This window comes from Lepeophtheirus salmonis, chromosome 8 (assembly GCF_016086655.4).
Source record: "Lepeophtheirus salmonis chromosome 8, UVic_Lsal_1.4, whole genome shotgun sequence".
NCBI classification, from domain to species: domain Eukaryota; kingdom Metazoa; phylum Arthropoda; class Copepoda; order Siphonostomatoida; family Caligidae; genus Lepeophtheirus; species Lepeophtheirus salmonis.
Window position 1 is genome coordinate 2,118,362 of NC_052138.2, and position 121,896 is coordinate 2,240,257.

The following is a 121,896-nucleotide window of genomic DNA, read 5'->3' on the forward strand; positions in this document are numbered from 1 at the left end:
ATGAAGAGTAACCATGAGGGTTTGCTCCTCCAGAGTTATAAGTGTAAGTTCTTCTTGGACTTGGTGTAGATTTGATCGACATCGGAGTAATTACAGCAAAAAGATCCATGTTATACACGGAGTGGGGTTTTGTGCTTATTTCCTTCTTCTCACGAAAGCTTGGAGCTGATCAAATGAAACACCATGTCAACTAAGGTGCTCTCCGCTCAAACATTCTTCAAAATATCTTGATGCCCACGTTCATTTTGACTCAACTCTAGTTATACAGGGTAGCCCATCAAAATCTGAACACTTACTAATTCAATAATTAATTAAGGTTGAGTAATTAAAATAAATTCATATTTTGATATATTATAGCATCAACAATTAGTTACAAAATACAACAAATCTGAACTCTCTACCTTAGATACAGGTCAAGAAAATGACACTTGAACGTGATCCACGAATTTCCATTTGTGCACTACAAGCAGTGGGGAGTCTAATTAATAAATTGTATCTTGTTGAAGTTTAAAATTCAAAGTGTTTAGATTTTAATGGACCACTTGGTTATATTTATTGATGCAGGAATATGTTTTAGCTAGTAACTACAGTTGTGGTTCTCTTGAAGGGAGACAAAATAGCAAAATACTCCCATTAGCGGACAAAAAAGTACAATTTTCATCTGGTGATCACGTGGGTCCATGTTTCGCTACTTGGTTCAAGGCTTTAGTACTATATTGTGTGTGATTTTAAGGAGTAAGGGAGAACTCACCTAATCCAGGGGTAAAACTATAGGCATAATGCATGAAAAACTAAGGAGCAAAATCTATTTATTTTTTTTTTTTGCATTTGAACAACTCGTAAATTCAATGCTAATAATATTATTATATATATGTGATATCTTTTTAATATGATTTTCTTGTTTTCAATCATGTCAAAACTTTTTTTTATTATGATTAAAGAAACAAAAAAACATACAGGGATATGTAATGCGTATTCATATTACTTACATATTATAGATATAAGTACATTATCATTTTTTATTATGTGTTAAAATAAGATATTCATTTTTTTCTTCAACAAAATCTTACTCAAATACCGAGTGGAAACTTGAGAACTACCTACACATCGTGTTTCTTAAGCACCTTCTGCTTTTTGAATTTCTTAAGTCGGAGAAGAAGTATCATCGATGCGAGATTTAAGGCTTAGGGCATCAACTCTTCTTCATGCCGGTCACACTCCAATTAGAGGTGGCCAGGCTGACGGGAATGGCTCGTAAGACCATCTGCATTGCTCAGAAAAGGCAACGACACCATAGAGAACCATGAGGACTCCATAAAAATGCCCATCATCAATGCGAGTTGTTTCTTAGGGAGTGATAATTTCTATAACAATTTCCTTCAATGGAACGACGTAGCTCAATGGATATCACATCCGGTAGATATTATTCTCTTCAACTCAATGTGCGTAGTTTTGCACCCTGCTCGTTCCCCCAGAAGGAAATATACTTTATTTATAAGGTCTTCAAAATAACATTCCTACGTCAGATGGAATAAATTTAATACTATAATGTTTACTTAGTGCAACACAACCATCTGACCCATTAAAGGAACATTAAAAAAACCTACCCCCTCCAGACGTCCATGCATATATGTTATTGCAAAAATATATCTTCTCAGGGATAATTAATTGAAGGCTCAAAATGGGGTTCCCTCCCCTTCAAGTAATTTGTAATGCACTTTTGCATGCATTTGCGTAAAATGAGCCCATTTAATTCAATTTATATATATTTAGAATAGAAAATATCTATTAATAGCTGCACACGAGCTCCTTGATTAATTGATTATACATTTTTATTCCGATTAACACCAAAGATAGGAAATAATGCTTACTTCAGATGGAGAAGTGAATGCCCGATTACATAATAAATAAAAAGAAGAAGGAGAACACACGACAGCTGTTCTCCTTTGTCTAATTTTTAAAGTTAATTTTTGCATAACAAACATGTCAACTTTATCTATGGGAGAGATATGGATTATGTTATTTGCAAACCAATACTTTTTTGACGAGTAAGGGTATAAATATCAATTTAATATAGTACCATTTTATATTCATTGTGTCCCAGATCAACTTACTATAGAACACCGTGTATATGGAACAGCTATAGTAAATTATTATATATGGACTCATAGCTTTTCATAGGATTTCAAAATCACTCAAGTTTAAACGTATAAATAAATCCTGTCAATTAGTCTTAGAAAAAAAAATTAATCTTTTTTTCTAATTTAGTGGACAAATTGACTTTATCAGATTAAAGGGAACAAAAAAAAAGATTAACTGCAAGTGCTTTCTAAAAGTTGCATTGCTTTTATACTTGTTTTCGAAGTGATGTGGGTCACACTATATTTTACTAGGCTGCAATGTGCATCACATGTGGGTTACAGTAAAAAAAAATTATTAGTTTCAAAAATTGATCTTTTTTGGTGCAATGTGGATATATAACACATGTAAACCTACGCTGTTTATTGCGTCATGTTATAGAGAATATCAGTGTACCTGCTCTCACGACCATAGCTTAAGGCTAACTGAAGATATGGAAACAACTATGAGTCCCAGTTCAGGATTATACGAGGCTGAACCTATCGCAGGGGCGTCTGCAGTATTATATGGGGGAGGGGGCTGGGTTTTTGGATCTTTTTTTTGAAAAAAATACAAAAATTAAATTTAAAACAAAATTCAAATATTACATTTTCTCAAAAAAAAAATCAAAAATCAATAGGTATTTAAAAAAAATTAAACTTTTTGGAAACAAATTTCTTGAATAAAATTTCACATATTAAACTTCTTTGAACAAAAATTTCAAAAATTCACAGCTGTTCAATGTTCACGAAAAATTACATTTTTTGGAAACAAATTTCAAATATTAAATTTTTTGAGGAAAAAATTTCAAAAATCCACAGCTATTCTTAATAAATAGCATTTTTTTGGGAAATCAATTCAAAAATTATATTTCAAATATTAAAATTTTTGGGAAAATTATTTCAAAAATCCAGAGCTATTCACAGAAAGTTAAATTTTTGAAAAAAAAAATTGAAAAATTAAATTTTCTATATAATACAAAAATTCTTCTTTTTTTTTTGAGGGGGGTGTAGAGTTCCCCTCCAGTTTTTTGTGTGTTTCCTCTAAAGGTGCCTCTTTTGAACCTATAAATTTGTAATTTAGTTTTTTGTTTTTCAGGTACAAAAAAAAATGGATCTGCAATGAAATATTGGATTCGTAAATTAAAGAAAGTTTATAGAAATTTGTTTATCAATTTAACACATAAAAATTTATTTTTGACTGAAATATCTGTCATTGTCTGAATATTTTATCATCCTTTTTCATCAAACATCAAATTTCAAATTTTAAGAAGATATGTCACAAAACAATACCTTTTTGACATTAAATTAGAAACTTTGGAGTGAACAATGCTGTATTTTCAATTTTAGCAACATTTTATTAAATAATTTGAAACATTTATCTAGGTTCCTTTTTTCGACGACATTATTCTCAATAACTTTTTGTTTTTGCAATTAAAAAAAAAATCCCGATAGGTCTGTGTTCCTCTGTACAATGCCAATAAATGATATTCACTTTTTTTTAAAGAAAGAAAATGATGACCTTGGAAAAGAAATGCTTCTTGCGAATTAAAATTCTTTATTTATTTAATGCAACTTTCAAGCATCAATCCGTTTTTCCTAGAAAAGATATCGACATGTTTAAAAAAAAAAAAATATATATATAAGGTCAGATGATCTAATTTACCGAGTGGCTCCTAGAGGCAACGATGGCTTACAGGCAGCGACGGAAGGCCTGGCACCTGCTGCAGGTGTCCTGCATCGGGGGAAATGAGTTTCTTTCATTGCTGGTATCAAAAGTGGCATCTCAAGCCCCACAAGGCTCTTTACACCTATTTTTTTGATAGCTCTCAGGACAGTCTGTTGTGAAACCCCATGATCTCTTGTATGGGTCGTCATGAACTTAAGGGGATTGGCCTGGGCTGTTTTCTTTAACTCCTCCCGAGACCGTTTGACCTTCTTCCTCTCCAAAGTTTTGGACATGCTGACGGCGTAGACGTTGGTTGTAGAGACACCCAACTGATTGGAGTGCGCGAATGGAAATTCGGCGATCACGTTCAAGTGTCCTTTTCTCGACTTGTACGTAAGCTAAAGAGTTTGTTTTGTTTTGTTAATAATTGCTTATGCTTTAATATATAGAAATATGAATACATTTCAATAATTCAACCTTCATTAATTATTGAATTAGTAAGTGTTTTAGATTTTAATGGATCACCCGATCACAACTTTCAATCAGCATTTCTTTATTCCTAGAAAAGATATCGGCTTGTTTCTTTAAATTTATAAGGTCAGTAGATATCATTCATATGGTCAAAAAAGGAAACTAACATAATAAATTTTTGCCCAGGACTATTGTCAATCCATTAAGACCAAGATTATGTGGACCACAAAATTTCTACCTATGAAATAAAGGCAACGATATCATTTATCTTTGAGGTAAAATCCAAAACGGACCTCAATTTTTATCTAGGACATCAGGTTTCAGAAATATCTGAGATTATACTAATTCGGGAATATTATCGTTCAGAGAGTTATTTTTCATGATTAAGACAGCCGCCAAATTGAAGTATAATGAATAAAACTGATGTTAAAGGATTTTTTATTATTATAAAAATATTGTTATTGATTCTGTGTCCTGTTCTGAACTCGATATATTTCCATTTTTTTGGCTCAAAAATGATAAAAAACGACTTTCTTATTTAAGGTCTTATAACTTATTCATCATTCATGGTGATAATGACGTCATACATTGTAATAAATTATAATAATTAATATCACAATGTCAATATAATATCGCACTTCGTACAAATTCAAATAAAGTAACTACTAATTATATTTGAAATATTGAAATTCCCTGTTCATTGTGAATGGATCTCCTCATTGTTGCAATCTTGGAATGTTCTTCCCAAGGAAGGAGTCGACTCTGCTCTTTAAGGAAGCCTGGTAGTTTTACTGGGATGAATTTTCATCCCGTCTTCGCCCGTGTTCCGAAGGAGAGTATTTCTAGAGATAAATCATCAAGTAAAAAGTATCTTCCTTCAGAACGAGGGTAAAATGCAAGGGATTTGATTCCCAGCTAGGAATTAATAGGAGTTAAGCTCTTTAATCATCCTTATTACATTAACTCTTATTTGAAAAATAAATAATAATCATCATTCACGGAAACAGACAAAGGGGAATTAAAAAGTCAAAAAAGCAAACAAACAGAAGTTTTTGTAATGGAATCGCTTACAGCAATGTGTTCATGGTTACGTAGAAATCACATTTTCCTTTAAAAATCATGTGCAATTCAAATATACTAAGAAAAAAAATAATAATCTCTTGAGGATTAATTAATGAGCTTCATACTAGAGAGAAAAACCAGGGGGATTTCATCATAAAAATAAAAATAGTTGAGAAGACTAATTTATCATCGGAATGAAGAATCTTTAGAGATCACAATCACACTGACTTTTGTCATATTAGTTCCGACATGGCAGTAGAGCTGCTTTTGAAAAACCATCATCAAAGGAGTCGACCATATAAATATTCCCAATAAAATGTGACCTGTCCATACAAAAGCGAGATAGAAGGATTTTTCTCAAAATGGAGTTTAGATTACTTTTCATATATTCTACGAAAAATAATTATCACTGATTTCTATTAAACAAATATTATGTTTCAAACTCTGGAGATGGCTCAAATTGTACTTAAGTTACCTAAATACATCGTACTAATGAAATAATTGGAAATTGATAGATTGAACTTGAAAGGCAATATCGTGTCAACTTATGTTGTATGTATTAATTGACGGCTTAAAACAATAGTTAATATTCTTGGGTATACTAATTCATGCCAAAATTTGAATAGAAATAATTGAAATATTGTACTATATGTACCTTCTTGCAAATGGTTGTTTAGGGGGGTCCACCGATATATGAACACTTACTAATTCAATAATTAATTAAGGATGAATGATTGAAGTTAATTAATATATATTAAAGCATAAACAATTAGTTACAAAAAAAAAAAAACTGAGCTCTCTAGCTTAGATACAAGTCGAGAAAATAACGATTAAACGTGATTAACGTGATTTCTATTCGCACACTCCAAGCAGTTTGGTCTTCAGGACCCTCGTTTACACCATCAGCAAATCCAAAACGTTGGAGAGGAAGAAGGCTCTATCAAAAAGGTCAAACTGGACGCGGAGGAGTTACTGAAAACAGCTCAGGCCAATTCTCTCAAGTTCATGAGGGTCCATGCAAGAGATCTGTGGAGTTTACACTAGACTGTCCAGAGAGCTATCAAAAATGTGGGTGGAAAGAGCCTGGTGAGGGCCAATTTCGATACCAGAAATAAAATAAACCCATCTCCACTGTTGCAAGACTCTTTTGAACTCTTTTTTGATACTTTTGGCCACTATAACGTCCTGATACCAACCCCCTTAACTACACCTTTGGGATGTATGTCGATGGGAAGGCCAGCAGTGTCTGTCATCCAAACACTGAAGCCCTCAAAGCCACGTTCAGCTAGCACTGGGGCACCATGATAGAGGACTGCATCTGCACCGGTACCAGGTCTTCCGCCGCAGCCTCGAAGCTATCATTGTCACTATGGGATGTTACAAAAATTATTGAGGGAGCTAAGCTAATTTTGTTGAAATTCTATCATTAATTAATAAATTATATCTTGTCCAAGTTTGAATTTCAAAGCGTTCAGATTTTAATGGACCACTGATTTGCTATGATTGGAATAATTATCTCTTTCGTGTGAACTTTGTTTGCCAAGGCCATAAAAGAAGATTGCTCTCTCTAATGCTGGTGAACTACTTGAAGCAGAAGGGGGATTCAAATATCATAATGTATGACGATGAGAAAAAGTTTATGGTGGACGCAGAAATTAATAAGCAATACTTAAGAGTAATCATCTGTCATCTTATCAAAGTTCCACCAGCTTTCAAGTTGAAGAATCTGGTCGGAGTCATGGTTTTCGAAGCCGTGGCTAGCGATTGTTCCATCATGCGACCACATTTTATGTAGGCTTGACTTAAGAGCAACATAGCCGAGTACCTCTGAAGATCCTGAAGTACGTCTTGCTACCCTGGATGAAGCAGGCTTGATCAATGTGTTACTTGTGCAGAACTCTACCCCTAGCCATGCCTCCAAGGTAATTTAGTCATTACTATCTGAAAGAGTCTCGTCTTTTGTGAAGCCGTAAATCTGGCCTAGCAATCATCCAGATTTGAACATTCTCGATTTGCTCTCAGAGGGCATTCTTCAAGAACAAGTCAAAACTGTCGTAAAGAAATGTTACCTTCCTAAAGGCTATCATCACCAAGAGCTTATCCTGTAATTAATTCTGGAGCATGAATCAGGACAATCACCAAAAAGTGCATTGAAGATGGAAGAGTCACATCAAAAACCCAAAACAAAAGATCAGTTAAAAAAAAATCAGAATTTTATAAAATATGTAAAATCTAAATAAAAGATATTTTCTCCTTTTCATGATTTTAGTCCCAGATTGTTTTTATGTGGACTCACCACAAAATTATAAGATCCAAGTAGTACATCAGATTTATCCCTATTTGTTATTGATGAAAATCCCTTAGAAAATCTGCAAAATAATAAGATTAATAAATAATAGTTGATGCCTTTAATAGCGTGTCATCTATTATACTCTATGTAATTGATTAGGATATGAGTGAATGAGGTTTTATATATATATATATAAGATGGGAAAACACTTGACGTAAGGACACGCACATTCTATATTTCCCCCTTACCTTTAGAACATTCTTTATTTATCTCTCAATATAATTAATTAAAGACAGAATGTCTATTAGATATTCCATCAATATCTTATTAGGTTCCTAGGCAGCATGGACTCATAAAAAGGAACACAGAATTTGTAACCTATTTTGCAAATCATTCTCTAAGAGAAAGAGACAACTACCGGGTGCTAGATTGAAATCTAAACACGGACTAATTCAATAATTAATAAAGGTCGAATTATGTAAATTAATAATTCATAATTCGATATATTAAGACAATAGCAATTATTAACAAAACAAAATAAACCTGAGCACTTTATCTTAAGTACAACTCAAGAAAATGACACTTGAACGTGATCCACGAATTTCCATTCGCTCACTCCAAGCAATTGAACGGCTCCCCTACAACCGTCAACGCCGTCAGCAAGTCCAAAACTTTGGAGAGGAAGAAGGGGTCTTTCAAAAATGCCAAATTGCATACAGAGAAGTTTAAAAAAACCCTAGACCAATCCCTTCAAGTCCATGAGGGCCCATGGAAGAGATCTCGGAGTTTCATAGCAGACTGTCCATAAAGCTGCCAAAAAAGTGGGGGAAAGAGCATTGTGAGAACCACTTTTGACACCAGCAATGAAATAACCCCATCTCCACCGTTGCAAGACTCTTTTGGGTTCTTTTGAACTCTTTTTTAACACTTTTTTTAACAGTGTTATGGTTGTCCTTAATAAGGATTGAGGACCATGAGACAGTCAAGTTAGGTCCTATCCAGTCCATTCCTACTTGTTGGTCCTTAAAGAAGGTAAAATCGATCCTCGACAGCATTGAGCGGGGTTTTCCATTCTTTTCATTATTCGGTTATATAATTAAATAAATTATATGTCAAAGTAAAATAATATATGTTCGTATTATATTGTATTACTAGTAAATAGTCACTTTGCCTTGGCCTGCACAGGTTCAGAAGAGGTACCCATGCAAAGTTTTCAATCTCCTAGGCCCAACGGTGTGGGGCCCATAAAGGAAACACACACAAAATCTATTGTATATATATATACAGATAATGACAATAGGAATATCTTGCAATGATGTAGCATGTAGAATGTATATAGCAAATATCTGCCATGATTTTAATCGTGCGCGGAAAACTGCCCTGGAGAAAATTGCCCTAATTTTATTCAATCTTCATGATGAATAATAACACATTATAGCGAAATTATAATGTGTTATTATAGATATTCTAACCTTTCCAAAAGAAAAACAAAAAAGTCATTTGAAATTCCGCGTACCCATTACGAAATTAAAGAAAAAACACAGAAAAATGCGGTTTTCAATTTGAAAGGCGTCCTTAAAACTTTTTTTTTGTATTGGAGGGATTCCTTGGATGAGTTGGATAAATTAGCAGTAGTTTTTAAGGATCCAAGGGGTACTCCCAAGTACCCCACGCAAGACAAGGGCTAGGAACTTTTTTTTTATATAAGAGAGGTTCCTTGGATGTATTGGTGGGGGTTTTTAGAAATCCCACGCTACCCCCAAGCCAATCCGGGGCTGAAGGAAATTCAAACATATTTTAAGAAGCCCTAAGCCATTTATTTCCCCCTCCCTCCTCCTTCCAATCCTCTTGATCCCTTTCGTAGAAGATTGGATTGAATTTAAAATATTGCAAGGAAATTGTTTTGCAATAATATCACTCACACTTGTTGAAAGTACTTCCTTTTGGGTATGGAACAAACAAATATGTTTAGATATTTCTCATAAATACTATTAAGCGAATTTATAATTTGTTATTATTCATCATAACGGGCCTGCCACACAACTATCTACCCTCTTCCCCCCCCCTTTACCCCCAAATAAGTTCGATTTATTCAGTGTAGGGGACCTATCTGATAGGATTTTTAAAACACAATAAAACAAGACTTTCAATTGTATTATTATTATGAAACAATAATGATACATTTTTCTTTAATCAAAATTGTTTTATTGCCTTTGAAAAAAGGAAGTTATTTAGGCGCATCCTCTATTCTCAAACAGGAAGTTGTATAATTTTCCCACAAGACCGCAACACACTCCATATTATTGCGAGATATTGGCTATGATCATAACGCATATATTATTGGTTCTAGGACCATTATCCGAAAACATTTTTGCAGAAATACAATTTGCTGAAATGAAAGGGCGATTTGGATTATTTCGCTAAAAAAATGATATTTAATATAAATTATATATACGATTAGATATATATTATCAATTAATTATCATTCGACATGATGGATTATTCATAATTCGAAAATACACATGGATTGACAAAGAACCATAATATGAGGCAAGATGAATGATTTCCAATTTTTAACGATCAATAAAGTGTCGTCAAACAAAGAGGCTGTATTAAGACAAACCCCTGAAAATAGATTCGAAGTACATTAGAATCATATACTTTGATTTTGCGTTTATATAATGATAATTAAGGAATATAATTAATATAAAAAAATATTTTGTTTTTGTCCCAAATTGTCCTATGGCGAAATGGAATTCGGCGAATCATCCCTCGCCAAAAATGTCTTCGGTCAAAACTCCACTCATTATCTTATTTGACTTAATTAACCAGCGACAATTTTATGAAAAATTCAAAGGAACAATATTTAAGGACGGGTCCAAGGACCGATAAAACCGCTCCAAAGACTGGACTGGACCGAACAAAAAATAAATAACACATCAATATCTACAACTCCTTAATGAAAAGTTATTTAAAAAGAGACAAAAAAGTGAAAAAGTCATAATTAAAATACAGAAGTTTGGTTTACTCAGTGTATGGCACAATGGTGAACGTCACCTATCTGATTTGATTTGATTTGAACAGCTGTTCACAAAAAATATCAAAAATTCATAGTTATTCGAAAAAAAAATTGGTTTTCTTCAAAAATCCATAATCATTTGCAAAAAAATAATTTTTTTGAAAAAATTTCAAAAATTTATAGTTATTCAAAAAAAATTAAATTTTTTATGAATAACTATGAATTTTTGATATTTTTTGTGAACAGCTGGAGATTTTTGAATCCAAATCCAAAATTGATCCAAATTGAATAAAAATTTCAAAAAGTGAAAAGTTTGCTCTGCGGCATAATTTCCCAAAATGAACTTTCAAAAAAAAAATCTTTCAAAAATATTTTTATCTCTATGTTCGCGTCATTTTTTTTCATCCTGACCCAAAAAAAAAAATCTAGTAAAAAGCAAAAAATCCTTAATCTAGAGGGGGATACAAGCCCTCCATCTTCTCCCTGCAATGCTCCATTGTAATGTAAATTTTGATGCCATACCCTAGCTTCCCCTTTTTAAAAACATTTCCCACAAAATATTTAGACATAGAAGTAGCACTCTATAATTTGAATGAACCCATTAAATCAAACGTCTGTCCCATCATTTTCAACATGATACAAATGACTTTTCATAGATGTGACAATGAGGGGTTTTGAAAGAGGAATTGTCTGCCTAATACCAATTACAAAAGTTTGATATACTACATGAGCGATTAAAAACCAAGTGTCAATTGAGGATATTTTGAATATATATATCGTGTATCCAAGTCTCTTTGTGAAGAATGTTGAACAACACTCAGAGGATGCGAAAAAAGGAGGGTTTTCCTCTTCCATTTTAACTTCATATATATTTATATACAAATGTACATTTTGTAGGTACTTCTGATCAAGTGGTATATCTCAAATCACAAGGGATTCACCCCCCTGTAAAACTAATTATCTTTGAATTTCTGAATGAAATTAGATGATGAACATTAAGTTAAAATAAACAAGGGACTTCATTTCCTTACGAGTACAAATATATATACTATACTGTAGGTAGGTATTATAAGAAAAATCCTTTGATATGATTAAATACCAAGATACATACCGAGTCGTTCATAGTCGTCCATAAAAATCTGAACACTTTGAATTTGACAGTTGAGCAAGATAAAGTTTATTTATCCACAATAGAATATAAACAAAATTAATACAATGATACTAGATGTGAGACAGAGCACTCTTAATCATTAATTTAGCCACCCTCAGTGGCAATGATGGCTTCCAGGTGGTGGTGGTGGTGGATGTATTCCTCTGCCATGATGTTCCAATGCCGACTGACAGTGGCTTTGAGGGCCTCAGTCTCCGGATGAGGGCCACTGTAGGTCTTCCTCTAGACATGCACCCAAAAGATGTAGTCGAAGAGGTTGGCATCAGGACTATAGGGGGGGGGGCCAAATGTGTCAGGAAAGACTAATTCAAAATTCTTTCTTTCTTGGTATCAAAAGTGACCTCTCCAGCCTCAAAAGGCTCATTCCATCCCCTCTTTTGATAGCTCAATGGACAGTTGGATCTCAAACCCCGAGATCTTTTGCATAGGCCCTCATGGACTTGAGGGGGATTTGCCTGACCTGTTTTCTTTACTCCTGCGGGTAATTTGGCCTTTTCTTTCTCTCCAACGTTTCGGACTCACTGACAGCAAAGACGTGATCTTGGAGACGCCCTACTACTTGAAGTGAACGAATGGAAATTATTCGATCACATTCTCGACATATACGTAAGTTAGAGAGCTCAGGTTTGTTGGATTTCCAACTAATTGTGTATGCTTAAATATATCGAAATATGCATTAATTTCAATAACTAAACCTTCCTTAATTATTGAATTGGTCATTGTTCAGATGTCAATGGGCCCCCTGCTATGTAATATTAGTGAATAAATATTTTCCATTCCTTCACATATTGTGAGGAATCTGAATTCCAAAACCCAACAATAGAGCATTTTCATTCGACGTCAGCATTGGCTATTTCAGCCATCTATAAAAGGCTGGAGGCAAAATGAGTACATATTTACTTGTATTTTAATGCAATCTTTTTTCTAAGATGTAACAAGAAAAAAGGCCAAAAGCATCTGGTAATTAGCCTAATAAGTCATTAATATAAACTGCTATGTGTTCCTAAAGTACTTCCAGACATTCATTAGGTCGATTTTTGGCGGAGCAATGGGCAAAGTCGAACCATGCCTAATTATCCTATGGCCTCTAACTTATTGCATATATCGTTTTTCTTCGATTCTTTAAGGAAGAGGTCAAGTTCTTTAAGGAAAAAGGCCAGAGATACAATGGGAAAAGGAAGGGTTCTTTACCCTATCACCTGATTGGCTAATTTTTATTCTGCCGTATCATTTGATTGGTCAAGAAAATCAAAGCAATTTGAGAAAATTAAATGAAGATCTGTTTGAAACAAACGGGGGGAAAAGTTCTATACGGCAGTTCCGTGAAGAGGCTCAAGTCTTTCCTCACAAATTCAAGTCAATGAGTATATTTATCGAGTTCAGCTCAATTTCTCAGAAAATAAAGTATAAAGCCTCAATACGGCCTCTGAACCGGAAGCAGGCTCTTCTGACCTTCTCATTGTCCATCTTGCCGAATACCTCCTTGATGGAGTACATCAGGCTGGCCTTGGTGCTATGGGGATGTCTTTTGGTATGTCTCTCGACATAGCCCCAGACAAAATAGTCCAAAGTATTAAGGTCGGGAGAGTTAGGAGGCCACAAATCCTTGGTTACGACGTCATAACAGTTCTCGGTTAACCACTGCATGGAGATTTTGGACATTGTTTGGACTTATTGTTCTCTCATGGCAGCCCAGATCCCGCCATGGCCTTCATGGACCTGGTAGGGTTATCCTCAACCATCTTCTTCACCTTGTCGACAAAGTCGGTGTCCCTGACCTTCCTGTCGGCGCCCTCCTCCTTGGGTGCCCTCTTTATGGTGGCATCAACATCCCAGGTGTCCTCTAGCTTCTTACGGATGCACTGGACAGTCTGTGAATTCACTCCTAATGTTGAAGCAATCGTTGAGTTGGAGATTTCACCTCCATTATTAAGCAATGCCATGACTACAGCGGACCTCGAAAGCTCCTCGTTCCCCTTATAGCTCTTTATCTCCTCATATGATGACGGATGATGTTAACTGAACTACGTATCGTCAGCTGACAAAAATAGCTTTCCTATTTGGTACCCGGTTTTTTATTTGATAATGTCGTCTTCAAGTGATCAAGGTTTAAAGTAGGCGATAATTTGATCCCCGCTCCCTGTACTTTAAAAGAATACCTCAAGTTACATTCATTGAAATAATTAATTTCGAACTTGGAGTTTCTGTATTTTTTATTGTGTGTTCATATTATTTCTCCACAATTTTTAAAATGAATTATATATTATATAATTACATTTATATTTGATAATATTGAAATACTAAATAGTATTTTATTCGATATAATATTGTATTACAAGCCTTGCTAAACATTTATATATGATAGCCAAAATAGATATTATTCAAATAATAAGGTAATATAGGTATATGGGTAATTCCATGGATAGACTGTTTAAGGTATCTTCGTACTCCAATGGCAATAATATATTATTTATTTAAATAAAACCCATTTTGCAAACCTGGAAGTAAACCGTCTTCCTATTTCTCAGTAGGGAGTCATAAAAAAATCGATTAATCAGTCTGTCGGCAGTTTATATAGAAACATCAATGTATATTTTATCTTTTTTTTAAATCAAGAAGACATAATGTACTAACATAGAAAGACAGACCATAAAGAGTTCTCCGGTTCTGTAAAAAGAAAACAAAATAAATATAACACACTCATTTTTATGACGTTACGTTTCTAAATTGAATCATTATTAGGAGTGAAGTGTAGTTTTTTATATGTACTAATAGGTGAAGTCAAAAATTTTAAGCGTTTTATTGCTTTATTTTAACAATGAAATTAGGATAGTTAGGATATTTGGATGCAGATAGTTCCAAATGGTTTTCTGGCTAATATTTAGTTTCTGGGCAATGGAATAAATGCTCATATGCCGGTCCAATTGGACCTTTTCCAATATTTAATCAACATTTTAGACGTACATATTACCAGCACGGAATCATTGGAACCACCACTTTTTACTTGCACAAAAAAAAACCGGGATCCCACCTCGCCTTTTCACCTTGGTCGTAGTGATACTGAAGAATTCATTGAATTTTCTATTTTTTTACTTCCATTTTGGAACCCTGTGACGCGCAACTGTTTTCATCAACCACAAAACAGCAAATGAACCTAATTATTGCTCTCATTTCTTTGTTTGCAATAAGTTCATACGACGTCAGTGAGCATGCAATAAGTGCTTTTGAGTTTAACAGATCAAAGTAATTTGCTTTTCTTTCGAAGGTAGCTCTTTTTTTTCTTCGTAAATGTAAAAAAAATAAAAATAATAACTGCTGTATGAAACTTTTCATAACCAACCAATCATTTTTGATGTTGTTTTTTATTATTCAATTTTTTTGATGACTTTTTTTATAAAATATATATATTTTTGATGATTTTTTTCTGTAACAGAATTTTTTTGTGATATTTTTTGATGCTTTTTTTATAAGACAGTTTTTTAATGATATTTTTTTAATGAACCTTTTTCATATATATGACAATTTTTTTGTAATATTTTATAAATGAACATTTTTTTATTGACTTTTTTTATAGAAGTCACTTTTTTCATGACCTTTTTATTATAAAGGGAACATTTTTTGATCACATTACAATTTTTTTATTATATAATTAATAAAAAACACTTTTTTGATGACCTTTTTTATAAAAAGACTATTTTTTTGGATGACCTTTTTTGTAGTACTATAAAGACGAAGTTTTTGGATTAACTAAAAATTAATATAAACAATTAGTGTTTTTCTGTTATTGAATATGCTACTTTTTGACACCAAAAAAGGTATTACAAATTTAACTTGCGTTACATCAAACTTTCTGACGGATATCCCATTTTTCCCCAGTTGTGGGTTTGAACAAAATTCCTTACCACCGTTGGAATGACCCCGTATGGCCATAGTAAATGGAAGAGAGGCAATTGCTTTCCTTCAAAACGTAGCCAAATTTGGTCAATAATTATGGTTCTACGCTTATGTATATTTACAACAGTCACCTACATATTTTTCAAAAAGGATTGGAAACAGGAGATAAAAGGTGTTGAAATCCCAGGATCACATAGAAGTGCTAAGGGCCTCACTAAAGAAGGAAAAAATAACCCAAGGTTCCATCAAATAAAAGAAAATTCTTATTCAAATAATGATGAGAAATTCATGTCTGAGTAAGTAGTCTTCAGGATCAAGAGCTCCTTGGAGTTCTCACGTTAACATCAATGCGTTTCTGGCATTACCAACAAGAAACAGCTCTTGAATGTACGGACATACATACAGTGATGTCAATGCTAACTAATCCGTGAGAAAAAAGAACCTCTTCAAACAACTGGAAACAAACTCCTGATTGTAATTGACCTCTGATACCGTTACGTTCAAGGTAGATGTAACCACCAGAGGTGTACGGGGAGCAATGCTATAGCCTTGCTATATACAGGGGATCAATGCCGTAAATACGGGGGGACTAAGTGGCTCCCACCAACTGAAATATAAATTAAAATTATACTAGAACTGCAGAATTTTGGCTACAGTTCGGATACTCTTGTGGTAAATAATCGTATATTTTTAAATACATTCCCCTAATCTTTGACTACTGAGGGTCAGGGATGCCACTACCTCCTTTTTTGGGGCCACAATCAACCCCTTTCCCCAACAAAAAAAGTTTCTAAAATGATGTATATTGTATACAAGTTGCAACATGTAACAGCAAATTGTACATGTGTTAATATCTTCGTCTTAAAATGCATTATTTAATTACAATATTGATCTTTCCAATTACTAACTATACATTGATACGATCATTTCATTTTGATCTATTCAAATTACGTGGTTATGATGTATTTATGTGTAATATAATTGCGGGTATTTGATGTTTATAATATGCCACAGACTACAGAATATTTAAGTCATTTGCATTAAAATAGTCAAAAATGTCAGCATTAATACATGGAATATTCAATTATTGCATGATCCTTATCCCACGTACTTTAAATAAAAAAATAATCAGTTCAAATATGGGCTTTAATGAATAAAAAAAGGTATAAAAAATTCAGGAATAAATCAATTAAAATGTGATCTCAGACTAGATCACTCCCAAAGAAAAATGAAAGTAACAGTTCTAGAATTAGAGTGTTTTTCTTAAATATAGTACTTCGTAGAAAAGAGTATTAAATAATAGTATTTTTTCTAAATGTCCCTGGTTAATTTTGTATAATGACCCATTTTTTCTGTCACACCTATTGAATTTCTCAACCATTTATTTACACTCTGTATAGTGTAACCAACTGCCTTTTCCTCAACATAAAAGAGAGTAAAATATGTTTAAAATTAATAAAAGGACGTTGGCCAAGTAGAACGTCTACCAATTCGAATATTTAAATATTCCGTATTAAAAAGATGGGATATTCCTTATAGGATTTAAATTCAACAATGTTCAAGATAAGATCCAAAAGCATTTAAATTGATAATGTAGAAAATAATATTGAGGTTGGACGACAATAGAAGATTCATATTTTTACTCATTTTATTCGATAAAAAATAGTAATTTTATTCTATTAAAAGCCTTTCAAATAATACTTTTTCCCCTTAAAAGCACATCTATCAGTTATAAGAGCTAACTCTAAAACAGAACGCCTTTTTAATTTTCCCACAGTTGCTCACTTGGACAATTCTGACCGACAATTATCATCTTTAAACAAAAGCTCTGGAAAGAGATATTTAAAAATTGCCTGGCAGTGTTGCATTTCAAACTTAGATTTTCGTTATTTATGGAATTTAAACGTACCAAAAGGATATTAAAACTGGGAAAAGGGGGGAGAGGGCATTTAAGGCAGTAGAGGGGTGTGATTTATATTCCTTTCCTATAAAATAATTAGATAATTTTATAATTTTTTTATTTTAAAATGTATAGATATTTAAATAGATGTATAATAACCCTTTTTGGTATTTGTTCACATATAGCCTTCCCTCATATAGCACATATATATAGAATCTGAAAGACTGGGGAGGGAATGCGCCCCTTTCGTACCCCCTCCCCCTCAGATAAAAAGTCTGTGTCTATGGGGGCAAATTTGGATTTGAAATAAATGTATTTCTCCAATTCAATTTGACAAATATTTACAAAAATAGATTTGTGTATCAGAGCCTGCTTGTCATTTGTCATATTCTGTCCCCTAGGCATTACAAACATAATTTTATGTATTGGAATTCTATAGCACGTTCTGACCTTTATTATATTTTAGTATAACTTTTATTCAAAAAGACACAGAAAAAAGACACAAAATCAGTTTGTAGTAATTAGGTAATATGTCTTTCCAACCAAGGAATGATTGTTTAATTATAATTGTTCACAGCAGCTTAACAAGAGCTCATTTGAATTAAACATATACACAATCAGATAAGTAGAAAATCGACAGCTGGTGACAAAATACAATGTACTTTGAAGTAAGTACCTTTTTATGATTCAATAAATACATAATGAGGAGGAATCCTAATTTGAAAAAATAAAAGAAATTTATCATAAAGATCCCGTGTAGTTTTTAGAGATGAACACAGGATTGATTTTTTCAGCTGACTATATTTGAGAACAAATAAAAGAAAAAGAAAACAATTATAGTATTTATTGATTTATAAAAACGAAGAAGAAAGGTATCAAGAGAATTGAAATAATGGAATGGTTTGGTGGGTGTGGCGACCCATAGGTCATTAACAACGGTAGGCGTCAAATTCATGATGGATGAGAGAGAAGAGAAAAGAAATAGAAAAGAGGCACCGGAGAAAAAATATATCATAGGTCCCGAGCTACTAGCTCTTGACCTACAAGAGTAGATATTCTAAAACGCGCGAGCGCTCGCCGGTCAATTAATCCATAATATTGTTCATGATTTGAAACTCTCTGAACATTAATTCAAAAACCGTGTCACAGTCAAGTGCTTTCATTCCAGGCTTAAGGAATTGTTTTATTGTTTTTTTAAAGTGTTGAAGTCATTATGTTTCAGAGTGAACGTTCTTCTGCAGAGTTCTTTGAGGGTAAACCTATTGATACAAATTGTGCCTCAGAGACGACGTATAACCAGTCTTACTATAATAACAACACGAGCTACGCATCTTATGGATCCCTCCAGGATCCTAATCCCTACTTCCCTTCCTCCAACAACCCCGTGCCCAACTATTACAGTACCAACAATACGCAGCCTCACAACCATTACAACAACTTTGATCCCCAATCGCACCCCGGAGCCAACTACTATTGGAATCAGTGTGATCCCCAGTCCTATAACAACTACTGGTATTCACATCCCACTACTCAAAACCTACACACACAACATCAGGAGACGTATGAACATCCCTCTCAGCAAAATCCTCTCATGGACTCATCCATCCCGGATATTTCCTCCGAAAGCAACAATCCGATTAGTAGTAGTACAACACCGCCCCTGACCCTCTTTCCTTGGATGAACGTATCACGGGTAGGAAAATCCCCTTCCGCATCCCCAATCAGCTCCTCCTCCGAATGTTCATCATCCATGATCATCCCAGAAGGCAACAATCTTAAAGAGTCCTCCACCTCGAATAAGCGTCCCAGAGCAACATTTAGCTCATCACAAATCGTTGAGTTGGAAAAGGAGTTTCATTTCAATAGGTAAGAGGCTTATTCTCTGGGTTTTTTAGACCTAATATTTAATCATACATACATAAGTCTATCAATGATAATATTATCCTTTCTTAACATTAGGTATCTTTGTGGACCAAGACGAAAGGAGATGGCTAAGAACTTGTGTATGACGGAAAGACAAATTAAAATTTGGTTTCAAAATCGTCGCATGAAACAAAAGAAGGAAAAAGTGATTTATCGACCAGATTCCATGAATTAATGCCTCCACTATTTCTACATATTTCTCTCGTTAGCTAAAAGAAGAAGAAAAACCATATCATACATTCAGTTTAACAAATTATATATTGATATTTTGCAAAAAAAAAAAAATTATACTTTTATATCTACGAATATTAAATATGATTAAAATAATTATATGTGTTAATGACAAAAAAAAACCAAGTATTAATCAGTGTTTCCAGATTTGAATAATATCTATATTCGCCAACTCTACGCTGCTCATATAAATTAATCAATAAGCACTATGAATATATGTATTTTCATGACAAATTTAATGTACAAAAATTGACGGATATATGACCTGTCAACACTAAAGCAAGCACGTATAATTTCCTCCAAAATTGAATCTAGATTACATTTGTTGATTATTCAACTAAGTATGTATATTCTGTTTCTGTTAATATAATAGTCTGTTTTGTCCCTTGTGGTTACTGCAAATTACACTTGAAGGTTGCAAAATAATGTATGATTGTCACTTGAACTTCCAATACATTGAACTTAATTGCAATTATAAAGAGTTGTCACATTCAAATACACCTATACGAGCGAAAAAAGGAGGTCCGCTCATTTTTAATTGAGAGGGAGCGAGCTCAGGATTTCTTGAGCGAACGCTCAATTGAAATACCATTTTGGAGTCAAATAGTGTCCCCTAAATCAAATGAATGTTTATAACTATAGTTAGCAACATTCTCGAGTATTTCATTGATTCCCAGAAATTTGAGCATAGAACCTATAATAAACCGAAACAGGCTCAAAAATATTGGGTTGTATGTATTTATGATTTTTTTTTGTCAATGGGACATTTCTCATTATATTCATTCAAAATTATTTTTGTGTTGATCCACAAATATCCATCATATATTTCTGAACTAAATTATTGTTGAAGGGATTTTGTCCTCTTAAGGAATCCAAGCTTTTAATACCTATTTAAAATACCGAGTTGTGCAAAAGTTTTAAGACAATATTTAAAACTGAATATCCCATCGTATGCTAGAATGATTTTATCCTTTTTCCTTTCAAAAATGAGGCCGGAGTCTCCTGTTTTTGTTTACGTTAAATTAAAAAAATAGAGTTTATTACCATATGGCAACCTTGCTTTCCGTTGGAATACCCCCAGAAGCGGTCTTTGTGATCTGGATCCACTGTATTATAGTAGCTGGTGGCAAGTAGAGTTTCCGGCCTGCGTAATCCGATAACCAAATGTTGGGACATTAAAGGACTTTGTCAATGAGGAGTGGGATGCTTTGTCAGATACCTACATACATAAAAAAACACTTGTGGGTATACCCTTCCTCGAGGATCTAATCGAGTGATACCTCTATTATCCATGGTGGAGTGTATCATTACCCATAGGTTTGGTATAAGTCCCAAGGCGTCAGATATGCTAATTGTTCTTACGATGAGATGAGAAAATGAGTTTAAAGTAGAGGCTATAATAGTGAAGATTCTCACGATAATTTATAATATACATTTAAAAGGACTTTTCTTCCTGTAGGTCTGAACACAACAGTCGTGAGATATGTACTTTTAAACATTTTGTTTTTTTAATTTATAAAGGGGATTTCTACCCCACCTTTTCGTAACTTTGTAAATCTTTCATTCGTTTTTAAATAACTTTGAGAAAACTCCGTTTTTCATTAATTTGTTCATTATCTTTAGTTGGATATGTTGAAAAAATAACAATTATTTATATATTGTGATGAGAAAGTTGGAATAAACTATATATATATATATGATATCATAAAATATTTTGGATATTTAATCTATACAAAAGTATACATAATTGTTTAATTCGTTCCTTATAGTCTCAAAACTTTTGAACGGGCCATTACCTTCAAGTAACTCATATTTTTTCAATTTGGCTTCACTTATGTGCTTTTGCTTATAATTTAATTTTAGAGTTTTAATTTCTCCAGACTTATATTCTTACCCAGTTTTCTACCGGGTGGTCCATTGAAATCGGAGCACTTACTAATTCAATAATTAATCAAAGTTGAATCATTGAAATTAATTTATATTTCAATGTTTGAAAGAATAAACAGTTAGTTACAATGCAATACAAAACAAATCAAAGCTACCTAGCTGACGTACGAGACGAGAAAAAACACCCTTGAACGTGATTGACGAATTTCCATTCGCGTACTCTAAGCAGTTCGGCGTCTCCAGGACCACTCTTGAACACCTTCAGCAAAGTCCAAAACGTTGCAGAGGAATAAAAGGGTATCAAAAAGGCCAAACAGGATCTGGAAGAGTAAAGAAAAAAGCCCCGGGGATTCCTCTCAAGTCCATAAGGGACCATGCAAGAGATCTCGGGTCTTCACACCTGATTGTCCAGAGATCTATCAAAAAAGTGGATGGAAAAAGCCTACTGAGGGTGGATAGTGCACTTTTGACACCAGCAATGAAATAAGCCCATCTCATTCGTTGCAAGACTTTTTTGACTGAGTCATTGGAGGTTTTTTTTTGTTTTGTTTTTTTGCCAACCCCCTTGACTACGCCTTTTGAGTGCATATCAGGAGAAAGGGCTGCAGTGCCCGTTATCCAAACATTGAGGAACTCAAAGCCACTTTCAGCCAGCACTGGGATGCCATGCCAGAGGACAACATCCGTAGAGTGTGTCGTGTCTACTGCAGCAGCACGGATACACTCATTGACGCTAAGGGCGGTCACATTAGAGAACATGACACACATTTACTTATAGTATTAATGTTGTTAAAATTAAATAGTTAAATAATAAATAATATCCTGTTGAAGTTTAAAATTCAAAGTGCTCAGAATTTAATAGACCACTCGGTATTTGGGAATTGTTATCAACATCTTTTTCTATTATTTTCCATCTTGAATTTGATATTTAAAAAAAAAATTCTCTCGGCTTTTCTTCAATAACAACCCCATTTGAGCTTCAGAAAAGAGTTGATTGATGCTATTACATTGAATAAATTATGTGGATGAATAAAAATGAAGAATTTTAATCTTATTACTACATGATGGCTTCTAAAGATTGCGAATCACACTGGACTGTCTGGTCAAGAAATACTCTATAACAAAAAGACATAAACCAAGTGGCAAAACAAAAACCCGTTTGCTAGTGGCGGTGAGTAGACATAAATATTACAATATAACTAGAGTTGTATAAAATATGAACTGACACACGTGCACGACTTTTTGTTGTTGCAACTTGTACATTATTTAGTAATTTTTAGAGAGAACAAATATATGTATAAAGTAATAGCTGATTGAGAGTAATAAGGAGGGTTTGCGCCTCGGAGGTTATATGTGATAGTTTTTGTTGGACTCAGAGTAATCCCAACATAATGTTATTCAATGTGTGTATATTTTAGCTCCCGCGTTTTTTAGGAATGGGTAATCTAAAGAAGGAATTTTCTTTTCCTTAGCTGATGTCATTGTTATTTCACTCCTGGGTAGTGCAATTATTTTCCAACTTTTTTTTTTTTGGGAAAAACTTCAATCATTAAATTTTTCGTAGAAAAATTTCAAAAATCCATAGGATTTCCAAAAAAATTAAATTTTTCGGGAAAAAATATCAAAAATCTATAGCTATTCTCAAAAAATTAAATTTTGAGGGAAAAAAATTAAAAAAATTCAGAGTAGTTCACAAAAATAGACATTTTTAGTAAAAAATTTATAAAATAAAATTTCAAATGTAATTTTTTTTTTTTGAAGAAAACTTCAATCATTAAATTTTTCGTAGAAAAATTTCAAAAATCCATAGGACTTTCAAAAATAATAAATTTCAAATATTAAATTTTTCGCAAAAAAGTTTCAAAAATCCATAGCTGTTCAAAAAGAAACTGAAATTTTTTGTAAAACAAATTTCTAAATTTCAAATTTTTGAAAAAAAAACTAAATAATTAAATTTTTCGGAGAAAAATTTCCAAAATTCACAGCTCTTTACTGACTAATGAACTAGCAGACGTAGTTCTACTTTTTCTTCTCTTGAATTATACCTTTAACTCCAAACTAGCTACAACAAAGTTATTTTGCTATAAAATGTAGCAATTTTAATTGACAATGCACTGACAATTATTTTGTCTTTATTGTCTATTTCCATACTTCTTACTGTGACCATAAATAATCTTCATTCCAAGTTTGTACAAAATTGATCGGTAACTTTTGCCGTAATCCTGATAAATAACAAACAAATAAGGGCGAAATCATAACCTAGAATACTGTCTAAAAGCGTTTTTAGTATACACTCACACCCTTGCAACACCTTATTGCATGATCTGATGTGATCAATATTGAAAGAGATATACTTAGTTTTTAAAAAATGGCGGCAAATACGAAATTACTTTTTCCCAAACCTAATATACATATATTTTCTCTGCACTAATGCTGTTTTAATGCTTCTTTGCATCAGTTATTATTTTTCTCCCCTAAAAATCATATAACAGGCAGCTGATATTAACAAGGGTCTTAATTCAGCTGTGTAATTATGTAGATACGTTGTTTATTTTTTAGCTGGCCCGTTAATTTGTATTTGGTAGTCTAAAGAAGGATTTTTCTTTTCCTTTGCAGTTGTCCTTATTATTTAACTCCTGAGTAGTAAACATCCTTTCCTAAATAGATTCAATATTATTCAAAAGCTGTTTGAATGTTCGTGTGTGCTCATAAAAGACGGAGCGTAACCCTGAGGATTTGTTGCAGAGTTTTAAATGTAAGTCCTTGTTGGACTCAGAGTAGAATTGGGGATCGACATCGGAGTATTTCTAGCAAATGTCCTTGTTTATATCCTTTTCTCCTTCCTCTCTTGTCACAGCTGATTGTAGCTAATCTAATGGAACGTAAAAAGCATTATTCTTCCTCTCCTACAAAACATTATTCAAGTTGTTAGGGTGTCCATGTTAATTTTTGGTTTCTTTTTTTTTTAACATGCCCCTTCTAAACTGGATTTTAATCATTGACCATAATATATCTAACTCTTGTCTTCTCCTCAAGCATCTTTTTTTTTCATTATAGACTACTCAAATCTACTTATACCTTAATAATTGGTCACAAAAAAATGAAGAAAAAAAGAAAGAGTGCCCGAACAGTTAACTAGTTAAGCTTAAACAAAGGACATAACTAATAAACACAACACAATTCAAAGTAAACTCTACATACATGCATGTACCATACCCAATAATAAATTTAATAAAGCATCATATAACAGCGGTAAATTGCTATGATATACGAGTTCAATTATATTAACAAATTTAAAGTTATGAAATTGAATACCTAGTCAGGGCATCGTGAATATAAAGTAGTTGTAAAAAATATACTTATATTTTAATTATGTTAAAAAAAAGAACATTCAATATACATATATATTTAAAGCAGTGCCTTCCAACCGGTGGGCCACGATCCCAAATGATATTTTTTAAATAAAGTATGTGTGTGTCCTTCATCGGTGCGAACACTGTAGGTCATAGGAGGCTGAAATTTTGAATGGGGGCCCCTTTTGAAGTAAGTCTGGCTAAAACGGGGCTGCAGATTCTCGGGGTTCATTTAAGGATGCTTATTCTATAGACAAAACATAAAATTAGTTTTTTGGAGATAAAATATAAAATAAAATAAATCTCGAATACTCAATTTTTGGAATTTTTTTTCAAAAGTCCATAATCATTTACAAAAACTTTCAAAAATCCATAACTGTTCACAAAAAATTTCAAAAATTAAGTATAAAAAATTTAATTTTTCTGGAAACATATTTAAAATATTGAATATTTTTCCAAAATATTCAATATTTTGGAATTTTTTAAAAAATATTCATAGCTATTGACAAAAAATTGCTTCTTCTATAAACAAAACACAAAAGATTAGATTTAACCAAATGTGGCAGCATCTTAGCGAAGCTTTCTTTACTTAGTGGCTATATTTTTTGTTAAAATAGTAAATAGTTAAAAAGAAGTGGTGCAAGTTGTCAATGGTGATCGACAAAACGAGGCAGAAGTCAATTTGGTATTGGTCAGCATACCAGCTTTCTACGCAGTCAGTCCGGGTTCGATTCCCGGCCGAAGCAATATATTTGTAGTAAGTTTTACTTTAATCTCTTTATATAGGAAGATAGATATTAAAGTATATGAAATAAATGACTGGTTTTAATTTTCGGCATTTTACTTTATCTTGTAAAACAGATATTGAGGATTTTTTTTTTTTAACTTCAAATCAATATTAAACTTTTGATGTGTGTATATAAGCCGTGAATACTTCCTTCCGGAAAGTCAATGTCCCCTTTTTTTTTCTTCTTTCCTTTGGGGGTCTTTGGAAGTCCAAGTTAGAAAAACGAAAATATAATCTGAACAATAACGAAGAAATGACGTCTTTCTTGACTCTGCATGCAATTTACATTTCTGCTTAGGATAAAAAGGCGTCCCTGTTTTTATAAATACCAATATGAATTTAAAGATCATTGTTGAACTTTGGAATATGAAAATATACAAGAATATATTGAAAGATATATTTTTTAGCAGATGAAAACGCGAGGGGGGAATATAGCTGCCCTCAAAGCTATTGGTCCGAAATTGATTCCCGGCTGACGCAATTACTTTTTAAGAATTCCCATTGTTCAACGTATGTAGAAAGATCACCATGCATCCTAGGGTGATGAGTGAAAAGATGGATGTTCATGCTTCAAAGACATAGTTTCACAGTATTCTTGATTTCATGGTAGACGTCTCACAAGTAAAACCATCTTCAAAATAGTTTGGATTTTGCTCAAACAACATTTCAAATAAAATGACTCCCTTTTAAGACGCAATTTGTCGTCTGATGAGACCAAAGTCTATTTTTGTTGTTGTCCTAATGAGTAACGTTATGATCTATTTTTTTAAAGGAAAAAGATTTGACAAAGCTCAATGAATACCTTCCCAGTCGTGTAACATTGTGGAGGAAATGTCAAACTTTGGGTGGTGCCTTAGACGCTATAGATGTATATGAGATATTGGATGTTAATTTTAAGCATCAGTTAAAAACTAGGACTTAGATGCAAAAGTCAACACATCAAAAGTTTAATATTGATTTGAACTTTAAAAAGAAACAATCTCAATATCTGTTTTACAAGATAAAGTAAAAGGCCGAAAAGTAAAATCATTTTTTTCGTATACTTTAAGATGCGAGAAGAAATGGAATGGAATGAATCTTCCTACATAAAGAGATTAAATTAAGTTAAAATTACCTCAAAAACATTGCGTCGGCCGGGATCGAACCCGGATCAACTGCTTGGAAGGCAGCTATGCTGACCATTATACCACCGACGCTTCGGATGTCGAAGTGTCATTATTTTGTATATATATATTAAAGTAAATCAAGGAAGCATATCTTTATATTTATATTTGATATTTGTTTAACAAGAGGCATGCACACCTTCTTTTTGGAAGATATCAATATCGAATGCATTTAGAGTCAAGAAAAGAAAAAAGTTGAAAACAAATCAAAGAATTATAACAATAATAAAAAAGGAAATTATCTTCTTCTTGCCCTAAATTTAATCAAATATATAAAATTCTAAAGATCTGAACTGCTCCAGATCAGAGAAAAGGTGTATCTGGATCCCTTAGGCGTTTTCTAGGGAAGGATTTTGGCCAAATTTTTGGTTTTATTTCACATTTTTTACGTTGTTGGTTACAAAGGGGATTTAAAGATCACCTTGATAGCTTCGTAGAGCCCAAGACGATGATTCTCCCACCGCAGAAACCCGGTTGGGAATCACTTATCCTTTTTTAGTCTCAAAATCAGTAGTTCCCAACCTTTTAAATATAGCAACCTATTTTAGAACAAACAATCAAGAAACCATCACAACTTACATGTACTTGGCTGTCCATTGAAATCTAAACACTTACTAATTCAATAATTAATGAGGATTGAAATTTTATAAACAATTAGTTACAAAAAAAACAACGGAGCTCTTTTGCTTACATACAAGTCCAGAAAATGACACTTGAGCGTGATTGATCAGTTTCCTTTACCACACTCAAACCAGTTGGGCGTTTCCAGATGACTACCGTCTACTCCGCCAGCAATTACAAAAACGTTATAGAGGATGTTGGGCTCTGTCAAAAAGACCAAACTGGACACGTAGGAATTAAAGAAAACAGTCCAGACTAATCGCTCAATTCCATGGTTTCACACCAGATTTTTCAGAGAGCCATCAAAAAAGTAGGTGTAAAGAGCTATTCGAGGTTGGAGAGCTCACTTTTGACACCATCAATGAAAGAAACTGATCTCCTCTGTTGCAGGACTCTTTTGAATGTGTCTTTTAAACTCTTTTTTGACACCCCTATAGTCCTGTTTCCATCCCCCTCGACAACACATTTTGGGTTCTTGTCGAGGGGAAGTCCTGCAGTGTCCGTCATCCAAACACCGAGGATCTCAAAACAACTGTCAACCAGCACTGGGGGCACCATGAGTGAGGATTACAGAAGGTGCCTGCTTCCGCCTGGAATCCATCATTGCTGCTAAGGGGGATATATTAATGATTAAGAGAGCTCAGACACACATCTATTTATAGTATTAATTTTGTTGAAACTTTATTGTTCATTAATAAATTATATCTTGTCAGTGTTCAGATTTAAATGAACCACTCGGTAATTATACATTACGTAAATTCTTCCTCAGAGAAGAAAAACACCCTGTTTTTGAGCCATTAAGAAGATTCCTCCAATGCTCAAGATTGAATTTTGGAAAGTTTTTGTAAATAATTATGGATTTTTGAAAAAAAATATCAAAAATGGAGTATTCGAGATTTTTTTAAATATATTTTATCTCTAAAAGACTACTTTTGTGTTTTGGCTATAGAATAAGCCCCCTTAAATCTGCAGCCCCGTCTTAGCCAGCACCCATTCAAAATAACCTACGATGAAGGACATCATTTGGACACACACATACTCTATTTAAAAAATATCATTTGGGATCGTGGCCCACCGGTTGGAAAGCACTGCTCTAAATATATATGTATATTGAATGTTCTTTTTTTTTGAAACATAAATTATGGAAGACATAAATATTAAATGTATATTCCGTAATTATTAGCGTTCAAATGAGCTACAACTGACTAAAATCGGTATATTCATTTTGGAAATAGAGGACAATAGCATAAATATAGCCAATTTGAATCTTGCCCAGCATAGCAACAAGAAAATGAAGTGTGGATTAGTTGAGAAACCATAGGAATGACCGCTACCTTGCCTACGAGGTCGATAATGTTCCACAGTTAACTAGGCTCAAGTTTTCAGCCTCTGCAATGATGCTGGGAATCGTTGCAATGACTCGAGGAAACACGATTCGTGCCCTCTCTCCTTGCATGACATGAATCCTCTCGACTATTGTACATGCGGCTATGTCGAAACATCTCAGACTAAACTTTGTCACAACGATAAAATAGGTCAGTAAAAAAATATATAGGTCCCATGAAATAATATGTATAAACATGCCTCCTCACATAAATGTGCTAATAAATGCAAATGATGCACAGAATGATAGTTAAAATAAAAGGATTTGTGAGCAGTAGATCCCCAATACTTGGAATGTGAAGTAATATAGCTTTACAAGGCTTTATTTAAAAATGAACGTATCAACAATAATTTAAAAAGAGTATAACAATTTTAATAGTTAAAAACACAACTAAAAAATAAAAACAATCACATATTCATGTAGTACCAACTAGTCAACCAAGTCTCGAATTAATGAATAGTCCTCAATACTTTGGTTATTCCTATGATTAAATCGTTGTCATCCAAATCCTAGGAAATGAAAACATAAATCAAGATTAGATAGTATAATAGGATGCTAAAAGCAAGGTCTATTTAATTATAAAATCAGTTCGCCCTAGTTTACAGGCTTCATCGTTACACTCCAGTTCTAACCAATTGATACATAGGAAATCATCATTTAATAACTCATAATTAAAAAAAGCTACATAATACATACCTTCAAGATTCTTCGTGGTAGGATTAACCACTGGACAACGGGGATACCATTCGGAAGAAACCTAAATAATTAAAAAGAAGAAGAGTGAATTAAGGAAATGAATGACCAGTTAAATTCCTTAATTCCAGGAGTTTCAATAGCGCTGTATCTAACTTCAGGTGCACCCCCGCTCATAAAGAACGAACATGTGTTTTAAGAGAGATTAATTATTTTATTCTTCCCTCAACTCATAGATTAGCTCAGTGTTCGGATATAAATTAAATCCAGAACCTGAGGTGAGGAGCTGGGATTTTAATAGATAAAGAATGCGAAATTGTTGAACTTACATCGTGAATAGCTCATCAGGGAAAGATCCGATTTATTAACTTGTGTTGAGTATCCTGTTAGGAAAAAAGAAACGAGAAATTAGTAATCGAAATAGAATCATGAAAATATTAATAGTTAATTTCAAAATAATCAGTTCGCCCTAGTTAACAGGCTTCATCGTAACACTCCAGTTCTAACCAATTGATACATAGGAAATCATCATTTAATAACAGATGCCAAAAATAGCTACATGATACATACCTCAAGAATACGTGATTCTTCGTGGTAATATAGAATTTGACACTCTGCAAATCCAATGGAGGAAATCAACCGGAATAAACCTATATAGTACCAAAAAAATAAGTATGTATTCAAGACATAAAAAAAAATTACATTCCTCAATGAGAGAATTTTCAAGGGCGCTATATCTAACTTCAGGTGCACCCCCGCTCATAAAGAACGAACATGTGTTTTAAGAGAGATTTATCTAATTATTCTTCCCTAAACTCATGGAACAAGCTCATGGTTCAGATATATATTCAATCTAGAACCTGAGGTGAGGAGCTGGGATTTCATAAGATAGAGAACGCAAAAATAATTGAACTTACATTGTAAATGGTTGATCGGAGGAAGGTCCAATCAGTAATCTTTTTTTGAGTTTCCTAAAAAGGGAAAAACGAGAAATTAGTCGCACGAAATAGAATCACGGAAATGTTAAATGTTCTACAAAAAATTATCAGTTCGCCCTAGTTTACAGGCTTCATCGTAACACTCCAGTTCTAACCAATTGATACATAGGAAATCATCATTCAATTACATTTATTCAAAATAGGTATATAATACATACCTCAAGAACATGCAATTCTATGGTTAATACAGGATAAAACACTCTTGTAATTACAACAGGGAAACCTTGACATAATCTATATCAGAAAAAAAAAAAGAATTAATGAAGGAAATGAAAGAACAACTAAATTCTTCAGTTCGAAAATTGTTAAAGACGCTGTATCTAACTTCAGGTGCACCCCCGCTCATAAAGAACGAACATGTGTTTTAAGAGAGATTAATTATTTTATTCTTCCCTCGACTCATAGAAGAAGCTCAGTGTTCGGATATAAATTAAATCCAGAACCTGAGGTGAGGAGCTGGGATTTCAATAGATAAAAAATGCAAAAATTGTTGAACTTACGTCATAAATGGATGATCCAATTCGTAATCTTGTGCTGAGTACCCTATAATGAAAGAAACAAGAAATTAGTTAATCGAACTAGAAACAATGAAATAATAAGTTTATGACAAATAATCAGTTCGCCCTAGTTTACAGGCTTCATCGTAACACTCCAGTTCTAACCAATTGATACATAGGAAATCATCATTCAATAACTCATGATTAAAAAAGCTATATAATACATACCTCAAGATTTTTCGTGGTAGGATTAACCACTCTGTAACGACCATGGGGAAACCATTCGGAAGAAACCTAAATAAGTCAAAAAAAAGAAGAGACAATTAAGGAAATGAATGACCAGTTAAATTCTTTAATTCCAGGAGTTTCAATAGCGCTGTACCCAACTTCAGGTGCACCCCCGCTCATAAAGAACGAACATGTGTTTTAAGAGAGATTAATTATTTTATTCTTCCCTCAACTCATAGAAAAGCTCAGGGTTCGGATATAAATTAAATCCAGAACCTGAGGTGAGGAGCTGGGATTTTAATAGATAAAGAATGCAAAAATTGTTGAACTTACATCGTAAATGGATCGTCAGGGAAAGATCCGATTTATTAACTTATGTCGAGTATCCTGTTAGGAAAAAAGAAACGAGAAATTAGTAATTGAAATAGAATCATGAAAATATTAATAGTTAATTTCAAAATAATCAGTTCGCCCTAGTTTACAGGCTTCATCGTAACACTCCAGTTCTAACCAATTGATACATAGGAAATCATCATTTAAATAACAAATATTCAGCTATTGATACTAGAATACATACCTTTATTCTGTAAGATTCTTTTGGAAAACATGGATTAGCCACTACGTAACTCGGACAGATGGAAATAGTGGGGAAATATCTAAGTCAGAAAAACATATAATTAGTATTAAATATATATTAAAGGTCATTTCTTGCATAAGATAATATTATAAGTTTTGTTTTTAAGATCAGGTACACATCTGTACATATAATAACTACGAGGGGATATTCTTTCCCTCAAATTATAATACTCTCCTCTCGTCAAAGAAGAATATAATTATACCTCGTATGAATTGAGAATTTTATTGAGTATTGTTGAGAAAGGAGAAGCGTAGCTCTGATCGGAGAAAATATGATTTGAGAGTTCAAATGAAACATTTGAAAAGATTTCGACTACACGGCGTACCTTACGAATTTGACCCTGAGGTCTTCCTAGTCCCGTAGCCCGGTCAGGTCCTTTCAACCACAAGGTGATTGTCAACTTCAAAGAGACGAATCATGAGACAAAGAGGCGAGTTCCTCAACTTTCATGGAGTTATCCCAGGATACAGCTTAGACCTCGGATCGTAACACATATCATACTTTGAGGAGTAAGAAGGTGCCTGTTCGAATTACAGTCCTTGAAAGGAATGTTAAGGTTGGGACATTCGTTTTGGAATTGTGCGAGACATCTCCTCCTTCAATCCAAGCGATTCCTCAGGATAGCTTCGAGTACAAATACAAATGGTCGTGTCTACTCTTATCGAGTTGGAATGAGTGAGATCCCAGGAGTAGAGACCGATACGAAGATCCCATTGCAAATGAACATTTATGAATACGAAAGACGACAGGAAATGAGCATGTTGATGTAAGGTTGGGAGATAAAAATGTAGCATTTTATTTATTTATTATTAAGCATGTGCAGGACCTCAGGAGCAGCGCTTACCGGGAAATTTGAATACCATTAAGTAAGCACGTGGTTCTTATTATTATCAACGACATTTAATAAATGAATTTATATAGCCTATAAATGTACATAAAATTTACCTACTAATAAAAACTTTGTAGTCACATAAAAGGTATATTACATCGGTCAATAAGTCCCCAGCCCCACCAACAAAATATCTTTCGGAGTATAAACCATAGAAAAGGTACAAATATTCATAAAGTTACTGACAAAATTTCATTACAGTGGTTTAAGTGATGCTACTTTTATGATTCTTAAAAACGATGTATTGAAGGCAATTTCATGTATTGATTTATCATTGCTTTTTGATGGGAAAAAAACACCGTTCAAGCCCAAGCATGGTTTGAAAAATGTTATTCGGACTCAGCCCCATCGAAAACAAACATCAAACGATGGGTTGCCGATTTCCAACATGGTTATGGCCTCTGTATTTTGGGATTCGGATGGAATTTTGTTCATTGACTACTTGGAACATAGAAATCAATCAACAGAGACTATTATGTTGGATCGTTTGAAGAAGGAAAAGGTTTTCTTTCACCAAGGCAATGCACCGTATCACAAGTCAATAAAAACAGTCGCAAAATCGGTCGAATTGGGTTTCGAATTGCTACTGCACTCACCGTATTCTTCAGATTTGGCTTTCAGCGACTACTGCCTCTTTGCAGAACTAAAAAAAATACTATGTGAAAAGAGATTTGGCTCAGATGAGGAAGTGATTGTTTAAACTGAAGCATATTTTGAAGGTCTAGATAAATCGTTCTACACCCGTAGTATCGAAAAGGTAGAAAAACCTTGGAATGATTGTATCGTTCTAAAAGGAGATTATATTGTTGAGTAAAAATCAATTTTGTGCTAGAAGATGTTGTTTTCCTATCTAGGTCCGGGACTTATTGCCCGATGTTACTATTATATTATAATTTATATGCTATTATATCAATATAAAATATATTTTTATATACCTAAAGATATTTTGTTTTGCTTGAAGAATTATAGTACTGTAGAAAACATGATATTGGATTTATCAAATATATTGATTTTCCACACATAAATAAGCAAACTTATAAAAAACAAAATTAGCTTCATCTTAAAAACTATACGTGCGAGAAGAAATACAGGGTTGATCTTGTTTAGTGCTACACATTTATTTATTTTCCATTTTTCAAGAGTAAAATTTAAATGAGAGGTATTGTAAGGACATTTATTTAACACAATCATCTGAAAATAATGCCCGGCACAACTTTTATTCAATATGTGAACCCTCAGCTCTAATAATTAGCTCAATACGGGGCCTAAATCCCTTGCAGACCTTGACTATGTAGTCAGACTCGAGCTTGACCCACTCCTTGTTGATGAAAGCCTCTAGTGACGGAACACTCTTGTGAGGAGTATCACAAACTCACTCCTCCAGACGTGCCTAGATAGAGTAGTCCAAGAGGTTTGCGTTTAGAGAGGAGGCAGCCACATTTTGTTGTCCCAAAAGCCTGGAAAGTTGTCTCTCTGGAAGGATTGGTCTTAGCAGCACGATGAAAAATAGCTCCGTCTTAAGTGAAAACAAAATTGTCCCCGAACTTTTATCTGACCCAAGGTAGTAATTTCTTATCCAGAAGTTCTTTAGCATCTACACAGCCGCTCCTTTCTCTCCACAAAAATGGGAGGGTAGGCTTCGCCTATGTTGATCACTGGATTTTTTGAGACATGTCTCACTGAAGGTTAAACATTGTCTGGATGTTCATTTGTGATGTAGTGGTTGTTCTGCTTATTCACAGGGTGAAAAATTTTCATCACAAAAGAGAAAAACTTTGTCCAAATTTTTGTTGGCAGAGATTAGATGCCTTGTCCTCCTCCGTGATTTTGAACCAATGTCATTCCGGTTTGAAAATAATAAAATGTGCACCACTAGATAAGATCAACCCTATATAAATATATATTTTTCCAATCCCCCCAGATGACAGGCTAGATTTTATCGTAGATGACATGGAAAGTCCTAAAGGTGCAACTTGCATTTCCGGACCATCTGCAGATACATATTAAACTAACAAAAGTACAATATTGGAGACAAAACTCCTCAGCCAAGAACAATTGAATGACCTTGTTAGAGACTTGTGCCTGTCTAAATAAAAATCAGAACTTCTTGCTTCAAAACTTAAGGTGAACAATTTACTTCAACGCAATTTTCACGTTGGCCATTAGAGAAAGCGGAATTTTGATTGAACTAATAATGAATGATTAGGAAATAATTTACAGAAATCAAATCAAATAGAGAGGTTGTGTTACTAACTTTTACGTTATTGTTCCGCAACTTTTATTATAACTTTATTTTATTAATATACTCTTGTAATTTCCAATTCTACCTTATTCATAAATAAATATTTTCTTGAAGTTAATTAATCTAATGGATATTATAATGAATGAGGTATTAGTGCAGTATTTTGTTGACGGGTATGTATTTTTGAAAACTATAATTATTTATATCTAGGTATTTTCTCTTTAACAAAAATAAATATACTATTTTCTTTTTTTGAACAAAACTATGCTATCTGATATGGAATAATTCTTTTGGGGAACAGAACATTCTTTGTCTCGAGTTGAAAATGTCTTTATAACCCAAAAACATACATATTAGTATTTATTTATTGGGCGGTCATATTAAGCGAACATATCTCATCTTGCTCCCCTTCTTCTTTGTCCTCGTCTACTCCATATATATTATAATAACAGCATGGGCAGTGAGGTTTTATTGCCTCAGACTCCTCAATGGTCTCCGGAAGATGTCTTCCAAGAGTTTCTGGTAGGGTACAAGTCAAAATTCCTGCAATCAATGCTCCAAATCCAAAAACAAGTGGAGAATATATTCCAATGAGAAGAATATATGGAGCCAAAATACCCCCTAATCTGCTTACAGTTAAACTAAAGCTGAATCCAATGCCTCGGACAACAGTAGGATACTGCTCAGTTGAATAGAGATTCAGAATGGTGTATGAACAATTTGCTGCAAATCGTCCCATCATTGAAACGGACACTCGAATCCATTTCGAGCCTTCAAAATGTAGAAATGGATGAAGGACTAGACAAATCCCTGTAAGGAAGAGCATTCCAATGAGAGATTTTCGTCTTCCAAAGAAGGGGTGCTCAAGGGAATAAATCACATAGATGTATCCTGGGATTTGTAATGCCACTGTTATAAAAAATCCTATATAGGGATCAGTTGATAATTCTTTCTGATCTAGAAGGAGTACATAGTAGAGAGAGGAAGTCACTATCCATAGCCAATTCAAGATGAGTGTCTTGATACAAAGACTAGGATAACGAAAGAGATCAAAATATGTGTATTGCATTACAGGAGTGTCCTTTTTTTCATTTTGAGCAATGTTCTTCAGAATATTTGTGACGTTAGGCTTGGAGTTTTCGTATCCATTGGATTTCATCATTTTACAAATAATATCATTGGCCTCGTCATAGCGTTTATTTGACATCAACCATCTAGGGGATTTGGGAGTTATCCAGTAATAAGACACAAATAGTATGAGTGGAAGGGAGTAAATGGCCTGAAGAAGTCTCCAATTATAGTCCAATAAATAGGCTAGACAGACTGTACACATAAGGCCAATAGACTCAAAGAACCAACAAAGTATACCCGCCAGAGTTCTCTTGGTAGGCCCCACCAGCTCCATTCCCATCACAAAACATGTCGCCTCAACACCAGGTATTGCAAAACCAATAATCACTCTCGCAATTAAAAAAGTTTGAAATCCTGGTGCAACTGAGGCAAAGCACCCAGAAATAAAAAGAATGTTCGTGGCCACTAGGAATGTAAGCTTTCTACCAATTTTATCTAAGAGACTTCCAAAAAATAATCCACCAAATAGATAACCAATCATGGGGGCTGCACTGATCCTTGCACGTCTCTCAGAGTCTTTACAAACCAAGTTCCAATTCTTGACAACTGAGTCTCTCACAACACTCGTATCATAGACATATTCCTCACAACTCTCATTATTGAATTTGTAAACACATTGAAATAACTCTTCCTCAGGGAGATTTTGGGAATGAAACATAGCTGTCCCTTGAGTTTCATTGGGTAAGAGGCATCTATGAGGAAGTTCGGCTCCTACAAACACCCATCCCATAAGTTGCATGGACGTCATCACATAGGGAAAGGAAAATAGGAGATAAATGAGTTTCTGATAGGGCCCAAATTGACCATAGCGAATGAGTAGATCATCAAAGTTTTTGATCCGGGGTGTAGATGAATCTTCTTCTTCCGGCGCAAGGAAGGGTGATGAAGAGGACATCTTATAAGGGGTCTTCGATCTGTTAATACCCCTTAAAATAGCAAATAAAAAGAGGTTTTGTCATATAGTTTGAATAATCCAAAATAATAAACGTACTTGATTCTCCAAGGCTTACAAATTGACTAACGATTCTCCACCGTCCTCAAAAAAGCTTAGCACGCATGAAAGGCTACACTTTGACTGCATTATTCTTATTAGGACTTATATTTGAGACATGTTTGAACTAAAGCAAGAACAAAAAAAGCGACTTGAAGTTAAAAGTAAAGCATAAATCGTTGTGACTAATGTAGAAATCAAATATGATTATAATATACATACAAAAAATTCCAAGTACAGAGTGATTTAGTAATAATGTGTAATTACTAATTCCTTACTTCTTTTTATTTTCTAATGGGAAAGAAAGCCTCAAATTAAAATACTTAATGAAAAAATAAGTAAAAAAAAATATAATTGTCATATTCATAGACAGGAGGGGGAAATTAGTTTCTTGTGTACTGTATATATTAAAAACACGAACTACAGTCTACAGGTTTAAAATAAGTCTTTACATCTCCCTGGATATTTTTTGAGCAGGGAAAAAACATAATTTATAGGGAAGACTGGGAGGAAAGTTTTAAATCTTTTTGCTTTCACCTCAATTACTCGGAGCTGGTTTAACATTTAGACATTCCAAAATGTAGCACAACATATCTCTGATATAGTCTATGAATACATCCAGAAATTAGAATGGACAATCGATAGAGGGCAAAACCTCCACTTAAAATCAATTTGAGTGGTCCAATAAAATTTGAACACTTTGAATTTTAAACTTTAACAAGATATAATTTATTGATTAACAGTTGAATTTCAACAAAGTTAAAAGTATAAATAGATGTGTGCCTGAGCTCTTTTACTCATTAATCTAGCCGCTCTTAGCGGCAATGATGGCATACAGGTGGCAGCGAGGGGCCTGGCATCCGATGCAGATATAGTCCTCTGTCATGGCGTCCCAGTGCTAGGTGAAAGTGGATTTGATGGCCTCGGTATTTGGATGATAGACATTGTAGGCTTTCCCCTTGACATGTACCCAAAAGCTGTAGTCGAGGGAGTTGGCATACGTGCTGTAGGGTGCAAAAAATGTCAAAAAAGACTTCAAAATAGGTTTCTTTCATTGCTCGTGTCAAAAGTGGCCTCTCCGCTCTCACAAGGCTCTTTCCACCTACTTTTTTGATAGATCTCTGGACAGTCTGGTTTGATATCCCGAGATCTCTTATATGGGCCTTATTGCACTTGATGAGATTGCCTGGAATTTTTTTCTTCAACTCCTCCGGGTCCAGTTTGGCCATTTTGACAGAGCCTTTCTTCCTTTCCAGCGTTTCAGACTTGCTGATGGCGTAGACAGGTGTCCTGCATCCCAGCCTAGCGTCAAGGAGTGTGCGCATATCATTTTGTCAATGACGTTCAACTGTTCATTTTCTCGACTAAATCGTAGCTGTTCTGTTCAATCACTCAAACTTCATACATTATTGAATTAGTAAGTGCTCATATCTGAATATACCATTCGGTATGTATCATAATTTGTTCCAAAGTTGTGGTGGATTATGCATTTTGTACGTTTTGTCCTACCTTGACTTCTAATAATTTTAAGGCTCCTTACCGTGCCCATGTATAATCTTTGTACCTATTTTGATCAAAATCCACTTTTGCCTTTGTCCGGGTGATTAACAAACTAAAAGGGACACACAAATAACCTCCGTTCCCCTTTGTTGGTGGAGGTTATTATAATATTGTTATTCGTTTTTACACAAATGGCATCTGAATGATACACGTCAAATATTGCAACGGTCCCTGTAGTCAACAACTATTGTAATACGATACAAAAAACAATGGAGTTAGGGTTAAAAGATTTTTGGGAGTAAAAAAAAAGAAGACATGTCAAGATGTCCAATTATTAACTTTTAATATATATATGTTATACTTGATTAAGATATCATTTATAGTATGAATCACTTCTGTATCGGTATAATAGATGGGTCAAATTCCCTTTTATAAGTAGTGATGAAAATCCTGCGTAGTTTGGGCATGTTTTAAAAAAAGAAACGGATAATAATCTACGTGCTAACACTGACAATTTGAGGAATATATATTTTGGAGGAGCGCAGGCAGCTTAGTTCTCATGAGTTTTCATCAGATCAGCTACAATCAGCTGTGTCAGGGGATGAGGAGGGAAAAGAAATAAACAAAGACATTGAGAAAAATTACTCTGGCCTCGATCCTCAATTATACTCGGAGTCCAACGAGGACTTACACATATAACTCGAGTTTACTCTCCGTGAAAAATTGTAGGTAGATGGACTCAGAAGTTAAATAATAATGGCAACAGCTGAGGAATAGAAAGCCCCCCTTTTCAGATTAACAATTCCAAAGAAACGGACCACCTAAAAAATCCTCACGATTTACAAATATATTGCCCCAGAAACCTGTAAGCGGAGGCTCAAGTGCGCCCGTTATAAATGGGGTTGAAGAACTGATAAATGACTACAATGACATAAATTAAATTCAAAAGGCCATTTTCGACCATTTGTTATATTTTTATAGAAAAACAAACAAACATTCATTAGATTGAAATAGTTAAACATATACTTATAAAAAAAAGAAATCAGGCATGTGAAATTCTTAAATCACGGTTTTTATGAAACTATTGAACTCCAGTATCAAACCACTCATTCATTAGATTCAAACCTAATCGTAAAAAAATGCCTTTGATAAGCTCAATATTGGAATTAAATAATTCCCTAAAAACTATGATTTATGCATTTCAAAGGCCGGATCTTTTTAATACTTTGACTATTTAAATCTAATGATACTTTTTTTTCGTCATAAATGTATGACAAATTACCTTTTGAACTTATAATATGCCATTGTAGTAACTTCCCAGGTCTTATACCCCGTTTGTAGCTAGCGTGCTTGAGCCTTGGCGTACATGTTTATAGTATTATATGATTTACATAACTATTTATAACCTTGTTCAGGGGCCTGCTTATTTTGAACATAGACAATAGTTGACTCACATTACTGTTATTATTTTTCAAAGTTACTCAAGTATAGTATAGCTCTACAAACGCAGTGCAAACATATTGTCTCATAACCGACATTACACTGTTGTTTAATTGCATACATGTAGCAAGCTATATGCCAACCGACAATGTGGTGGAACATACTTAATCTGACGCCTAAATATATAAAATAATAACGCAGAATGATCAATATGTTTCAGCAAGACCCTTACAATATCTCAAATGTATCCTCAATGAGTGGACTCTGAATTTGAATCAAATGATATCAACTGATAGCAAAATAATTAATACTTTAATTCATTGAAATTACTGCAGCAAAATCAATAATGAAAAACGGATGACAAAATGGAAAAAATATTGATCCTTCAAAAAATGTATTTTAGACCCCCCCTCCAAATGAGTTTTTATCCAGTGTCTGACAGAAAAGTTTTTAAAATTATTGATTTGTTGATTACATAATCTCCTCCAGCAATGTTGAGCAGAGGTTATGATTGTCTTCTTTTAGTCAAGGGGATTACACTAAAAGTTACTGATCAATTTGGACCAAATTTGGTACGAAGACTATGTATTGTCACAGTAAGAGGTCATTCAATTTTGAGAGGTCAAGGTCAATGTAATACAAAACCTACAAAATGCATTGAGAACCATAACTCAAATTGATTTTAGATGGAGGTTGCGGGATTTAGAGTATGCACATTCTAATTTTATGATTATGATGCAAGTTTTTGATAACTAAGAAAACATCCTGGGTCTCCCCTACTAGATATTACATAATGTCTAGTTACTACTACAGTTCCTAACAACCACCACAACAGTGTATTCAGTATTAATATTATACGAAATCCACAGAGAGAAGGAGAGAAAGCATAGAGGGAGCGCCTGCCTGCGGTTAACAAAACTGGAGAAACTCATACACACATAAAACTTTATATTCTCTAAGGCTTTTTTGAACCTTTTCAGTTAAATAATTACTAAGCAAAGTTATTTAAATTTGTTGTTTTGAATCTTTGGACGTAAATATTCCAATTTTCGAGTCCAGATCCAAGATACAAAAAAAATGAAGACGGATACTTGCCTCGCATTTTATGAGCGTTCTACTCAAAGTTTGGACCTTAATAAAATAAGATCCTTTTTAAGGATATATTTGTACTGAGTACTGATTCCAAAACAGTACATAACCCAATGCTACTCCTATACGACTAGTAATTGGAGGATTAAAAAAATCCCGATGCTGATTCTGATGAATTCAAGTAAAAATTTCATTTGCAATTCCGATTCTTTAAAGTTTTAAATAATAATGAGTAAAATACCATTTTGCTAATTAGAAAAAATAAATTTCAAATATATAATTTTTGATAATCATATTCAAATGTAGATTTCTATAAGATATGATGCATTTGAGTAACAAGTAGAATCGACAATGACTATTTTTCTCACTTTGTACAGTAATACCCGTTGTGCCCTATTTAACCCCAATTACTACAGCCTGACTTGTTTTTAAGAGGAGAGGGGATTTGCCTTAGCCCTCTCTTTGTTACGTTAAATATAGGGGCATATATTTTATCTTTATCTTGGGTCCCACTCATGGTAAAACCAGCCTGAAGACAAACCATTGATTATTCCTTCATTTTTTCCAATATGAAGAATGGCAATAGGTCATTTGTGTAGGTGACATTTTGTTTTAAAGTTCCGTTAGTCCCTATAACATACCTAAGCACGATTCTTCGTTGTTGAAAAAGACACACATTTACAAGATTATTTTTCTAAATACTATAAACAGTCATTAAAAATTAATACTATATATATATACTATAACATTATCCATGCCTTGATGGACTCTCCGTTGTGGCACACAAGTGGGATTAGAACATGCTAATGCTAACATTGCGAAAGATATAGTTTTGCTCGGGATTTCTAAAAGGAACAGAAGAGCCTCATGTGACATCATGGCTTTAAATTTTGCTTTACTAAACTCTAAAGCCTTAATGGAAAACATTCTGAGGAGCTAAGAGCAATTGTTATAGCAGCAAGAATTGCTACACTTTCCATTTAAGTTCCATCTCTGAAGAATGATTGTGGACTTTGGTTGGAGAAGAAATTAAGTACCTTCTGTCAAGTTCAATACAACATTTCAAGGATTTTCAGACCATCATCCATAATTCAAATTTGAGGCTTGTTTTGAGTAATTTCATCAATTATCAAAGTTTGATTATGAATAGCGTATTTTTTTACCTCTGAGAATATAGATTTTATCGTTTTAAAGTTATATTATAATTATCCATTCTTGAATTGAATCATAGTTGAAATAATTTCCCTAATCCATCATTAATATATTGAATGGCTAAATAAAACTGTATTTAAACTTAAAAATTCGAATAAAATTTAAAATACTACATAAAATAATCGGTTTAAGGATACTTTATTAACTTGTCCACATTTCCAATTGCATCAAATTATGGCAATAAATTATTATTTTAGAATAAGTATTAAAAATAAATAAAAAATGAGGCGCCATTGATGCTTTAAACAAACCGAATTCGAATATTTTGCTCAACTACTTTTTAAGATCCAAAAAAATCCTCAGATCTTTTTTTAAGATCTGTAAAAGTTTAAGCATCCGAAGCCACTTCAGGTCTCATTTCCTTTCGAATAACACAAGTTTATTTATAGGGTCACCGGAAAGTCCCATTAAATTAACTTTATGAATAAGATCTGAGGTTGCGAGATATTAGGTTTCAACTCTAGTTGTGTCGTAAACTAGATCAAAACAAACAGTTTTGTTAACCACAATGGAAGCCAAGGGAGAGGCTATAATCAAGAGTACTCCAAGGGCAAATCTCAACCAGCCATCTTGAGGAACCTGAAGAGTCTAGAGGTCTACCCCATGTACATCAAGAGAACCATTGAGAGGTACAAAGGGACTCAATCTATCAAGGGGTCAGATCAGGAAGAATAAGGTCAAAATGGACGCCTGGAGACGTCAAGGCAAGAAATCCCAGGAAAAACCGCCCCGAGATGGCCAAGGATTTCAATATGGGTGCAACAACAATGAGAGACCTTATCCGAGATGACCTGAGGATGTATCCCTAGAAATTAAAGAGGCAAAGTCACTTGTAAAGCAAGGCCAAGGCTAAAAGACTGGAGAGAAGCAATGTCATTCTTGAGAAGCTGAGCACTGGCACGGCTCCCAACATTGTATTCAGTGATGAGATGATTTTCCCACACACTCAGAGAGGTGCAGCGGTGTTTTGAGGGTAATTTGAGTGGCTTCAAAGACAAGATAGTCTGGCCTCCTCCAGCCCTGACCTAAACGTCATGGATCACTCAATGTGGTTCACTCTTGAGAGCAGTGCCCCCAGTAAGAATTTGGAAGAACTAAAGGCCAAACTGGTGGCTACCTGGGACTCCATCCTTGTGGACATGGTGCATGCAAGTCCTTTCCAGTGAGACTTTGGGCTGTGCTCAAGGCTAAGGGTGACCCTTTCGAACGAAAGTTATGGCCCATATTTTTGAAACTTGTGTCGACATATGCAAATTATGTAATTCGTTATATAGTTAATACTTTAATAAACATTTAACAGAACTTTCCGTGGACCCTGTATAGTGCATATCCTTCACGAGTATTTCGGATCCGGGTCAACCCCCATCCTATCTCTATTCATTACACGATTGTTTTTAATTTTTAAGTAACGCATTTCATGTATTCTTTACTTTGGAGGAGTTTTTTTTATATTAAGCACCATATTTTGATTGTTTGCCCACTAAATTACTCAATTGACAAGTCTTTTAAAACGTCTACTCTGTATTTTTCATAATATGTTTTGTTCGTGCTATCCAGAATAGAAAGGAGTTCAAACAATTAAAAATAAGTCATGCTCTATTGAGTTTAATCATGGGGAAAGTAAAATTTCATGTCTAATAACAATAAGGGACCTCATCTAAAAAAAAAAAACATACAGGGTATTGCAGGTAAATTGGACCTGAATTTAACTGCTTCTAGATCAATAAAGGTTGCAAGTTGAAAAAAAAGTGATGATTCAGTTTATTCTTTATTTTATTAACAATAATATAATTCTATGTGATCTCCATTTATGGAAACCATTCTGTCAATTCTTGGCCTGAAGGCCTTGCACGCCTTGACAACTTCTGCGGGATCAATAGCCGTCCAGTGCTTGGTAATAGAGGCTTTCAGGGCATTAATGCCTGTTATGGCTGGTAGCAAAAACCAGTCTCTCTAACTTCCTCTATAAGTAGAAGTCCAAGAGGTTCATATTAGGGGAGTTGGGGACGAGGTTTTGTGGCTACCACAAGGGATTTAATTGCTGTTAAGAAGGTCCCAAGTCTTCTTGGCCGTCTGTGCAGGAGCAGAGTCTTGCTGAAACGCGAACTGGGTTTCATTGGCCTCCTTGTTTATCCAGAGAATGACAATAGCCTTCTAAACCTCACAATATCTATCTGACCCGACACGTTCCTTTGAGTTAAAAAAGAACAGGGGCATCACTGATCCGTTGCTCCCCACGACTTCTAAGGTCATAATGGATACCGGAAACTTGGTCTTGAAGACGTGAGGAATGGCGGACTTCTCATGGGGCAACCACCTATCATTGTGGTTGTTGTGCGTCCGGTCCACCTTCTTCGCTGCTCCATCACTACTTATTGTCTGATCACATTCAAAACGGACTCAATCAAAAGATAATAACATAAGTTCTCAAATGGAAAATTAAAATGATATATATAGTTACATGCTCTCTTCATTGATGTGGATGTAGTTAAAGTCTGTCCCAATTTATCTGCAAGACACTGTATATAAACTGACAACTTGTATTGTTTCTGTCCTTAACTAGGACCGAGGACCATGTTCCAGTCTAGTCCAGTCCAGTCTACTTATCGGTCCTTATAGAAGGTAAAATCGATCCTCTGTGACGCCATTGGGGTGTTTTTCCTTTTTTTATTTAACAGAACAAATTATATAACTAAGTAAAAATAATATAATATGTACGTGTTATAATGAAATAATAATATCTTATGCAAGATATGTGCAATAATCTTAATACATTTATCATATATCTTATTTGGCTTAATAAACCATCGATATATTTATGAAAGATTCAAAATGGTTGACGGTTAAGGATCGGTCCAAAGGACTAATTCTAGGGCTCGACTGAACCAAATACTTATCAGGACTGATACAACACTACTGATAACTATAATATACCTTCATAGTAATAAGACTCCCCTTGGATACCTCTTTTAACTTCCTATAAAAACATACCTTTTTTATCTCTTAGTAAAAGAAAAAAAACCCTTATAAATACTCATTATGAAGTTGTTCACGTCAGGAGGGAAATAAAGAGGCCATACTCCCCCTAAACAATGGATGTGCCCCTCCCAAGCTGAAATATTAACATAAGCATCATTCTAACCACAGAGTGTGGACACAAAACATGCAGCAGCATAACTTAATTACGAATTGTCATGCAAACAAGAAATACTGTACCCCGCTGTCATAATGACAGCAAATCCAAATTTGGATTAAAGGTGCAATGTATATTATTTTTCACAACACTCTGAACTATTAAGTCTGGCACAGGTGCGTCCGCATATAAGATGGATTTCTCCGAGGATCTATGGACTTAAATGCACGCCGCAGATTCTTCATCTAATTCAAATCTAAATTTTGTGATGGTAATAGCAAGATTCAAATTGAACAATATTTTAGATTTGCAGAGGTTTATTTGGTTGTGTGATTTTTTATTTGAGTCAAAATTGATTCCTAAAAAGAAGTTATCTTTAATGAAATGTTTTTTGGTTAACTCCAATCCATTTAAGAGATGTTATTTTCTTGCAGTCAAGAAGGGTGTAAAACCTAACTTAAAGTTATCTTTGAAACATGGAAATATTCTCCAAATCGTCACTGATGTCCTTCCTGGTCACTCTTGGGTTACTGTTGATTTTTCTACTTATGGTTATCTCCAACTTGTGGAAAATGTATAACTTTCCTCCTGACTTTGAAAAGTTTTCCACTATTCCAATTTCTTGAAAATATTTGAAAAATATTGTTTTAGGATTTCCAAAAAAGAAAGAAAGAAAAGAAACTGCTTGGAAGGCAGCTATGCTGACCATTATACCACCGACGCTTCCTCTTATTCATATCATGATGAAGTATTATAATGTTTTTGGATCTTTATATTCCAAAGTTCAACAAGGACGCGTATCTTTAGATTTATATTTGCATGTAAATATAACAACATATAAGACATAAATATCATGTGGATATAGAATGAAGGAATACAATCCAACAATCAGAGAAAATGAGTCAAAACAAATCAAAGATTTTTAACATCAATAAAAAAAGTGAATCTCTCTACTTTTTGACCTTCATATTTGGGCCATACTCAACCATACATGAATACTACTAATTCCCCAATTTTCATTACTTTATTCACTTAACTTTACTATTTTAATCCTTGATCCAAAAGATGCTATTGAAAAATTAAATAAGAGAAAGACATAAAAGATCTTGAAGGCAAGAACATGTGTCTCGAAAAAAGTTATAACCCAAGTACTTCCCAGTTTATATCAAACATGGCATTTTCATATTAATCCTTGGAGTAGTAGATAAACAATAAAATCCATAAAAACACTCTTTAAAGAGGCAAAATTACAAATAAAAAAACCTATTTGCGTCGGCCGGGAATCGAACCCGGATCAACTGCTTGGAAGGCAGCTATGCTGACCATTATACCACCGACGCTTATACTTCCATATTTGTCTTAATTTATAATTCTATACTTGTACACTTTTATATTCCAAAGTTCAAAAAGGACGCGTATCTTTACATTTGTACTGGTATGCATAACAAGAGGCACGCCTTCTAAACGGAAGACAGAAGTATCTTGTGCATACAGAGTGAAGAAATACAATCATTCCACCAGAAACGAGTCAAAAACAAATCAAAAAATTATAACAACAATATTCGTCTTTGCCTTCATATTTTGGGTCATAGGGAACCATACACGAATATTCGTAATTGCCCATATTTCAATCACTTAAATATATATATTTTATTGTATTTAAAAAAGGATAATCCTTTATCTAAAAGATGCTGCAAAAAATTAAATAAGAGTAATACATAAAAGATCTTGAAGGAAAGCAAATGTGTCTTGAAAATATAAAGGACTTGAAGGATTTCATGTTTGAATGGGGCATGAGTTTGTCAAGATATTTTTCATTTCTTTCCTTTTTTAATTTCAAAAATGTTAGAAATTTGAAAAAATCAGTACTTGGATTCAGTGAAGAAAAGATAAATCTCAATAAATTATGTGATGTTTTATTTTGTCTGCTTCAAGTGTATTGAGACATTTATATATAATTTGTAGCTAGATATTATCTTGTAATCAAATGAGAAGAGGAGGAGGATATATGAAAATCTCATTTCTAGGTTATTATTCCAAATTCGTTTTTTATTTGTTGCAATTGGGGTTTCCAAGGACCCCAAAAGGAAGGTGAGAGAGAATGCAGATGAAAAATGAAGAGGATATTCGACTTTTTTGGGGGAGAAAGTTTTTATAGATTCTGTTTTTTGACACACTTGGCTCCCTACAGCCCTGATACGAACCCCTTTTGGGTGCACGTGGAGGAGAATGCCTGCAGTGTCCGTCATGCAAACACTGAGGCACTTAAGGCCACTATCAGCTAGCACTGGGACGCTATGCCAGAGAACTACATCCGCAGCGGGTGCTAGGCCTTCCTCCACCGCCTGGAATACAATCATAAAAGTAATTCTACAAAATTTAAAAAAATATTTTTCTAATTTCATTGTATGGCCCAAACATATTTTCACTCTGGACTAAAATTGTGCTATGGTGTCGATAGGGCTTCGAGAATGAATGAATTATAAATATTATAGCAATTGAGATTAATAATACTTTTAAAAAAATAATAGAAAAATGTAAGATAAAAAGTACACTTGGCCCATGGGGGGATCGAACCCGCGACTTTCGCGTTATTAGCACGACGCTCTAACCAACTGAGCTAATGGGCCTTGGATGGAAGAAGGGGAAAAATTTAAATATATATACTTTTAAGTAACTTCTTTTCAGTTGTTTATAGAATGTTTCTAGGGGTTTTGAACATTGGAAGATATTTTAAATGGTATTAATCACCATATAAACATTAATTATTGATTATGAAATGAAACACTTCAAAAACACGTCTCAGTTGTAGTAATAGCTTTATGAATTTTTTTGAAATTTCAGAACATAACTAATTGTAACTTGTGTTTGCATGTTTTGAAAAATTTAAATTGTTATCAGGTACACCCCATATTTTTTGCATCTCTTTACTTATTTAAGATACAGGTTAACACATGGACCAGCGTTATGTAATATTTTTGGAGGCGCGCTCAGACATATTTAAACAAGTTATTTGTAGTTTTCTTCAGTGTTTTTTTTTTCTTTCCTACAGATGTCAGAGTTTTAATCAAGTTCCTATTGAGACTGTTTCACTAAATTGAGAAAGTGCTTTTTTAATGAGACATACGCATATTTTAACACTGGAATTCTCCTTTTTCCCCCCTCCTGTTTAAAAAAAAAATAATAAAAACCCAGGATTTCCTTGATGTCATAATAAGACAAGCTTTTTATCCCCTCTTATCGGCGACTGACTCAAGGAATATGAACAATTTGACAAAAACATATGGTAACTACTAGTGATGAGACTTGGTCCAGCACCGAATGTTTTTTCGGTTCGGTCTTAAGTTTAGATTAGGACAGACTTTTCGGTCCAGAACGAAGTCTCAGACTCTGGACCGATTTTTTTTCGGTCTCGATGTATGGGTCTTTTTTTGGATCTTACCCTCTGGACTGATTTTTCATTTATTTTTTCAAAAAATAAATAAGGAAGATACTTGAACTTGATCATCCATCTCAAGAGATGTTGCATTCCTTATTCCACGAGAGACGACTATTATTATTCATTCGGTCTATCTCTGTTTAAAAATATTATGACGTCATAATACATATGATGTCATGTTATAAAAAATTTATATGTAAATTTTGTCCAGACAGATTTTATTGGGATCCAAACTAAACTGAATTTTTCCTAGTAACGGATCTAGACCGAACTTTTCTATGAGGCCGGTCCAGACCGAGCTTTTTGTTGACAAGAAATACATATATAAAAATCTCATTTCCTTGTGATTATTCCAAATTCGTTTTTTATTTCTTGCAATTGGAGTTTCCAAGGACCCCCAAAGGAAAGTAACAAAGAATGCAGATGAAAAATGAAGAGGATATTCGAATTTTGGAAGGAAGTTTTTATAGTTTAAATTGTTGTGAAAGATTCGAAGAACTGTCTCATTTAGTAAACTTAAACAAAAACTACTCCAATTGAACGTTTTATTTTTTTTCAAAATAACATTAAAACATACCCCATTATAATTAATAGTTATAGACATTACCTCGATAGCTAACATAAATCGCTTTCTATATCGTACCTTCAAATATTGACACATTTTTACTGGAATATTATAAAAAGCCTGTTTGCATATCAGAATTAGTTATTCAATATAAGATGGATTTCTCCGAGGATCTATGGACTTAAATGCACGCCGCAGATTCTTCATCTAATTCAAATCTAAATTTTGTGATGGTAATAGCAAGATTCAAATTGAACAATATTTTAGATTTGCAGAGGTTTATTTGGTTGTGTGATTTTTTATTTGAGTCAAAATTGATTCCTAAAAGAAGTTATCTTTAATGAAATGTTTTTTGGTTAACTCCAATCCATTTAAGAGATGTTATTTTCTTGCAGTCAAGAAGGGTGTAAAACCTAACTTAAAGTTATCTTTGAAACATGGAAATATTCTCCAAATCGTCACTGATGTCCTTCCTGGTCACTCTTGGGTTACTGTTGATTTTTCTACTTATGGTTATCTCCAACTTGTGGAAAATGTATAACTTTCCTCCTGACTTTGAAAAGTTTTCCACTATTCCAATTTCTTGAAAATATTTGAAAAATATTGTTTTAGGATTTCAAAAAAGAAAGAAAGAAAAGAAACTGCTTGGAAGGCAGCTATGCTGACCATTATACCACCGACGCTTCCTCTTATTCATATCATGATGAAGTATTATAATGTTTTTGGATCTTTATATTCCAAAGTTCAACAAGGACGCGTATCTTTAGATTTATATTTGCATGTAAATATAACAACATATAAGACATAAATATCATGTGGATATAGAATGAAGGAATACAATCCAACAATCAGAGAAAATGAGTCAAAACAAATCAAAGATTTTTAACATCAATAAAAAAAGTGAATCTCTCTACTTTTTGACCTTCATATTTGGGCCATACTCAACCATACATGAATACTACTAATTCCCCAATTTTCATTACTTTATTCACTTAACTTTACTATTTTAATCCTTGATCCAAAAGATGCTATTGAAAAATTAAATAAGAGAAAGACATAAAAGATTTTGAAGGCAAGAACATGTGTCTCGAAAAAAGTTATAACCCAAGTACTTCCCAGTTTATATCAAACATGGCATTTTCATATTAATCCTTGGAGTAGTAGATAAACAATAAAATCCATAAAACAACACTCTTTAAAGAGGCAAAATTACAAATAAAAAAACCTATTTGCGTCGGCCGGGAATCGAACCCGGATCAACTGCTTGGAAGGCAGCTATGCTGACCATTATACCACCGACGCTTATACTTCCATATTTGTCTTAATTTATAATTCTATACTTGTACACTTTTATATTCCAAAGTTCAAAAAGGACGCGTATCTTTACATTTGTACTGGTATGCATAACAAGAGGCACGCCTTCTAAACGGAAGACAGAAGTATCTTGTGCATACAGAGTGAAGAAATACAATCATTCCACCAGAAACGAGTCAAAAACAAATCAAAAAATTATAACAACAATATTCGTCTTTGCCTTCATATTTTGGGTCATAGGGAACCATACACGAATATTCGTAATTGCCCATATTTCAATCACTTAAATATATATATTTTATTGTATTTAAAAAAAAGGATAATCCTTTATCTAAAAGATGCTGCAAAAAATTAAATAAGAGTAATACATAAAAGATCTTGAAGGAAAGCAAATGTGTCTTGAAAATATAAAGGACTTGAAGGATTTCATGTTTGAATGGGGGCATGAGTTTGTCAAGATATTTTTTCATTTCTTTCCTTTTTTAATTTCAAAAATGTTAGAAATTTGAAAAAATCAGTACTTGGATTCAGTGAAGAAAAGATAAATCTCAATAAATTATGTGATGTTTTATTTTGTCTGCTTCAAGTGTATTGAGACATTTATATATAATTTGTAGCTAGATATTATCTTGTAATCAAATGAGAAGAGGAGGAGGATATATGAAAATCTCATTTCTAGGTTATTATTCCAAATTCGTTTTTTATTTGTTGCAATTGGGGTTTCCAAGGACCCCAAAAGGAAGGTGAGAGAGAATGCAGATGAAAAATGAAGAGGATATTCGACTTTTTTGGGGGAGAAAGTTTTTATAGATTCTGTTTTTTGACACACTTGGCTCCCTACAGCCCTGATACGAACCCCTTTTGGGTGCACGTGGAGAGAATGCCTGCAGTGTCCGTCATGCAAACACTGAGGCACTTAAGGCCACTATCAGCTAGCACTGGGACGCTATGCCAGAGAACTACATCCGCAGCGGGTGCTAGGCCTTCCTCCACCGCCTGGAATACAATCATAAAAGTAATTCTACAAAATTTAAAAAAATATTTTTCTAATTTCATTGTATGGCCCAAACATATTTTCACTCTGGACTAAAATTGTGCTATGGTGTCGATAGGGCTTCGAGAATGAATGAATTATAAATATTATACCAATTGAGATTAATAATACTTTTAAAAAATAATAGAAAAATGTAAGATAAAAAGTACACTTGGCCCATGGGGGGATCGAACCCGCGACTTTCGCGTTATTAGCACGACGCTCTAACCAACTGAGCTAATGGGCCTTGGATGGAAGAAGGGGAAAAATTTAAATATATATACTTTTAAGTAACTTCTTTTCAGTTGTTTATAGAATGTTTCTAGGGGTTTTGAACATTGGAAGATATTTTAAATGGTATTAATCACCATATAAACATTAATTATTGATTATGAAATGAAACACTTCAAAAACACGTCTCAGTTGTAGTAATAGCTTTATGAATTTTTTGCCAAAAAAAAAAAAAAAGGAAATTTCAGAACATAACTAATTGTAACTTGTGTTTGCATGTTTTGAAAAATTTAAATTGTTATCAGGTACACCCCATATTTTTGCATCTCTTTACTTATTTAAGATACAGGTTAACACATGGACCAGCGTTATGTAATATTTTTGGAGGCGCGCTCAGACATATTTAAACAAGTTATTTGTAGTTTTCTTCAGTGTTTTTTTTTTTCTTTCCTACAGATGTCAGAGTTTTAATCAAGTTCCTATTGAGACTGTTTCACTAAATTGAGAAAGTGCTTTTTTAATGAGACATACGCATATTTTAACACTGGAATTCTCCTTTTTCCCCCCTCCTGTTTAAAAAAAAAATAATAAAAACCCAGGATTTCCTTGATGTCATAATAAGACAAGCTTTTTTATCCCCTCTTATCGGCGACTGACTCAAGGAATATGAACAATTTGACAAAAAACATATGGTAACTACTAGTGATGAGACTTGGTCCAGCACCGAATGTTTTTTCGGTTCGGTCTTAAGTTTAGATTAGGACCGACTTTTCAGTCCAGAACGAAGTCTCAGACTCTGGACCGATTTTTTTTCGGTCTCGATGTATGGGTCTTTTTTTGGATCTTACCCTCTGGACTGATTTTTCATTTATTTTTCAAAAAATAAATAAGGAAGATACTTCGAACTTGATCATCCATCTCAAGAGATGTTCGCATTCCTTATTCCACGAGAGACGACTGGATTATTATTCATTCGGTCTATCTCTGTTTAAAAATATTATGACGTCATAATACATATGATGTCATGTTATAAAAAATTTATATGTAAATTTTGTCCAGACAGATTTTATTGGGATCCAAACTAAACTGAATTTTTCCTAGTAACGGATCTAGACCGAACTTTTCTATGAGGCCGGTCCAGACCGAGCTTTTTGTTGACAAGAAATACATATATAAAAATCTCATTTCCTTGTGATTATTCCAAATTCGTTTTTATTTCTTGCAATTGGAGTTTCCAAGGACCCCCAAAGGAAAGTAACAAAGAATGCAGATGAAAAATGAAGAGGATATTCGAATTTTTGGAAGGAAGTTTTTATAGTTTAAATTGTTGTGAAAGATTCGAAGAACTGTCTCATTTAGTAAACTTAAACAAAAACTACTCCAATTGAACGTTTTATTTTTTTCAAAATAACATTAAAACATACCCCATTATAATTAATAGTTATAGACATTACCTCGATAGCTAACATAAATCGCTTTCTATATCGTACCTTCAAATATTGACACATTTTTACTGGAATATTATAAAAAGCCTGTTTGCATATCAGAATTAGTTATTCAATATAAGATGGATTTCTCCGAGGATCTATGGACTTAAATGCACGCCGCAGATTCTTCATCTAATTCAAATCTAAATTTTGTGATGGTAATAGCAAGATTCAAATTGAACAATATTTTAGATTTGCAGAGGTTTATTTGGTTGTGTGATTTTTATTTGAGTCAAAATTGATTCCTAAAAGAAGTTATCTTTAATGAAATGTTTTTTGGTTAACTCCAATCCATTTAAGAGATGTTATTTTCTTGCAGTCAAGAAGGGTGTAAAACCTAACTTAAAGTTATCTTTGAAACATGGAAATATTCTCCAAATCGTCACTGATGTCCTTCCTGGTCACTCTTGGGTTACTGTTGATTTTTCTACTTATGGTTATCTCCAACTTGTGGAAAATGTATAACTTTCCTCCTGACTTTGAAAAGTTTTCCACTATTCCAATTTCTTGAAAATATTTGAAAAATATTGTTTTAGGATTTCCAAAAAAGAAAGAAAGAAAAGAAACTGCTTGGAAGGCAGCTATGCTGACCATTATACCACCGACGCTTCCTCTTATTCATATCATGATGAAGTATTATAATGTTTTTGGATCTTTATATTCCAAAGTTCAACAAGGACGCGTATCTTTAGATTTATATTTGCATGTAAATATAACAACATATAAGACATAAATATCATGTGGATATAGAATGAAGGAATACAATCCAACAATCAGAGAAAATGAGTCAAAACAAATCAAAGATTTTTAACATCAATAAAAAAAGTGAATCTCTCTACTTTTTGACCTTCATATTTGGGCCATACTCAACCATACATGAATACTACTAATTCCCCAATTTTCATTACTTTATTCACTTAACTTTACTATTTTAATCCTTGATCCAAAAGATGCTATTGAAAAATTAAATAAGAGAAAGACATAAAAGATCTTGAAGGCAAGAACATGTGTCTCGAAAAAGTTATAACCCAAGTACTTCCCAGTTTATATCAAACATGGCATTTTCATATTAATCCTTGGAGTAGTAGATAAACAATAAAATCCATAAAAACACTCTTTAAAGAGGCAAAATTACAAATTCAAAAAAAAACCTATTTGCGTCGGCCGGGAATCGAACCCGGATCAACTGCTTGGAAGGCAGCTATGCTGACCATTATACCACCGACGCTTATACTTCCATATTTGTCTTAATTTATAATTCTATACTTGTACACTTTTATATTCCAAAGTTCAAAAAGGACGCGTATCTTTACATTTGTACTGGTATGCATAACAAGAGGCACGCCTTCTAAACGGAAGACAGAAGTATCTTGTGCATACAGAGTGAAGAAATACAATCATTCCACCAGAAACGAGTCAAAAACAAATCAAAAAATTATAACAACAATATTCGTCTTTGCCTTCATATTTTGGGTCATAGGGAACCATACACGAATATTCGTAATTGCCCATATTTCAATCACTTAAATATATATATTTTATTGTATTTAAAAAAAAGGATAATCCTTTATCTAAAAGATGCTGCAAAAAATTAAATAAGAGTAATACATAAAAGATCTTGAAGGAAAGCAAATGTGTCTTGAAAATATAAAGGACTTGAAGGATTTCATGTTTGAATGGGGCATGAGTTTGTCAAGATATTTTTCATTTCTTTCCTTTTTTAATTTCAAAAATGTTAGAAATTTGAAAAAATCAGTACTTGGATTCAGTGAAGAAAAGATAAATCTCAATAAATTATGTGATGTTTTATTTTGTCTGCTTCAAGTGTATTGAGACATTTATATATAATTTGTAGCTAGATATTATCTTGTAATCAAATGAGAAGAGGAGGAGGATATATGAAAATCTCATTTCTAGGTTATTATTCCTAATTCGTTTTTTATTTGTTGCAATTGGGGTTTCCAAGGACCCCAAAAGGAAGGTGAGAGAGAATGCAGATGAAAAATGAAGAGGATATTCGACTTTTTTGGGGGAGAAAGTTTTTATAGATTCTGTTTTTTGACACACTTGGCTCCCTACAGCCCTGATACGAACCCCTTTTGGGTGCACGTGGAGGAGAATGCCTGCAGTGTCCTTCATGCAAACACTGAGGCACTTAAGGCCACTATCAGCTAGCACTGGGACGCTATGCCAGAGAACTACATCCGCAGCGGGTGCTAGGCCTTCCTCCACCGCCTGGAATACAATCATAAAAGTAATTCTACAAAATTTAAAAAAATATTTTTCTAATTTCATTGTATGGCCCAAACATATTTTCACTCTGGACTAAAATTGTGCTATGGTGTCGATAGGGCTTCGAGAATGAATGAATTATAAATATTATACCAATTGAGATTAATAATACTTTTAAAAAATAATAGAAAAATGTAAGATAAAAAGTACACTTGGCCCATGGGGGGATCGAACCCGCGACTTTCGCGTTATTAGCACGACGCTCTAACCAACTGAGCTAATGGGCCTTGGATGGAAGAAGGGGAAAAATTTAAATATATAATCTTTTAAGTAACTTCTTTTCAGTTGTTTATAGAATGTTTCTAGGGGTTTTGAACATTGGAAGATATTTTAAATGGTATTAATCACCATATAAACATTAATTATTGATTATGAAATGAAACACTTCAAAAACACGTCTCAGTTGTAGTAATAGCTTTATGAATTTTTTGCAAAAAAAAAAAAAAGGAAATTTCAGAACATAACTAATTGTAACTTGTGTTTGCATGTTTTGAAAAATTTAAATTGTTATCAGGTACACCCCATATTTTTTGCATCTCTTTACTTATTTAAGATACAGGTTAACACATGGACCAGCGTTATGTAATATTTTTGGAGGCGCGCTCAGACATATTTAAACAAGTTATTTGTAGTTTTCTTCAGTGTTTTTTTTTCTTTCCTACAGATGTCAGAGTTTTAATCAAGTTCCTATTGAGACTGTTTCACTAAATTGAGAAAGTGCTTTTTTAATGAGACCTACGCATATTTTAACACTGGAATTCTCCTTTTTCCCCCCTCCTGTTTAAAAAAATAAATAATAAAAACCCAGGATTTCCTTGATGTCATAATAAGACAAGCTTTTTTATCCCCTCTTATCGGCGACTGACTCAAGGAATATGAACAATTTGACAAAAAACATATGGTAACTACTAGTGATGAGACTTGGTCCAGCACCGAATGTTTTTTCGGTTCGGTCTTAAGTTTAGATTAGGACCGACTTTTCGGTCCAGAACGAAGTCTCAGACTCTGGACCGATTTTTTTTCGGTCTCGATGTATGGGTCTTTTTTTGGATCTTACCCTCTGGACTGATTTTTCATTTATTTTTTCAAAAAATAAATAAGGAAGATACTTCGAACTTGATCATCCATCTCAAGAGATGTTCGCATTCCTTATTCCACGAGAGACGACTGGATTATTATTCATTCGGTCTATCTCTGTTTAAAAATATTATGACGTCATAATACATATGATGTCATTTATAAAAAAAATTTATATGTAAATTTTGTCCAGACAGATTTTATTGGGATCCAAACTAAACTGAATTTTTCCTAGTAACGGATCTAGACCGAACTTTTCTATGAGGCCGGTCCAGACCGAGCTTTTTGTTGACAAGAAATACATATATAAAAATCTCATTTCCTTGTGATTATTCCAAATTCGTTTTTTATTTCTTGCAATTGGAGTTTCCAAGGACCCCCAAAGGAAAGTAACAAAGAATGCAGATGAAAAATGAAGAGGATATTCGAATTTTTGGAAGGAAGTTTTTATAGTTTAAATTGTTGTGAAAGATTCGAAGAACTGTCTCATTTAGTAAACTTAAACAAAAACTACTCCAATTGAACGTTTTATTTTTTTCAAAATAACATTAAAACATACCCCATTATAATTAATAGTTATAGACATTACCTCGATAGCTAACATAAATCGCTTTCTATATCGTACCTTCAAATATTGACACATTTTTACTGGAATATTATAAAAAGCCTGTTTGCATATCAGAATTAGTTATTCAATATAAGATGGATTTCTCCGAGGATCTATGGACTTAAATGCACGCCGCAGATTCTTCATCTAATTCAAATCAAAATTTTGTGATGGTAATAGCAAGATTCAAATTGAACAATATTTTAGATTTGCAGAGGTTTATTTGGTTGTGTGATTTTTTATTTGAGTCAAAATTGATTCCTAAAAGAAGTTATCTTTAATGAAATGTTTTTTGGTTAACTCCAATCCATTTAAGAGATGTTATTTTCTTGCAGTCAAGAAGGGTGTAAAACCTAACTTAAAGTTATCTTTGAAACATGGAAATATTCTCCAAATCGTCACTGATGTCCTTCCTGGTCACTCTTGGGTTACTGTTGATTTTTCTACTTATGGTTATCTCCAACTTGTGGAAAATGTATAACTTTCCTCCTGACTTTGAAAAGTTTTCCACTATTCCAATTTCTTGAAAATATTTGAAAAATATTGTTTTAGGATTTCCAAAAAAGAAAGAAAGAAAAGAAACTGCTTGGAAGGCAGCTATGCTGACCATTATACCACCGACGCTTCCTCTTATTCACATCATGATGAAGTATTATAATGTTTTTGGATCTTTATATTCCAAAGTTCAACAAGGACGCGTATCTTTAGATTTATATTTGCATGTAAATATAACAACATATAAGACATAAATATCATGTGGATATAGAATGAAGGAATACAATCCAACAATCAGAGAAAATGAGTCAAAACAAATCAAAGATTTTTAACATCAATAAAAAAAGTGAATCTCTCTACTTTTTGACCTTCATATTTGGGCCATACTCAACCATACATGAATACTACTAATTCCCCAATTTTCATTACTTTATTCACTTAACTTTACTATTTTAATCCTTGATCCAAAAGATGCTATTGAAAAATTAAATAAGAGAAAGACATAAAAGATTTTGAAGGCAAGAACATGTGTCTCGAAAAAGTTATAACCCAAGTACTTCCCAGTTTATATCAAACATGGCATTTTCATATTAATCCTTGGAGTAGTAGATAAACAATAAAATCCATAAAAACACTCTTTAAAGAGGCAAAATTACAAATAAAAAAACCTATTTGCGTCGGCCGGGAATCGAACCCGGATCAACTGCTTGGAAGGCAGCTATGCTGACCATTATACCACCGACGCTTATACTTCCATATTTGTCTTAATTTATAATTCTATACTTGTACACTTTTATATTCCAAAGTTCAAAAAGGACGCGTATCTTTACATTTGTACTGGTATGCATAACAAGAGGCACGCCTTCTAAACGGAAGACAGAAGTATCTTGTGCATACAGAGTGAAGAAATACAATCATTCCACCAGAAACCAGTCAAAAACAAATCAAAAAATTATAACAACAATATTCGTCTTTGCCTTCATATTTTGGGTCATAGGGAACCATACACGAATATTCGTAATTGCCCATATTTCAATCACTTAAATATATATATTTTATTGTATTTAAAAAAAGGATAATCCTTTATCTAAAAGATGCTGCAAAAAATTAAATAAGAGTAATACATAAAAGATCTTGAAGGAAAGCAAATGTGTCTTGAAAATATAAAGGACTTGAAGGATTTCATGTTTGAAATGGGGCATGAGTTTGTCAAGATATTTTTTCATTTCTTTCCTTTTTTAATTTCAAAAATGTTAGAAATTTGAAAAAATCAGTACTTGGATTCAGTGAAGAAAAGATAAATCTCAATAAATTATGTGATGTTTTATTTTGTCTGCTTCAAGTGTATTGAGACATTTATATATAATTTGTAGCTAGATATTATCTTGTAATCAAATGAGAAGAGGAGGAGGATATATGAAAATCTCATTTCTAGGTTATTATTCCAAATTCGTTTTTTATTTGTTGCAATTGGGGTTTCCAAGGACCCCAAAAGGAAGGTGAGAGAGAATGCAGATGAAAAATGAAGAGGATATTCGACTTTTTTGGGGGAGAAAGTTTTTATAGATTCTGTTTTTTGACACACTTGGCTCCCTACAGCCCTGATACGAACCCCTTTTGGGTGCACGTGGAGGAGAATGCCTGCAGTGTCCTTCATGCAAACACTGAGGCACTTAAGGCCACTATCAGCTAGCACTGGGACGCTATGCCAGAGAACTACATCCGCAGCGGGTGCTAGGCCTTCCTCCACCGCCTGGAATACAATCATAAAAGTAATTCTACAAAATTTAAAAAAATATTTTTCTAATTTCATTGTATGGCCCAAACATATTTTCACTCTGGACTAAAATTGTGCTATGGTGTCGATAGGGCTTCGAGAATGAATGAATTATAAATATTATAGCAATTGAGATTAATAATACTTTTAAAAAATAATAGAAAAATGTAAGATAAAAAGTACACTTGGCCCATGGGGGGATCGAACCCGCGACTTTCGCGTTATTAGCACGACGCTCTAACCAACTGAGCTAATGGGCCTTGGATGGAAGAAGGGGAAAAATTTAAATATATAATCTTTTAAGTAACTTCTTTTCAGTTGTTTATAGAATGTTTCTAGGGGTTTTGAACATTGGAAGATATTTTAAATGGTATTAATCACCATATAAACATTAATTATTGATTATGAAATGAAACGCTTCAAAAACACGTCTCAGTTGTAGTAATAGCTTTATGAATTTTTGCCAAAAAAAAAAAAAAAAAAAGGAAATTTCAGAACATAACTAATTGTAACTTGTGTTTGCATGTTTTGAAAAATTTAAATTGTTATCAGGTACACCCCATATTTTTGCATCTCTTTACTTATTTAAGATACAGGTTAACACATGGACCAGCGTTATGTAATATTTTTGGAGGCGCGCTCAGACATATTTAAACAAGTTATTTGTAGTTTTCTTCAGTGTTTTTTTTTCTTTCCTACAGATGTCAGAGTTTTAATCAAGTTCCTATTGAGACTGTTTCACTAAATTGAGAAAGTGCTTTTTTAATGAGACCTACGCATATTTTAACACTGGAATTCTCCTTTTTCCCCCCTCCTGTTTAAAAAAAAATAAATAATAAAAACCCAGGATTTCCTTGATGTCATAATAAGACAAGCTTTTTATCCCCTCTTATCGGCGACTGACTCAAGGAATATGAACAATTTGACAAAAAACATATGGTAACTACTAGTGATGAGACTTGGTCCAGCACCGAATGTTTTTTCGGTTCGGTCTTAAGTTTAGATTAGGACCGACTTTTCGGTCCAGAACGAAGTCTCAGACTCTGGACCGATTTTTTTTCGGTCTCGATGTATGGGTCTTTTTTGGATCTTACCCTCTGGACTGATTTTTCATTTATTTTTTCAAAAAATAAATAAGGAAGATACTTCGAACTTGATCATCCATCTCAAGAGATGTTCGCATTCCTTATTCCACGAGAGACGACTGGATTATTATTCATTCGGTCTATCTCTGTTTAAAAATATTATGACGTCATAATACATATGATGTCATGTTATAAAAAATTTATATGTAAATTTTGTCCAGACAGATTTTATTGGGATCCAAACTAAACTGAATTTTTCCTAGTAACGGATCTAGACCGAACTTTTCTATGAGGCCGGTCCAGACCGAGCTTTTTGTTGACAAGAAATACATATATAAAAATCTCATTTCCTTGTGATTATTCCAAATTCGTTTTTATTTCTTGCAATTGGAGTTTCCAAGGACCCCCAAAGGAAAGTAACAAAGAATGCAGATGAAAAATGAAGAGGATATTCGAATTTTTGGAAGGAAGTTTTTATAGTTTAAATTGTTGTGAAAGATTCGAAGAACTGTCTCATTTAGTAAACTTAAACAAAAACTACTCCAATTGAACGTTTTATTTTTTTTCAAAATAACATTAAAACATACCCCATTATAATTAATAGTTATAGACATTACCTCGATAGCTAACATAAATCGCTTTCTATATCGTACCTTCAAATATTGACACATTTTTACTGGAATATTATAAAAAGCCTGTTTGCATATCAGAATTAGTTATTCAATATAAGATGGATTTCTCCGAGGATCTATGGACTTAAATGCACGCCGCAGATTCTTCATCTAATTCAAATCAAAATTTTGTGATGGTAATAGCAAGATTCAAATTGAACAATATTTTAGATTTGCAGAGGTTTATTTGGTTGTGTGATTTTTATTTGAGTCAAAATTGATTCCTAAAAGAAGTTATCTTTAATGAAATGTTTTTGGTTAACTCCAATCCATTTAAGAGATGTTATTTTCTTGCAGTCAAGAAGGGTGTAAAACCTAACTTAAAGTTATCTTTGAAACATGGAAATATTCTCCAAATCGTCACTGATGTCCTTCCTGGTCACTCTTGGGTTACTGTTGATTTTTCTACTTATGGTTATCTCCAACTTGTGGAAAATGTATAACTTTCCTCCTGACTTTGAAAAGTTTTCCACTATTCCAATTTCTTGAAAATATTTGAAAAATATTGTTTTAGGATTTCAAAAAGAAAGAAAGAAAAGAAACTGCTTGGAAGGCAGCTATGCTGACCATTATACCACCGACGCTTCCTCTTATTCACATCATGATGAAGTATTATAATGTTTTTGGATCTTTATATTCCAAAGTTCAACAAGGACGCGTATCTTTAGATTTATATTTGCATGTAAATATAACAACATATAAGACATAAATATCATGTGGATATAGAATGAAGGAATACAATCCAACAATCAGAGAAAATGAGTCAAAACAAATCAAAGATTTTTAACATCAATAAAAAAAGTGAATCTCTCTACTTTTTGACCTTCATATTTGGGCCATACTCAACCATACATGAATACTACTAATTCCCCAATTTTCATTACTTTATTCACTTAACTTTACTATTTTAATCCTTGATCCAAAAGATGCTATTGAAAAATTAAATAAGAGAAAGACATAAAAGATTTTGAAGGCAAGAACATGTGTCTCGAAAAAGTTATAACCCAAGTACTTCCCAGTTTATATCAAACATGGCATTTTCATATTAATCCTTGGAGTAGTAGATAAACAATAAAATCCATAAAAACACTCTTTAAAGAGGCAAAATTACAAATAAAAAAACCTATTTGCGTCGGCCGGGAATCGAACCCGGATCAACTGCTTGGAAGGCAGCTATGCTGACCATTATACCACCGACGCTTATACTTCCATATTTGTCTTAATTTATAATTCTATACTTGTACACTTTTATATTCCAAAGTTCAAAAAGGACGCGTATCTTTACATTTGTACTGGTATGCATAACAAGAGGCACGCCTTCTAAACGGAAGACAGAAGTATCTTGTGCATACAGAGTGAAGAAATACAATCATTCCACCAGAAACCAGTCAAAAACAAATCAAAAAATTATAACAACAATATTCGTCTTTGCCTTCATATTTTGGGTCATAGGGAACCATACACGAATATTCGTAATTGCCCATATTTCAATCACTTAAATATATATATTTTATTGTATTTAAAAAAAAGGATAATCCTTTATCTAAAAGATGCTGCAAAAAATTAAATAAGAGTAATACATAAAAGATCTTGAAGGAAAGCAAATGTGTCTTGAAAATATAAAGGACTTGAAGGATTTCATGTTTGAATGGGGCATGAGTTTGTCAAGATATTTTTCATTTCTTTCCTTTTTTAATTTCAAAAATGTTAGAAATTTGAAAAAATCAGTACTTGGATTCAGTGAAGAAAAGATAAATCTCAATAAATTATGTGATGTTTTATTTTGTCTGCTTCAAGTGTATTGAGACATTTATATATAATTTGTAGCTAGATATTATCTTGTAATCAAATGAGAAGAGGAGGAGGATATATGAAAATCTCATTTCTAGGTTATTATTCCTAATTCGTTTTTTATTTGTTGCAATTGGGGTTTCCAAGGACCCCAAAAGGAAGGTGAGAGAGAATGCAGATGAAAAATGAAGAGGATATTCGACTTTTTTGGGGGAGAAAGTTTTTATAGATTCTGTTTTTTGACACACTTGGCTCCCTACAGCCCTGATACGAACCCCTTTTGGGTGCACGTGGAGGAGAATGCCTGCAGTGTCCTTCATGCAAACACTGAGGCACTTAAGGCCACTATCAGCTAGCACTGGGACGCTATGCCAGAGAACTACATCCGCAGCGGGTGCTAGGCCTTCCTCCACCGCCTGGAATACAATCATAAAAGTAATTCTACAAAATTTAAAAAATATTTTTCTAATTTCATTGTATGGCCCAAACATATTTTCACTCTGGACTAAAATTGTGCTATGGTGTCGATAGGGCTTCGAGAATGAATGAATTATAAATATTATACCAATTGAGATTAATAATACTTTTAAAAAAATAATAGAAAAATGTAAGATAAAAAGTACACTTGGCCCATGGGGGGATCGAACCCGCGACTTTCGCGTTATTAGCACGACGCTCTAACCAACTGAGCTAATGGGCCTTGGATGGAAGACGGGGAAAAATTTAAATATATATACTTTTAAGTAACTTCTTTTCAGTTGTTTATAGAATGTTTCTAGGGGTTTTGAACATTGGAAGATATTTTAAATGGTATTAATCACCATATAAACATTAATTATTGATTATGAAATGAAACACTTCAAAAACACGTCTCAGTTGTAGTAATAGCTTTATGAATTTTTTGCCAAAAAAAAAAAAAAAAGGAAATTTCAGAACATAACTAATTGTAACTTGTGTTTGCATGTTTTGAAAAATTTAAATTGTTATCAGGTACACCCCATATTTTTGCATCTCTTTACTTATTTAAGATACAGGTTAACACATGGACCAGCGTTATGTAATATTTTTGGAGGCGCGCTCAGACATATTTAAACAAGTTATTTGTAGTTTTCTTCAGTGTTTTTTTTTTCTTTCCTACAGATGTCAGAGTTTTAATCAAGTTCCTATTGAGACTGTTTCACTAAATTGAGAAAGTGCTTTTTTAATGAGACATACGCATATTTTAACACTGGAATTCTCCTTTTTCCCCCTCCTGTTTAAAAAAAAAAAAATAATAAAAACCCAGGATTTCCTTGATGTCATAATAAGACAAGCTTTTTTATCCCCTCTTATCGGCGACTGACTCAAGGAATATGAACAATTTGACAAAAAACATATGGTAACTACTAGTGATGAGACTTGGTCCAGCACCGAATGTTTTTTCGGTTCGGTCTTAAGTTTAGATTAGGACCGACTTTTCGGTCCAGAACGAAGTCTCAGACTCTGGACCGATTTTTTTCGGTCTCGATGTATGGGTCTTTTTTGGATCTTACCCTCTGGACTGATTTTTCATTTATTTTTCAAAAAATAAATAAGGAAGATACTTCGAACTTGATCATCCATCTCAAGAGATGTTCGCATTCCTTATTCCACGAGAGACGACTGGATTATTATTCATTCGGTCTATCTCTGTTTAAAAATATTATGACGTCATAATACATATGATGTCATGTTATAAAAAATTTATATGTAAATTTTGTCCAGACAGATTTTATTGGGATCCAAACTAAACTGAATTTTTCCTAGTAACGGATCTAGACCGAACTTTTCTATGAGGCCGGTCCAGACCGAGCTTTTTGTTGACAAGAAATACATATATAAAAATCTCATTTCCTTGTGATTATTCCAAATTCGTTTTTATTTCTTGCAATTGGAGTTTCCAAGGACCCCCAAAGGAAAGTAACAAAGAATGCAGATGAAAAATGAAGAGGATATTCGAATTTTTGGAAGGAAGTTTTTATAGTTTAAATTGTTGTGAAAGATTCGAAGAACTGTCTCATTTAGTAAACTTAAACAAAAACTACTCCAATTGAACGTTTTATTTTTTTTCAAAATAACATTAAAACATACCCCATTATAATTAATAGTTATAGACATTACCTCGATAGCTAACATAAATCGCTTTCTATATCGTACCTTCAAATATTGACACATTTTTACTGGAATATTATAAAAAGCCTGTTTGCATATCAGAATTAGTTATTCAATATAAGATGGATTTCTCCGAGGATCTATGGACTTAAATGCACGCCGCAGATTCTTCATCTAATTCAAATCAAAATTTTGTGATGGTAATAGCAAGATTCAAATTGAACAATATTTTAGATTTGCAGAGGTTTATTTGGTTGTGTGATTTTTTATTTGAGTCAAAATTGATTCCTAAAAGAAGTTATCTTTAATGAAATGTTTTTGGTTAACTCCAATCCATTTAAGAGATGTTATTTTCTTGCAGTCAAGAAGGGTGTAAAACCTAACTTAAAGTTATCTTTGAAACATGGAAATATTCTCCAAATCGTCACTGATGTCCTTCCTGGTCACTCTTGGGTTACTGTTGATTTTTCTACTTATGGTTATCTCCAACTTGTGGAAAATGTATAACTTTCCTCCTGACTTTGAAAAGTTTTCCACTATTCCAATTTCTTGAAAATATTTGAAAAATATTGTTTTAGGATTTCAAAAAGAAAGAAAGAAAAGAAACTGCTTGGAAGGCAGCTATGCTGACCATTATACCACCGACGCTTCCTCTTATTCATATCATGATGAAGTATTATAATGTTTTTGGATCTTTATATTCCAAAGTTCAACAAGGACGCGTATCTTTAGATTTATATTTGCATGTAAATATAACAACATATAAGACATAAATATCATGTGGATATAGAATGAAGGAATACAATCCAACAATCAGAGAAAATGAGTCAAAACAAATCAAAGATTTTTAACATCAATAAAAAAAGTGAATCTCTCTACTTTTTGACCTTCATATTTGGGCCATACTCAACCATACATGAATACTACTAATTCCCCAATTTTCATTACTTTATTCACTTAACTTTACTATTTTAATCCTTGATCCAAAAGATGCTATTGAAAAATTAAATAAGAGAAAGACATAAAAGATTTTGAAGGCAAGAACATGTGTCTCGAAAAAGTTATAACCCAAGTACTTCCCAGTTTATATCAAACATGGCATTTTCATATTAATCCTTGGAGTAGTAGATAAACAATAAAATCCATAAAAACACTCTTTAAAGAGGCAAAATTACAAATAAAAAAACCTATTTGCGTCGGCCGGGAATCGAACCCGGATCAACTGCTTGGAAGGCAGCTATGCTGACCATTATACCACCGACGCTTATACTTCCATATTTGTCTTAATTTATAATTCTATACTTGTACACTTTTATATTCCAAAGTTCAAAAAGGACGCGTATCTTTACATTTGTACTGGTATGCATAACAAGAGGCACGCCTTCTAAACGGAAGACAGAAGTATCTTGTGCATACAGAGTGAAGAAATACAATCATTCCACCAGAAACCAGTCAAAAACAAATCAAAAAATTATAACAACAATATTCGTCTTTGCCTTCATATTTTGGGTCATAGGGAACCATACACGAATATTCGTAATTGCCCATATTTCAATCACTTAAATATATATATTTTATTGTATTTAAAAAAAAGGATAATCCTTTATCTAAAAGATGCTGCAAAAAATTAAATAAGAGTAATACATAAAAGATCTTGAAGGAAAGCAAATGTGTCTTGAAAATATAAAGGACTTGAAGGATTTCATGTTTGAATGGGGCATGAGTTTGTCAAGATATTTTTTCATTTCTTTCCTTTTTTAATTTCAAAAATGTTAGAAATTTGAAAAAATCAGTACTTGGATTCAGTGAAGAAAAGATAAATCTCAATAAATTATGTGATGTTTTATTTTGTCTGCTTCAAGTGTATTGAGACATTTATATATAATTTGTAGCTAGATATTATCTTGTAATCAAATGAGAAGAGGAGGAGGATATATGAAAATCTCATTTCTAGGTTATTATTCCTAATTCGTTTTTTATTTGTTGCAATTGGGGTTTCAAGGACCCCAAAAGGAAGGTGAGAGAGAATGCAGATGAAAAATGAAGAGGATATTCGACTTTTTTGGGGGAGAAAGTTTTTATAGATTCTGTTTTTTGACACACTTGGCTCCCTACAGCCCTGATACGAACCCCTTTTGGGTGCACGTGGAGGAGAATGCCTGCAGTGTCCTTCATGCAAACACTGAGGCACTTAAGGCCACTATCAGCTAGCACTGGGACGCTATGCCAGAGAACTACATCCGCAGCGGGTGCTAGGCCTTCCTCCACCGCCTGGAATACAATCATAAAAGTAATTCTACAAAATTTAAAAAAATATTTTTCTAATTTCATTGTATGGCCCAAACATATTTTCACTCTGGACTAAAATTGTGCTATGGTGTCGATAGGGCTTCGAGAATGAATGAATTATAAATATTATACCAATTGAGATTAATAATACTTTTAAAAAATAATAGAAAAATGTAAGATAAAAAGTACACTTGGCCCATGGGGGGATCGAACCCGCGACTTTCGCGTTATTAGCACGACGCTCTAACCAACTGAGCTAATGGGCCTTGGATGGAAGAAGGGGAAAAATTTAAATATATATACTTTTAAGTAACTTCTTTTCAGTTGTTTATAGAATGTTTCTAGGGGTTTTGAACATTGGAAGATATTTTAAATGGTATTAATCACCATATAAACATTAATTATTGATTATGAAATGAAACACTTCAAAAACACGTCTCAGTTGTAGTAATAGCTTTATGAATTTTTTGCCAAAAAAAAAAAAAAAAAAAGGAAATTTCAGAACATAACTAATTGTAACTTGTGTTTGCATGTTTTGAAAAATTTAAATTGTTATCAGGTACACCCCATATTTTTTGCATCTCTTTACTTATTTAAGATACAGGTTAACACATGGACCAGCGTTATGTAATATTTTTGGAGGCGCGCTCAGACATATTTAAACAAGTTATTTGTAGTTTTCTTCAGTGTTTTTTTTTTCTTTCCTACAGATGTCAGAGTTTTAATCAAGTTCCTATTGAGACTGTTTCACTAAATTGAGAAAGTGCTTTTTTAATGAGACCTACGCATATTTTAACACTGGAATTCTCCTTTTTCCCCCCTCCTGTTTAAAAAAAAAATAATAAAAACCCAGGATTTCCTTGATGTCATAATAAGACCTCAACCACTGGATGTTGAATAATTTTCTTTGAGGATTCTAAATGTGTGTGGTTATAAATGTCAATATGGAGCGGATTGGGTACGATACTCCATGAAAATATCAGCAAATTATTTGAATACATTGAAAGGAATTATTTAATATTTTTGGGAAGTAATTGTTTTGAATGTGAATTTTTGACTCTTGACTCGTTTTTTAGTTTCTGCTTTTGTATGTGTTTTATTATTTATGTTCGTTTTACTCGTCATATTTTATTTTTATTCGTTAGTACATTTGATCATGTTTTATTAATTGCCGAATTTTTTTTTCAATGTATATCAGCATGTACTGAAAGGTTCTTCAGAAGGGGAATAGTTTTCAACTAAAATGTTTATTTATCTTAATTATAGCTCACTTCCTCTGCCTTTTATATTATATAATATCTGTGTTTATGAGCCTTGATAATAAATATAAAAACCTTATTTTTTAAAATTATTTTAAGGGTAGCTTTAAGGACATTCAATTAATCATAATGAGATCCGCCTTGTTGATAATCTCGCCCACACGGCGCCAGAAGCTTTGGAAGGCCCGGGCGACCTCGTGCGGATCAAGTTTTGCCATTGATTGGGTAATAGACTTCTTCAGGGACTTTACAGACAAATTATACTTGGGACATGCCTCATGCTCAATCTAGAGATAGAAATCGCATGGGTTCAGCTCCAGGTTATTTGCAGGCTAACAATCCGGGCTACAAAAGTGAGGACATTTTGTGACCAAGACATCCTGCACTTTTTTGCTCTGTGTTGGAAAGTATAATTTATTCATTAGGCTACTTCATCCAATTGGAGAATGTAAATTAAAAGTGCAAAGTCATAACCAGGTTAATTGCAAAGATGGATCCGTACGAGGTCGCCCGGCCCTGCCAAAGCTTCTGGCTGCTTTGTGTCCAAAGTTATCAAGAAAGGCGGATTTCTTTATAAATAATTTAATGTCATTAAATGAGGTATTAAAATAATAAAAAATAGGGTTTTACCCCATCTCGTTTGTTTGTTCTTTACAGATTTTTCTAATTTATTTGGACCACCCTGTATAATTTCAACCAGCATTATATCCATTTCTACAAAAAGCTTTCAATTGTGGTGTTAATGATATTCAACATGCTAATTAATGATCTTTACTAATTGTTATAATAAGCCATTAATTATGAAACAAAATGTTTGTTAAAAATTAACGTTGAAGTAGGTAGAGACGATATTATAATAAATAATTACACAATGGTTAGATATTAATGAAACACAAAGCAGTAACGAATTCTTGCTCGAGCTACAGGAGTGGGGAAAGCAAACCTATCATGACATAATTATTTATACAAAGTTGTGTGTTATTTTACATTTTGATAACGACCATGAAGGATCAAAGACAGAAAAAGAAAGAAACTTTTGGTGAGCTATTTCCTACAATATCTGAATTGACATATACATATAATTTGATTTCCTTATCATTATTTAGCCTTGCATAAAAAAGTCAACAAAACCCTCAGGGACTATGCTGAAGTATCCACGGGTCATGGAATGCGCTATATCTTTGAGCATGAGGGAAATGGATTTACCCACTTTATATGGGCCACCATGGTTATCGGATTTATTGTCATTTCCTCAATTATCTCTAAAAATGCATATGATGACTGGGAAAATAATCCAATACTTACTTCCGTTGCAACAACGGGTCTTCCCATTGAAAAGGTTCAATTTCCCGCCATTACTCTTTGTAACCAGGTGAGGCAAAGATCCTACTAATAATTAGTAATTAAAATCGGATTTAGTTTTTGATTTTCATGCTTTTACATTCATAAAATGCTCACGAAGAGCATCACTGCATATAATAAATATTTAATTTATTTTATTCCATGAACTTTTTTGCTGTAATAACTTTTAAAAGTAAAATATAATCAAAGTCTACATTTAACTAATAAAAACGACGGAGGGATATGAAACTGTAGTAAAAGTAATTGCCCTAATGTACCCAGGGATTGTTTTGCCATGAATTGGGTATGAGACAAGGATTAAGTGCGAGGGCTACTAGGATTTTACGTTGAGGAGATTGAGATTGATTAGCTCAGAATTTTTGTTCTGGAGGTGACATTTTATTCAGAAGAAATTTTGGATTTTTATTTATATGTTTTAATACAAAAATTGAAATTTTTGAAGAATGCATTAAAAAAATGGATTTTTATAAAAAATAAACGTCGAATTGGCTGGAATATAAATTTATTATATCAAAGCCATAGAATGATTGATGTTTTTTTTTTTCGTTTTGTAGGAGAGAACAGGACAAGTTGGAGTTCATTATTTATAACCAATATCTACGAACTTATGCAACCCAGGCTTCGTGGAATAGCCGCATATAAGTGTTGCGTTAGCTAAGGCTCTTTGAGGGTAGTAGGTAGTGAATCGGAGAATCGTGAGTTTTTTCTGGAATCGGCATTGAGAAAATAATGTTTAATTTGTGATTCTGATTCTCATTTATTAATAATATTGAACTATTTAATACTTTTCAATGTTATGAAAAAAAGGCCCCCATTAAGGAATTTTTGGTTTTTTTCTAGAAAATTTAACCTTTGAAATTTAATTTAAATTTTCAATCCTTTCCCTTTAATTTTCTCTGAGTAACGATATTTGAATTTTTGTACTTAAAAAAATTATTATTAGAAATTTGATTTTCGAAATATTTTTCAAGAAAATGTATTTATTTGAAATCAACTGGCGATTTTTGAGTTTTGGTTTCCCAAAAATTCAAAATTGATTTTTGTTGTGTTTTTTGGAATTTTTTTTCCAAAAAATTTTATTTTTATGAACAACTGTGGATTCTTTAATTTTTAGAGAATAGCCATAGGCTAGTCATTGAAATTGATCTTAATCAAAATAAAAACTTTTTATGAAGGGGAATCGACACACACTTTTAATGAGTTTATTTGAATACTAAATGGCGCATCGAATTTGAAAACATTGTCATAACAAAAATAACAATGCATACTTATTAATACTAAATAATTTATCTTTCACTTATTCTCACTCAGTAAGGCAATATAAAATTTGAAAACAAAATATTAATGTAGTTAAACCTCACCAAAAACAATTAACGAATTAACGAGTTTTTTGACTAGAAAATTGAAAATTTGAAGTTTAATTTTTTACTTTTTTTTATTAAATGTGGATTTTTGAACTTTTTTTCGAAAAAAAATTAATGTTCTATGAACAGCTGTGGATTATTGCAATTTTTAACATAAAAATTAAAATTTTTCTTAATAGCTATGGATTTTAGAATATTTTTTCCAAAAAATTTTATTCTATGTGAACAGCTGTGGATTTTTGAATTTTTCCCCAAAGAAAATAATTTTATAAAAATACCTGTGAATTTAAAAAAAAACCAAAAAATTTAATTTTTTCTTATTAGCTGTAGATTTTTGAACTTTTTTTCGAAATTTTTTCATTTTATATGAATAGTTGTGGATTATTGCAATTTTTAACATAAAAATTTAATTTTTTCTTAATAGCTGTGGATATTTGAATAGTTTTTCCAAAAAAAATTAATTTTATGATTATATATTTTAACCTATGAAGTCAAAAAAAAATTCCAAAAAATTTATGGTTTTTTTGAATAGCTGTGGATTTTTGAACTTTTTTCGAAAATTTTAAATTTTATATTAACAGCTGTGGATTATGGCAATTTTTAGATAAATGTTTAATCTTTTCTTAATAGCTGTGGATTTTTTAATTTTTTTTCAAAAAAAATTAATTTAATAAAAACAGCAGTGAATTTAAAATAAAAAATTTAATTTTATGTGAACAGCTGTTTATTTTTTTAATATTTTTAAAGATAAAGTAATCCCTAATGAATTAACTACGAACATAACAATTTTAAGTATATTTCAATCTTTATAGTCGTAACTTGTTTTTATAGGGTAACGTCAAAGAAGTAACGGAGAATGTCATCAAATTTCGTCTGGATGAATACATACAAAACACAACAGATAAATCTCTTGTGGATATTCAAAAGAAAGGATTAGAATATCTTAAGCGTAATTATGAGTCAGGGGCGTACGCAGGGGTAAGTGCTGGAGGCACAATAACCCCCCAAAAAAAAAAATAATAATAATAAAAGGAATTTTTACTATAAATTTAATATTTGACTTTTGAAAAATTCAATTTTCTCAGAATAGCTATAGATTTGAGAATTTTTTTCCAAAAAACGTTTGAAATTTAATTTTTTAATCTTTTTTCCAAAAAAAATTAATTTATTCTGATCCGCCGTGGATTTTTGAATTTATTTTTTCAAAAAAAAAATATATATTTGATATTTTTTTTTTTTTTTCAAAAATTTATAATTTTTCAAATTCTTTTCCAAAAAAATAATTTTCTGAGAATAGATATAAATTTGAGAATTTTTTGATCAATAGATATTTGAAATTTAATTTTTTAAATCTTTTTTCCAAAAAAAATAATTTATTTTGAACCACCATGGATTTTTGAATTTATTTTTTCAAAAAATTTAATATTTTAAATTAAATTTTTCAAATTCTTTTCCAAAAAAAATAATTTTTTCAGAATAGCTATAGAATTGATCATTTTTTTACAAAAAAATTTCTTAATCAATAGATATTTGAATTTGAATTTTCCAAGTCTTTTTACCAAAAAAACTTAATTTATTCTGAGCAGCTGTGAATTTTTGAATGTACTCTCCCAATAATTTAATATTTGAAATTTAATTTTTCAAATTTTTTTTTCCAAAAAATTAATTTTTCGAACTTTTTTCCAAAAAAAAAATAATTTTCTGAGAATATCTATAGATTTTTGAAAAAATTTATATTCGAAAAATAATTTTTCGAATTTTTTATCCAAAAAACTAATCTTTTGTCAATAAACTGGAGATTTTGAATTTTTTTTCCCAAAAATTATAAGTTTAACTGAACAGCTGTGGATCTTTGAAATTTTTTTCAAAGCAATTTTAATCTATGGATTTTAAAAATAAAAAATTAATTTTTGTATATTTCTTCCAAAAAATTCCAAAAACCAAGCCTCATATAATCCTGCGGACGCCACTCTCAGCACTCTTTCACTCATCATTTTTTTATTTATTTGCTTTGTGAATGTGTAGAGTATCTCATGGAATTCTTCAACACAGAGAATATTAACATTAAACAAGCCCTCAAAATAATCAAATCCATTAATCCTGATGCAACGGTTCGGGCAAGTATTGCTCAAAACAAATTTGATCCTTGTTACTTGAATAAAACAATCGATTTATATGATGAAAATGATAATGACGAGGATGATTCAGACTATTATGACTATTCTAATTATGGTATATCTGTATTTTAAAGTTATTGCATACTATTTTTTTATGTCTATTTTTCAGTGGATGAATCAAGAATCGTGTGCCCTAATGGCTATGAATGTTTAAAGGATAAAAGTGTTTGTCTTTTTATCAGTACTAAATATTACATTAAAAGTAGAGTAGAGTCCCTTTGCTCATCTGTTTATGGAGTTTCATTTGAAATCTTCAATATAACAGACATTAAAGTGATCATGGATATTAAAAATCATTTCCGTGTTCCTATGGAATTTCATGTTCAATTGAAAATGAACGACACTCACTTAAAAAACATAACAAAGAACTTTAATGAGATATCTATTGAGATAGAGGATTATACTAATTCCTGCATTGCAGTTCACATTGCGGAGAACATGTCAATTACATTCCTAAATAAAAACTGCTCTGACGAAATACAATTTTCCTGTATTCTTCGTTCATATTTCTGTAAAAGCACTACGTTTGTTGGTATGTATGTTGTAGATACTTGGTACCAATGGCGTCACTAGCTGGGGGGGATCAATAGTGTTGAAAATCGTGTGTAATTTGGGCATGTTAAGAAAAGAAACTGAAAATCAACATGGCCGCTCTAAACATTGGAAGATAAGTATGTTCCATTATATCAGTTGAAAGAGGGAAGAAGGATTGGCATGTCGATCCTCAATTCCAACAGCTTCGATCAAGGACTTACAATTATAATTCCGGCGCAAAACCTCAGGGTTAAATAATAAGGAGATCTGCTAAGGAGAAGAAAATTCATTTTTCAGGTTACAAATTCTCCAAAAAAAGGCGAGCTTAAAAATGCACACGATTTACATAACTAGGGATCAAGCCTCCCCCCCACTCTATTTATGAGAGCTAGCAACGTCCCCGCTTGGTACATGACTTAATTATTTGTACTGTACATTTTATGCCTCCAGACTCACCAGATTGTCCAAAAGGATTTTGGCTGGATGGAAATACCTGTATCTACATAAGTCTGTCCAAATATCCCAAGGGGAAACATTTGGATGTCTGCAAAGAAATGAATGGAAGTACATATCAAATCAAGGAGAAAGAAAATCTATCAGTCATTGCATCGATTTTTCGATCTAAAAAAAGTCTTCTTCCGAAAACGTTTCATATTGATGTAGAACCTTTACAAACTGACCTGTCAAAGCTGTTGGAAGGATCTGAAAATATCCTTTTCGACGCTACGAAGGAGGGGCAGTGTTTTATGATTTCCATGGATGAAAAAACTACCATCTACAAAAGTGATTGCGACCTAGAGGCCAACATCATTTGCGTTAAAAATCTACCTATGTGTCCTTATCGAAAAAGTAAAGAGGTGAGTTTATACCAAAATTGATCATATACGTTTATCTTAGTGTTAAAACTCAGACCAGAACGAACTGTAACTCCCCCTCAAAAAAAAAATGTTGAAAAAATTTAATAATTGAATTTTTTGCATATACCCATGGGTCAACAAGAAATTGGTATTCCTGCCCTTTTGGAAACGGAGCATAAGTATAAAACAGCAAAATACATAGAGTATTTTTGTGTTAGCGAGGTAATACAGTGAGCTATCTCTCTTATAACTTCGTATGACGTCATTGTACCGTGTCCACAATTTCAAAACACAAATGACGTGATAAACAATTTATAATTAAAATTGGTAGGGGCCGAATTTTTTGTTCTTATCCGATCTAGACTGAGTTTTTCTAATGGACCAAACTAGTTCGGTTAACAAAAAACCAAAGCAGTATCAGATCAATTTAGGGTTTCCGTACCAAACCCACTACTATAAAATATATAGGATTTAGGTGTGTATCTGACGTTAAAATGTCTTTTAGAATCCCACCAACCAACTACTTCTACCCGAGAAAGCTCATTATATTCGACAATATTCCAGTATCGTAAGGGAATGGATAGATACATTCTTCAGTGGTTTAAATCAAGACAAGGCGTACAATGAACTTTTTCATCTCTTATGGTTTGACAAAATGCCCTGTTTTGATGTTTCAAAACCTATTACGAAAGGTAAGTTACTGATTTGAACTACTTGAAGAAAAAATAAAACCTGTATTCGCCCCTTTGTATAGTTTCATTTATCAAAAAATGCTGGTGGAAAAAGCAAGAAACCCCCCTGTTCATCCTTGTTTGAATTTTTCCCAACAGAAAATGGGCTCTGCTGTGTCTTTAATTTAGAAAAAGCAGAAAATATGTTTCGTGAAAGTAAATACTCGAAACAACTCTCAGAGCTTCAAAGGCAAGAAAAAAACCTAGCAGAAGAATCTTCAAAATGGCTCCTTGAAGGTATTGAATATTTAAGGAGTGGTCCATTAAAATCTGAACACTTTTAATTTTAAACTTCAACAAGATATAATTTATTAATTCACAATAGAATTTCAACAAAATTAATACTATAAATAAATGTATATCTGAGCTTTCTGAAAAATTCAAGTAGGCGCCCTTAGCGGCAATGAATGCTTCCAGGCGCCAGCACCCACTACGAGTGTAGTCTTCTGTGATAGTATCCCTGTGCTAGCTGACAGTGGCTTTGAGGTCCTCGGTGTTTGGAATACGGACACGACATGCACTCAGAAGGTGTAATCGAGGGGGTTAGTATCAGGACTGAAGGGGGCCAAAAGTGTCAAAAAAGAGTTCAAAATATTCAATCAAAAGAGTATTACTACGGAATAGATGGGTTTTTTCATTGCTGATGTCAAATGTGGCCTTTCCACCCTCACAAGGCTCGTTCCACCCCCCTTTTATAATAGCTCTCTAGACAGTCTGGTGTAAAACCACGAGATCTCTTGCATAGGGCTTCATGGTCTTGTGGGAATTTGCCTGCCCTGTTTTTTTTTAACTCCTCTGGGTCCAGTTTGCCCTCACCGTTCCGGACTCGCTGACGTCGTAGACGGTGGTCCTGGAGACAACCAACTACTTGGAGTGCGCGAATGGAAATTCGTCGATCACGTTTAAGTGTCCTTTTCTTGACTTCTACGTAAGTTAGAGAGCTCAGATTTGTTTTGTTATGTAACTAATTGTTTAGTCTTTAATATATCGAAATATGAATCAACTTCAATCACTCAACCTTAATTTATTATTGAATCAGTAAGTGTTCAGATTTCAATGGACCAACCGGTATGTCCTTCTCTCAAATCCTAAATATTATCCTCTGTATATATTATAAAGATGGAGAACCATTTCCCAAAGATGGTAAACATGAAGGTTTAACCGTGATTATAGATGCCAATACAGATCTAATCGAATCTACAACAATAACATCAGACGAAATGGGTTTTCATGCCTACGTTGGAGGAATTCAACAGTATCCTCTTCTTTCAAGACATTCTATTTCCATACGAGCAGGAGAACAAAACTATATCAAAATATCTGCTACAGACATTGAGACAGATAAGGACTTGGAGTACATCTCCTCTCAGAAAAGAAACTGTTATTTCTCCCATGAGAAAAAGTTGACTTATTTTCAAAACTATACCAGAAACAATTGTCTCTTTGAATGTGAACTACTGAATGGAAAGGAACATACGAATTGTACTCCCTGGTTCTTTCCAGTTCTAGATGAGGAAGTTAATATCTGTGATCCCTGGAAAACAAAGCAATTTCTAGAGTAATGAATTTAAGCAAACTATATAAATATATATATACACTAGAATCCAGGAGCTAGACGCAAATGTATTCCGGAACGTATCCGGAAAATTCCCACATGGAGAATTCCCCCTCCCCCCGTGAATTCCCACCTATATTAATAAACAAATTTCAAATAAAATAACTTAAAATAAAGTAAGTCGATTTTTGCATATCCATTTTCTATTAACGTTGTATTTTCTATATATTTTCTAAATTAACAGCCAATATGATAACATGAGATAATTAAAAAAAACCGAACATATATCAATTTTAAAAGAAAAAAATATTCAAAACGCAATATTATGAGCAATAACTCGTAAATAATCTCATAATTCTCATAATCATTAAAATAGTCACAATACTTTGGTTAAAATGACGATATTGTCTTCTTTGAACAGGCAGAGGACGACCTGCAAGCTATTGAATGATCTGTATGCGGATCAAGTGTTCTTCATCTTTTTAAAAGTTGGACAATCTTCCAGAGAACAACTTTCGAGGAAAACCGACGGTTCCATCCTTTCACATTATTGTTTGTCCGTGGTAATCCTTCGTCCCTTTGATTGAACATATCCTACAATGTGATGAAAAATCAAGGACTACCACTTATGTCTAAAAGAAGGATTTGACTACTGGTTTGAATGTATATTGCGACGATAAAGCTACCAATGTAAGGCAATAATCAACGATAACCATGAATTTATTGAACAAATCAACAATTATATACACGCTCCATCACAAACTGATGCACAAGTCACTATTATGAGAGCCAATATTAAGAGGAATTTGGCTCAAGTAATCATGGATACTTCACAGCAAAATATATTCACAGAATTAAGAAAATTAAAGAATAATATTGCTGCTAATCTTCCTACAATTGAAGCAATGAGAGAAAAAATATCCGAAAAGTTTGGGAAAGAAATGACCTACCCCCGAAACCATTGAATAGGCAAGATGTATTAGTTGAAATTGGTGTATTAATATAGGTGGGAATTCACCGGAGGGGATTGCTCAGGTGGGGGGGGATTTTCGGGAATCATTCCGGAATGAGTGTCAAAAAGTGATGCAGTTGGGTTTGAAATCCATTTTACACATAATATTTATTCAGGGACGACCCTAAATACTGTAAAAAATTAACTTCAAATTAAACTTATATCAATTTGGAAATAACATCCAAAAAAAAATTGTCATAAATTATTAAACAATTTCCCAATTTTTGGTTTACCTTCATTTACAGGAGAAAATAAAGCATTGTTTTTTTGTGATCCTTCATTTTATTCCTTTCGAAGTTCTATTCTACCCCTTAAAATGATTGGTTTTTGGTCCAAAAAAAAATGATGATTCTCCTTGTTTGATCTAAAAGATGCACAAACTAGAGTCAGAGATGGTATAGGATAAAAAGTAGTACATATAAGACAAATTTCGTTACTTTTTGGACCAACAACTTTTAGCCTATATCCAGTTCGAATTTGAATGTAATGGATTTTGAAAACTTTGGAAAGGACGGTCTGCAAGAAGCCCGTTCCTAATTGGGAAATGAGACCACATTATTCCCAAGGAAGATAAACTTGCCTACTTTAATGTTTGCCTAATAGACTAAAGGCTCTAATTTTTGCAAAAGGGGACACTTTTGAATCATTATTTTATTATGTATTGCTATGATGTTCAGTGATATTTATGGCAAAATTTCATTTATCAATTATATAAATAGTTACAAGGGATTATTCATTTTACAGTATTTAAGGTCCAGTCTGTAACGGAAAAAGAATTTATCCGTTCTCAATCCTCAAGTTTTTACTCTCTAACGTTGATATTTAGTTACAATATTTTTATAGAAATATGTTCCGAACTGAATAACATTTTTTTAAATAAGAAACACATTCGTAAAACAATGAATTTCACAACGACAGTATGGCACATTGGGTCATACCTTGACATTGATGAAGAACTGAGTCTGTGAGCACAAATGTGGATATATTATTCTACATGTGCTCATAGATAATTATTGTTGTTGGATCGATCGTTCCTGCGGACCCAGCTTTCTTCTAGCTATTCTTCAATTCTAGCTGGGATTGAAAATATAACAACTAAGAAAATAATAAATTCTAGACAAATATCTCTCACTTTAAACTTCAACTATCTTCTCCCTTGACAGAGATTATATTGAACTGTTAAATAACATAGTTATTAACTACGCCATTTCAGCTGCTGTAGTTACCATAAAAGACCGATAAAGATCCGTCCTAGGACTGACAAATTTTATAAGGACTGGACTGCAATCTTTTTACTTTATTTAAAAGCCATCCAAGGTTTTAAGAAATACAAGGTTATACAATAACGCGTGTACGACAGATGTTTGACTTCCACCACGATTTTTAACAGGCAAGTCATAGACTATGATTGGTTGCATGGTTTCTCAAAATTTGTCTGTCTTGTCCAGCAGTCAGTACGATACATCCAATTGAAAATTCTAGAAAGCCCGATTACATGATGGTCTAATCTTATCTTGTATTTCTATTAACCTTGGACCGATCCAACACAAACACGTATACAATCTATGCATGTGAAAAATAAATTTAAAGTGAATTTTCTTTATAAAAGTAACGGTACTTGGGTCTGATTCCGAAGTTTTGTTCAAGCTTAGAGGCAAAGTTTCCTAACCCTTTTGCGTAAAACTTCAGATATGTCTATTACTGCGGCGATCAAGCTCCGTGGTTTTACTGTATTATGTAGAACTATGTGTCAACTATTTTCTCAAAGTATTCCTTAATATTTACAGATACAGCAGGGACTTCAAGGATGCAGGATGTGATTGCAAACCAGACTGCAAAGAAACCATTTATACGACTTCTTTTTCCTCTCTTCCTTTAAGAACTTGCAATTTTCTGAATTTAGAAATGTCCTATCTCTGTAATTTCCAGTCGGAAAATCTTCCAGAACCTCAAACATTTGTGGAGGTAATTCTGAATTGTCAACAAGGTACAGGGGTGTCCGCAGAGTTATATGTATGAATATTTTTAGGGGGGGAAGGGGGCTTGGTTTTTGGATTTTTTTTCAAAAAAATCCAAAATCTACATCTGTTTACAAAAAAAATACAAAAATTAAATTTCAAATATTACATTTTTATTCAAAAATCCATGTTATTCTTATAAAATTAAATTTTTTGAAATAAAATTCAAAAATTCATAGCTATTCTCAAAATTTTTTTTTTTTTTTGGAAAAAATTCCAAAAATCTATAGCAATCCTCAAAAAAAAAAAATTTTGAATTTTTTTAGAAAATCCACAATTTTCATATATTAAACTTGAAAAATTAAATTAAATTTCATATATTAAATTTAAAAAATTAAATTAAATTTCATATATTAAATTTAAAAAATTAAATTAAATTTTACATATATATTAAATTTGAAAAATTAAATAAAATTTCATATATAAAATTTTTTGAAATAAAAATTCAAATATTACATTTTCTAGTAAGAAGCAAAAATTAATTAATTTAAGGAGGGTTACAGCCCCTCCAGCCCACCCCCTGCAGACGCCCCTGAGGTTTGTATACATCCAGGCATAAATGTTCATTTTATATCAACAGGACATAATTGAATCCAAAACAAGGGCCTACATTTTGAGCAAATATGTGTCCCCAATACGCGTTATACCAAAGGATGTCAATATTAGAACAGAATATTCATATGATGAAAGCTATAATGCCTTTTCTAAAGATATAGCCATTATCAGTTTTTATTTTGAAAAATCTGCAATCCTACAATATCAACGACAGAAAAAGTTAACGTCCATTGAGTTTATGGGACAGATTGGAGGGATTCTAGGACTATGCATTGGATTCAGTATTATATCATTTATAGAACTCATCTACTGGTTCCTTTTCAAGTTCTTATTCGGAAGATCAACAGAGTGAAGTGGTTTACAACAAGTAGTTTCTAGATTTACTCAAATCTAGCACCATTTTATTATTATATGGTATACAATTTGTTTCTATCCATTTCATCTATTCAGTACTTGTTATTTGTCATTTTTTTAATTCTTTTTTCGAAAATACAATACTATCAAGATCATATGTCACCCCACTGATGTTTGTATGTATGCAGGGATATCTTTACTTTGGAACAAATTATTAATTTGAAATTTGAAGTGTTGAAGATTATGCACATCTAATTGAGTTTCGATTTATTGTTATTAATAATATTACTGTTTTACCTTAATAGGTTTAGAGATTGTAAAGCATTGTTATATTCCGTTAGTCGCTTCATCACCTCGTTATCTTTATTGAATCACGTAACCTTTCGTCCAAAAAGAAACAGAAAAAAGTCCCAAAATCAACTGGTAGTCAATCATACCAACAGCTATTTCTTTCATAAGTACTCATTAGCTATCATGGTCATATTATTTATTCACAATTTTATAAATGAATTAAATATATATACACCGGGTGAAGAAAAAGTAAAAATACCTCCCTTTAAGTAGTCATTAAAATACTCATAATTGATCAGGATGATATTGTAAATAGAAAATTTTATTTTATAATATTTTTTACTATAGCAATGCACATTAATCATGAATCTGGTCACCATCAACCTCAATGACAGCCTCCAACCGCCATCGGATCCACTTACACACATTAGCAACTTAGTCCTTTTTCATGACGCTCCACTGCTGGTTAACAGAGTTCTTCACGTCATCAATATTCGGGGGGTGAAATTTGTAGGCCTTCTTCTCAATTTACCACAAAATGAGTAATCCAGTGGATTCAGATCTGGGCTCTGAGAGGGCTAAAGGTTCTTGAACCAGAAGTTCAATCCACTCTTGTACAATATTAGCAGTATGGGCCGGAGCCCTGTCCTGCTGAAATACGTATGTGGCCTTATTGGACTTCTTCATAGTCTTGGTGATCTATCGGCTCACAATTTCCTTCAACCCCATCAAGTTGCCAGCTGCAGGTAACTGGTATCCAACAGGAAACCAAATTGGAGACATTTTTTCTTCAGTTGATACCAAAATCCCCAATATTATCACAGAGGACTGATGTTTGGTCTTGGTGACTGCCCTGATGTTGTTGTCAGCCTTGTCAAAGCATACACCCCAATCATTTTGCTTGTTGCAGAAAAGGTAAAGAGACCTTTTCATCAGAGAAAAAAAATTACACGGTTGCCGTTGTGCTTAAGATCATTCATGAGTTATTACATCACTGAGGACGGAGTTTTTTATGACGTTGGGACGTTCTTCCAGCCTTTCAGATAGCCTTTCACACAGTAGACCGATGCACCTTCTTCTTCTTGGCGACCTCTGATATTTTCATCATTGGGTTGATCCTAAAAGCCTCCATGAAGTCTTCAGGCTTAACTTTGATGGATCTTCTACTCTTGGGGTTGTTCTTAAGGTTGTCCCCATCAGCCAAACAATTTTGGATCTTACAGACTGTTGCCTTGCTGACATTTACGGCCTTCATGATGTCCGAGGTGGTCCTCCCGTATACATAGGGTATTTTTATGTTAGCAAGGTAATGCCGTGACATATACATATTATTAACCAGTAATAATCTTGACCGGCCGGTACATAGGTGACTCATCAAAAATCACCTGCACCAAAGAGGCCCTCGCCTCCACGTCCAGGATCCAAAAGGATCCTTCAATCTACTCCTGTGATGCCTCAACAAGAAGCAGCATCAGGAGCACGTCCAGCAGCTGAGTTGACAGACCTAACTGGAGTAAGGCTAGAAGTATGTAGTTGCAAAAACAGAAGTGCCACCTCTTTCTGGGCTGCAACAAACGACCCTCTAATATAAACTAAAAAGAAAATGGAGTGTTTTGGTTTGTCAATAAACAAGTCATAGTGGGAAACACTCAAGATGGGTGGGATTCATCTGCATGATCCCTACTTCTCATATGGGAAACTTTACGCGTCGCTTGCTCAATAGTAAGAAGTCTAAAAACTTTTTATATTGTGATAACCACATGGGAAGTGCAAGCAATTCCCCGGTTTCCAAGGTGCAAATATGTGTATCATAAGACCAAGAATGTCGTTTATGTAGAAGTTCTAGAATATTCTAGTATAGAAACAATAATAATAATAATGCAATTCAATACAAGCAATCCAATTCCCCAAACTATTAACTTATTTTCGTCTTAAATTTAGCCCAGCCAAGAGCTTCTGCTAGTAGGTTATATACCCTCAATACGAGGGTCGTTTAAAAGTAAGTGCAAAGTCCAAAAGATGGCATTACTGACGCATATCGAGGTAATGTTTATTTAAAAGCATCTCTTGGAAGAACACATCAACTTTCAGCCAGATCGGTCAATTTCTTTCTTTTTGGCGTTCCTTTGAATACTACTCCAGAATTCATTAATAAAATCTATGATATGTTGATGTATGACAAAAGAGTCAAAGCTATCCGCAAGATGGGTGTAGCAAATTCTCACACTTGTTGCAAGAACCATTTGCAGGTGTTCCAGAAGAATCCGCCGAACTTTAAGCATTTTTCGTCACTGTGGATGAAACATGGATACATCACTACACTCCTGAAACCAAATATGGATTTTATCATTGATTTCTGGAGTAGCAATCTCAACAGGCCATCCAGAAAGTTCAGCGTCACTTGTGCACAGATGGCCACTCTGAAAATTTTGAAACCACTTATAAACTGTTTTAATCGAAGGTGCAGAGCCCCCATAATGTCTATCATGCTTTTTTTAGTCTTTTGAGGCGTTTTGCCTTTCATAAAGTAATGATCAACTCACGAAATTATTTTCGTTCCCTTTATTGGAAATCACTCCACTTCCTCGATTCAAACAAATCCCAAACAGAAAGATATCACTGATCTTGCTTGGTGTATAGACCTTTGTACAATACCAATTTCATGTATGTTTCCGAACCATTCTATATTCTTAATTGATATATTTACTTTCACGTTACATGTCAATTACGCCATTTAAAAGAACTATGTTCCATGATGAATGTTGTTAAAAATTTAAAGTAAGGTTGAATATCACATATGAAAATTAGTACATCATTAATATTAACATTTAATATGAGTATATGTTGGTTTTAATATGTTTCCCCCTGGGATGTTTCACCCTCATATATAGGTATATTACAGCATCTTTCTTCACTTGAAGTCCATTGTCACTTTTTATACGGAATATCTTGAAATGGGAGCATTTGAATTCAATTTGGATGTGTAGAATTCACATTAAATTAATGTTGTTCCTTATTATGATGAATTCGTGCCGTTTACTGATGCTGAGAGAAAAACCATTGCATCAGTAAACTTCTTTGAAATGGGATAAGACTTCATCTCATCAATTTTTATTTCTTTATATTGTTTCTTCCACTTTTCTCTCATCCGAAGTACAACGGTAATAAAAAAGTCGGTTCGAACTCATTATCAAAAGGGCAACATCAATGTTTGATATTTTCTATTTTAGGGATATATATAAATTGAATTACATGCACGCTCATTTTACGCTAATGAAAGCAAAAATACATTACAAATGATTTGAAGTGGAGGGAGACTCATTTCAAACCTTAAGTTACCGAGTGGTCCATTAGCATCTGAAACAACTTTGAATTTTAAACTGTAAATCAACATGGTAACCCAGATAATTTGAATAATGTTTTGGAGGAAACTACCTAAAATCATATATGACAAGGGAGGGAGGGGAGAAGAAGTAAACAAGGACATTGGCAAGAGATACTCTGATGCAAATCCTCAATTCTACTTTGAGTCCAAAAAGAACTTACAATTATAACTCAGCAACAAATCCTCAGGTTTATGCTCCGTCTTTTATGAGCACACTTGAATTTTCAATCAGGTTTTGAATATAATTGAATCCATTTAGGAAAGGATGTTCACTAGACAGAAGCTAAATAATAATGACAACTGCTAAGGAAAAGCAAATTCATTCATCAAATTACCAATTCCAAAAAAAGGGCCGGCCAGCTAAAAAATATAGTGATTTGAATCACTGTATTTATCAGTAATTTTGCTTGCACTCTCAAAAAGTTCAATTCCATTACATAAATTAGTCATTATTAATTTATCAATACATAATAGTGAGTCGTGTTATGAACTCATCAACTAAGTGTCCATTGCATGTTTTCGTTTGTATTTAATTACTTTTTTGGAAAGGCTTTCATGTTGGAAATAATGCATTTCTATTGAAATATTGTCTATGGATCATTTGTATATACAGTAGGGTGTTCTGTCAATTTATTTGTTTGTATTTTATAGAGGTATAATTAGAAGATAAAAAAATTAATTGTTTGGAAGTCCAAGTTTATAAAAACGTGTCTATTTTTTTATTTCCAGCTCTTTTTTGTTCAACTTTTTACTAATTTAACTTTATTTTTCACAAGCGGTAGTACCAGGGATTGCCAGGACTTATTAGGTTTTGGCGAACATACAAATTTTCCTTTAATAATATAGAAGAGATGAAAAAAAACATCTAAAAGAAGAATCCTCGACTACCTTAGGTAAAAATTGATTTAAAAATGCCAAATAAAATAAGGAATCCTTGGTGTTAGCCTCCATTTTTCACGAGCACAGTCAGCTACTCACTCATTTGATGAGTCAGCCAGTAATTTAGCTCCTTGCTAAAGCTCATATTCGTCAAATTCTTTTTCTTTTTTTGTTTAATTATGTATATATAAAGTACTTCTCCGTTTCTCTTCTTTTTTAATATGAGTTGAACTAAACACCTGCGAGATTTTATTTATTTTATATAGTGCTCCCTGTATATTATGATCTTTACACTGAATTACAATATAAATCAGCTAGCACTATTTGCAGAGCATCCGGGGACATGTGGTCATAACATTCACAGATCATTTTTTACTCGCTTGATGGGTCTTATGTTGATAAATAAAAAAATACGATCGCCATGTTCTATTTTCTTGATTATGAGTTCTTTTGCACTCAAAAAAGCATCAGTAAGATTATTACTCAATGAAAATACTCTTTTATGACTAAGTGATGGTTTGAATGCTTCCATTATATCTTTCATACGTCCATAATGAGCCACTTGGTTAACTAATCCAAACCTGACTGAATATCTGTAATCGACTGAGGAGTTGGTAATGAAGGAATCGATTCAATTAATTTTGGGCAAGGATTTTACTCGGTTTTCAGATATTCTAACCCCTGGAAATTCAACAATACAAAATTGGAATTTCTTTTCGTTGAGTGGACACCTGATTTCCCCATGTGCTCCAAATAATCGATTTTCCTCTACCAATGATCCTCCAGTCATGTATTATACATTTGAGTATCATCAACAGAATGAATTCTTCTATCAAAATCATCCATGATCTCATCCAAACATCCATTATATCCATACACACTCCACAAAAAAACCCTGAGGTTCTCTTTTGTATCGGAATCTTCTCATAGATGTGATAAACGCTGTCATGTTACAGTCTTGATTTTAAATTGTAACACTGTGGAAGCTATTCCATACATCAATGACTGTTTCGTATGTCTCTCCAAGTTTGGATCTCGCCATGTGGAAAGGAGTTTTCATGGCATGGTTTCTCTATTACAACATTTATTCTTTGGAGACAAATCCACCGTGCGTATATGATTTCCATCATTTTCCTAGTTACTACCATTCTGTGGTACCATTCAGCTGATTCTCCCATTGGTACGTTTTCTACGATACCCATCCTCTTGGCATTACTTAAATCTTCTTGCACTTTAGATTTCCAGTGAAGGGGCACTGGTGAAGGACTATGTACAGCTCTTGGATATAATCTGGCCCCAATAATATTTTATAATTGGTGAACCCTCAACCTTGGGTACATATCTGTTTATTAACCATTTTCTCATTCAAAATCCTTGGTTTCTCTAGAGATACAATGCACCTCAAACAGCCATATTCGGCCCATTTTTTCTCATTTTCCTTCACCATCGCATTCGCTGGATTTGGCAATGACCTTCCACTGTTTCAATACATTCATTGATAAATATAGACTCTTAGCTTGTGGAATTAAGTAGATCATTGCCCCACTGTTTCTACTATTGTATTTACTCTCTATTGATATGTAAAGTAAAACCACACCATCGATATTGATTTATTCCCCTTTCAATGTCATAGCTTGATCTTGAACTTTTATAAGGTCTTGCAGCCGTATCCCAGCTTTGAAAAAATCTTATCATACCCAAAGACAAAGTTGATCCCCTTATTAGCTATTGTAGGGATCATCGAACCATTTTAGGATGTTTGTCTGATATATCTTCGTATGGGAAGATACATTTTATTGTACACTCGGTTGCCCATGGGTTTTTCAATTATCCATATTTCGTTTCTGAATACTAGGTGGGCTTTTGATGTCTGAGTAGTAGAAAATCTCCCATACATGGAATTTCTTATTCTCTTGATTATGTGAAGTTTCCAACACCTCTTGGTTACATTAGTTTCTAATTTTGTGCCAACATTCTAGGCACTCTTTATGAGGTTTCTTGTTATAACCCTTATAGCCATCAGTAAACAGTTTAACGAACTTTCCCAAGTGTGCACTTGTATCTTTCTTCATTTCTAGATTACTCCTGGATCGTCGTTTGAAAGTAAGAAGTGCTGCTGTATTGGGTGGCTGCTTGGATCAATTTTAGCTCTTTCTCTTGATTCTATAACTTGGGTCAACTCTGATATACTTTTTTTATCAATTTCTGGTATAGGGATAATCTCTCTAAATATCTATTGATCAATAACTCCAGTCATTAATATTATTCTAACTATGTCTTCTGTAAATCAACGCTCTTATCGTATTTGCACTTTGTTGAAAAGTAATAGATAGACGCTTTGCTTCTCACTCTTGACGGAAATGCTTTAATAGGGTATCCTTGAAATTGTTTCATAGCAAATAAATTTGTCTATTTTACACAGCGAATTTCTGATATGAATGCCAGGGATCGAATAACTGACATAACAACATTTTTGTTTTCTTCCAAATTTTTGGACTAGTTTCAAGCAAATCATTTCCCAGTGCAACCTTGCAGCATTGAAACAATTAGTCTACTTTCTCTCCGCTTTCAACTTTCGTAATTCTTGTAAACCATTCCCATCTACCCAGAAAACTATTCCAACCTCCTTTTGTCGTTTCAAAATCAAATTTTGGGTCTCTCACAAGGATGTGAATTAGAAAAAAAAAATTATTGACTATTCTTTTGCAGAAAAATATTTTACATTAGTTATTAAATAACCTTATATAAGCACAGCACAATAGTGTTCATTATAAAAGGATTCTTGTTAAAAGGTTGTACACAAAATCGTTGCATGGTAAAATTGTCGTATGCAATGTCAATGTGAGACAAAACTATTGTGGGTAATATCCTAGTCATCACTGTAAGCAATATGATTGTGAGTAATTTCATTACAAGACATTAATATATCCAGCCCAAAGGTTGCATAGATGAAGTGCAGAGCCCCAAAGCAATTTAAACTCCACCATCGCAGCGTGTATAAGCATCTATGGCCATTTTATAATATCCTATTACGCACACCCGATCCACAAGTTGTGCAGGTGAACGGCTGGGCCCCGAGGTAGGTTAAATTCCATCGTCGCGGATTCTCCATGTATCAAACAACCCTTTAAAAAATCCAATAATACACCACGCTCCTCAGGTTGTAGAGTTGAAGTACTGGGCCTCAAAGTAGTTTAAACTGGACCACTCCCGCATTTTTAAGCATCAAGGACCCATTCAAATATGATTGAATAGAACCAGCCCCATTGTTTTTGTAGATGAGCTCCTGAGTCCCGAGGTAGATTAATTACTTCAGCCTCCGTTTCCTTGAGCATCCATAAAATCTTCTAACATACAAAAATACAACATGGCCCTCAGGTTATACAGCTAAAGTGCTGAACACTATTTGGAACAATTGACCGAAAAATGATATTAAATTTTGCATATTTTAATTCCATTTAAAATGATAGTAGATTTTTTTTACATAGAGCATTTTTTTTTTTTTTAAGTCAGATAAAGTTAAGAAAAAAAATTTAAAAAAAATGTATAATAAATAGGTAAATTCGGCCAGTTGTCAACCAAAATGTTAACCCTTTATATTTCCTAACGGGCAGAACAAGCTAATTTCGTGGCGAATGACGTGAAGGATACATTGTATCAAGAAATTCGGGGGCTTGGGATGATATCTTGGTGGGAAACTCTTTTATTCTCTTGGATTGGAAGAATTTTTGAGGAGGGTTCCGTATAGTCAGAGTTGCTGAATATGAAACTGCACCTCCGGAATGTACGGCTTGATTTTTCGTTATATTGGAAACACATCAAAAATAATTACGAGCACTTTACCTTTTTGTAGTACTCAGGCAAGGTCTATCGAAGAAAGGCTTTGCTTCTTTTGTGGGAACAATATAGGGACATCCAATTACTTTCTATTTGAGTGTAAAACGATGAGTAATATATTGGACCACTTGACCGGGGAATTTTTTTCAAAATTCAACTTAACTTTACGCCCAAACTTTTCTGTTTTATATTTATTGAACTTGGGGCCGAAAATGTAAATTTTATCGTTACTAAAATTCAGTATATTTTATATAAATTAAGAAGCAAGAAAACCTCCCTGTCTCTGGGTTTGTTAAGTAATGTATTTAATATGATTGAAGTTTGTATTGAATCGATTATAATTATGTTGAAATATAGTTGTACTGCTATAACAAAAAAAATATCCAGCATAGGTTGGTATGTTGTGTTAAATTTTGGGATTTCTGATGTAAACAAGCTCCGAGAATTTCTTCAGTATCAATATTGGTGGAAGCTCCCTTATTTCCAATCTTGTTCCATGATCTTGTATCGACCCAAGTTTAATAGAAATACAAGATTAGACTATCATGTAATCGGACTTGCTAGAATTTTCAATTTGATGTATCGTACTGACTGCTGTTCTATACAGATAGATTTTGATCAAACACATAACCAATCATATTCTATGACGTAACTATTAAAAAGCACGGTGGAAATTAAACATCAGTCGTACACGCGTTATACTATAGCCTTGTATTTCTCTTAACCTTGTATCGACCTTAACCAGAACTCCAACAAAACAAATTTCCAACATATTAACAGTTATAACCATGATGTAAGTAAGAATTGGCTATGCTCTTTAAGGATACAAAGGTATTCAGCAAATTACGTCATTACCCCCTCAGTGTTGAACTATTTTTTATTAGAATAATTTATATATACCCAATGATGTATATCCGGTGTTTTTTTATAAATTTGTAATTGGTAATATAAAGAAAGAATTTTGTTTTCCTTTACATTTTTCATTAGTATTTCATTCCTGAGGTGTGAAGATCCTTTCCTAAATAGATTCAATTATATTCCAAACCTGTTTGAACATTCGGGTGTGCTCATAAAAGACGCGCATAACCCTCAGGATTTGTTGCAGAGTTATAATTCTAAGTCCTTTTTGGACTCAGAGTAGAATTGGGGATCGACAACGGAGTATTTCTAGCAAATGTCCTTGTTTATATCCTTTTCTCCTTCCTCTCTTGTTACAGCTGACTGTAGCTGATCTAATAGAACGTCATGACCATTATTCTTCCTCTCCTACAAAAAATTCCTCAAATTATCTACTCAAAAAAATCCTGCACTGGATTTTCATCATTCGATATACGTATAGAGTAGTTACGAGTACTCATGAAAACGGCGCTTAACACTGAGGATTTGTTGCATATCTTATACAAATCTAAATACTTATTGAACGACAATTTTTAAAAATTTGTAAAATATGAATTGAAATTAAAATTTGTAAAGTCTATAAGTATAAAAAGTAAATTTAGAATCCATTTTAGAAAATAATTTCGTCAGAGTATCAACATCCTCTATAAATTTTTCTTTGTTGGAACTTTTGGATTTTTTTTTTTAAACAAAATTATTCATAATGTTTGAAGGCTCATCTCTCAGTGGATCATTATTTGGAGGAAAGAACAATTGTCCCGGAATTAAAAGGGATAATTGCGCTCAACCTCCTCCATTTAATCCTCCAAAAGGAGCAGGAAGTTCTATGCTCATGGCTTCTTCAGCCCCTCTCGGCCCTCATCACAAATCGGTTGAAGAGCTATTGGATGTGAATACAGACACAACAGGTGATCAACCCAAGACATATATTCAAGGACATTGCCCTGAGATAATAACTAACGGAATGTCAGATATGCATAGTAAAGTATCTGAGTTTGTCGTAGGATTTGAAAATGCTCAAAGAGGAAATGATGTGTTATTATCTCAATGGGAGGAAACGCTTGAGGATGTTGATAATTATAGTAACAAATTGAGGGAAATGAAGGAAATGTTCACATGCAGAATCACGCAACTCAATTCGACACTCAAACGGAAAAATATGTAATCATTGTGTTATTCATTTTTAAGCTCTATTGGTTGTATTAGGTGACTTTTTTAAATTTTTACTTCATGTAATGACTTGAATCAAATGTATATCTTTTTTATTACATAATAAATGTAACATTTATTAAAGAATGATTTCTTATAACGTTAGCCTTAATTATTTTTTGTAGGCTAATATAAAAAAATATTCACATTTAAATCATAGAGAATTAAGATAACCATTCATCGTGGAAATTGGAGAGGGAAAATTATAAGATTTGAATAATTATAGGTATATCACATAACGTTTGGATTTAAATATTTTATTAGTTGTCTCAATTTGAAGCCCTTGATTCCTTGAAACGTTCTACATCGAGATGTAAAAATCAATTATATCGGTGTATGGGTAGGTGAAGCTAGTTTTAGTATTCCTTGGATAGGTACACCATTTTGAGGATGCAACTTTGACAAGTTGTGAGGAATTATAACTAATTTCCGATCCTAAATTATTGGAAACTATTATAAATATACAAAATATACTAGGTAAACAATCTAAATTTAGATTCCACGTCATAGTTTTGATCATGGCCATATGCCATAGTTATTGCCTATAGGCACATTTAAAAAGGTAAATACAATTTTGAGGCAAATAACACGCAAAAATTGAGGTTTATAATAAAATCTCCTATACCAAAAGGATTTTCTGCTTCAATATGTACGATGAAATCAATCTTTTTCAAAAAAAATATGCCCGCTAGATAAGAATGTGCTTTTTTTAGCTAAAAAATCTGTTATCCATATACTTATCCTGGGATTTTATTATATACCAGATCTATTACATTCGTTCATTTTCAACTTTAAAACAAGATACATTATAAATCATCATAGGTTACAATACAAAAAAAGTTATTTTTGTATTAATATTTCCTCATCCAAAATAGAATTAGATAACTCCACGTTAAATTTAAACTCATATATTATGTAATTTTGATTCAGTTCAATGCATTTTTTCATTCTATCGAACTTGATGAATGTACTTAAAAAACTGAAAATAAACACTTTTATTAACATTAATATTATGGAAAATAGTTAATTATTGAATGTCAAAATAGAACCAACAAATAAAATAACTTAAACCTTACTATCCATCAAAATTTAGCACTCAATTGCCTAGTTTTATTATTTATCTGACCCTAAAATGTATTCAAAATATTTATTATATTACATCGTTATACAACCTTATTTCTATATTGTAGAAAAAAAACTAATTAATACAATCGAAAAAATAAGGTATTTTTCTCTAATTACCCTACTTTTCTTGTTCCTAATTGATCAATAAATAAAAAAACAATTGCATAAATTTATACACTTGAATGGGGGTTTAAGTGCATATACCTTTGATTTAATTCAAATATCGGTGTTTATATTGATATTAAGTAGTATTCAATGCAATGTTATGTACAAATTTCCAATAAATCTTGATGAAACATCATCAAATGACTTTAAGGCTTTAAAAAAAACTTAACATCGGCATTGAATACTACAATATTCCAGTAATAAACACTGATAGGTGTATTTGAATTAAATCAAAGTAACTAAAAATCTTTAATAATGGCTAGATTTGTACAATTATTATATAATTTTTGGCGATTATATTATACATAAAAGAAGAAATATGTCTATCTCTATGATATGTGGGACTACAAATGTAGGATAACAATCAGAGAAAAATGTCTTATTCTTTCTATTGCAATAGTTAAATTTATCTACAGTATGGTTATAAAATTGTATAACGATGCCATAATATATATTTTATAATAGACAAATATTTAACTCCTTTTGTTCGTTGGTCCTATTTTGACATCCAATACCTCAATATGGTCCTTAATATTAATGAAAAAAGAGTTTTTATAGCTTTAAAACTTGGTTGTTGATGCCCCAAAAATGCTCGACTACAGGCGAAAATCCCTTTATTGCTGAATTATATAAAGCTGTAATAAAAAATGTAATATTTTCATATTTTTTCGAAAAAATGTAATATTTTGAAAAAAATTCCAAAATATTACATCAATTTTTGGATTTTTTTTTCAAAAAAGTTCCAAAAACCAAGTTCCCCCCCCCCTCTAAAATATAATCTTGCGGACGCCCCTGTTACTGAATCTAAAAATTTTTTGTGCTGGTAAGGGGGTACTTGGTTTAAATGAATATTTTACAAGTGGTTCATCACTAAAAAAAAGGTTGAGAATCCCTGATTTAATATATACGTATATCTAATTTATTCATAAATGTTTCTATATTATATCGACCAATCTTGATTTTAGTAAGTTTTTCTCCCGTTAATTTTTGCCTTCGATCAGCATTGATAGTTTTAAACATACTAAAAGACGTCCACATTAGTAGTTGTAGCAAATTTGAAGTTGATGTGATCTTCAGGTGTCTTGTTTAATGGAAGCATCGCATCTTGACCATCCCTGATTATACATCCAACCTTTAACATAAATGGAAGATCAGGATTTTGCTATTTATTGTAAAAGTATTTCGGCTTTATTGCAAGATTCAATGGGAATTATTCAAAAGTTAATTTTGTACCAAATTTATCCTTCTTCTAATTGGTTGTTATCGGAATATGGCTCCCTCACATATCCGATCATGTAACCACAACTCTAATTGCATCATATAAATATCTTTATCTCCAAAAAGAGAGCCTAATGAAGAAAGGTTTTTGCAGTTGGATTTCCCCTCGAAAAATATCATCAAAAGCTGTTGACTAATTTTATTTATTTATTGCACACCAGTTTAGAAAAATGAGCAATTTTCACACAAGGGCAAAATGAGCAGTTTTTTCCAAAAAGGTCTAAGTGAGCAATTGACAAAACGCTCACATATCGTAAGTTTATTAATCAACTACAATAAAAAAGTGAAAACTCAAAGACACGATTTTTTACAGACCAAAAACAAAACCATAATTGATTGATCGAAGGTAAATTAATGATGCAGATGATGAAAAAAGAACTATTCCATACTTCATAATTAATTAATTTATTATTATTTGAGGGCAACATTTGATGCTGGAATATGGTCCTTGGTTACAAATTAGACTCAACACAATATGACTAATATAAGATAGATCAAGGTTAATTAACCTTGAGATACATAACATTTTGTTGCACTATGGCCAACTTGAAGATTATAATTATGTAATTTTGAATAAAACAATGTTTCATTCAAGATTATAAATACGAGATCATACATAGATATTACAAAAAAAAAAAAAGAAAAAAATCACTAAGAACTTTTAGGACCTTCAAAAACGACACTTTCACGTTTATGAATTTTTTGTTCGTGGCTATACAGAGAATTTCTTGTTTTAAATACTCTATCACACGGTGTGCAAACAAAACCCTTGGTAATTATGTGCATTGATTCCACATGACGACGTATTACATGGCCGTAGGAAGTTGAGTATTCACATTTTTTGCATTGATATCCCTTTCCCGTCTTTTGCTTGGTGTAGTGCTGACTAATCTCCTTATTTAAAGCTTCAATATACTCTGGAATTATGTTACGTTAATATATAATTCCTGATGAATAAAATAAATACGAACCCTTGTTTTTATCCGACGAAATATCCAAAGCATCATGATTAGTTTCCATTTGTTCAGATTCGTTTTGACTATAATTTTGAGTTAATTCTGAGTCATTGCTTTCATCCAGGATATAACATTCTTCATCTTCAGTATTTGGTAAAGATTTCGGGAGGGCTTCGTTTATATCATTCTTTACGATGGAAATATCGGGAGAATCAGGGGGTAGATAAGATGGAGTGGTATAAGTGGAAGCAGTGGAAGTGGAAGGCTGAGATTCACGTCTTTTTTTAGGAGGAGGAGCATCATTGGAGAGACCCTTGATTTGAAACTCTTCCGCAATGGAAATGAAATCCTCGAGTTCCTCTTGAATCACCTTCACTTCTCCATGATACATAAAGGAAAGAAGCAATTCTAAATGATCAAAGTTGATCCCTCTCAAATAAATCAGTGGATGTGTCTGGATGGGCGCGGATGCAATAATAGAACGAAAGATAGGGGAGCAAGCACTCAGAATCACTTTGTGAGCCTTGATGATCTTTGATCCAGAAATGAGCGTCACATCAAAGAGTTCCTCATTTTGGCGGAGATCGGAAAAACCTTGTTTGAAATTGGATTCATACTCATTCCATCGAAGACAAAGGCGTTCCAAGGATCCCATTTTGCATCAATAATTAATTATTAATTTATTATAAATATTAAATATAAATAATAAAGTAGGGTAACTTTGTTTATTTATGTATACACAAGTAACTACAAGGTTCGAAAAGCTAGGGGATTATAACATGTTTTTTATTCACGAAACCCTTCTACCATTAGATGCCTAATTTATTTTTATGACATTAAAAATTACACAAAGCAGATGTAAAGTCTTGTTATATTTTTAAAGCCATAGGATGACCAAAGGCTTTTAAACAAATTGGCAATTCTTTTTACTGCATAAATAACTTGATTTACTATGCATAAATTCACCCTTTTAAATAAATTCAGAACTTAAATTATCCTCAAGCTAACAGGCGAGTTTCTCTACATTGTTTTAAAGCTTTAATGTACACCATAGAGAAATAAATACATTTATTCAGTCAATGATATCAAAGCAAGTTTTACTAATCCTTGCTTTAAATTACTAATTAGTAATCAGTGTATTGTAACTATTCTATAATTTATGATGCAATTTGTGACGTCAGTGAAAACGCTCAGGATTTTTACAAACCTCTTATATTCAAAATAAACAAAATTACAAAATAACAATATTTATATTGCAAGCAAAGATCAAGAATGGGATCCCTCGAACGCCTTTGTCTCCGATGGAATGAGTATGAATCCAATTTCAAACAAGGTTTTTCCGATCTCCGTGAAAACGAAGAACTCTTTGATGTGACGCTCATATCTGGATCAAAGATCATCAAGGCTCACAAAGTGATTCTGAGTGCTTGCTCCCCTATTTTTCGTTCCATTATTGCATCCGCGCCCATCCAGACACATCCACTGATTTATTTGAGAGGGATCAACTTTGATCATTTGGAATTGCTTCTTTCCTTTATGTATCATGGAGAAGTGAAGGTGATTCAAGAGGAACTCGAGGATTTCATTTCCATTGCGGAAGAGTTTCAAATCAAGGGTCTCTCCAATGATCCTCCTCCCAAAAAAAGACGTGAATCTCAGCCTTCCACCTCCACTGCTTCCGCGTATCCCACTCAATCTTACCTAAATCATCATTCCCCTGATCTTTCCATTGTAAAGAATGATATAAACGATTCCCTCTCCAAATCTTTATCTAATACCGAAGTTGAAGAATGTTATATCCTGGATGAAAGCAATGACTCAGAATTTACTCAAAATGAATCTGATCAAATGGAGACTAATCATGATGCGTTAGATATATCCTCGGATCAAAACCAAGGTTTGCAATTATTTTAATGACATTATTCATTCAACTGTCCTTCAATTATAATCATTATTTTAAAAATTCCAGAGTATCTTGAAGCCTTAAATAGAGAGATTAATCAGCACTACTGCAAGCAAAAAACAGGGAAGGGATATCAATGCAAAAAATGTGATTATATGGCTACGAAGCGGCCTGCAATGCATCATCATGTGGAGGCCAGGCACATCATTACAAAGGGTTTTATTTGTTCCATCTGCGAGAAGACATTTAAGACAAGAAAAACTCTAATTGATCATAATTACAGAACACATAAACGTGAAAGTATCGTTTTTGAAGGTCCCAAAGTAACTCTTTGAAGAAGCAATATTCTAGTTATTTCTTGTATTTATTAGACATCTCCCCACTCTGAAGATTAAATTCCTTAAAAAGAAGTGTCAAGAGTTATGAATATAATGCTTTACCTATTTTAAGTAGTTAAGTAATATTTCATAAATAAACGTAGTTATACAGTTGTATTCGTCCCTTTCCCCCTCCCCAATAAAGATCGATCACACAAACAACAAAGGCATCTGGTATCCCTGTACTCTATTGGGGGGAAAAGTGAGGAATACAATTGTATACTTACGGAGATGAAATGAAATTTGAAATGTTTAATAGTACATTTATCTTTGTTTTCGTTGAAAGGAAGTGTACTCGTATTTAAACTTTGGTATTCTCCATCTCAGGGGTCACCAAATATATCGGGGATTTGTAATTGAAAGAATGACAAACACGAGCCGAATATTTTTTCGGTTCTAATTTATATAATATATAAAATTAACCGAATAAATGACGTCGCAATAAATTTTACGATACTCTTCATCGAGTATCACTAATGTCATATATATCAACAACTTGAAGGAAACGCTATTATAGGTGCTCAAAGTTGATAAACAATGGACAAATACACATACAATAAGTCTATATGAAATATCATCAAATGGCTTTAATAATTTAAAAAAAATTGCATTGAATACTACTTAATGCAAATGATACACACTGATTTCTGAGTTAAATCTAAGTAATAGCAATAAAAATATCTTAAAATGGCTTGATTTGCACCTTTTTTTTTCTTATTATTTCAACTGTAAAAAAATTTTTGTATCTACAATATGGAAATTAGATTGTATAACGATGTAATAACATATTTTAATACATTTTAAGGTCAAATATATAATAAAATTGGAAACGGAAGGATATATTTTTGATATACGGCAAGGTTTAAGTCCTTTTACTTGCTGGTCCCATTTTGACATCAAATGGTTCACTCTTTTCTTTAATTTTAATGTAAAAGCGGTCTTCTTTCTTATAAAACTTGCTTGTTTAGGCCCTCAAAATGGTCGTCATCAACTACGCTGACGGCATGTGAAAACGTTCTATTAGTCGGGAGAGAAAGGAGTGGATCTTGGGTTCATATTTGAACGTTTAAAAAGCAGATTGCAGGCAAAAATTAGATGCAGGTTTTTTTTTAAATTATGAATTTACAGCTTTTTTTGATAAGAAAATTCTTTGAATGATTAAAATTACATCAAAATATGATCGATTACTTGATTTACTAATTTTTGATTTTTTTCTACCGCAATTAGTATTGATTGATAATTAGTATTCTACGACACAATAGGAAGCTCAAGAGTCTGTTGCTCTACTTTTTTTTGTAACGTCTACTGAATATATATATGATTTTTGTACGTGATATTCATGTTTTTACTAGTAAAATATTTTTTTTTAGCTTGATTGATAATATTAATAATAGTAAAACACAACTCAAAAATGTTTTCTTTTGATATCGTATCATAACATCACCTTCAGATTTACTACATTTACGAAACTTCTATATATTATTATTCAAAAAAAAATCTAAGACTTTACTCAAATTTTTGCAAGATATTGAATAAAACCTAATTTTGAGATGTAAAATTAATTCTTGTAGGAGATGTGATTTATATCTGTTGAGTTATTGATTATTTTGCTATCAGTTAAATTAAATTTACAAAAAAAAACGGGGAAAAAAACACTTATTGAGTAGAAATGTGAGATATTGTAACGCAGGGGTTAGTACAAGCAGAGATGCGGAATGGGTATAAAATGCCCGACTCCTATATTTTGTATGTCACCAACTCCGACTCTAACACACAATTTTCGATGGCCTATATAAGTACTATTGAGTCTACAGAGTATAAATATAGATCTAATTTATAGCTATGGGTAGTTATTGTTTATATGTAGTAAATAATTGTCCCAATCAGTATATAGAAAACATTTGGAATATAATAAATTTAACAAGATTAACAAATGAAATACAACCTCTCACTGTATCGTACTCTTTACTCTGATGACATTGGCTAAGTAATGAACTAGCATGGTTAGTGGCCATGCTCTACCCAAAATAATAATTTAGAGGTGTAGGAGAATTGTGATTGTACAGACTATTAGAGCACATTTGAAATTTGTGAAGTAAACTCATAAATGAGTTAACTTTCAAGTTTCATACATTAAGAGTACTTAATGCCTATAATTACTTATAACAATCAAGGAGAAAACTTAACGAACACTCAATATAAGTCTTAGATTATAAATAAGTTTTATATAAATAAATTATAATAATTTTGGTAGACGGAGTCTACTGTATACATTTTTGGACTCAGCTGCCCTGGTTACAAGTGTTGCAATATTGCTCGTATTGCTTATTCTTCTTTACTATTTTACTAGCGACTGTACTTGGCATTGATAAGATTTATTGGGTATCGATGAACAGACAAAACCTTGTTTTAATCATATAGAAGATGACTCCCCTAGAAATCCTTAATCCTTATTAACTCACTCACACGTAACTACTCAATACTAATGTATATCAATTCATTTGACGTGTACTATCCTCAAGAATAATAATAAGAGTTTGAGTTAAAAAAAATTATTTTGGGATGACTGATGAGTACTTAAGTCTTTAAAGGGGTCACTAATTAAAACAAACAAAATTCATTTTAACATTCCAGCGTTAATATTTATCTCCCTTCTTAGCATATACTGAAAATTTACATGAACTATTATGAAGGAATAATGATATAACAGACCAATAACAAACACGAACGGACACAGTGCCCTTCGTATATATGCACACGCCTCCAATATTTCAATAATACGACTACATTATTCTTTTCTTAGATCAAAAATGTTTATATGATTTACAATGGTATACAATGAACCCTGCTTACATGTTCGATGCTAAGTGCAGTCCCTACAATATTTCATCTATATGTTAATTCATATATCAAAAGCAGGTTTAAGATCTCCATCGTAGAGAACTATATACAGTGCACCCGGTGACTTGTTGTCATATATATTGATACAGACATACAAACTTTGTTTTATTAATATAAAGCTTACATTTACTATTCTAAGTCAAGTATTTTCGTTAACTAGGTCTGGGAGCATTAACAGTTGGAAGTATATTGCGTGTTCAAGTCAAATAAGTTTTAAACATTTAACAGAATTTTTCTCTCTGGTATCTAATCCGGTGCCCGATACTTTCGCCTCAGCCTATTTTTTCTCAGGACATTTTGTCTCATGGATGTTTCGCCTTAAAATATCAACAAATGAGCTTTATACTTCGTGTTTGTTTATTTTTGGTTGAAATTAATGTTCCCTTTGATTTTTTTAAATCAAAAAATGTAATGTGTAGTACAATAAATTAAAAAATTGTTGTTTTCTGTTGCGCTAATAAGGGAATTATTTTCTTTCCTCATTTTAGGCTTGTTTGTTAATCCATGATTAATTTCTCATTTGTGGGCCTCAAGCAAACCAGTTGGGAAAAAAAGGAGGGGATGACGTTTGACGCTTCTACCTACTCTTGCTTCTTCAATAGGGCCCATCCGAGTCAATTTGCCGCCCTATGCAAGATATTAGCCAATGATATCTATATTCAATATTTTACTCTCAAACAAATCTGAATATATTATTTGCCTTAGGCATTTATTATATTCTGTGAAACATTAAAAACATCTAATAATATAATAAATAATTAAAAATATAATATCAATTGCCAATGCAAAATATAAGCTTCAACTATGAATAAAGGATAACTCTAGACAAGTGCTACAAAATAAATTATAAATATTACAACTGCACGAATATATGTCTAGTGTATACTGTTGATATGTCAGGGGTGTCCGGAAGGGGGGTAGCTCCCCCCCCCAAATAAGGAGTTTTTTAAAAATAAATAATAGGGAGAAAACATTTGATCAAATTATGCTCCAGAGCTTTATAGAAATTAAAAAATATATATAATCCTGTAGATTATACTGTATCCACTAAAATTTTCAAACTAAGAATGCAGTTTTTAACTGGTTGGAGCAGTGCATTCAAGTCTGATTGAAGCCGAAAATGTAGACAAATGATTCAGAACTAATTTTTTCCTCTCATACGGCTATCCCCTCCCCACCCCAAAGTCATGCATTAATGTCTCTAACAATGGAAATTAAATCCCGACCAGACCCGAGTGTTAATGGCCCAGCTGTCTTATTGGAAAAATTGAGCTCGACCCGAAAGTCGGGTTAGGTTCAGGCTCACCTGAAATATAATTTGTATATGAATTAGTGACTCAATAATATAATATAATTAAAGTTGATAATATTGTAGAGAAAAACGCGTGCAAGGAGAAGGGGAGGAAAAAGACATAAGTATCATTGTTTAAAATACTGATGTGATTATCATCTGCCTGCTTTATTATGATTTTTGAGGGTATAACGAATGTATTTATTAGCAAAATGTTTAATAAAGATATACTACGTATAATTGACTTCGACGTTTTTTATCCGTTATAGTAGATTTGAAACCGTCACACTCCATGAAATTGTAATTCATTATGAACCTTATTATCAGAATAATAGCTAATGGAACGAAAAAGTAGAGTATTTTGAAATATATTTGAAGTTCAATGTTTAAAAAAGAAGGCTTAAATTAAGTATAATCTACATACTAAAAAATAAACCATCACACATTTATGTTAAATATACAATATTAAACAATTGGAATCATATAACCAATAACAATAAATTATATATACAGAATATTGAAATAATAGATTGATCCAAATAATATTTTCTTGTTCTAACATCGGAATCCAGTTAAATATGTCATAAGTATAACTTTAGGTTGCAAAACACAAGCAAGACGTGGAGTTTAATCAAAAAGACCCCTTTTCTTCATGTGGAAGTTGATATATACAATTGTGCACAGGATAGATATATCTCTACCGATGAGATCTAACTAATTATTAATAATAAAGTAAATGTTAAAATCATAAAATTAGACAATAAATATACTAATAAAAAAATGTTAGAAATAAATCCATCTTAAAGATTTAGAGCAAAAGCTAATTATGTAGTAATGTCCGGCGATATTACTCCTTATTAAGAGCATCAAAAAAGATATTTTCCCTGTTATTTATGCTTATATAACAACATACTATTATCATGAAGGAAATACACAATTAGTAATTATAATGCTACAACCAATGTAACTACCCCCACTGTTGTGACCATTTAAGCAGTTATTTTTGCCTTTTATGAGTTTTCTGAACACTATTTCTTGGAGCCTATCAACCATAGCTAAGCCTTAAGTGATAAAAAAAGTAACATTTATTGACTATGTAATATTGGAAAACCTAATTATCATACCCAAGTCTTTAAGTGAAGAAAATAGTCTCAGACAAACTAGTTGCGAACCATCCAAAGCTACTACTCCCGTTGTTGTAACCATTTAAGCACTTTTTTTGCCATTGAATGAGTTGTGTATCATAATTCTTGATAATTTTGGCTAAAATAGAATCATATTTTAGGGTTAGATTTAAAAAAAAATGAATACTTACTGTTAGATAGTACAAAATTCAGAGTTCCATTTCGAAATTAGTAAATATTTTATACTTTTTACTGATAACTTGATCGTCATTTGGTGTGGCTGACTCAAAATATATGTATTTCTATAAATGACATCAGTACCAACATCTTCAATTAATTTAATGATGGTTCTTCGGGAAGGGATAGGTTTACCCGTATACTTCTCCATAAATTTTTGAACGTAAATGATTAGCAATGGATAAGGTTATATTATATGCAATAAGCATCTTTGTGAGATCAGAGTTAAAGTCTGACTTGATGTATTCATCATTAACTTGATTTTTTAGATGAATATCCATGCTCTTGATATGAGGATAATAATGGGCGTGTTATTCTAGACAGGGGATTAAAGTCACATTTATATAGACAAATCCGACAAACCATCTGTTTCTCATCCGGTAAATATTTTCCAAATTCTTGGGCTTTCATTTTCATAAATCTAGACAGAAGGCGACGTTATTTTAGGCAGTTGATTTAGTTCTCTATCGACTATCAGCATCTAATGTTATATTAATATGGAATAATAACGGCGGGAATGATAACGTTCTTGATTGATAGAAGAAAATGTATATTATTTAATCAATGATGCCATAAGTATGTCTTCTCTTCTCCTCGCACGCTTTTCTATTCTTACCAAAATTATCAACCTTAAATATAATATATACTTATATCAGACCTAGCTACACTAAGTCTAATCACCTAGCGGAGAATATATATTTTTTTAGTTTACTCTTTCCATAATGGAATTGAATGTTGGTTGAAAGTTAAACCACGTGACCTAATTCCTTTCGTTCTAACAATGAGTATTTGACGAAACTGTGAGATCTGTTTTTCAATGGGGAATGAGTAGAAGGTGTCACCCACCAATTTTTCGTTACTCCACTAAATTTAAATCTGCTAATTTATCGTTAGTCCGCTAATCGCTAATTTTCTCACTAATTTTGTAGGTTTTTAGGTCCATTACTTTAATCCCCTAATTAAATTACTTTAATCCTTGTCAAATAATCTTCCTATTAGTGTTGGATCGGTCTAATAAAACTGCAGTCTTATCAGTTCTGTCCTAATAAAATTTGTCAGTCCTAGGACCTGACCTGACAATGGTAGTTATAACAGTTGAAATGACGTAGTTTACTAACTGAGTCACAGGAGGTTTATTCAAGTATTATAATTTATTCGTCCTAGCTAAGACTCATTATTTTCTTCGTTTATATACTTTTCAATTCCAACTAGAAGTCAAAAATAATTTTATTTGAAAGACCATATCGGGGTCAATATTAGTCTTTTAAATCGAACAACGGTTCTAAACTACAGTTGACATTTTTGGGTATTTTAACTCATTCTACAAATTTGAATACAATGTCTATAATTGACTCATATATGTCTAGGTAATATTGGGTTTTGTGAATATATGATGGAAAAAAAAAAAATTGTTTATGTTTTAAATTATGTTGACGCACCAAATTTGTAATCCATTTTCTTTTAAATATGAGGGCTATGCTTTAGCAACAAACGTTCGCCAAAATGTGTTCTCCAGTCAGAGAAATGGACAAACCTTGCTTGATTTTAATATTGATAGTATTAAAAATAAAAAAATAGAACCTTGTTACACGTTTTCCCTAAAAATGTATATATTTGCGTTCTGGGGTCTGTTCATAACACAATACAACATAATTTTTGCCTACAGGGTGAACCCCACATTTATTAATGTTATTTAAGCCGTAGAACACGAATATGACCATTAAAACTTTCAATTCATGAAGGGTTAGCTTTTAAAGCATTTCTTAAAAATTAAGTTTTTAGGGTATAACTAAGATTCAGTGCCATATTTCGACATGAAAAGACGATAAATATGAAAATCATCATCATATTTGATAAAATTTATTGAAGCTTCATATTACGAGTATTGGAAGAGACGGATATAGTAGAAAATCCAATTTTGTTTCCACCATGATTAGAACATTTGAAGGTCCAAAGTATTTATTGACAAATGTATTATCACTAGAGATTGTCGATAGGATTCGAGACTTACGACTCAACTTGGACTTGAGGTCTTATTTTGAAGACATTACACCTTGAGTTGATCTCACTATCAGAGACTCTCTAATCGAATCAAAAATTCAATATTATTATAATCAAAGAAATAAAGCAAATGCAAATATAAAAAAAAGAAGTGGCAGAAATCTAATATATTAATAATACAGTTGACTTAGTTCATTGCCTACTATTATCATTCAGGCAGTTGTTTTATTTTGTTGCAAGCCTCACTGTCGACAAAACTCAACAACGCTCATCTAATTTTTAATTTAAAGTCTACGTTTTTTGAGGAAAGGTTGAGAGAAAAAATAAAAAAATATCTCTTTGTGAACAAATGACCATGGAAGGAAAAACAGCTACTAGGAAATTAGTTCAAGGTACTTCATTTCGCGTACTTCTTATTATATGTGCAATAGTGGTGCAATACATTGATAAAACATAACTAACTAAAGTGTATTTATTGCAAAATGGGATCCCTAGAACGCCTTTGTCTTCGATGGAATGAGTATGAATCCAATTTCAAACAAGGTTTTTCCGATCTCCGCCAAAATGAGGAACTCTTTGATGTGACGCTCATTTCTGGATCAAAGATCATCAAGGCTCATAAAGTGATTCTGAGTGCTTGCTCCCCTATCTTTCGTTCTATTATTGCATCCGCGCCCATCCAGACACATCCACTGATTTATTTGAGAGGGATCAACTTTGATCATTTGGAATTACTTCTTTCCTTCATGTATCATGGAGAAGTGAAAGTGATTCAAGAGGAACTCGATGATTTTATTTCCATTGCAGAAGAGTTTCAAATCAAGGGTCTCTCCAATGATGCTCCTCCTCCTAAAAAGACGTGAATCTCAGCCTTCTACCTCCACTGCTTCACCTTATCCCACTCCATCATATTCATCTCATGATTCTCCCGATCTTTCCATTGTAAAGAATGATATAAACGATTCATTCTCCAAATCTTTACCTAATACCGAAGTTGAAGAATGTTATATCCTGGATGAGAGCGATGATTTAAAATTTAATCAAAATGAACTGGAACAAATGGAAACTAATAATGATGCCTTAGATATTTCGTCAGTTAAAAATAAAGGTTGGCATTTATTTTACTTATCAGGAATGTAATATTAATATAATTATCTTAAATTCCAGAGTATATTGAGGCTTTAAATAGGGAGATTAGTCAGCACTACAGCAAACAAAAGACAGGGAAAGGATATCAATGCAAAAAATGTGACTATATAGCAACGAGAAAGTTTACCATGATTCAACATGTTGAAGCCAAGCATATTATTACAAAAGGTTTTGTTTGTGCTGTCTGCGATAAAGTATTTAAAACAAGGAATTCTTTGTTTAGCCATGAGAACAGAGTTCATAAACGTGAAAGTGTCGTTTTTGAAGGTCCCCAAAATATTGGGTGAGGGTTTAAAGGTGTAATATCAGATAAAATTTATATTATTTTTCTATTTTTACGTATGATCTCAATGTTTAATAAGTTTTATGAACTAGAAGTATAAAGCATTTCCACTAAACTGCATCATTATTGAAGGAGACGCCATTTTGGGGCCTCAAAGTTGATTTTTTTACCGAATAAAATGGACTAACTTCCAATAAATCTGCATTAAACTTCATCAAATGGCTTTAAGAACAAAAAAAAAAAAAAGACTTAACATCTGCATGGAGTGTAAATTGATGTCAATGATAAACTCTGATATTTGAATATAATCAAAGTGGTATGTTCTGAAAATCCCTATGAAAGGTCTAAAATTGTTTTTTTTATTGACTAACTAGCAACGAGAGAGAAAATCGATTTATCACGATGTAATAATATATTTTTAATAGATATTAGGATGAGATATATAATAAAACTAGGCAACAGAGGAATATTTTTTTGATTGATAGTAACGTACAAGTGTGTTTATTTGTTTGGCCTATTTGACATCCAATAGTTCACTATTTTCCTTAATATTAATAAAAATGGCGTTTTATTGTTATAAAGAATTAATGTTTAGGCCTGGGATCATATAAAATAGAATATTGCACAAAAAAGTACAGCTGCGTTTATTAATACGGTAGGCTACTATTATTTACATTGTAACTTTGAACAGCTGCATTTAAGTCATTTATGAGTATTTTTTCAATATATTCCATGAGTATAGCGGATAAATCAATAATATATTCAGAATAAGCGGATATTATGTATTTTATGTGAGAGGATCATATGAAAAACATAAACTAACGATATGATCTTGAACTTAATAAATATGTAGTTAAATGATACTCGCGAAATCAAATTTTCTATGACATCCCTACATTTATAGTGGTTGAACAGTTTATAATAAAGACTAAAAGTTGATTCCATCTAAGCTCGACCCCACCATCCAAACCTCGTTTTTCCAAGCCCGTGGCTCGAAGCTTACAGACCGACATTTATTTATAATGTAAATAATTCATTTTCAACTAATCGATATCTTCATCTTCTATTTGACACCTTATGAAAACTAAGCTGAAGTTGACGTTATTGATTAATTAATTGTGAGTGTAATTCTTACTTACTTATATCTTTTTAAATCGTATTTGTATAATTGATATCTAAAGCTTCAAAATTAATGCCGTTTTATTAAATTAATCTGGATTTGATTCTGCGATATTTGACTTTATCAATTAGTCATAACAATCTGATGCTTCAAATATATTGAACGTGTCTCATGGCATTAATCAAATACTATATAATGTACATACTAAATAATTTTCAATTAAGTAAACTTACTAAGTTAATTAAAGTCTACGTTTTTGGAAGAAAGGTTGCGAGTAAACAAGTAAAAGTCTCTTTGTGATCAAACAACCAGTTTCCTTGCTAGCACGGAAAGAAAAACAGAAGCAAGGACATATTACAAGTGCTTCATTTGACATATTTTTAGTTTTTGACTTTACTGTAAAATACAAGTGCAATATTGTGAGTGGTGCAATACATTCATAAATTTAAATTTCTACAATACAATAAATATTTATTGCAAAATCAAGAATGGGATCCCTCGAACGCCTTTGTCTCCGATGGAATGAGTATGAATCCAATTTCAAACAAGGTTTTTCCGATCTCCGTGAAAACGAGGAACTCTTTGATGTGACGCTCATTTCTGGATCAAAGATCATCAAGGCTCATAAAGTGATTCTGAGTGCTTGCTCCCCTATTTTTCGTTCTATAATTGCATCTGCACCCATCCAGACACATCCACTGATTTATTTGAGAGGGATCAACTTTGATCATTTGGAATTACTCCTTTCCTTCATGTATCATGGAGAAGTGAAAGTGATTCAAGAGGAACTCGAGGATTTCATTTCCATTGCGGAAGAGTTTCAAATCAAGGGTCTCTCCAATGATGCTCCTCCTCCTAAAAAAAGACATGAATCTCAGCCTTCTACCTCCACTGCTTCACCTTATCCCACTCCATCATATTCATCTCATGACTCCCCCGATCTTTCCATCGTAAAGAATGATATAAACGATTCCCTCTCCGAATCTTTACCTAATACAGAAAATGAAGAATTTTATATCCTGGATGAGGGCAATGACTCAGAATTAACTCAAAATTATAGTCAAAACGAATCTGAACAAATGGAAACTGTTAATAATGCTATAGATATTTCGTCGGATAAAAATAATGGTTCGTATTTATTAGGAATTGAGTATTAATATAATTTTCTTCAAATTTCAGAGTATATTGAGGCTTTAAATAGAGAGATTAGGCAGCACTATAGCAAACAAAAGACTGGCAAGGGATATCAATGTAAAAAATGTGAGTATACGAACATTAATCAAGTAACAATGCATCATCATGTGGAGGCCAGGCATATCATTACAAGGGGTTTTGTTTGCACAATCTGTTTAAAAACATTTAAAACACGTTATTCTTTATCCAAACATAAATATCGAGTTCACAAACGTGAAAGTGTTGTTTTCGAAGGTCCCAATGCCCTCACTCAATGAAGCATCAATTTTCACATAGGAATGAGATTGTTATTAATCCGTTATAAATTTGTATTATTCTGTGTTATGATGTGAAATAGTCTTTTCTTATCAAAGTCATTTATATATTAATATTATGCATCCCTACTTTCAAAAATCATTATTTTTTACATTTGAATTTTCCATGAGTGCGCGGTCATTGTAAGTTTTCAATTTATGTTTAATAAATATTGTTTATGTATTACGACAACATCATTCCTTGCTCAAATTATAGTTAATTGAATGTTTCAAATTAATTTTTAAGACGGAATTATTCGCAAATAAGGAATCGAAGTAAAGTGAGTGATCCGGGGGTAGAATAATTTGAGACACAAATAATAATAGATGAAACTACAACATGTTTGTTCTTGTTCCTCCCATCTTCCCCACAATAATGATTTCAGGAGAAATCGTGGAAGATTCCATATAATACTCGAGCGCTTTCCTAGATTATAGAAAGATGGGTATAAGATAAAAAAAAATAAAGCATGGATCAATTGCTTAAAAAAGATTCAATGTAGATCCCCTCTGGAATTAGTCTCTACATTTTGAACACCTGCTTGTATATTTTTTTATCCAGGATCGTTGCTAGCTTTCGCCATTTTGAGAGGGGGTGGGGCCCAAAAATTATCAACACCGCAATATAAATAGGTTTATTTTATATACGATATAAATTTTAGGAGGCTTCAGAAAAACTTTCCACAAGAGATCTATATTTTAAAACAAGGTATTTCACTAGCAAAATAGGCTTTTATGACCATATTAAATCATAATTTCAATAATTATAATTAATTAACTATCCTCTTTATGTGTAATATAATAAAGGAGTAGGTCAGACCGGGGCAGGTTGTCACAATATTATTATAATACTATTAACTATGATTTGGTTTGTCCAGGGGATAATTTTTGATTTTAGGATTAATTAATATGAATTTAGCTGTCATTTTTAAATATTTAACAATTCATTCACTATAGAAGATCCGGAATTTTTTCTCTCAGTTAATTTATGTTGATTTAATAATCACTAACCAATCTAATATATATATTATAAATAAATTGATATGTTTAGAGCAATTTAAGAAATCATAAGCTAATAAACAAATGAAAATTAAGTAATTATCCGCCATTTTTAAATAATATAAATGATGAGTACCTTCTTATTTTAATTTTATCATTGCTATTCGCATATTCGGTGCAAAGAAGCGAAAATATAATGATTAAATCAACTCTCTTATTTTTCTTCGTCTCAATTTATCTAATTATGGTTTGGAAATCATGTCGATTTGGTAATTTTGGACTAATAAATAGCTCACCAGAATGAAATACTAATAGGCTATGAAATTAGTTTGATATGAACTAAATAATTTCATTATGAATTTGTTGACTACAAAATTAATCAAGGGCTAAAAATATATTATTTTTCTTAATGTCAGGGTTTGATAAAGAAATTTAGTATGAAATAGTATTAAGTATTATGGCTTATTGAGTTATAGTGAGTATTTTAAAATACTTCTTGGTCCAAGTCCATTAATTAATTATATTGGAACCGTTTCCTCAATATATAATTAATTGTTTGAATATGTTTATTTCAATGTCTATTGATAAAGTTTACACTAGATATTATCTCCATTCTTAAAAGTTAAATAATTAATAGTGAATATAATATTTATATATATATAATAGTTTTTACAATAATTGTGTATGCAATATAAATAGACTAGTTATAGGCAATTGTCATTGAATATCACTTTTGAAGAGGGGATCCACAAAACATCTCTATTTTCAATGGAATGAACATGAATCCAATTTTAAACATGGTTTTTCCGATCTCCGCCAAAAGGAGGAACTCTTTGATGTGACGCTCATTTCTGGATCAAAGATCATCAAGGCTCACAAAGTGATTCTGAGTGCTTGCTCCCCTATTTTTCGTTCCATCATTGCATCCGCGCCCATCCATACACATCCACTGATTTATTTGAGAGGGATCAACTTTGATCATTTGGAATTGCTTCTATCCTTTATGGATCATGGAGAAGTGAAAGTGATTCAAGAGGAACTCGAGGATTTCATTTCCATTGCGGAAGAGCTTCAAATCAAGGGTATCTCAAGGAACCTTCAGCCGTCAGTTGATCACTCAAGTATACCCACTGCTTCTACTTCTCTTTGTCCTTGTTCATCACAAGATCAAGTTCAACCATTCGATGTGTCTTCAATAAAAAACGCAGCATCCGTGTCTCTCTAAGTATTTACATAATACCCCAAGTGAAGACACCGTGGAAGAGTGCTACACACTGGATGAAAGTGATGAATCAAATATTAGTCAAAGTGATACTCAAAACGAATCTAATCAAATGGAAATCCAGGCGTCTTTAAATTCAAACTTTGTTTCATGTGATCTTCCAGATAAATCGGATGGATTAGACATAGATGCATCTTCAGATTCAAACTTTATTTTGTGCGATCCTCAAGATAAATCGGATGAATTGGACACTGAGGCATCTTCAAGTTCAAACTTGATCGCAGTTGATCACCCGAAAAAACCTATGGGATTGGAAATCCAAAGATCAATCGACATTTCATCAGATAAATACAATGGTTTGTATAGTCTACATTTAGTATTTCCATGTAATTAGGCTACCCATTTATTATTTTTTCAATTTCAGAGTATGTTCAAGCATTAGATTATGAGATTGAGTGCTACTACCCTAGGTTAAAGTCGAAAAAGGGATGTGAAAAGTGTGGTTATACTTGTCCAAATCCTAGTAAAATGCGTATTCAAATTGAAGGCAGACATATAATTACGAAACGGTTTTTCTGCAAACTCTGTTGCAAAACTTACAAAACAAGAAATTCCTTAAGATGTCATAATTATTATAAACATAAAAACGGATATATGCTCAAGCGCTTGGGTCTAACTAGAAAAAAGTCTTAATGATCTTCAAGTCCGATAGATTATTGTCTGGAGGGAGGAATTAATCCTATTTTACTACAATTCCTCGGTTTGTTGAACCCTAAGTAAGATTAAACCAAGCACAACATTTATAGTTGGCAGTTGTATTATTTTAATCCCTCTTTTAACTCTTATTTGTTTAAATTGATGCAAAATAAATGCTTTGAAAGTGAGGGGAGGCTTTTGGTATATTTTATCAGATTAAATTAGTCAATTAAACAAATTTTTATTTTATTTTAATGGCATTTTCTTTATGTGATATTAAGTATGGCTAATCCTTACTAGAGACAAAGTGATCATTAAAACGCCTTGAACATTGTAACGTTGTACTAAACCCATGTTTATAGCAATTTCCTGGAAAATGCTTGTTTAATGCCAATCTACCCACCCTATTCAGGGGCGTCCGCAGGATTATAGTTTGGGTGGGGGGAGACTTGATTTTTTGAAGTTATTTTGTAAAAAATAAAAATAAAATATTTTGCTGATTAATTTGATGGAATGACCTTTTTTTAGAAGATAAATCCTTCAAAAAAACAAAAAACAATTTCTGTTTTCTCATTAAAATTTCTTTTCCCTCGCCGTTAATTTTAAAAAAAAATTCAAAAAATACTACTTGAAGTGAAAATGAGTAGTGGGTCGTACTTAAACATATTAAATCCTGCGGGCCACGGGTTAGACATATCCGTATAGAACCTACTACTCCATATTGCAGTTACTTTTATCCAAGAAGATAATTAATGTTAAACAATACCAATTTAATTAGTTAAATGAAATATATTTAATTAAATTGTAAATTCAAATTAAATATCATGGTAAATTTGTCCTATGGGCGGCAAAGCAGGGCATGCTTTTCTATTTATTCAATTAGGAGGTGTTTGCTTCTTGGAATAGTATATGAGCTTGAAGATTAAAAAAAAAAATATATTCATAGGTTGTTCCAAGGTTAATAGAAATACAAGGTTATACCATAACGGTTGTACAACTGATGTTTGACTTCCACCACGCTTTTAAAAATAAACGTCATAGTGTATGAGTGGTTGCGTGTTTTCTCAAAATTTGTTTTTCTTGCCCAGTAAGCGGTAAGATGCATTAAATTGAAAATCCTAGCAATATTAATCTCATAGACTATGAGTGGTTGCGTGTTTTGTTAAAATCTGCCTATCTTGCCCAGTAGTTGGTACAATACATCAAATTAAAAATTCTATCAAGACCGATTACATTAGTCTAACCTAAAGCATTAAACCAAGTATGCTTAGCCTAACCTTGGGTTGTTCTAATAAAATAAGGTAAATTAATAATTCAGAAATTGTTCTGAATAAAATTTATCGCTACTCAACCTTACAGGCAACTCAAAAATTATGTTTCAACATGAGTATAATCACCCTGCCTGACCTCCAATATTTTTTTCAGTTATAGGATTTATCGTCCCTAATAACAAAACCATGATTACGACAGTAAAAAAGTAATAATCTGGATTCCTGCGGAGAGGGAGGACAAAGGATCCCGTGAATTTTCCCATATAAAAAAGTAACCAGATGTCTAACCCTAGTTTAATTTAACCAAAAGCTGTGACTATAGGAGGTGCAAGTCCTACATGATTAAAAATGCATTATACTAAAACTACATAATTGATCTGGAGTTATTACAATATGTAATTTTTACAATCTCTTAGATTCTTGTATTTAATCATCGTAATCATCTTAATTATGGTTCTAGGACACTGCTGAAAGCAACTTTTCCGAAAAAATAATTAATATATTTGATAATGTTTCATACTATGTAATTATCTACTAGACTACTCCAGTGACGGAACCCATCTTGATAATTATTGAGTCAGATACGACCTTGGGATAGATAAGTGTAAATAAGGACTTGACCAGGTAGATTGGAGCTCCAACACATTCGATCTATACGATTGATCCATTCTCATTGTCCATTGAATCATAAAAATTATTGATGGATTGACTCCTTCCATTGTTTAACCACATATTTTTCTCTTTCTTATTTATTTATGGGACGGTTGTCCTGATTTTTATTTTAACACAACTGGTCCAATAGCGGATTGAATCCACTTTTAAATGATCTTTATAATGAAATGAATCAATTAACAGCACTTAATCATTGCAATTCGTGGCAAAAAATTAAACATTTTATCTTTTAAAATTGGACTAACGTGATTGGGAATCATAATTATATAATATTGCAGTATGATTCATGATCAAATATATTTACTATTTTCTCGGCAAAGCGTCTGCAAACGGTTAATTATGCCCTTAGAATTCAGGGTATTTCTCTTGAGAAATAAATCTATCTTGTAGACTGCTAAGTCCCATTAACCTCCTGACCAATATTTGAATCTATGATAGAGCTCAAATAAGTATTTCCCCTGATTTTTTGGATATATTTGGAATGATAGACTAAGGTCTTTCCTTTGAATTTCATCTCACTACGAAATTCATTGTGGGGTTATCACAATTGGAATTAAATATTATAATATAAAGAATGCAAGATTTGATACCCAAATAAAGATTTTGTTATAATTGTATTTATCAATATAAGGAAATGAAATTTGCGAAAATATTAGTGAGTGAAAACACATTATATGTGTAAAATATGTATATATGAGTTATGAATCAAGAAAACAATAGTTTTTTAATTAATAAGTTTCTAGATTAAATGCCTTAATTTAGAATAGATTTGAATTGAGAATCTGCTTCATAAACTAGCCTTTGGACCTTTAAAGACAACACTTTCATTTTTATGGACTTGATGATTATGAACTTTGAGAGAATTTCTAGTTTTATAAGTTTTACCGCAGGTAGAGCAAACAAAACCGTCTGTAATTATGTGTTTAGCTTCAACATGACTACGCATTGTACATCTATCCACTGTAGAGTAGTTACATTTTTTACATTGGAAATTTCGTTGCAATGTATTCTTACAATAGTACCGATCGATCTCATTATTTAACGCTTGAAAATACTCTGAAATTAAAAATTATATAATATATTAAATAATGTTTGAACTACTAATATTGGTACGAACCCTTGTTTTTAACCGACGAAATATCTAAGACATCATTATTAGTTTCCATATGCTCAGATTCGTTTTGACTATAATTTTGAGTAAATTCTGAGTCATTGCCCTCATCAAGGATATAACATTCTTCATCTTCGGTATTAGATAAAGATTTGGAGAGGGAATCGTTTATATCATTCTTTACAATGGAAAGATCGGGGGAGTCATGAGATGAATAAGATTGAGTGGGATAAGCGGAAGCAGTAGAGGTGGAAGGCTGAGATTCACGTCTTTTTTTAGGAGGAGGAGGATCATTGGAGAGACCCTTGATTTGAAACTCTTCTGCAATGGAAATAAAATCATCGAGTTCCTCTTGAATCACTTTCACTTCTCCATGATACATGAAGGAAAGGAGTAATTCCAAATGATCAAAGTTGATCCCTCTCAAATAAATCAGTGGATGTGTCTGGATGGGTGCAGATGCAATAATAGAACGAAAAATAGGGGAGCAAGCACTCAGAATCACTTTATGAGCCTTGATGATCTTTGAGCCAGAAATGAGCGTCACATCAAAGAGTTCCTCGTTTTCACGGAGATCGGAAAAACCTTGTTTGAAATTGGATTCATACTCATTCCATCGAAGACAAAGGCGTTCTAGGGATCCCATTCTTGATTTTAGCTTGCTATAATATTTTAATAAATAATTACAAAACAAAAGTACGCTTATAAATACTTTGCTTATATATATATATTGCACCACAGGATGACGTCATTGTCACATATCTTTAACAGGCAGAAGGTGGCTGGATGCTGATGCTTAAAAAAAAGCTGTTGTGCTACTTCAGCTGCTATAGAAGAGGTCGAATAGGGATCAGTGTTTGGCAAGTTGATTTGAATAATTATAGTAAAGTTCGTTTTCGATATGTAATATTTATTCATATCCAATAAATACTAAAACAATAAGTTATTATTTAAAATGTATTTATCTATACTTTTTTAAAAGTACTGAATCACGAATAATACAATTAACAGCTGAAAGGACATGGTTAGTAACTATATCATTTCAGCTGTTTATAGGTAAAAAACCAAGTTTTATAACAATGAATATCCTTTTTCCTAATATTAAGGAAACTATTGGATATTAAAATGGGACTAAAAAATAAAAGAACTTAAACTATACTGTCTATAATTTTTTCATCTCTCTATTGCCTAGTTTTATTGTACATGAAAGGATGGGCTGTTTGGTCAAATAAGTTACTGTTTTGAGATTAGAAAAGGAAAACAGTAGGTAGATTTTCCCTTCTTTTTCTTTCTTCTTTTTTCCTTCATTATTTATTAATATTTCTTGTACAACATCTCCTTCTAATAAAGACTATAGTTTGTCGCTTACCTTAGTAATATTGAATACAATTAATTGTATTAGTCAAATGCCATAAAAAGTTCCTCGTCCGCCTGGATTGCAAAAGATTGGGTCTCCATCTTTACATTTTCTCTCGAAGTTCATACTTTTCCATATAGATATCCTATCAACACGCCTTCCGATCCTCTCTTCATGTCTTGTTCTAGGAATCTCGTCTCTGTATGCCTCACTCTATGGATATCATCTTCTTTAATGGAGGGATTGTGCAGATACCCTTCCCTTTCAAGGTCTGTCATAGTGACTTCTGACCTTGTGAATCATTGCAACTATGTTCAAAAATACATAAATTCCTCCAAATCTTCTACGGAATAATTGTATACTGCTATAAGAACTAATGAGTTCCATAAAAAGACAGAATAATCCACTGAAACCCCAAGTGAGGAACAGAAAGAGTTTTCATCCTCCATCCACTGCTCCTTCATTGAAATTCTGAAGTTATTTTGTTCTTAAATCAACTCCGCTTCGTTTCTTACTCTAAGAAAAATATTTCATTGATACGAGTCCTTCAGTTTCCTTGATGTATATAGCACAGAAATAACTTATCTCAATCACAATTCCATTTATAAGGTGGAGTTTGTGATGTATAATCTATATGGATAATTACCTATATAACCTAGACTCTCAATTTTTTTTATTATATGTGTGCCTCTTTTGTCATTGGAAGGCGAGTAGAAGATAATTCTAGACTCCTAAAGGTATTGTGCCACTCTTTTCTCGATAATTTTGTCTGCATTGCCAATGCATATTCGATTCTGCTAAGTATTATAAGTATTCATTTCTCTATAATACTGACCTTCGTAAAAATTCAAATGAACTAAATAATAATTATATTTGAAATATTGAAATTCCCTACTCATCGTGAATGGATCTCTTCAACGTTGCAATCTTTTAATCTCCTTTGCAAGGAAGGAGTCGATTCTGTTCTCTTGAGATGGATGATAAAATTATAAGTATTTTTCTTCAATTTCCTTTATCTGGCTTTGGTCCTATCTCTTGGAGAACATATCTGAAGAGTTTTCGTATTTTTCGTCCCGTCAAAAATACATGCCCTGATTTTCCGCAGTTGTAAGTTAAGTTGTATCTGGATTTACGAACAAAGAAGAACAACTGCCTGAATTATATTATCGGCAAGAATGCATAATCTGAAGGGAGAAGTTAACACCACGACGACCTATTAAGTAATGAATAAAAAATAGGAAAGAACATTCATTTTCTTCCTCCAAAATCATATAACAGGCAGCTAATATTAATAAGGGTCATAATTCAGTGTACTGGATGTCTCGTTTCTGCTTTCTCCTCCTGCTCTTTATTCATTGTCGACTCTACTGATAACTCATTAGATAATACAACATCAGATGAAGAGACTCTACATATGGCAGGGGTCGGGTATCTTTTTTCAAGATTACTCAAAAGAACTTGTAAGTAAAATTAATTTACAACAAACTATTGCATGGGCGTCCGCATGGTTATATATATATATATATATATTATATATTTTTTTTTTTTTGGGGGGGACTTAGTATTTTGAATTTGATTTAAAATTTTTCTTCACATAATAATTTTGATCAAATAGCCTTTATAGAATTTATCCCATGTTTTCTCGCGATAACCCCCTCCTGTGGACACCCCTGTAGTGGAATGATGTTTAAATACTAAGAAGTTGAAGTCCTTCTTTATGATATGGAGATAACATCCACTCACTCCCATTACCCCCAAAATTTTCTTAATTACCCCATTTGGGGGTAATTTACTCCTATTTCCCCACCACTGCACTATAGGATGCCAATACCTTTAAGAAATCATGCAAACCTTTTATCTAAAAAAAACAACAGTAAAAGGCCCAAAAATCAATTGGTCGGTAGCCATTTTTTCCAAAATACGGAATCACTTTTTTGTTGGGAATTGTTCACAACTTAACAAGTGCTAATTGGAATTCAACCAATCAGCGTTCAGAACGCAGAAAACTCGACAGCTGTTAACAAAATAATCAAATGTAAACTTTTATGTTTACGTAACGTCGAGCTAGTTGAATAAAAAGTATTGATTTAAAACTGTGGATCCATAATAGATAGATTTTGGTATTTTTGTTTACTAGGCGATAATGGGTACGCATGGCATGAAATGATCATATGTTTCCCCAGAATATAAAATATTTCAGTGTGATTAGAATTATGGAAAGTTCAAGCGTTTTTTTTTTTTTTTGTAAATATTTCTATCATAAGATAAACAAATAATTAACAACGGGCAGTGACATGACTTGCAAAATGTCAATAATTTGAAGAATCAATTTTGTAACGGGTCCCTACCTCATTATTGTTTTCGCTAATTCCTAATGTATACATCCCTTTGCCATAGTGATTTTTTATTGAGTTAGTGAGTGAGTTAAACAAACACTTAATCTACCTTGAAAACAACAAAATTACCCATACATGCCTGAGTCAAAACAAATAACCAAATGCTCAAATAAATAGACCAGGCATTTCCTAACTTAGTTCAGTCTATTGATGACGACCCTTTCCTACAGTTATCATGCAATTCAAAATACATTTTATAGGATTTCTTTGGACATTACTCCTTTGCATCATCTCCTTATCCTGGGCCAATGACAACAACCGATTTTTTATTCCTTGTGAGTACATCAATTTAATAAATCATTGTAAAAAAACCCTTTTATTCGTATTATCGTAAGGGTTCCATCCACGATACAGATGCTTAAGAAATTGTGGAAAGGACGTTCAGGAACGAAGTTACTGCTGCTATACTATTAAAGTTGATAAATGTTGCTTTGGAGGTTCCTTTCACCCTACTGATAGTAATAGCAATGGAGATTATTTAGGATCTTTCCATCCTCCTAATTCAAATGTTGAATCAAACAATGACTTCCTTGGATCTTTTTATCCAACCAATTCCAAAATAATCAATCAACAACGAACTTTATTAACTCCATCTGAAAGTATTATCGATACTCAGCTCCCAAACGGCATCAACCCATTAATTTATATTTTCCCCCAATCAACGGAGTCCGTGCCAAATTATGTCAATCTTCCTTCCACACATGATCCAAGGTACAAAATATAAATATATTCATTCAAAATTAATTTTTCACATTATTTTTAGTTTGAATACGCAGCAAGAAAATCGAATCCTTGTTCCTCCTGGTTCATCTATCAACCCAGGTGGCGGAAATACCAAAATTCTTATTCCTCCAGGATATGAATCTCAATTTCCAAACAATGGAAATACTAAAATACTGATTCCTCCAGGATATGAGTCTCGATTTCCAAACAATGAAAATACCAAAATTCTTATTCCTCCAGGATATGAATCTCGATTTCCAAACAATGGAAACACAAAAATACTGATTCCTCCAGGATATGAATCTCGATTTCCAAACAATGGAAACACAAAAATACTGATTCCTCCAGGATATGAATCTCGATTTCCAAACAATGAAAATACCAAAATTCTTATTCCTCCAGGATATGAGCCTCGATTTCCAAACAATGGAAACACAAAAATACTTATTCCTCCAGGATATGAATCTCGATTTCCAAACAATGAAAATACCAAAATTCTTATTCCTCCAGGATATGAGCCTCGATTTCCAAACAATGGAAACACAAAAATACTTATTCCTCCAGGATATGAATCTCGATTTCCAAACAATGGAAACACTAAAATACTTATTCCTCCAGGATATGAATCTCGATTTCCAAACAATGGAAACACAAAAATACTGATTCCTCCAGGATATGAGTCTCTATTTCCAAACTATGGAAACACTAAAATATTGATTCCTCCAGGTACATCCATTGATTCAAATGAAAATCACAAAATTCTCCTTCCTCCTGGATATCAATCTGGTTTTCGAAAAACTGGAAGGTTTTCTGGAGCCTTTATCATAGATAGCCCTGAAAACAAAAATATCTTACTTCCTCCTCAAACTAATATTCAAGTCCAAAATGAAACTAAACAAGTTTACCAAACAATAAATCCATTACCTCCATCTGATAAACAACCAGCGTCACGAATTCTTATTCCCGAAGGTTGGAATAAACCTGTTAGAAATGGAACAAAAATCTTAACATCAGGTAGTTCTGTCACTCCCCTTCCTGAGTCTGAAGTGCATCAAGATATATCAAGGAAAAGGAAAACTAGATCTATTCTACGTAATTTCTTTTTACCAGGTATTTTGAATGATCAAGTGCCTTCCTCCTATGGTGGCAGTGGTTCCTTCGGAGGAGAATCTTCATCCTTTGGTGGAAGTGGATCCTTTGGAGGAGAATCCTCATCCTATGGTGGAAGTGGATCCTTTGGAGGATCGTCATCAGCCCATTCCTCATCCTATGGTGGAAGTGGATCCTTTGGAGGATCTTCATCTGGCAATTTAGGAGGGAGTGGATTATTTAATCCCAATCCATCTAGAGATCCAATCACGTTCCCCAGAAAAAACTCTACTTAAAAACAAATGTTATCCTTAATTATAATATGAATTTCTTTTCTGTATACGATTTCTTTTAATAAAATCAATCATCATTCCCATTGCATAAAATATCGTAGTTTGTGTCAAGCTACTACAGCTTACCTTCCATTTTAACTCAATTTTTAATTATATTTATTGATACATAGGCTCATATCTATATTTTTTTAAATCAATTTACTATTTTTCGTACAAAATATCTAAGGTATATGCGATTAACCCATTTAAAACGACCCACTGTAATGCCTCTGGCACACCTTTTATCGTTCATGATGTAGTTGAGAGTTAATAATGCTAAAAGACAAGTAATATAGTTTATTAATTTAATGTTATTAAAAAAAAAAAAAGCTGTTTAACCGGCTCTAAGTTCTTCACTCGTTGACTTGGGATCCATGAAAAATGAGGATGTCAGTTTTCCTGTTATAGGTCGACTCAATTAATTTCTTGAGGGAAGAAAGAGGAACTTTC

General features: G+C 32.7%; 9 protein-coding genes, 1 long non-coding RNA gene and 12 other non-coding genes across 25 annotated transcripts; 6 read left to right on the forward strand and 16 right to left on the reverse strand.

Annotated features, from left to right (window-relative positions):
* Positions 1 to 29,248: 29,248 nt before the first annotated feature.
* On the reverse strand, positions 29,249 to 33,067 carry LOC121122895 (uncharacterized). 2 transcript variants are annotated; one of them, XR_005865865.2, is made up of 11 exons: positions 32,321 to 33,067; positions 31,936 to 32,014; positions 31,692 to 31,745; positions 31,359 to 31,424; positions 31,134 to 31,176; positions 30,792 to 30,867; positions 30,553 to 30,606; positions 30,206 to 30,285; positions 29,965 to 30,018; positions 29,639 to 29,699; positions 29,249 to 29,451 (listed from the first exon to the last, which is right to left on the reverse strand). It is a non-coding gene; the product is annotated as an uncharacterized lncRNA (long non-coding RNA). The 2 variants fall into 2 exon arrangements; XR_011781593.1 differs by lacking the exons at positions 31,134 to 31,176; positions 31,359 to 31,424 and having other exon boundaries at positions 32,321 to 32,784.
* Positions 33,068 to 35,117: 2,050 nt separating this feature from the next.
* Positions 35,118 to 37,672, reverse strand: LOC121123207 (organic cation transporter protein). Of its 2 annotated transcripts, none has more exons than XM_071890685.1 (3): positions 37,527 to 37,672; positions 37,249 to 37,375; positions 35,118 to 37,183 (listed from the first exon to the last, which is right to left on the reverse strand). In XM_071890685.1, exon 3 carries the CDS (start codon positions 37,150 to 37,152, stop codon positions 35,491 to 35,493), a length of 1,662 nt encoding a protein of 553 aa, XP_071746786.1. In that variant the 5' UTR covers positions 37,153 to 37,183; positions 37,249 to 37,375; positions 37,527 to 37,672; the 3' UTR covers positions 35,118 to 35,490. The 2 variants fall into 2 exon arrangements, with proteins under 2 accessions (XP_071746786.1, XP_040574273.1); XM_040718339.2 differs by having other exon boundaries at positions 37,471 to 37,671.
* A 9,218-nt stretch (positions 37,673 to 46,890) lies between these two features.
* On the reverse strand, positions 46,891 to 46,962 carry TRNAG-UCC (transfer RNA glycine (anticodon UCC)). The gene has a single exon. It is a non-coding gene; the product is annotated as a tRNA-Gly (tRNA).
* A 1,216-nt stretch (positions 46,963 to 48,178) lies between these two features.
* Positions 48,179 to 48,252, reverse strand: TRNAI-AAU (transfer RNA isoleucine (anticodon AAU)). The gene has a single exon. It is a non-coding gene; the product is annotated as a tRNA-Ile (tRNA).
* Positions 48,253 to 50,856: 2,604 nt separating this feature from the next.
* TRNAG-UCC (transfer RNA glycine (anticodon UCC)) lies at positions 50,857 to 50,928 on the reverse strand. Its single transcript has one exon. It is a non-coding gene; the product is annotated as a tRNA-Gly (tRNA).
* Positions 50,929 to 52,146: 1,218 nt separating this feature from the next.
* On the reverse strand, positions 52,147 to 52,220 carry TRNAI-AAU (transfer RNA isoleucine (anticodon AAU)). The gene has a single exon. It is a non-coding gene; the product is annotated as a tRNA-Ile (tRNA).
* A 2,627-nt stretch (positions 52,221 to 54,847) lies between these two features.
* On the reverse strand, positions 54,848 to 54,919 carry TRNAG-UCC (transfer RNA glycine (anticodon UCC)). Its single transcript has one exon. It is a non-coding gene; the product is annotated as a tRNA-Gly (tRNA).
* A 1,217-nt stretch (positions 54,920 to 56,136) lies between these two features.
* On the reverse strand, positions 56,137 to 56,210 carry TRNAI-AAU (transfer RNA isoleucine (anticodon AAU)). Its single transcript has one exon. It is a non-coding gene; the product is annotated as a tRNA-Ile (tRNA).
* A 2,625-nt stretch (positions 56,211 to 58,835) lies between these two features.
* On the reverse strand, positions 58,836 to 58,907 carry TRNAG-UCC (transfer RNA glycine (anticodon UCC)). Its single transcript has one exon. It is a non-coding gene; the product is annotated as a tRNA-Gly (tRNA).
* A 1,218-nt stretch (positions 58,908 to 60,125) lies between these two features.
* On the reverse strand, positions 60,126 to 60,199 carry TRNAI-AAU (transfer RNA isoleucine (anticodon AAU)). Its single transcript has one exon. It is a non-coding gene; the product is annotated as a tRNA-Ile (tRNA).
* Positions 60,200 to 62,823: 2,624 nt separating this feature from the next.
* On the reverse strand, positions 62,824 to 62,895 carry TRNAG-UCC (transfer RNA glycine (anticodon UCC)). Its single transcript has one exon. It is a non-coding gene; the product is annotated as a tRNA-Gly (tRNA).
* Positions 62,896 to 64,112: 1,217 nt separating this feature from the next.
* On the reverse strand, positions 64,113 to 64,186 carry TRNAI-AAU (transfer RNA isoleucine (anticodon AAU)). Its single transcript has one exon. It is a non-coding gene; the product is annotated as a tRNA-Ile (tRNA).
* Positions 64,187 to 66,808: 2,622 nt separating this feature from the next.
* Positions 66,809 to 66,880, reverse strand: TRNAG-UCC (transfer RNA glycine (anticodon UCC)). The gene has a single exon. It is a non-coding gene; the product is annotated as a tRNA-Gly (tRNA).
* Positions 66,881 to 68,097: 1,217 nt separating this feature from the next.
* TRNAI-AAU (transfer RNA isoleucine (anticodon AAU)) lies at positions 68,098 to 68,171 on the reverse strand. The gene has a single exon. It is a non-coding gene; the product is annotated as a tRNA-Ile (tRNA).
* Positions 68,172 to 70,017: 1,846 nt separating this feature from the next.
* LOC121123310 (uncharacterized) lies at positions 70,018 to 81,812 on the forward strand. The gene is given in 12 exon segments (XM_040718429.2): positions 70,018 to 70,203; positions 70,271 to 70,536; positions 72,722 to 72,839; positions 73,916 to 74,122; positions 74,177 to 74,599; positions 75,052 to 75,458; positions 75,964 to 76,150; positions 76,213 to 76,227; positions 76,229 to 76,426; positions 77,309 to 77,747; positions 80,544 to 80,721; positions 81,355 to 81,812. Coding segments are annotated over 12 exon segments (2,802 nt in total). The 5' UTR covers positions 70,018 to 70,166; the 3' UTR covers positions 81,682 to 81,812.
* Positions 81,813 to 95,138: 13,326 nt separating this feature from the next.
* Positions 95,139 to 96,478, reverse strand: LOC121122881 (uncharacterized). Its single transcript, XM_040717957.2, has 2 exons — positions 95,721 to 96,478; positions 95,139 to 95,666 (listed from the first exon to the last, which is right to left on the reverse strand). Exons 1-2 carry the CDS (start codon positions 96,358 to 96,360, stop codon positions 95,401 to 95,403), a joined length of 906 nt encoding a protein of 301 aa, XP_040573891.1. The 5' UTR covers positions 96,361 to 96,478; the 3' UTR covers positions 95,139 to 95,400.
* Positions 96,479 to 96,934: 456 nt separating this feature from the next.
* On the forward strand, positions 96,935 to 98,820 carry LOC121122882 (uncharacterized). The gene is made up of 2 exons (XM_040717958.2): positions 96,935 to 97,602; positions 97,675 to 98,820. Exons 1-2 carry the CDS (start codon positions 96,978 to 96,980, stop codon positions 97,941 to 97,943), a joined length of 894 nt encoding a protein of 297 aa, XP_040573892.1. The 5' UTR covers positions 96,935 to 96,977; the 3' UTR covers positions 97,944 to 98,820.
* Positions 98,821 to 105,940: 7,120 nt separating this feature from the next.
* Positions 105,941 to 107,438, forward strand: LOC121122999 (uncharacterized). The gene is given in 4 exon segments (XM_040718078.2): positions 105,941 to 106,389; positions 106,391 to 106,647; positions 106,707 to 106,971; positions 107,051 to 107,438. Coding segments are annotated over 4 exon segments (903 nt in total). The 5' UTR covers positions 105,941 to 106,021; the 3' UTR covers positions 107,064 to 107,438.
* Positions 107,154 to 109,776, forward strand: LOC121122998 (uncharacterized). Its single transcript, XM_040718077.2, has 3 exons — positions 107,154 to 107,287; positions 108,359 to 109,219; positions 109,271 to 109,776. Exons 2-3 carry the CDS (start codon positions 108,580 to 108,582, stop codon positions 109,540 to 109,542), a joined length of 912 nt encoding a protein of 303 aa, XP_040574011.1. The 5' UTR covers positions 107,154 to 107,287; positions 108,359 to 108,579; the 3' UTR covers positions 109,543 to 109,776.
* A 1,525-nt stretch (positions 109,777 to 111,301) lies between these two features.
* On the forward strand, positions 111,302 to 113,304 carry LOC121123627 (uncharacterized; the record flags this gene model as incomplete). Its single annotated transcript, XM_040718764.2, is given in 3 exon segments — positions 111,302 to 111,783; positions 111,785 to 112,155; positions 112,224 to 113,304. Coding segments are annotated over 3 exon segments (1,122 nt in total), but the record flags the coding sequence as incomplete, so codon positions are not given.
* Positions 113,305 to 115,033: 1,729 nt separating this feature from the next.
* Positions 115,034 to 116,284, reverse strand: LOC121123240 (uncharacterized). The gene is made up of 3 exons (XM_040718367.2): positions 116,262 to 116,284; positions 115,556 to 116,211; positions 115,034 to 115,494 (listed from the first exon to the last, which is right to left on the reverse strand). Exons 2-3 carry the CDS (start codon positions 116,193 to 116,195, stop codon positions 115,226 to 115,228), a joined length of 909 nt encoding a protein of 302 aa, XP_040574301.1. The 5' UTR covers positions 116,196 to 116,211; positions 116,262 to 116,284; the 3' UTR covers positions 115,034 to 115,225.
* Positions 116,285 to 119,109: 2,825 nt separating this feature from the next.
* LOC121123043 (uncharacterized) lies at positions 119,110 to 121,500 on the forward strand. 2 transcript variants are annotated; one of them, XM_040718121.2, is made up of 4 exons: positions 119,110 to 119,577; positions 119,638 to 120,013; positions 120,066 to 121,039; positions 121,136 to 121,500. In XM_040718121.2, exons 1-4 carry the CDS (start codon positions 119,478 to 119,480, stop codon positions 121,408 to 121,410), a joined length of 1,725 nt encoding a protein of 574 aa, XP_040574055.1. In that variant the 5' UTR covers positions 119,110 to 119,477; the 3' UTR covers positions 121,411 to 121,500. The 2 variants fall into 2 exon arrangements, with proteins under 2 accessions (XP_040574055.1, XP_040574054.1); XM_040718120.2 differs by having other exon boundaries at positions 119,178 to 119,577; positions 120,066 to 121,500.
* The last annotated feature ends 396 nt before the right edge of the window (positions 121,501 to 121,896 follow it).

What these genes read in the sequence shown, in the direction of transcription:
- LOC121123207 (XM_071890685.1), bottom strand. Translation starts at nt 37,152, where the DNA reads ATGTCCTCTTCATCACCCTTCCTTGCGCCGGAAGAAGAAGATTCATCT.
- LOC121122881 (XM_040717957.2), bottom strand. Translation starts at nt 96,360, where the DNA reads ATGGGATCCTTGGAACGCCTTTGTCTTCGATGGAATGAGTATGAATCC. An exon ending in TTCGTCGGATAAAAACAAGG is followed by an intron (nt 95,667 to 95,720) that starts GTTCGTATTTAT and finishes ACATAATTCCAG; the next exon opens with AGTATATTGAAGCTTTAAAT.
- LOC121122882 (XM_040717958.2), top strand. Translation starts at nt 96,978, where the DNA reads ATGGGATCCCTCGAACGCCTTTGTCTCCGATGGAATGAGTATGAATCC. An exon ending in ATCCTCGGATCAAAACCAAG is followed by an intron (nt 97,603 to 97,674) that starts GTTTGCAATTAT and finishes TAAAAATTCCAG; the next exon opens with AGTATCTTGAAGCCTTAAAT.
- LOC121122998 (XM_040718077.2), top strand. Translation starts at nt 108,580, where the DNA reads ATGGGATCCCTCGAACGCCTTTGTCTCCGATGGAATGAGTATGAATCC. An exon ending in TTCGTCGGATAAAAATAATG is followed by an intron (nt 109,220 to 109,270) that starts GTTCGTATTTAT and finishes TTCAAATTTCAG; the next exon opens with AGTATATTGAGGCTTTAAAT.
- LOC121123240 (XM_040718367.2), bottom strand. Translation starts at nt 116,195, where the DNA reads ATGGGATCCCTAGAACGCCTTTGTCTTCGATGGAATGAGTATGAATCC. An exon ending in TTCGTCGGTTAAAAACAAGG is followed by an intron (nt 115,495 to 115,555) that starts GTTCGTACCAAT and finishes TTTTAATTTCAG; the next exon opens with AGTATTTTCAAGCGTTAAAT.
- LOC121123043 (XM_040718120.2), top strand. Translation starts at nt 119,478, where the DNA reads ATGCAATTCAAAATACATTTTATAGGATTTCTTTGGACATTACTCCTT. An exon ending in CAACCGATTTTTTATTCCTT is followed by an intron (nt 119,578 to 119,637) that starts GTGAGTACATCA and finishes TATTATCGTAAG; the next exon opens with GGTTCCATCCACGATACAGA. An exon ending in CCTTCCACACATGATCCAAG is followed by an intron (nt 120,014 to 120,065) that starts GTACAAAATATA and finishes CATTATTTTTAG; the next exon opens with TTTGAATACGCAGCAAGAAA.